At 40.1% G+C, this 119,610-nt stretch overlaps 2 protein-coding genes and 1 long non-coding RNA gene across 4 annotated transcripts; 1 reads left to right on the top strand and 2 right to left on the bottom strand.

Moving 5' to 3' along the window:
- Positions 1-7,383: 7,383 nt before the first annotated feature.
- On the bottom strand, positions 7,384-8,606 carry LOC118245699 (uncharacterized). Its single transcript, XR_004777942.2, has 2 exons — positions 8,150-8,606; positions 7,384-7,664 (listed from the first exon to the last, which is right to left on the bottom strand). It is a non-coding gene; the product is annotated as an uncharacterized LOC118245699 (long non-coding RNA).
- A 54-nt stretch (positions 8,607-8,660) lies between these two features.
- Positions 8,661-22,239, top strand: PDHA1 (pyruvate dehydrogenase E1 subunit alpha 1). Of its 2 annotated transcripts, XM_035542112.2 has the most exons (12): positions 8,775-8,861; positions 10,401-10,415; positions 11,718-11,786; positions 12,712-12,885; positions 13,554-13,680; positions 17,031-17,122; positions 17,329-17,421; positions 18,209-18,364; positions 18,561-18,632; positions 19,570-19,637; positions 20,577-20,685; positions 21,767-22,239. In XM_035542112.2, the coding sequence occupies exons 1-12, from the start codon at positions 8,790-8,792 to the stop codon at positions 21,929-21,931; spliced, it is 1,212 nt and encodes a 403-aa protein (XP_035398005.1). In that variant the 5' UTR covers positions 8,775-8,789; the 3' UTR covers positions 21,932-22,239. The 2 variants fall into 2 exon arrangements, with proteins under 2 accessions (XP_035398006.1, XP_035398005.1); XM_035542113.2 differs by lacking the exon at positions 10,401-10,415 and having other exon boundaries at positions 8,661-8,861.
- Positions 22,240-22,397: 158 nt separating this feature from the next.
- Positions 22,398-108,417, bottom strand: MAP3K15 (mitogen-activated protein kinase kinase kinase 15). The gene is made up of 29 exons (XM_035542114.1): positions 108,078-108,417; positions 82,870-83,009; positions 79,457-79,480; positions 71,393-71,586; positions 68,627-68,795; positions 67,470-67,576; positions 55,884-56,054; positions 54,827-54,939; positions 52,603-52,762; positions 51,825-51,975; positions 51,299-51,406; positions 49,930-49,979; positions 47,306-47,401; positions 45,590-45,677; positions 41,830-41,963; positions 41,028-41,155; positions 39,464-39,594; positions 39,075-39,180; positions 34,436-34,593; positions 31,893-32,076; positions 29,254-29,431; positions 28,443-28,617; positions 27,096-27,281; positions 26,534-26,639; positions 24,586-24,796; positions 23,812-23,924; positions 23,522-23,619; positions 23,341-23,417; positions 22,398-22,836 (listed from the first exon to the last, which is right to left on the bottom strand). The coding sequence occupies exons 1-29, from the start codon at positions 108,415-108,417 to the stop codon at positions 22,755-22,757; spliced, it is 3,978 nt and encodes a 1,325-aa protein (XP_035398007.1). The 3' UTR covers positions 22,398-22,754.
- Between the last annotated feature and the right edge of the window lie 11,193 nt (positions 108,418-119,610).

Below are 119,610 nucleotides of genomic sequence, written 5' to 3'. Positions count from 1 at the left end.
AAGTCTGGAAAGATAACAGGAAAACTTACACTGGCTCAGATTTCCTTTGCTTCTGTTTTCTGATCTGCTCTTCTGGCTAAACTTCTCTTAGAAGAGCTATAAAACACCCCTGCTGGCAATCTACAACATTTACACCAATCTGGGTAAGCCAGCTGGATCACTTGTCTCAAACACTTTTCCAGCCACTAAGAAATGTTCTGTCACAACTTCTATGCGTCCATCTTTCCTTATTAGCTTTTCAAATGGTTGGTGGCCATACTATCACGACCCCATATACCAAATTTGTAGACTAGTCTTTTCTTTCTCCATTTCAGCAACATTCACAAGAACAAAAGTAGGTAGAATAATATTCAAATATTGTGCATCTCCTGGTTTCATCACCGCCTGTTTCTGACAAATAACTGTGATTACTACCAATGAGTTTTCTCTATTAGAACTCTGTCAGGATGAATGTTAGTATTGGAAATCAATGTGTGGTCTTAATGTGCACTGAAGTGAGCTTACTTGACTATTTTTTCCAACATAAATCTTAAGATTCTTTCAAAGCATTGATTGAGCTGAATATCTGAAGAGCAGACTCTATGTTGCAATTAGAATAGCTTAAAATGGTTTTAGAAGTTAAACTCTGGGGGGAAAAACATATAAAATGCATGTAAAAAGCAAGCAAGATATATCTATCAACCCTTACAATCTTAAGACTGTGTATTTCAGTTTTGCAGATTCTTTGTGGAAATTTACTTAAAGAGATGCTTAGTCTGCTCATCTACACTAACTGAAAAAATGATGAAAAATTAATGGAAAAAATAATGAACCCATGTCACAGGAGAATAAAAGAAATTGTTATCAGCCTTGCTGAAAATTACTGTCAGACTGCCATAGAAAAATGTAACACAAGAATTTTCTTTGTCTGTACCCACTCTATCAGCTGGTCCCTTTCCTTATCAAAAATGTACTTGCTTCAGGTAAATGGGCTAGCAGAATTTTACAAGTTTGTTTTATTTGGTTAATATGTAAATCAAACTCACTTGAAATAGTAGTTTTGCTTGAGGAAAAAAAATAGCCACCTGAAAAAAAAAAAAGAAAAAATGTTCCAACAAACATAATTTAAAGCAAATGAATGACTATTGAGGTTTCTAATGGGAAAGAAAATTTGTCCTCAGCTGCAATACATGGCACCAGAAAGACACTACTGGATTCTAGCTGCTGAAGGATCGGGGGGAACACTGCTTGTCCGTGAAATATGAGACAGATGCTTGAAGAAAAAGTAGAGCGAAGGGACATGGTATCATGTCGTAGAAAGATCCAAGGCGTAATTGTTGTATAAAGTACCTGGGACTCTAAAGCAGTTGAAGTTAGTCAGATAAAAACAAATAAATATTGCCTTATTTGGCAGACTGTAAGATTAACAAACACTTTAAAACAGTTTGTCTGTACCCAGGAATAAATTCTTCTTCATGTTTACTTGTTGTTTAAGAATGACTAAACTTAATCACGCCTTCCAAACTTTGAACATAGGACTTTTGCATATTTTTACAGCCTTTAAATGATTTGCCTGCATTATGTCAAAGTGTTATAGACCTGTATATATGACTGCAAATATACACACATTGATACGTTTGGAAGCTAATACACAATGGGTTTGAGTAGCATATAGAAATCAATAGGAGGTTTTTATTGATTTTGACTGAGTCTGGGGAAAACCTATAAAGTGAGAACCAGAATGGTAAATCTTGTTCTCATCAAGATGGTAGATGCACAGGTAACCCTTCCTGGCCTCCACCACCTGCTTTCTGAGAGGCATTCCCCTCTCTCTCCCGCTCCTGAGGCTTTACAGTGAATATTATGGCAAGTAAGTCTATGTTTGAAGCACCCCATGGTTCTTCAGGCAGATTCCTTGCTTGTAGGCAAGTGAGACACACTGGGGAGATACACAGCTGGAATCAAAAGCCACCTTTGTGCAGGGCCAGACAGAAGCATGAGCAAAGCTGGGCTTTGCCTAGGACATCTGACTGCCAGAGGCAACACAATGGTCATGGCCTGGTGCTCATTTTGCCTGTGCCCTGGAAGGCCGTGCTGGATGTCCACGGGACAGCAGCGCTCCTCGGGCAGGGCAAGCTGTCCGTGCTCCCCATCTCCACCCAGGCCTCGTGAGCCACAAACTCAGCTCAATTCTCCACCCCTTCCTGCCCCTAGCCCAGGACACGTCTCCAAATTTTGCGTTGCCAGCTCAGTCTTGCTTGCTAAAACTGCTGGGAAGTCTTGAGGTAGTGCTGTGTTTGGTCACTTGTTCAGGACTCGCCTGACTGCTATTATGACAGATGGCACTCAAAGCAAACTTCAAACTTCTTTTTCAAAAGAAAGCTAGTTATACAGTCAAAATATTCTTAGTTTTCAGGCCAGAGTTGTATGATGAATCCATTTAATGCTACCAAGAAAACAACATTTAGAAAAAAAAAAAAAGTACAAATATTTACTGTAATGCTCATGACGAGGTAACACTAAACTGAGCTCTAACAAAGCTACACTTAGTTTTAAAACCTAGGAACAAAGTAATAATACAAGACTCATTCTAGTCATGTAGAAAGTCACATGCAGATTACCAGAAGAGATTCAGCAGTTTGGTGAAAGACAAAGTTCCCTTAAATTCTTGCATTCAAATGCTTTTCAATCATCCTGAAGAAACTCTATATTCTTACTCAATTCACTCCACACATCCCTTTCCATTTGTACGCATTTAGAGTAGTCTTAATTGCATAATTGAGGGTAATTTTGAACGTTCTTAGTCATGACAGGGGAAAGAAAAAAAAAAAAAAGAATTTTTTAAAGCGTGGGATTAGAGAGATGGGTTTTATTCCTGAGTCTTCCACAAATGGGAAAGAGTGTATTTTGGTATCAAAGCTCAGGAAGCCAAATTAAAGATCATCCTTAATTCTGTTATTTGTTTGATCTGCTTTCGTAAACAAAACATTCCCTCATATAATTATTTGCAGGCTTTCTGCACATGGATCCAGACACATGCATGCTAAATCAAGTGGCACTCTATCATTACTCAACCAGAGAAAGCAAAGGATGAATCAGAATCCACAGGGCGCTGTCAGAGACAATGTGGCTTCAGATCATGCAGGTCTGGTACCAAACCTTTTTGTGACAGGTGACCCTTGCTGTATGCTACAGAAGCAGCTTGGATTTTCCAGCAGTCCCAAAAGCTTTGCAACCAGTACAGTTGAATTTCTTTGTCGTGGGGAGCACTGTATAAATTTGACTCCCCTCCAGTCTAGGAGCTTCATTAAAACTAGATAAACATCAAAATTACTGGAGGACCAATGTAAACTAGGCACCTCTTCCCCCAAGGGTAGATGGGACTGCGGGCAATGGCAACAGATCTGGTGTAAACCACCGGCTTCTTGTACTCAGCAAAAGGAAGCAAACAGCCCAGATGCAACTGGGGAAGCAGTACCAAGCTGTCACACCCTTTCTGTAATGTAACAAGTTTATTTTCAGTTTGTTCCCTTAACATTATCCTAAGACTTTCTCAAGTAACTAGGCAACCTCCAGTGCCTTACTGCTGAAAGGGTTTGAGTCACTGTTGGGGCTCTCAATAGGTTTTTGGTAGCTACTGGATGTAGGAGAAAGGGTAGCGGGTTGTCCTATCCCCTGTGCTACAGTGCCACCTTACGGCACTTGTTCTACAAACGCCTTATTTTTTCCCTTACACCGACCGTGTTTTAATCTAATAAAACTGCAGTGCAGGTAGCCCCGGAGGGGGGAAGCAGCTAGGACTTCAGAGAACTGTAGCTCCGTTAACAAAGTCATTTCCATATGCTGAACCACGGACAAGAAAGCTGGAAGAAATACTATCTAATTAATACTGTTGTCTTAAAATTAACTGAACCTAGAGCATTCCTGACAGGTGTATAACTAACCTGTTCTCGGAAATGTCCAGTGGCAAGATGCCCAGGCCCAGTTCCTCACCAGCCCTTTTGCTGTGTTGCACGCTCCATGCGGCCAACCTGCATCTCAGCTCTTGCTAGCTTTGGATCTCAAGTCCTGCCCTCTTTACAGGGTTTCTTTCCTGTATCACAATTTCATATTTAAGAATCGTTAACCAACTCTCCCCAAAATTTTCTTCAGATGATGCAATATCCATTCTTTAGCACTTTTTTCTGGTTGCTATTTTCCAGGCCACTGATCACTTGCATTCTTCTCATCTGGATTTTCTCCAGTGAGTTCATATCTTTATTCAAAGCATATACTTACACTTTACTCAAAACTGGGCACGATACTTTATCAGAAGTTTTAGCCATGACTAAATAAGAGAATAGAATCACAGAATCATAGAATGGCTTGGGTTGGAAGGGGCATCTAACTCCAACCCGCTGCTGTAGGCAGGGATGCCACCCGCTAGATCAGGTTGGCCAAGGCCCCATCCAGCCTGGCCTTGAACACCTCCACGGATGCAGAACCCACAACTTCAAATGAAACTTCGAATGACGAGGCAAATAATGAACTCCTAATGTGTTTACAGACTATAACCTTGTATGTGCCTTTAGATACTTCATTTTAGGTCAGAGGTCTCCCAAAAACCCATAGAGTAATTATTCACGATTCTGATGGTAATAGAATGCTGCCAAAACCTTTCCTCATCCCTGTACTATTTGATTTCCTTATTATTAGCAGAGATAAGGAAATAACAACTCTCCCATTGAATTGTAGGGAGACATAACACTGAGAGGGGCTGCAAGCACTTTGGAGAAGAGGATTGGAACTCAGATTTACTTTGTAAAACTGGAAAGGTGGTTGGAATGACAGGGTGTAATTTGGTACTTTCTACCTGGAAGCAGAGAGCAGAATCCATCAAAGGGAGGTAGGGGGCGACGGGGCTGGTAACAGTCCTGCAGGCAAGGATTTGGAGTCGCAGTGGGTTACAAGGGAATATCATTGAAAAATAGCAAGACACGGTGCAAAAGGCAGATGTTATCCAGAGCTATATAAATAGGGATGTTATCCGTAAGGTGCTGTGAAATAGAGCAGAATGAGGATGCCTGCGTAAAAAGCATGAAGTGCAAAAAGTTACTTATTTTAAAAAGCTTTCTATGAACATAGAGATTTCACAAAATGTTTAGAGCATTTGCTTGAGCTTTGCAGAAAGTCCTAGACCTTGATTTTGGATGAAACTATATGTACATATATGTACATATATATATGTATGTATCTGAGACATGTACGATCTCAAAATGCAGAAGGACTGAACCGCATCGCAGACACAACATTTTGAGAGTTTTCAAACTGAGCAAGGTTGAGTTCAAATAATCCTACAGCAGTTGGGCTAACCCACTATGGTAAAATAACATCTCTTTTCTCCCAGGAGTTCACTACGTACATGAAGGCAGCCTTTTCCACAGCAATGCTTCTCTCTCTGTTGTAATACTGATTACTTTGAGGATTAAACAGAATACATAAAATAATGGTAAGCACGGAGACAAACCGCATGAAAGGATAAAACTCAAAGAGGAAAAATTACATTATAAATTCAGTAGCATCTTGGCCCTTCAGTGTTTTCCAAATAATAATGCAGGAATTTTATGATTCTAAAGCAATCAGAATGGCAAACAGAAACCATAGTTTCTTAATCCATTTTTCTGTCACCGCTAGAAAGAAAACATCTGGGAGATCCTAGAAAACTACTTCTCTTCCAAAGTCCAGCAAATCCAAAGGAAACAAATAATCTGAAGAATTTTGACAACGTAATTAATCGTAATTCCCCCATAAATGTCGAGTGCAGATCCCAGTATTACAATTCGGGAGCAGTGTTGCTGTCTAATACAGGAACTACTCGAAAGTGTAGGACTGAATGGGAATTAGTCAGAAGGGGTGAGAGTCAAAATAGTAAAAAAAAAAAAAAAAAAAAAAGGCGTTTTTTGGTAAGGGATGTAGAGGAGCAATGTGGACCTGAGAAAAGGAAGAGAAGAACAACAACAAAAGAAATGCCGGGTAAGAGAATCAAATGAGATAGGGGAGGATAGAAAGAAGAATGGAAGGAGAGAAACCAAATGTAAACTCTGAAAAAGGAATAGCAACCAAAAAAGGATGTTCCCTGCTGAGCATTTTTAAACAGTTTTAGAAGTGGAGGATGCACCTGGAGTGGAGGCTGGTGATTCAAATTCTGAAGATGGAAAATGAACTAGGGCTACATTTGTTCTGTTTGATAACCTCACTCTTCAGTTCAGGCACAGGTCCTGGTCTCGTTGTCCACCTTTCAACCCCATCATCCCTCTGCATGGTGCTGGAGCTACCTGGCCACCGTCCCCTGGGAAGAAGCCAGGGCGCAGCTCTGGCAGCTGCTCCCCCCCAGCAGTGGGGGTGAGGCTGTGCCCGCTTCCTTCCCAGCCCTCCCAAGTGGAGCCAGCTCACCAGACCACGCACGTTCCTGCACTCCGCACCGCCAAGCACACTGCACAGCGTCACATCACCGTGCCACTGAATCCCCACTAAGAAGGGCTGCTATGGCTTGGCTTACTTCAAGCATTTGGAACTAAATAAGCACAAAGAATCGTTACTGCGACGTCAGGGCCACCACGTGGTGCCACACAGGAGAGCTGGGCAGGCGCCCTGCAGTGGGATGTCCCCGCAGAGGCCACCGTCCCAAAGTAGCAAGAACACAAGCTGTTTTGCTGCAGATGTCTGACTGGGCAGCCACAGGCCGATCCCCCACACCACTGCCTTCTGCGGGCTGGATCTGCGGTGGCATGGGAAGAAGAAAAATCAGGCGGCAAACTGGGGACTCGTGAAACGAAGCAGGGATTGCTTTCTTCTGGATGTAGACACAGTGAGCTGGGACAAGCCTCAAACGTCGGATGCTCCCCCCGTCTTTAACACGACGGCAGACGCTTGTAACGGCGGCTGCAATCCAAACGAGTGATAACATTTCAGGATCACACCCAGAATGATAGAAAACAATGAGTTTTGGCCTCCTCTCACGCAACACACCCTTGATGTGGTAATACTAGAGTCACACATGGCAAGGTGCTCCATTATGAAACATTGCATAATCGCCTTCATTAAGTAAATTATTTTCTATTGGCATTCTCTGGTTATGATTTATATTTTCCTGGTCATTGTTTACCTCATTCATGAATTAGCTTTCTGCACTAGTTTTTTTGGGGGAGGGATTTAATTATTTCAACATGTTGCAAGAGTTTTTAATGGAGAAAACACATGAATATTGATGAAATAGCATGAAAAGTAAAAATGTCACAGGGGTAACATAATCAGTGCTTTACCATTTTTCCAGGGGGGGAGAGAAATGGATCCTTTCCCATCAAAAATAACTACATTATATGACTATTAGAAGTGTTAATAACATGCTTGCCTATAAGTGCATAATTAGAAGCATTTCTCCACTTTTTTATTTCATGTGATGAAGGAATAGGTAGATTACACTGAACCTGGAATAAGCTTGACAGCATTCTTTTGTAATAACAACAGGTTTTTTTCTTTGAGCAGGACCATGTCCATAGTTAACAATTGCTCATAGGTCTCCTGAAACCTTTACATCACAGTGCTGCTATTTGAAGACGTAGTATGCGAGTTTCCTACGTGCTTTCCATCTTGCATATGGACACCTGTACACTTTACTCTCTCGCGCTGAAGCAGATGAGCATCATCTACAGAATAACAAAACACAAGAATAAAGTCATGAGTCCTTATTCTGCCGCATACCACAGGGAACTCTGACAGCCACACCATCCTTCCCAGGCAAATCACCTGTGCTCAATGTGCCCCCAGCTGCGACCAGAGGCCAGTTTTCTGAATGAGAGGTGCTCAAGAAACATGGATTAGTAAGAACAAAAACTAGGTGTGTAGGAGATGGCAGGAGGGGTGACAATGTTACACAGAGGTAGCATAATGAACAGGACAGGACCAAGAACACCTTGCTCAGCAGAGGGAAGAAACAGCAGCAGGCTCTGCAGGGAGAGGTTGCAGAGAATGTTACAGAGCAGGGTCACCCCAGTGAGCGCCTCAATTTCCCCTGCCCCCCTCTGGACACTGCTTGCTGCAGGTAAATGCTGACAGGCAGCTAGGGAAATCCTGCCACGTGCGGGCAGCAGGATTTCTGGGGAAAACTCCCCACAGCCCCCCGGGCCCTTACTTTCTCTAGCTGCAGAGCTACTCCCTGCCTGCAGAGCAACAACTGCAGCAAGCCCGTGCTTGCTTCCCAGGCTGGGAAGTGGTACTGGCTAAGGATACTCCACGAAAAAGGCCTCCTGAAGCAACTCGCTGGTCTTCTCGCCTTGCTTTTTGTTCTCGCGGGGGCCAGCTGCGGCTGTTGGGGGCCAGCTGCGCCTGGTGCCCCCGCTGCTTCCTCAGCGACATCTGAAGCTGCTCAGCACGGCGGGAGGCGGCTTCCCACACTCAGTCTGCCTCCAAGCATCGGCGTAGGTCTGCCTTTACCAGCACGTTCCTCACAGCCGGGTTTTAACGGCAAGAGAGAAACCCCCTTCAGGCACGTTACCGGTTTCTCCCCTCAGCCCTGACCGAACCCCTAACGGCCGCTCCCAACGGCTCCAACCGCTACCGGGCATGCGCGCAGGGGCAAGCCACCGCTCGGCCCTCCGCCGCCCAGCGGGTGCCGTCACTCGGGGCAGCGCGCCGCTCGGCCGCGGGGGCGGGCGCTTGGGCGGGCTCGGCGGCGGCCGCTGCTGGTGCTGCGCTGCTGCCGCTGAAGGAGACTCGAGGACGGGGCCCACCACGGTGCCGGTGCTGCCGCCGCCCCCCTGCCTCCCCGCTCCATGCGCAAGATGCTGCTGGCCGCGCTCTCCCGAGTGCTGCCCGGCCCGGCCGCCGCCGCCGCCGGCAGGACGGTGAGGGGGGGCCGTTACCCGGGGGCGGGGGGGAGCGGTAACGGCCCCAACGGTCGCTGAGGTGGGGGGGGGGGGAGGCGCGCGCCGCCTCAGGGAGGGGGGGGCGCGCGGGCGGCCGTTGGGGCCGTTGAGGCGGGCGGGGGCCGTTGGTGTCGGCCTGCGTGTGTGAGGGGGCCGGCGGAGAAACAACAATCATAGTCGTAATAATAAAGTGCTTTTGGGTGTCTGTTTTGTCCGCTCTGTGCCAAACCCTGTGTTTAAAAATAAAATTGTCGCGGGGGGGGGGGGGTGTCTGTAAACAGCTGGGCTTTTCCTGCGCTTGCAAACTGAAGTGTACCTCAGGTATCCTCCTGGCCTGACGCGAGGGCAGGGCCGGTTTCCTTGTTGAGAGATTAATATTTAGGGAAGTGCGCCATGTGCACGGTGTGTGCTGTCACACGAGGGCAGGACGTGCCGCCCAAGGTGCTGGCTGGAGCACGGCCAGGGTGCCGCTTGGAGGATGGCACCCATAGGTGCCCTGTCCAGAGGCTCTTGGTACACGTACTAAATTCGGTATAAAACGTAGTGATCCCTTTTTGAAAGCCTTTTGCAGGCCCCCTTCAAAATTCCCCCACCTGGCCCCTTTTTGGAGTGCTTTGCCTTTGCTCAAGTAACAATCATTTGAGCTCTTTCTGAATTTTAGTTCAACTTGTGTTATTTCATGGCATTAGTGTTTCATTCGCTGTATTTTATCTCTTTTACGTGAAACATTTTCACAATTCTCTTCTACCTTCTCATTTTCCTTATTCCATTATAATGACTGTGGCCGTGAGGAGAAAATAATCTGGCTGAAAAAACACATTGGCAAGATCAAAATTTTTTTTTTTTTTGGCGGTGTTAAAGGGTGCTTTTTGGTAGTTGAGATCAATAGCCTTTTTGACGTTGAGAGCAGATCTCTTACTGTGCTTCTGAAGTAATTCACTTGCCTAGTAATTTCTTGCCCTGGCAAGAAAACCTGTGGGTGGCTGGTTTCACGGGAATGGCATGAGAGAGTAGGTTCATCAGCAAATCTTTCTGTGTGTGTTGGGACTGTACGGAATGTGCATCTGAAGGTACTCCTTAATTTACAGCTAAATTACATTAAAATATAAAGATGGATGCCAAAAATTTGTTCCTTGCTGCATGTACTTGGCCTGTTTCTGACATGCTGTGCTTTCCTAGATGTCCAAACCAGACCCATTTTGGATATCTCAGCGCAGTTTTTTGGATCCTAGTGACTGCCAAATATGCAAAGATTTCTCTTTACATGTTCTTACGCATTTATAATTGAGGTATAAATTACCAAATAAATAGAAACAGTCTTAATCCATTAGGCAGCATTTTATACCTGTTTTGATCATATTGTACAGCGTAAAGATGATTTTCTGTGGCTCAGAGCTTACTTGTAAACTGTGTTCCAGTTTGCTAATAATGTGCTGATTTCTCCTCCCCAATGGTTTGTTACAGTTACTTACTCTTTTTTTCTTTATCCTTTTTTCCTTCCAAATGCTGCTAACCTAGGGAGCTGTTAGTGAGGTAAGGCCTAAACCAGTTTGGTCAAGGTTTTCTTTATTTATTTTTTTAATATGTACTGGCCATGTGTTAAGAACTTTTGTACAGACTGCCTCACATTGCTTTCGCGTAGTGCTCAGGGCTGGGATCGGACCAGGCTGGCCTCCAGACGTCCCTTCCAACCTCAGCCGTTCGGTGGTTCTGCGAATAGTAAACTCTTGACATACTTCCAGCTCTAGAACTAAAATAGCTTTTTGTCGCTGATAATACTGTTGCATTATGGTAAACAGTGTAGAAACCTGGTTTAAATTTAAAAACTCCAAATATTAAATCTGATAATGTGGGGGGGTTGGGAGCTCATGATAGCCAAATCAAATAGGCAACGGTAGATAATGAAGAAGGATTGAGAAAATTTCTCCTGTCTTTTTTCCAAATTTTACATCAATCATACCATTGTTGGAGACTTAGGACTGGATAGTCTCAAAATTTTGAAAGAATGAACCTTGAGCTAAGTGTATGCAAGTTCCAGAGTTGAATAAGCTACAGAAATTAATGTGTAATTTAAATAGCAATATGATTTTGCTGCTAAAGATTGAGTGCATTCCTTATGGCCACAAGGCATGTGTGAATAGATGAAGTTATTCAAGAATACCAGTTGTTGGTCAGGTAATAATAGGCTGCACACACTCTGTTAGAAAGAACATCAGTATTTGTTTAAACGACTTTCTTGTCTCTGCCCTACTCTGCCAGCCATTCTGTACTTGTGTGTTTCATGTATCCTTAGGTAGTGGCCATGCTATTACCCACTTACTCTCCTTCCTCACTGCTTGTTGCCTTGCATCCACCCACCTTCTTTTCCTGTTAAAAGGAAAGAGCGATTGTAGCTCACGTTCCACACATCTGACGTGTTTTGTTTTTTTTTTTTCCAAAGAAAGTTTTTGTTCTGTCAAGGTGAAATTCCAGTCAGTGCCGAGAGCCATTAATATATGCATTGGTTGTGTTCATATAGGGAATAGGTCGTGTGAAGGGAAGAGTGTGTATTTGTAGGATTTTGATGCTGTTCACGGTATCTTGAAGCTTATTGGTTTTCTTTAATTAATCAAGGGTATAATTTCTAATCTTAATTTCAAATCCTGGATTTTAAAGGAATTCTAGTACGTATGTACAAAATAAAAGTTCTCTAATACTATAAGGGTATGCCACTGGAGAGTTTCATTAAAAATTGTATCAATTTGGGTGTACTGTTAGAAATCTGACAATTCATTTGCTTTATCTTGTAATTATATTTCAATGTTGCTCATATTTGTTTTTGTCTTTTTTTTTAAGGCCTCTCGAGTGATGGTAGCATCACGTAACTATGCAGACTTTGCAAATGAAGCTACATTTGAAATTAAGGTAACGAAGCTGAAGGCTAAATACTGGTATTCCGTGTAAGCACTGTCGTAGATCTTGAAATTATGGACATTTAAATTAGAAGGATTTTCAGAAGCCAAGCCCTGCGCTACCTGGCCTGATTTTTAGATGGAGCTGGAAGCACGCTGCATGGAAGTATGTGGTCGTGTGATTGTGTTAATTCAAAGTAAAGTAGTGTGCAAGTGTATTGTATGAAATTCCTCTGGGCAGCAGAGTTGCTCTGGAGAGACTGTTGTTCTAATACAAAAGGTCATGTAACCTGTAAAGCAGTATTTTGCCCATCTGTGTTGACAGAGCAGTTTGTTGGTGTGTTCCACTGGACTGGAAGGATTTTTGGTATGGGTACCTAAAATCAGTCCTCCACACAACTCGGGATAGGCCATGGTTTGGGGAGGAAGTGCTGTGGTATGCATTGTGTGGTTTGGCCAGTGGGGTGGCTGCTGCTGCAGCGGTTTATAACTGTGGGTAGAAGTGGTGGTAAAAGAGGTGAGGTCCAGACTTAGGACCAGATCTTAAGAACTCCCACAGAGGAAACGCCTCTGTCTTGTCACTTCACTAAGCCTCTGTACGTCTTGTCAGGTATTTGGTATGCACAACCATGGAAGTGAGCTTTTCTAGTACTTTGTGAGCACTTAACTTCACCTCCTGATAGTAGGAACTGTCCTGACAGTAGGTTTCATTTTGTATGTGGAAATCTGTCTTTATTGAAAGCAAAGCTTTTATTTTCCTGAATTTGGACGTAGTGCACAAACTTTATAATTAATTTGACCTGTGAATTTAGGTTTTCCTGGCTTGCTTTTTAAAAAGGTATTACAGTCTGAATTTGAAAATGGTATGTCATAAAAAAAAACGTGGTAGAAATGGAATCAACTACTTTCAATAAATAAATACTTGTTCAACTTTGCAGAAATGTGACCTCCACCGCCTGGAAGAAGGCCCTAGTACCACGGCAGTGATGACTCGAGAGGAGGGGCTCCATTACTACAAGACGATGCAGACCATACGACGCATGGAGCTGAAGTCTGACCAGCTGTACAAGCAGAAGATTATTCGTGGCTTCTGCCACTTATATGATGGTCAGGTAAGATTATCTTTTTCCCCCAAAGATGTTTTTATATTGTCTTGCCCTACTTACCTAGGGATTTGAATAGATGGGAGAGTGTATCTATAACTGGGTGTCTGTGTAGTGTGGCTGAAGTTGTAGCAGGATCTGTGATTTGTTTCGTTATTTCTTTAAAAACTGTCTCTGAGTGCACAAGGGAATCCCTAGGGTCTTGAGACAGCAGCAGGAAGAGAGAGAAGGCAGTTTTTTTTCCAGTGGCTCATAGATCAGGTACCCACTATAAAGCAAGAGTCAGGAGAAAGAACTTCCTGAACTTGGTGAAACTTTGCTGTCTGTCCATCCTCTGCCCATTTTTGAATTGCAGTTATTTAGATACTTCATTTTGGGAGATGTGTTTAGGGAGATGTGTTTGCCTGCGGGTCTTTTTGGCTTCTCATTTTCCTCCTGTCTAATTTTGTTGGCTGCAGACAGGACAGGTTGGAACATAGAGCTCAAGGCAGTTGTAGCTCCGGATTTTGGAAAAAGGGGCCTAACCTCCCCTTGGTATTCAAGGCAGCCTCCTGTATCAGTGCCTTTTCTTTTTTCCCCTTTATTTCGTGTAGGGGGACCATAGACCTTGCCACACCGCTGACTGTGGAAACTCAGTGCTTTTCTTCATTGCTAAACTTACTTTTCATCTGTAACAGGAGGCTTGCTGCGTAGGGCTTGAAGTTGCCATAAAGCCTACAGACCATGTGATCACAGCGTACAGAGCTCACGGTTTTACCTATGCACGAGGTGTTCCCGTTCGAGAAATTCTTGCTGAGCTTACAGGTAGGTGCTGAGTAAAATGAGGATTCACATTTTATGATGTTGTCACTGGTCATAAGCTGGTCCTCATGCATAAGTGCTGGCGCTTCCAAGGCATAACTTTAAAAGACTTCTTGATGCCGTATGTCATGTTTGATGTGCTACAGCAGCTTGCTTAAATGAAACTCACTGGTGGTTATCATTTATTCTTGATAGGGCAAGGTTTACCCTCCCTTGGAGGCAGACTTGGATTTTTCTGAATTACGCTGCAGAAGTCTTAGAAAGACTGATAGGCACTGCTTGTAATGATAAAAATGAACGGTTTGGGAAACTTTGACTATAACAAGAATATGAAATGGTAATCCCTACCTAAGATTTTGCAGAAAGGAAATGGTTGATTAACAGTAGGATCATAAATGGAGTAGCCAAGAGAAGAGTGGGTGAGCCTGCTGAGATCTGCATACTGATGCCAGAAGTGAAAAATTAACAAGGAATTTGAAGGCCTTTGTATGCTGTTGGTATTATGAATCATTGCTGTAATGAAGACTTAATCTGAGCATTTGCATGCAGGAAACACTAATGTAGGAAAGCACATTGAGGAGGTAGAGAAGAAGTATGGTTTTATATACTAAGATACGATGTGTTTATTAAAAATGCATATTGGTAGCATACACAGGCGCCTAGAACCTGGTAGATGATTGACTTGCCAAATGTTGCTAGGTACAGGTAAGGAAGAAAGACTGACTGAGGTCTGTTATTGGACCTGAAACCATAAATATCGGTGCTGTTGTTGCCTTGATTCTTTTCAAGGCATCATATTCTATAGCATTACGCTCGGTTTTAGTGGGGCCCTTCTAATGGGGGAAGAACAGCAGCCATACAGAGACTGTTGTTCCAAAAAATGGTGCTTGGAGCAAGTTTCTGGATAGGTGTGCCACTGGAATTGTTTTTTACGAACAAAGATCTTGACTGAAAATGCAAAACTGAAAGAGAGCCTGAGTTACAGCGACTGGGAAGTGACAGAATTTAAAAATCTTTGAAGGAGCAGGAAGCAGAGTCAACCAAAGACTAGTAGATAAGATCGTCCTACAGGAAACAAACTATAGGAAAGGATTGTTCGGGAGAATTGACAGTTCCCTGAGGAATGATATTGTGGAGACCAGAGCAGATTGTTCTAGGAGGAGTAGAAAGAATAGGAAAAAGTGACTTTGGTAAATCAGGAATTCTAACTAAGCTAAAATATAAGAGGAAGGATTGTACGAAAATGTGGAGGAGGTTACTGATGTTTAAGTGTGAATTAGTAGTTTCATGATTAAAAGATTAAAATTAGTCTTGGTTTGGTTTGTTTTGGTTTTTATTTTTTTGTTTGTTTTTTTTTTTGCTTTGGCCCTAAGAATTTTGCAGAATCTGTAGAAGCCCATGTGAAACCATTTCATGAGCATAGTAAAAGTACAAGGAAGACCAATAATAAAAATGATTCACCCTTAAGAAAGGGAAGTACAGATTCCAGAGCAGCACCAGCACTCTACTTCTAAAACAACCACCAACCCCAAGGCAGAATAAGCAAACTGTGCTTAGAAGTAAAATACAAGCCTTTGTGATTAGGGGAAAAAAAACAGATTAGGGTAAGAAATGTAAGAAGCGGCACAGGCTGATGAGAAATTGCGTGTTCTTCAATTAGCTAGGCCTGATCCACCTGACCAATTTCAGAAAACTTCTTGCAGCTCAAACTTGCTTTAGGCAATTTTTTTGTAATTTAAATCAGTGCTGCATCTGAAAGTATTGTATTTACATTTATATTTTAAAAAGCAAATGGAGGAAAAATAGAGAAATAAAGCAGTTGGCCACAGTTTATTCCTGGAGAAGATGATTAAATTATGCTGTGAGTACTTTATTACCTAAAAGGTGACATTAAGAGCCAACGTAATTTGCCAAAGTGCATTATGTTAAACCAATCTAATTTCCTCTTCTGAGAGGAAACAGAACTAATGGACAAGGAAGAAACACGTACATGTCAAGCTTTCCTTATTATTGTTTAGTAAGTCTTTTGACGGTAGCAGCTGTGATCCTGTATAAGAAATTTCACGTAAATCATGATTCGGTAACATAGCTGGAAAACCACTGATTATCAAAGTCCTTGTTGAACTAGACGGGTGTATTCGGCAGGGCGTTAAGGTAGCTCTGCTGTCTACGCAGTGTAGTTCTGTTCATAGTTAAGAGAACGGTGTGGAGGATTGCACTTGCTGAATTGGTGGAAGATAGCGAGCCTTGTGCTGGGGAGAGATTGGCTTGAGAGGTTGCCTTTTGACAGCTATATATTGTTGTGATACATTTTATTCTTATTCTTATTTTTATCAAAATAATCTTAATGCTTAGCCTCTGTAGGACCTCAGCTAGGGAGCAGTATTTTTGCTGGTTTTGATAGCTGGTTAGGCAGCTAACAAAAAGTGACTGTTTACCTGGTTTCTGTGGGCAAGGGGAGATAACAGCAAATAAAAAGGCTGACTTTTGAAATTGTAAAATGCACGTTTTAAATAAAAAGTAGGTTGAATTTGGAATGGAATTTGAGTGTCTTACTTCCAGGTACTGATGGCACCAGGGAGTTTGCTCTTTTAGTGCGCTGTCATGGACGCTGACCTCTGTCCCCCAGCTATGTCTGAGTACACTTGATGTGTATTTGAAAAAGTTATTCATTTGATGGGACTTCATGTGGTGCTTCATGGGCTGCCAGTTATCTGCAAACAATAGCTTGAATAACGCTGGGCTAGGTATCGATGTTTGTATGGAGGTTGGGAGTTGTGTTGTTGTATGGTTGTTGTTTTTCTTATTTTTTTATTTTGAATCTGTAGTTTTTACTTCTGGTTATTGTCAAAGAGAAGACATATAGATTATTGCAATTAATTTGGAACTGTTCATATCTTTACTGCAGAAGCAAGAATTAAAAAGGACTGTATATATATTTATTGTTATAGTAGCATAGATTACATGTATGAGAAATGTAGACTATGTTGGCTATTAAAAAAAATAAAATTACTACTTTGCTAGAGAGTGCTTTTGTGTTGAGGACACTGAAGTTCCTTGCGTGGTTTTGAAGTTTCTTCATAAATCTCATTTTGTATTTCTTGAGTTGTGTTTTCGTTATCATTCTTCCTCCTGGCTTTTTATTTGTTTTGTGATGCATTTAACCGTAAACTCTATGAAGAGAGGCCATTATGTCCGGTGTTTGAGAATCAATGTCTCACCTCCAGTGAGGTGACTCTGATGACAAATACAACGTTGTCTTAGGGTTGTTACCTTTAGGAACTGGATTAGATGTTACCATTTGTATAGTATTTTTCCTCTGAAAAAATAATCACTTCTTGATCATGTTTCAGGTCGAAAAGGAGGATGTGTGAAGGGAAAAGGAGGATCGATGCACATGTATACAAAAAACTTCTACGGTGGTAATGGTATCGTTGGCGCTCAGGTATATACGTGACTTCTACTTTAAAACACAAGTTGAAATTGGCTCATGGCCCATGCCAATGTTTCCTCTCAGTGTTGTTAACAACTCTTCATTCGTTGAGCAGATCCCTAACACAGTAAATGTCTCCTGACATTTCACCAGCTACTTATCTCCAACTCCTCTGAACATTGTTCTAAAATTTTGTCTTGTCCTGTGCTCTGTGATAGGTTCCTCTTGGAGCTGGGATTGCTCTGGCCTGTAAATACTTTGGTAAAAACGAAGTCTGTCTGACTTTATATGGGGACGGTGCAGCCAATCAGGTAAACGAGCTTTGTCTAAATGTGGCTCTGTGAGGAATGTGTCTGTGGGTAATCTGTTTTCCCTCTGTGAACCATGAGCTCTGCCTTTTTGCAAGGTAGCAGGAGCACATCTTTAGCCTGTTCAGAATCTGCAACCCAGACAACATCTGGCTTGGAACTAAAAATAAGATCTTTATGTTGGGCTTTCTGCTGCAAGGATGCTTTATTAAAGAAGTCCACTGATATGAAGCATCTTGCAGAGCCACTTTGGACATTCAGGCAGTTGTTTTCATGTTTTGGGCAGAGAAATTAAGCCAGATAAGAAATCAGTGTTGTTTGAAAGAAATCAGAGTGTGCTGTTGATATAACTTCCTGCTTTGAAAACACAGCTAGAGATCTCAGTTCTTGGTTTTCACAGTCTTAAAGTCGTAAGGCTGATGCAGTCAGTGTGGTTGAACTTTTATTTTACTTTAACTTGGCAGGACACTGCTACAGCAATCAATTGTGAAGTTTCTAATGACTATTTCTAAAATACTTTGATTAAAGTAGGTTTTGTGCTACCAGAACACAGATAGCTAAAATAGGTTTAAACATACAGAGGATCTCTGAACTATTAGTTGGGGTGAAAGTTACCTTACCTGGTAACTTCTCTCTTATTCCTGCTGAGCTGCAGCAAGTAGCTGCTTTCAGATTGCTTTTAGTGTTAAAAGTTTTACTAGTTAGACATCTGCAGCTGAATGATTTTTCAATAGAGCCTAAAGCCTGAAGTCTGAGCTCCCTGACTAGATATAACTTGATTTTCTTTCAGGGCCAGATATTTGAAACATACAACATGGCAGCCTTGTGGAAATTGCCTTGTGTTTTTATCTGTGAGAACAATCGGTATGGGATGGGAACTTCAGTTGAAAGAGCTGCAGCCAGTACTGACTACTACAAAAGAGGAGACTTCATTCCAGGGCTCAGGGTGAGTACAACTCCAGCTTGTTTTGAGGCATGCTGGTGCATGCAATAAATGTATTTCTCAGTATATTTATAAATATTCTTAAAAAATAGGAAAACTTAAAATTGAATTCCCATTGTACTTAACAATATGGAAGTACTGAATTTGCAGGTTTAGTTTTTGGCAACTTTTTGGCTCAACTTGCTGTTCTGTGTCTCAGGTGGATGGCATGGATGTTCTGTGTGTCCGAGAAGCAGCCAAGTTTGCAACTGAGCACTGCAGAGCTGGAAAAGTAAGTCAGTAGCCATTCCTTTACCATAGGTGGAAGTCTTAGCAATAGTTGCTGCATAAAATATTTCTCATCTAGCCCAGTTTTCTGTAGTAGCTATGACTTGTTTGACATTCATTTCCTTTTTTTCTCCACCAAATGGAACCTGGGAGTAATTGAGGAGTTCTTTTAATATTGTTAGGATTGTTTACATGCAATTGGTATTAATTAAGCTTTAAGAAAAAAAAAAAGCAGACCTGGTACCCTGTTAACTTCTTCCTGCTTTCTGTCTTACTTAAATTCTGTTTAAAATATGTGGACTGTCAGGCAGCTGTGTTCTTGTGAAGAGATTTCTTAGGGGAAGTGGCAAGAAAAATAATTCTATATTTACAACAAAGGGAAAGTGAAGTTCTGTGAGACTTGATACATGATGACAAGAGATCTATTTTTATATACCTTCCTAGCAATGCATACAGAACTAGATAAAACCTTAAGGTTTTTCAGCACAAGTGTCTGTCACCCAAATATGATACATTGGTTCTCACATTTGTTGAAATATTAAGCAAAATGACATTTATGCTTGGAATGCACAGCAGGAAAAGAAGAAGAGTTCATACAAAAGAATAAGTTTCTGTGAGTTACAATCTTAAAGTGAAAGTAACAGGCAATTTGAAATAGTCTGGGTAATGGTTCAGTGGCATTGGGAGGGACCAAATGGCGTAACACTGCTCACTAAGAACATGAAAGTAAAGGCTAGTAATATCAACATAATCTTATTTGAAAAGAATTATGTTTCATTTTACTAGTTGCCATAATGTTATGTGAATTAATTAGACTAAGAAAGAAAATTGCATTAAAATCATTCATCATCAGTGCAGTAAGTATTTGCTATAGGTGAACTGCTATAACAACGCATCGATTGCTCAAGGTGATAATGCTCTGCATCTTCTGTCTTTTTGAGGGTCCTATTGTGATGGAGTTGCAGACATACCGTTATCACGGCCACAGTATGAGTGACCCTGGAATAAGGTACTGTGAAATACTTCCTTGGCATTTGCTGAAAATAATTAAGTATTGATGGTCAAAATCAGGAAACTGTCATGGATTTGGTGTTTAAATCCGGTGTGAAGTGCATAAAGGTTGTCATGGTAAAATCACTGTGCCAAGTCTGGTAACTCCTCTCATCGCTCAGTGGGTAATCAGGGGCAATGTAACATACCTGTTTTATTTGCACTATTAAGAAATTTAGTTCTAGAACAAGAACTGAGTCTGTTAAGTTTCAGTACTTTTTATTAATGAATTCTGCATTCAGTGTGAGTTTATGGTGTGTTCAAAGTAAGCTTTGACTGAAAAGCAGCGCACTTCTCTAGGGTTTTTAGAGTATATAAAATCCTGTAAGCTAAAAGTATAAGAACAGACGGAGTCAAACAGAATACTTCTTAAAAAATACAAACATGGAGATGCTAGAAAGATTTGGGCGCTGGGTGCCATCTGACAAACTTGAACTGACCTACATGAAGTAGGATGTGTCTTAACATGTCATCAGAAACTTGTAGTGAAATGGAATTTTTGATTGAGCTCCTGAAACACATCCCTCTCTGAGTTGTGTGACCCACCTAACGCCACAGTAAGCCACCAAGCCCCGCTGTTATTTCTCCTCAGAGGAGACAGGGAGGGGGAAATGCTGCCCCTCGATGTAACTGTCTTGGGCTGCGACAGCTTCCATTTCCCTGTTTGCATTATATTCAAGTCTGGATCTACTTCAGCTCAGTCTCCACTTTCAAATCTAAGAAGTGTTCTACATGTGGCTGTGCTGTCCTTTGAGTAATGAATGTTGCTGTATTTTCATTGCATTCCTGACAATTCTTTGGTCACGCCTCTTCTGTAAAAGGGAGCTGTGTCCAGAACCTCACTTCTGTTCAAGGACACCACTAAAGGATACCATCTCTTTGCTTGTCTTGCTCCTAGCTATCGTACTAGAGAAGAAATCCAGGAAGTGAGAAGCAAAAGTGATCCCATTACTTTGCTGAAGGACAGAATGATCAACAATAACCTTGCAAGCATTGAAGAATTAAAGGTACAGCTTTAAGTAGATGTTTAAGCAAGCTCTTGTGCATTCACATACTAGTTATCTCTGAGAAGCATGTTTACACTGCATTGTGTATCATCACTTTTTCTTTGAGGGTTTTTTTGTTGGAGTATTTTTTTGAATATAATTAGTTGGTCTACAGTGAAATTTCACTGAATTTTCTACAGTGAAATTTCACTGTAGACCAACTAATGAGACTACTCTGCTGAAACAGCATAGCTCAGTGCAAGGTTCTTCAAATATATCTCGTCATACTAAGATCTAGAAATCAAAATTGGTCATGAGCTAGAAAGGAGGTAAGTCTCTGAACTTGCGATGTCTTACAGTGACCAAGGTCATTGGTTTTGAAAAAGCCAGAAACCCTCAAAGCAAATGTACATCTTTTGATCAATTTTGTTTTAAAAGAAAACAAAGGAAAAGTACAAAAAGACTTATGTTTAGCACACAGCAGGGGGGGAGGAGAGAAAACACTTATAGTCAAATCTCACAATGCCCAGTGTAGCTGCAGCTATATACATGCTGGCCTCAACCTCATTTGTACATAAAGTGAGTAGAGTATAATGACAGTTAAACGTTAAGCTACAAATAGAACATGTCATATACTTAGCCCTCTCATGTATGGGTTACCAAGTTTATCACTACGGAAAAAAATGATTTATATGAAAGACCTGTGTGGATGGTAATACAGCAAGCAGAGGTGGTATTGAGATCTGCTTACACCTTATGAAGGTCTCTGAATCTGAAGTGATGGGCTGGATGGTGTTAAGCTGACTGATAGGGTTGCAGTAAAAGTTTGCTGCGTTCTTACTGTTTTGCAGACTCAGAATTCAAAAAGAAAAATGCTTGGTGTGGTCATGTTCCTCTCGAAATAAGTTAATTGTACTATCTAAAGGGACTAATGCTTCTAATGCTTCACTTTAGTAAGGGAGGGACTTTTCATGTTTTTTTTAATCTGTTACAGACAGCAGTAACACCTAGTCTGGCCAGCGCTTCATTGTTGCTTTTAACTTCAAGATTAGGATGCTTTTTCTGAGCTGCCTTCAAGTTAACATCTCTTTCCTTGGTTTAGGAAATTGACGTGGCAGTGAGAAAGGAGATAGAGGAAGCTGCTCAGTTTGCTACCACTGACCCAGAGCCACCACTGGAAGAACTAGGTAACCACATTTACTACAATGAACCACCCTTCGAAGTGCGTGGCCCAAACCAGTGGATAAAGTACAAGTCTGTCAGCTAAACGCCTTTTTATTGGGCATAACTTATTCAGAAGAATAAGTGAATGCATTACAAGAACTGTAACGACTCAGAAATAAACCTTAATCTTATTTAAAAGCTCTTTCAAATAAGGAGGTGTTGTGTAAGGCAGTCCATCACAGGATGGGTTGTCTTAAACACACCTGAATGTCATTTTGGAAGGAGCTGCATTAAGAGAAAGCAATGGTTTATTTAAAATCGCTCTGTATTTGCTTTACAAACTTTCCTTTGGAGTGCTGTATGTGTCATGTACAGTGTAAAGACAAAAAATTAAACTTCAATAACATTTAATTTGGTTGTCTGTTTGCATTGTTTCTTTATGAACCAACCACTTGCCAAAAAAACCCATTTAGGTTAGCTGTGCTTTTGCTGCAGAAAAGTTACCAAATGAAAGCGTCATGCCAGGCTTTTCTTAGCAAGAGTAGCTTTAATACAAAAAGCTATATAGAGTCATCTACAAAGGGGTGATGTGCTAGAGCTTAACCCCTTCCTGCTCAAACCATCCCCCTGCAGAGCTGTAACACATTAAGTTCACAGTTTTCACAACGGTAAAGCCAGTTCAGAGGTGTGGTACATGTTTTGCAGAAGTTTTGTCTCAGCTAAGGCTTTATATTTACGGTGACAGGCATTTGACTTCTGCTTCACTTTTTCATAAGCTGTTACTATTCACTGTGTTACACTGGTGGTCAAACAAGCTGTCTAGTTGTGCAAAACCTGCAAGGCCACTATACATGTATGTACATACAATAATTTAGGAATGTGTCTTTCATTTGCTTATTCCCATTACACGTTCTGTTTCCAAGGAGCTAACTTTCTGCCTCTGAGGTCTTATCAGATGTTTGGCGGTGGATTAATATGGCATTCCAAATTCTGCAGAGAAGACCCCCTCTGTATGAAGAAGAATGGAGAACAATTAGGGACTACAGTAACGGGTTAGGGGAAAACATCCTCATCTCCCTTACTCTACAGTGAGCAACAAAAACTCTAGAATTCCCAGTAATTTGCCATTATGATGGCACACAAAAAGCTCTATACTCCTTTAAGGTTAGGGCCAGAACACCTTCTTCCATGTCATCCAGGGGTTAACGGAATGACAATGAAAGGATTTTAATCAAGGGGTAGGAAAAGTAAGTTCTTTATGCTTACTTGCCATGTGTTCACTTAGTCCTAAATGGTGGCGAAATAGCTCTCAACCTTGGTAAACACCAAAACTTATGTGGCATGAAGCACCCTAGGTTATATTATGGTATGTCAGTTAACACACAAACAACATTAACAGAAGATCACAGAGTAAATTAACACAGCTGTATGAAAATCCTAAAAGCTAAACCACATTTTTTTCATTTTTTTAAACAAATTAAACTCTTAATGACCTAAGAGGTAGTTCCTTACCGCAGTTGAAGGTACCGCAAATCATCTTTAGTGATATCATTGAGGACAGCGCTTAGTGTATAATCCTCTTCAGCAAACTGAAAGGCAAATTTGTTCCTAAGTTATTATTCCTTCTTTGAAACCAGACTGCTAGCAATAACTGCAATGATTTTTTTAAGGTGATTTTTTTTTCTTTTTTTACCCTCTTAATTGCATCCAAGTCTGCTCCTTGTTGTTTCAGCCAGTTCGTGAGCTCAGGGTCTGCATTCTCTTTAAAAGTTGATGCAGTCCACCGAGAGTCTTTAACAGGAAAAAAAAATAAATAAAGCATAGGTTAATATACCACAAAACTAGGACAAAAGTGCTGGTTTGAGAACTACTTAAAATAGAGGATCTTTTAAGATACCTTGAGCCAAATCAAATTACCCTTTAAACAAGCACGAGCCAATATACTTGCGTATGATTGTCAAAGTATGCAGTATCTACTCCTACCTTTGGGTTTAAGTTTTAATTGAAGCAAACATAATTCCTGAGTTTTTTGCTCCAAGGATTGTTGTAAGAGAGTCTGATACTCTTTTTCCTTCTGAATTAGGTTTTCCAAAAGCCTGTTAGCATACGAGAGGACAAACATAGCTATAGTGAGAATAATCAAATTTACTTGGAGGAAAAAAAAAAAAAAGTATAGTTTTTAACAACTACCACAGGTCAGAGATGCTTGATACTCTTCCTGATACTCTTAAAGAAGATAAAACATTTCATTTTGGTTGTCTGAGACTCAGCATAGTGGTGGCACTTTAAGGCTTTCATCTTTGCAGCAGAATTTAGTAAATATGTGTAAATTCTGTTCCTATTGCTTTGCGGTTGCCCTGGGCAGAGTATCTGCCTTTATAGTGGTGTTTTCCTAAAACTCGCAGGAACATCTCTGAGGACACTGCCACTGGGTCAGGTGGCATCCAGTGAACTAAGGAAATAGGAAAGAAACCAACACAGTTACACAGGCCTAATTACTTAATGGTAGAAATTCAAGAGGACGTTCTGGAATTTAAAAAGAAGATGTACGTAGAAACAAAAGTTGCACTGAAGGCTGTTGAGTTGTCATACCAGCCCTGCCAGTGTATTCTGAATCTACTTGGGCTCCTGGAAGGTCTGCTTTATCACAAGATAAGCAGTGTTCTTGTTATGTATGTACCTGTCACTGCAGAAAGCGTCTGTGAGCTTTTCAAAGACTGCCTGAAAATAAATCCATAGTCTTTATTTGGGGATTACCTGACCGACTCCTGTTTGAGTCTGCCCAACTCCAGGCTAAGCTGCTGCTGCGCCTCATGTGACACCACGGAGCTGAGGGTGCTGACTCCTGATGTGGCGGCAGGGTCCTCGGTCCCATTTTGTTCCGTGGGCTGGTAGCTCTCCTCCACTTCGTCACCATCTTTGTCCCCACCTTCCGTTTCTGATGCTGGCTCAAAGTGAGCTCGAAGCTCTGATAAAACAAAACAAGTTTGTTTTTATACAAGAATAGCTCCATGGGTTGGTACAGTTTCTTCTTTACTACTGGAATTGAGGAAGCTCCAGCTGAGGATGTGACCTTTTTTCATTTTTATTACAGTGGTGAGCAGGGGAGTAGCAAAGCCTTGTTATTGTTAGCTGGACCCCAGATTTTATGACCTCAATTCTAAGATAAGTACGAGTGGCACTGTAGTAGCTCAGCTGTAGCTTACCAGTAGAGGTGGCTGTGATAAATATGCTTGTGCTGAAGAACAAGGCAGTTAGTGAAATGCATTAACAAGAAATCCATGAAAGCTTGTTCGGCTTTTGTTCTCTTTATTAATCTATTTATTTTTAAAAAATTGTTTATCCCTATTGCCCTTTACCAAAGAGTTACAATGCTGTTGTCTTTCCCAGGAAGCATTTCTTACTCCATTTCTCTCAGAACTTGCTGCAGGCTCCTGCCCTTACCACCAAAGAAGAGCTGCCACTTTTCTTCTGACAACAAAGTCTTAAGAAATTCGGCTGATTTGGTCTAAAGCCATGGCAACTTCGGATTGAAAGGGCTCACCATCAGTAAGTGCACTCAGAATATTCTCATACTAGAAAGAGTGCTTAGCACTTCAGAGAGTTACGAAGCTACCTGCAGATCTCCAACTTAGATTTATTCCTGAATGTCTTAGATTTATTCTATTGTCTTTTAGCCTCTCCCCTCTTGGTGATGGTGGTGATTTTTCCTATTACCCATCTGTGGGCCAAAATCTCATATAAATGCACTGCTCTTTCCCCTTCTTTGCATCTGCTCTAGAGCTCAGTAGTCATTTTTCAGAACACATAACCAGACCAGACAAGCAGTGGATTTCCACTTGGATTTCATTAAAATGTTGTATAGCGTCATTTTCTTTCTTAATAGAAGTGGTTCCAGGTTGGACTGTATTGTCTTCACAGCACAGAAAGGCTGTTGAGGTCCCTGAAAGCGCCCAGAGGAGGCCAGCACAGCTGGCAGCAGGGCTGGAAGGCATGTGCTGTGAGGGGAGGCTGAGGACACTTGGGCTGCCCAGCCTGGAGGAGAGGAGGCCCAGAGGCGACCTCGCTGCTCTCCGCAGCCTCCTGAGGAGGGGAAGCGCAGGGGAAGGCGCCGGCCTCCGCTCCTGGGACCCGATGGCAGGGCACGGGCACGGCACAGAGCTGCGCCGGGGAGTTCAGGCTGGGCATCAGGAAACGTTTCTTTGCCGTGAGGGTGGTCACGCACCTCAACAGGCCTCCTGGGGAGGTGGGTGCTGCCCCGTGCCCGTCAGTGCTCAAGGGGCATTTGGGCAATGCCCTCTGTGATGTGCCCTAACTTTTGGTCAGCCCTGATGTGCTCAGGCAGTTTGACTTGATGGTCTTTGGTGGTCCCTTACAACTGAACTTTTCTGTTCTAAATTTAATTTGCTCTTTTGTTTCTTTGTTGCTTTTTTTTTTTCTTTGTTTAAACCAGACCACGCTGGTGGTGCAGTTACCCACTGGTAACCTTACTCGTTACGCACTTTTGTACTGCAGGTATGGCATTAATCTTTGATCAACGGTTCTTTCTGTACAACATTGAGCCTGTGCCTTGGATGTAGTTACACATGGGATGTTGTTAACAACATGCTGATAGATCACACTGAAACATTTAAAGTGCTCCATTTGCTGTAACTGATACATGATCAGGGTTTTTTTTAGGTTGTTTACAGCTGTTTTGATTTACCTGGAATAAGAATAGTGACTGCTGCTTGGACTGCACGGCGAATTATGTTGTCCATTGCAAACATCCAGTGGGGCCTTATTAAATGATTCCTTAATACTTTGTTCACCTGCAAATACACAAGTAAAAGCTGCAGGAAACAACAGTAGCTTACACCTTAGGAAAGAAAGTCTTGTTTTCAATATTAAGGTGAAGTTTTATAAAGAAACAACTGCATGAGTCACTAATGCCCTCCCACTTTTGAAAGTCTAAACAACAATTTGACAGTTTTAGCCCCTCTGTTGTACCAGGGGAGGTAGAACACGAGATAAACGCAGGGCCCAGAACAAACATTACAGCTTGCTGGTAGCCTACGGGCAGCCCTCAACCCCCTGCTTGGCTTCATGGCCTGGCTGGCAGCGCCCGTCTCCCTGAGCTCTGCGTCCAGCCCTGTGTGTCCCTCTGCTGTTCAGCAGGAACAGTCTAAGGGGCAAGAGGTGAGGAAGAGGAGAGAAGCTACAAACCCCCTGGGGAGAGGTCTGTCCTGGAAGAATTCCCCTCCCTCTGTGCCTGGCAAAGAACTCACCGCATCCTGAAACCCAAACAGCACCAGATGGATCTGATTGATGGAAGTGCTGTCAAAGTCCAAATCCATTTTCAACTTGGATATGGTCGAAGCCATCACTCTATGCTCAGGAGAGCGAATGAAGTCCCTTAAAATCCCAATAATTTGGTTGATGTGGGCTTTTGAAAGTTGCAGTTCTTCAGAGCTCTGGAGAAAAGATAAAAAATGTATATCAAGTAAATCTCACAGTCATTAAACATCTAATTAGTAGTAGTAATATTTAGGTTAAAATTTATAGCTTTGCAGATGTATATTTCATACCTATACACAGAAGTCACAGAACTTTCATTTCTGCCTAGCCTTTATTTTCTACATTTTTTCTATTTTTATTTACAGTAATTCCTATTTTCCAAAAATGAATTAGGTCTACTGCTACTGTGGCTGTCACTACGGTAAGAGCTTCAAGAAGGTATTTACACATTTGTCCAATGTACTGCAGAGGGCAGCTCCTCTCCATAAAAGTAGCAGAGCGAGTTGGTAAGACACACAAATTTTAATGGATGTTCTCAGCTTTTTGAAGCTGAATCTGGACTTCTAACTAATTATGCAGACATTCATTTTCTTTAGGCAAAACATTATATTTATACACACATCTCTGGTAAGTCAGAAAAAGGTCTAATCATGCAGTGATAGTACTCAAATGTTCATTCTATGTTTTGCTGTCCATAACCCCTATAGTTAAAGCCATTCAAGTACTTGTAAGAATAACAACCTGTGTAATTCAAAGGAAAAGGGAGAAAGAAGTATTACAGGAATCATGGAAAGGAGATGATTAAGGCAATGCTGCAGAACAGCTGGATACTGAGGTAGGACTTGCTGTTACTAAATAATCCTTCCTTATCCTGGAAAATATTTAAAACCTTGGTTACTTCTGACCAAGATGCCACATACAAACTTTAAAACTTTAAAACTCTGGGCTATTCTGCAACTTTGTCCTTAAAAAAACAAAACAAAACATGCACAACAACCAAAAAAAACCTAGCGCACCAATCTCAGCTGTCTAACAGCCACCAGATGCCCCAAAACAGGAGGCCAGTAACAGGCAAAACGTGATGTTTGCTGTCCATTCAGGCAACACCAAAAGGCCCACGCAGTTACAACCCTCAGAGATTAAAATATTCAGAAGGAACAATCCAAGCAGTTGAAGTTGACACACCATCAAACACGAGTGCCAGTATGAATGTGGACTACAGAAAGAACTATTAATTTAAAACTATTGGCACCTTCATTTATTTGTTTTCAGGAAAGAAATACTGACAACCTAGCCTGTCATTTTCCTTTTGAAGCAGGAAAAAAAGTTGAAATTACCTGTGCAATACAGTCCTGCAAATTTGAAGCAACTTTATCCTGTTCTTCCTTAAGGATTTTGTACAGAATTGCTCGGCGTTCGCTGTCCTTCCGTAGCAGAAACAGACCGGAATCCTTATCCTCAAGGGAAGGAGAGGCGCTCCTGTCCTCCAAGGCCAAGCCCTCGTCGGGCACGCTGCATCAGCAACAGGGCCACAAACAAGAGATACCTGAGAATTACCAACATGGCAGCACTGCCAGAAGGGAGGAGGGGTACTTGGTAGGTTACAAAGCGAGTCAAACTACAGAGGAGATGGTGCAGATCCTCAGCTGGTGAAAAACCTCACTGAAGACAGACTGCTCATCTCACCCTGCTGAGAAGCTGGTGCCAGCATCACCCAGCACTGGTTCAGTTTTGGGGAGGGAAACTGAAAATCCTGGACTGAGGATAACTATTCATTTTTCCTGGCCTCACACTCTAATGTTCTCATTTGAAAGTACTGTTTTGTGCTCTCTGATCAGCAGAACTAGCAAAAAAAAATGGAAAGGGGCAATTCCTTCACTCACTCCTGAATCCATATGCACTTGCTCAATAGGAAGACTAACATTTATAGGGGAAAAAAAAAAGTACATAAATACATGGAAACATTAAGAAGAAAAAATATTTTTTCGTTAGTTAAATATACGCAATATTTAAGTTAACTGGTAACTTGCCTCTGTAACTCACCTGCTTACTAAAGTCACTGTGAAAAAAAATACCTTCAGATAAAATATAACAGGAGCTAAATCCACACAATAGTCATGGGTGTCAAGTGAAAAGAAAATGTTTTACCTCAGTAAATGGGAGATGGGATGCTTTACGTGAATCTCTGAAATGGATCTCTTTGGCCTTTCAAAAAACATATCGTGCTGTACATCAGAGTCTGGCGAAACGGAGCCATGCTCGCTGCTGCTACTGCCAGCCTGCTCTCCGTGGATGGGCAGCGGGAGGGATGTGTTACGGTTGTAATCTACGAACAGACATTATAAATATGTAATGCAACCGGGCAGGAAAGGGCAATGTGCTTAAAGCAGCTGTGATCATCTGCAGTGATATCGAGGCCTCATTTTGCAGAATGGCTGAGGGAGAGGGACCCTTGTGGATAGAAAGCAGAAATACAACTCTAAATCATTACATGCATAAGCAATAAAAGGTATGAATTAACTAACTGCCGAACCCAAAGGCAGCATAGCACCTAGATGAAATATGAAGGTCATTTTGTTACCCTGTCTTGCAGACATACACCCACTCCCCCGTGGTGCTGTTCCCACAGAGGGTACAACTGAATATACAGCTGTTTCATGAGCCTGGCTCGATCCAGCCAGGTACCACCAGCTGCTCCATCACAGCTGGATCTCTAAGCAGAGAGCACTTTGATATCCGGCCCCCTCCCACCTCACCTCTGCCCAATGGTGCTAACGGACATACAATTGCTCCCTCTCTGTCACTCAAGGCATCAGCTTTGTTCACGTTTCCCCCTGCCCTCAGTAAGGAGTCTCTGTTTTGGGATTAGCCTGAAGGAAATCTCTTGTCCCACTCCAATTCATCTTGAAAGAAAGAAGGGAAAAAAAAAACAACAGATATTGAGAGCTTGTTATAAACCTGATTGCCAATTTGCAGCTGCATGATAAGAAAAGTAAAGAAGTTCTTTCAACTAGAGTACACGTGTGAAGCTAAAATATCGTGAAAGTTTTTGATGTTTGTCGCAACGACTTGTGTGGAGAAGCAAGGAGCCAGGGGAGGAGGAGAGCTAGAAGTTAAAAGTTGTTCAGAAAGCTCTGACACTCCATAGTAAATGATAGATGTTCAAATGGCTGAGGGTAAAGCTTCGCAGGAATGAAACAATGTATGTCGCCTTGTGGGACCTCGTTCAAGGCTTCTCGGCTGTATGGAAAATTGAAAGTTGTCATCCCAAGAGTAAGAGATTTGATGTGGGCTGCTTTTATCAGCAGAAAGAAAAAAAAAGAGAGGATGGAAAGCTGAGAGCAAAGATGTGGAAATTGCTAGTGAGGAAAATGGCAGAGGGGGAAGACAAAGTGACCTGCTGCACCGTGACCTGCTTTGTGCTCCCAAACTCCCCGTGGAGATGTTGGCAGCAGCCAGCACAACTTTCCCCCATTCAGTGCAGCAAACCACACGTTCAGCTGCAGCCATGTTGTGTTTCCCTTCCTTCACCCAAGAAATAGTTTTTGTAGCATTTGCCCACTCTGCTCGCATCCCCGGCCAATGCTGAGCTTGCTTCTTGCTGCAGCCCAGAGCTTGCACCCTGCAGCACCAGCTCCTCAGGCCACCCGGAGTCCCATAGCCTCACCAACGGGTGAGAGAAGAAAGGAGGAAGGCAGGAGGAAGGAAGGGGTGGAGAAGACAACCGCAGCTCCGCTGGTATTTGACAATGACCCTGTTGCTCCCAGGGCAGCTAACAGGGTAGGCAGCATCCTTCGTAATGCCACACAATTGCCCAAGAAATGTCCTCAGCCAAGGGCTGAAAAGACCATCGCAGAAGGCTGCCACCCTGCCAATAGCTCCCAGCAGAGCAGCATGAGCTCTCCCACTAATCAGTCTAACCTCAGGGACCGCAGTTCTCTTCACCCACTGCCCCTCAGGACAAGAGGAGATGCCCATTTCCTTGCTGAATCCAGCTCAGCTAGGTGTTATAAATTCTTTGCTAGTTTTTCCCCCTAAGAATTCCACTCCTTTTCTTTCAAAAGCTCCCTGCCAATGGGAAAAATGATCAAAGAGGGAAGTGATTCACTTTGCACTGGGAATGTGTGCACGTGTGTGTGCAGACAGCAAAAAGATCAATGGTTTTGCTTGTTTTTAAATGGACAGTTCCTTCAAACACTTAGGATTTATTTGGCAGGTCTGTATTAAGAATTGCTTATCATTAAGAAAGTGGCTCCCCACTGCGGGAGCGGGGGAAAACAAGCAAAGTGGATAAAACAAATCAACCCCCAGAACTGATACTTCATTGCCTACATGTCACATTTCCAAGTTACATATCAAGTTTGAAAATGCTGAGCCATGTAGACACCTGACAGACCCATTTTTGGGTGCCAAGGACCTACTCTATAAAACCCAGATCTCCGAAATGTACATAATTGTGAATCTAAAATGTAGAGCTGCTTTGGAAATTCTTTACTGAACGTCATTTTTCTAATTTCAATTTACTATAAATGGGGCATTTACTTTTGGTGGAAGGAAGAACGTGGTTGGGAGTTTTCAGCAAGAAAAAATGCAACATAAGCAAGACACCAAAATTAAACAATTCTCACAAAATATGTGTAATTACAAATCACAGGCACTTTCAACTGTTGAGTTCCTGCTGATTTCTTGGCACAAGAAAAATCTGTAGTAAAATGAAGTGCTTAATGGCTCCAATCTTTTATATAACCCTTAATAACGATGTTGACTTGCATTTGGCTGATAATTACCTGAAGGCTTGAATGCAATTCTGCTTTTCTTGCCCTTGTTTACTTGCTTCAGGAAGGAATCTCTGAGCAAATCAGATGCTGTAACACGCTTACAAGGATCAGGTTCAAAGCAGAGCAAAATAAAGGCCCTTGCTTCAGTGGACAGCGATTCTGGAATTTCAGGATGAATCTTAAACATCCCAACCTGCAAGTAAAACACAAATGCAAATTATTTTAACCAAACTGCAAGGAGAGCATGGGCCTAAGCTTTCTTAGTATGACCTGTCACAACCTCAATGACTGCAAATGGGAAAAGCAGAGTTCCAGGTACCCACACAGCAGTGAAGTGATGAGGTTCTGATCCAGTGTTACTTCATTGCAAACACGGCCTGAATGCCCGCTGTGTTACACAAATGTCAAACACATGTCAACGTATAGATGTATCCAACCATCTACCTCCAGACATTCTCAGGATTTGGACATTATGCATACCAAGTGCTTAAGATGCTGCTTCTCACGCTAGCCAAGTGTCCCTCCTGAGGCAGCACATGCTTCTCATCGCCCCACTGCAGTGTCATCTCTCTCAGTTGCTGACCTCCTCCAGCACATTTGTGCCCTGGAACAGGAATAACTTCCTCCTCTAGCGCTGACTGCCTCGCTGCCCAGGCCTGCACCTGTTCTGCTCCAGCTGCTGCCAAATTTCCTTGTACGAATGCTGAAAACGACCTTGCCAGACCTTGTCACCACGCCAGGCACTTGGGACAGATGTCTTCTGCAGGCATTCAGTGTTAGGTAATGAAAATCATGTGATGCCCAAAGGTTTATCGAGACACAATCCTCCAAACTTTCTTTAAGTAATGAAAAATGTACTTGTCCAAGTTGCTCCCTAGTGATTTCTCCAGCTCCTTTGCTGCCTTCTTCCTCTTTAATGCCAAGCCCGTGTAAATGTCTTGAGGTGAGAGCTGTGTAATGTGTGCACTGTATGGCAGGTGTCTGTCTTGTAGACTCAGCATCTTTACGTAAAGCAGGTGCTGGAGACCAAGCAGAAAGATAGTGGCCACAAGGGAGATAGTAGCCCAGCAGTTAAACAAGTGCCAGCAGCTTGCTAAAATGGTAAGTTGTTTAAATAATCTCATTATACAACTGCGTTAACATGCTGGGGCACTTACGCACTTACGATAGTGGTTCTGCTTCAATGCAAGCTGAAGCAAAAAAATGCTGAGCAGTGAAAGCAAGCTGCACTTGCTTTCAAGTGACAGTGCAGAATGTAAAATGCTAACAATGCATTAAGCCATTCCAAACCAGAATGCTAAGCACATTCAAAACTCATTATATTCTGAACAAAAACTGCAGGTAACTCTTTTAAATATAGGCAACTTGCTAACCTCTGCAATTAAATTGATGTATTTAATAAATAATTAAATTTATGTTGTGCCCTGTTGGACACATCCATAGTTGGATCTATGCATCTACCTTTCCTGATGAAGCATTTTTATCTGATTTGCAAAATCCCATCTGCATTTTGGACGGTGCTTTATAAATGGGGTATATAGTTTCACCATTTCAAAATGCCAGCCCAGCAAGACTTTTGCTTCGGGCACAGAGGGAAGAGAGCCAGCTGCTCGCTGGGCTGTGACGACTCCTCTTGACATGTCCTTCTATGTGGTCAGCTCCTCTTTGTGCACTCGGGAGGCAGGCTCACACAGCCAGCTTCAGCTGTGTCACAAGCTGATGGCACTGTGGTGCCAGGTGCCCTTAAGCACTAAACAAAAGCCAGGACAGTCCATTATACTGTTGGAACAGCTACGTCAAAAACTGTAACTATCCCTTTCTTTGCCTTTTAGCTTTGGTGAATGGGACAACTCGCAGGCCTAGTATGAAGCATGGTGAATTGCAGCCCCGCTTACTATCCATATTGATAAATTTTTGATTTTGCTACCATGGTTGCAGTAATAATTTACACTAATGTTCACATTGTGACTTTTAACTACATACCAAGGAAAAGCCATTTAACAATATCTGTAATTTAAAGTAGTTTGCTAGGTTATGGAGATAATATATTTCCCATTGTAAGAAATCCTGGAAAAATTAGACTGCCCTCTTCCACCAGAGCTTTCTACCACCTTGCAGAGATTGGGCCTTTGAAAGACAGGGCAAACAGATCCTCTGGGAGGAAGGCTTACAAAAAAAGACTTAAAGCAGCAGCAAGAACTTGGTTGTCATCATTGGAGACTCTGGTTGCCAAGAAGGAAATCATTAATCAAGAGTAGGAGATGACAGAAGTAAGAAGTTAGAGAATATTAGTTTTCATAAATCTTCACTCGTCTTTCAGGTTGTTGCTCTGAGTCATAACCTATTTCCAACACAAAAATAAATTATTGCCCCCTAGAGCAACACAACTTAGAGCAGAGAAGAATCCTTCAGACAGAATTAAGAATACAGGGCAGACTGTGACTTTGTGCAAAACAGTCCGTATAACAAAAGGTTACTAACAATTAATATTAAGTTAGTAGTTGAAAATTCATAAACTGGGCAGTAAAAAAAAATTTTTTTTAAATACTTACTTTAAACATTGCTGCTTGAGGCTCCCCTAGTTCATGAAATGGAGGTTTGCCTGTTGCCATTTCAATAATGGTACAACCTAGTGACCAGATATCAGCTGGTGCACCGTATCCTCGTGGTCCTTTATCAATGATTTCTGGAGCCATGTACTGCAATGTTCCTAGGCAGGACAAAAAGGATTGTTACGTTTTATATTAATTCTTATTGAAGAGAATAAACACACCACTAAGCAATCCAAAAATTGTCAAATGCAGCCTGTATAAAAAAACAACCACGTTTGATTTCCAATATCAATACTAAAACTAGACAGAAAGTTATATTTTAGCATTTTTTCTATAAGCTTTTCCCCCTTTCTAAAACAAGTCTTCAAACTGCTGAAAATATATTCATAATCCAAATGCTTCCTCAGAATCTAAAATTATATCAAACAATTTTTGCAGGCGCTAAATTGTAAAGATTCTGTACGTAAGCAGTGATGAAAAGCAGCAAAGTGACAGATACTCTTCATAAGAAAAACTATTCTCATGTTTACCCCTATAATGAGAATATTGGTGCAGGACAGCATCTAGTGATAGAGATGGAAGGCCTGAAGATGGGATCTTTAAGAGTAAGACAGCTACTGCTAGAGAGAAGAAAGCTAGAAGAAAAACAACCTCATTGAAAAAAAAATTACAATTCTATACTGGAAAGTAGAAGTAGAATACAAAGAATGCAAGCCCAAATGGGTGGGTAGAAGTAGGGAAATGTTATTTTCCTGCTAAACTAGGGACACACACAGTTAAAATTATCATTGTTTTGTAAGCACGGTTTGTTCTCAGAAAGCTGTATTGTGGTGCTTTCTTAGCGGCAGGGGCAAATGTCTTCAGGAAAAACTTGTGTGAAATTCTTGGCCACTGTCATCATATCATGATCTCACAGCATCAGCACCAGTAGGAAACAGCACCTCCCGATTCAGGTGGGCCCCTGAGAAATATGCCCACACAAGCAGTAGAAGACTTGCTTTGGGAAACTAAGAGGTTCTCAACTTTGTGAAGTGCCTCTGGAAAGACAGCCACAAGACACAATGAAAGAACTGAAAAGAAACTGAAAGAATTGAAAGCCTGAAAGAACGGGACAAGCAGAAGGGTTAAGCATGCTTGCTTTTTACAAATTTTTGAAAAAAATAAAATAAAATTTTGCCAGTCCTTCACCATAAACAGACTAAGATGTATTTTCATTCATTGCAATATACAAATTACATGATAGGTATTTTTAGGATGATAACTATTAGTAATATTTTCTTTGATAGTTACTACTTTTCATACTGGCAGTTCACAGGTCTCTGTTTCAATGTAGGTGTAATTTGTTTTTCCTATCAGAGAATTTGTTCTTTAATATTACTGGTGAAGCAAGATTTAGTCAATAAGGACTTAATGGTAGCCTAAAAAAAAAAAAAAAATCTGCAGGAAATACCTGTAATGACGATTACAAGGCGAAACTACATAATGCAAATGAGGTAAACTCTCAACCAAAAAAACCCCTATGAACCATGTGTCCAAGCACTTACTCAACTTAATGTCTTTTTGAAACATACAATAACATATACATACAAGTAGATGAATATACTTTTTTCCAAAGAAAAAGGTCTCATAAAAATAAGGGAGTTGGGACAGTACCACCAAAGGAAAAATATCTGGAAAAAAATATTGGTATTGCAAACTAGTGACAGGGAATTTCAAAAAGTTAGTTTATAAAACTGTTTTTGTACATGTAAGATGATACAGATAAAACTTTTTTTTCATTGTTTTTTAAATCTGACTTTTTACACAAGGAGAATCCTGGTTGTAATCAAGGTAAATCAATTACATGATAACTACAAAAATAAAGGAACCCATCATAAATTGCAGTTCAAGGAAGTCTTTTTGATGTGCTTGGGATTTTTGACATCCAGAGTTAGAGAGAGAGAGAAAGAGAGAGAGAGAGAGAAAAGAAAAATCTATTGAAACTTCTACGGTTATACATGTTGGCAAAATAGGGCCCTGCAGTTGGCTGTTAATGGAGGAATCTGAATGTCTCCAAAGTTTGCTTGTAGACAATCTGACTGTAATACTAGTTATAATACTGATAAACAAAAAACAGTAAATAAATGAAACCAAGATGGTCAGTCTGGAATCACTGATGCTCAATCACATATTAAACCAGCTAACAAGAGAACTTTACAAGAAGTCAGTCCACACTACCAAAGGAAACCTATAAATACCCTCATTGTTTCAAACACTACAGTATTTTTTCCACATTAATTCCTGCTGGATCTTTTATAACATCTTTAAATTAAATCATTTTTCTACTTAAGAAAGCAATGAAATTACACTGTGGTAAAGCTGTGAACAATTAAGTAAAGGACGTCTGGTGAAGATATAAGGGATTGCATATTAGCATGCTCATTAAACATGATTGCTGTAGAACAACAGTTCTAGCCACAGCTTTGCCTTCAGGTTGAATGTCTTGAATGGAGGAATATAATGTTTAAACCACTAGCAGTCTGACCCTTGAATCATCTGGATTGTATTGCAAAATGCCTAAATCTGCAAAGTTTATGTACTGAGTTAAGAAACTTAAAAAAAAAAATCTCAAGAGAGCTTTTAAACCCTACCTGGCCATAGCCCCCTGCCTCCTCATTTTAAATCCAAACTGAGAACTTAAGTAAAACATTTATTCTTATGGTAAATTACCCCTCTAAGGCACAAACAGGACAGCAAACATACAAGAGAACAAAGAGCCCAAGGAAAGGTTTACCTCATTTTATTACAGTATGGTAACTTTCCATCAGATACCATGTCTCCATGTATCACCTCTAATAGCAATCAGTTGCTGAAAACCCACTAAAGAGTACATAAAACACAGGCAAGGACTTAGTGATTTTCCTCTAGTGTCTGCCACAGCCATAATAGCAATCAGCCATAACAGTGACTTCCTGTGCCAAAATTAACTTTTGGATCATCGTTTTTAATAACCACAAAAGGATCTTCTGCCGTGACTTCATCTTTTGCCTTACTGAACCCCTTTATATACTTAAAGTTCCCACAATATCCTGTAGAAATGAGAAGCACTGTACTGCTATACACCACACCACTTGTTAGTGGACTTCTTTCCCATGGAGTATAACTTCATGGAACCAGTCTAAAAATAATGGCAAAGACAGATGTTGCAGGCAAAAACTGAAAATATTCTTTTCTGGATATCTGTATGTATTTGAGAATTATTCATCCCATTGCATAAGGAAGATGATTCCTTAAAAATATATTTGTTAAATAATTAGTTTGGAAAATATGATGGAACTCCTTAAAGAAATGCTTCAGAAGCCAGCACTTAACCAGCGTTGTTCAGAGATTGTCATTTCTCTTTTGCAACACCTATGACCTGAAGAGATTGTTTCTCACAGCTCTTCATTGTAAACAAAACATTCAAATGCTGCATTTGTGATTCCAAGCTGTACAAATAATATGCGTTTCTTCTCTGTAAAGGACTCCTAATACACCTTGATTCTAATTAGAATCATTGAAGCATTGCAGAAAACAGATTCATTTCAAATATCTTCTCCTGATGAGACGATCTTAACAGGCAGATGACATGTGCCTTGTTAAGATTAGGATGTAATTTTAGGCCAAATTTCCGATTCACAAGCTTTCCTAATAACTTACTTTTCTAAACAGTTTTTTACTTATCTTTTCAGAACATTCATAATTTTATGGTCATGGCTTCCTTTGTAAGAAAGCTGGAGGAACTGCAGAATCACCACCGGATAGACAAAAGGAAGCCTTGGTTGTCGTCTTCTGTCTTCCACAGGACTCAAGTCTGTGTCAATGGATCATTTTTCATACTTAAACTGCAGGCCAATACCAGACTTGTGATTTGTGGTACTAGTTTACGCATATGGCCACATAACAAGTGAAAACATCATGTTACTTACATTTTCCACTAATAAAAGAATTTACTATGTGACCATTTTGTCCTTTTTTCAGTCTGGAGTTTCAGCTGTTACTCAGCAAGTTTTTTTTTCCCGGAATGTTGCAAGCTCTTATTATTTTGTTGTGTAAGGAAACTTTTCTCTAATATGTCTGCCTACTATTTTCATCTAAACGGCTTTTTCCTGGTGATAACACCATGTTAGCCAGTTGGCTGGGTTTTAAATTTAATATCTCAAAACTGAAAGTATTTGGAAGCTTGTGTTTGGTTTGCTACACATTTAGACACGCTTTAAAAAAAAAAAGTGTGCATGCATGAGTTACTGCTATGAGGATTATTAAATGAAAAAGTTGCTTTAACTCCAGTATTTACTGATGTAACTGCAACAGATCAACTGCTACTGCATGAAAAACACTTAGAATAAGCACTATTACCACATCACATTCAAGTAATTTATTAAAATTAATAAATAAAAGGAACTAAGTAACATTAATAAAGAAGAAAGAAAGACTGTGTTTGTGGTGGTCACCCTTCCACTCACTTTTCCCTGAAAATAAAGAGACCTAATCCTATTTTCACCACGAATCCAAAGAGTGTCTTGGCTCTAACTCCAAAGCTATCCTGGATCCAGACCTAGATCCTAAGGAAGGATCTCTACTAAAAACACCCTTACAAACTCTGTTCAACCAGTCTTACCTGTAAATGTTTCAGTGCATGGATTGATTCCTGCCAGTCGTTTGGAAGTACCAAAATCAGAGATCTTTACCACGCCACTATAGGTGTTCACCAGAACATTGTCCCCCTGTGGTTTGGATGAGAGAGAGAGAAGAGGGCGTGGGTGGACGGGTTGGGTGAGACACCTGAGTACAGATTCCAAATCGAAATCTAAATACTCCTACAGGTTTGTGGTTATCTTTGTAATATACCTTTCTGCAAAGGAATTTTCCAGGAGCACCAGGGAGAAGGGGTTGTTTTATTCTTTTCTTTTAAGCTTCCATGAAATCCTATCAGCAATTCTACTTCAGCTTAGAGTAAAACTAACTGAAATAAATAAAATGAAGAGCAAACGACAGAAGAAAATTTACCTTTATATCTCTGTGTACAATCTGGTTCTCATGGAGATACTTAAGGCCTTCCAGAATCTGCTTGGTGTAAAATTTAATTGTGGGTTCTTTCATTGGGCCCCACTTAGATCTCAGGAGAGCCGAGAGGCTGCCTACATGATTTAAGAAGAAAGCATAGTAAGATAGCAAAACCCCAAGATTAATATTAAACATTTTAGGCCAGATTAAGCTTAATTTAAGCACTAACTTCTGAAAATATTTAAGACAGGAAAGAATGTTCCTCAAAACAACCAACTAATGGACATTCAGAGAAAGAGACAGGTCATCTACAATTCCTGTACCTGTAACGTATCTAATATTTTCTTAAATAACTTTAAATAAGTTTAATTGTGAAGCAAAATAAACAGTCTTTCTACTTCTGTCCATATTAAACTAAGTGCAGTGGTCTACTTCGTGCCAGAAAAACTCAGATAAAGGGATTTTTAAGTCTTCACCAACAGCTCTCTAAACTTAAGTTTGCTGAAAGAATCTTGCATAATCTGAACATCTGGTTTCTTTTTAAGACTGGTTGCAGAGTTCAAAATAACAGAATTAGTTCAATAATATCCTGACATTAGCAACTAATCACAGCACACTCCACTGTGCATATATTAATAGGGCAGGGGAAAAAGGTAGATAAACAGCAGCAGCTGATATTTTTAACAAGTGTAGAAAAACAAGTCTACGTGTTGATTTAAGCTCGTCGTATCAGCATGTCATACATGTCAAAGTGTCTCAGCTAAACAGAAAAAAAAAATCAAAGCTTTTAGGTGAGAAGGCCACAAGATTTCAAAAAAAACAAAGAACTTCCCATCCTGAATGCCCCAGATAAATTTATTTACACTTCGAACATTTGTGTCTGGATCTTCCATAGAAAGCCTGATTTTTTTTTCCCTGTTTTTCTTATTTATGTTTTAATTTTGCAAATTACATTCTTACAAGAATTTAAACACTCATCCTGACATATACTTGACATTGAACAGCAAATAGCAAAAGGGAGATGGGAGAATAACCTCGGGAGGATGTAGAGGGACTTCACATCTAAAAATGTAGAAAAGGCTTGTGGAACAAAACTGGAATTTATGAGCAATGGAAGCATACCACTTATCTCTAATTTGTCTAAGAAAAAGCAGTGTTTGGATGCAGCAAGTAGAAAATAATATTCAGTTTGCTCAATCAGAATTACTGCTCAACAGAAAGCTATCTTAAAAGTTCAATTTATCATTTAGGTGTCCTGGCTAAAAGGAATGTACAGCTTAAATGTCACTATTTTATCATAAGCGTATTGGACACCAAACATGAAATGACTTTCTTTTAATGACCCTTCTCTAGATTTTTAATATTACAGGAGGGGGAGAGCGTACTTGGATTTGTATGCTTCAAATCTCTTCTTTACATTCAAAGAACGCCACTGGTAGTTAACATCTCAATAGAAAAGCCAAACACAGTGCACAAACACATTAAGTGCACATTTTGGCTTCCACTAAGTTTAGCATCCCAACTGTTTTTGGTTTCTTTGAGAGACTAAGCTCAGAATGATACAGACCTCCTGGCACCTGCTCCATAAAAATCTTAATGTAACTATCTTCTGAAACAGATCCAAGATACTGGACAATGTTCCGATGCTTTAAATATTTATGCAGCGCTATCTCTTCATGAAGAGGTTGAGAATATCTATTGAAAACAAACAAACAAAAAAATAACACACACATATAAAACAAGGAGTAACTCATGATGTGAGAAATGGTTCTAGGCTACGCTTAAATGCTCTTTTGCAAACAATGGATTTTAGGGGTATTGATGCAATTCTCAGTAAACGTCCATGACATTCAAAATGCAGTGTGACTCTCTGCCTGCTCAGGAGTACAGAGGTGGATCTCATATGAACCTAGGAGGAGAAACATGCCCTCAAAGAATGTATTTACACATGCCTCTCTTCTGCATCATTCTGTGGTACCATCTCTGCCTTGGAAAGTCCTTTTATCATTCTCCTCCTCCCTGAAAACAGTACAAATGAGATACAACTGCAACTTTAAAAATGAATTATTATTTTTTCTAGGATTTATGATAAATATAATCTTATCAAACTATCATTTTTATACATACATTATATATACGTATATACAAATATATATACACACATTTATAAACTCTTTTCTGAACAACTGAAAGTCGTCATTCTCACAAGGGTACTGTTGAATACTAGAAGGAAATAAAAATTGCACGTTAGTTTTCTGGGATATTATAAACTAACCACGTAGAAATACTTGTTATGAAGAACAAAGTTTTCAGCAAACAACTACAATTTTGTTAGCAATGTGTATATGTAACAATTCGCTTGCTCTTACCTGCTGTCTCTCTCAGGTATTTCTTTGATGGCTATTCGGACTTGATTGCTAAGGTCTCTTCCAGCATAGACTATTCCATAAGTACCTTTTCCTAGAACTACCCTGTCACCATTCTCATCATAATCATATTCATACTGCAAGCAGAAAAGATAAACAAAGCAGTACACAAATTTTAATCAATAATGTAAGATTACGGAGAGCTTTAACAGTTATGTACTACTCTGAGTACAGTGCAGTACAGTTGTAGTAAGTAGGTTACCCACCAGCCTGCTGCATTATACAACTTCCAAAATTTCCACATTACTTCCTTTATAAAACAATCTTCCCTAACCAAATTCCAAGTGCATTCACCCAAACAAGGAACACAGCTGTAAACAAAATTCAATAAAACAATGCCGTCAAAAGACAGTTCAGATGTCATATCTGAGAACTGCTGACAGAGCCCTCAGAATATGTAAATGTATGGAACATATGTATGAAATCTACGGTTAAAAAATAAAATTGACATTCTCATTATGCCAATTTCGATGGACACTGTTCTAAGACCCTATATACTCATTTGAGCTTAGCTACAGCAAAATTCATTTCTGATACTCTCCTAATTATGATCTTTTCTCCAAAAGGAAAAAAGACCAAAAAAAAAAAAAAAGGCCCACCTCCTGAAAGGGTAATTAAATACTACGGTTTCCACAGACCTTTTCTATCTTCCCAAGTCCAGAAGGATGACCCATATAGGAAAACTGCATATTATTTTCTGTGGCTGTATGTGAGTTCCCTATCAAAAAATCTTTTTAAATGGCCTATTGATATTTCTACCCATAACTACTTTTTCTGCTTCCTGCAATAATACTATCTCATACAGAAGGTAACCTTGAGATCTAATACCTTGAAGTGAAGGAAACACTTTTTTTTACTGTGTGAGTGACAAAGAGGCTGTGGGGTCTCCCTCCTTGGAGATCTTCAAAAGCCACCTGGGCATGGGCCTGGGCAGCCTGCTCTGGATGTCCCTGCTTGGGCAGGGCTTGGAGCAGGTGAGCCCAGAGGTCTCTGCCAAAGCCATCCCGTGATTCTGTGAAGCACCTTCCCAATCTACTTTGCAGTTCTGGTATTGCAATTAATTAATTGCAATTAATTAATTAATTGCAATTAATAATAAAAAAAAAATCCTTGAGTCACTGAAATTCCCTCTCTCTTCTCAGAAAAGGTGGTATGTTTCAGGCCACTGTCTGGAAGGAGCTAAAGAAAAACTGTCTGTCATTTATCCTAACAACATACTCTGTTCATTGGAACTAAAATTAAGTCAGCATAGCTTTAGCACAGTTCCATTTTCCGTGTTTCAGCACTTCATGGTTCATAACATAATCTTGGTGTATGATAGGCACAACTGACCCAAAACACCATATGTAAAATTTGTCAGGTTCTTTGGTAGTAGCATATCCATCCTTCACAGCTATCATATGACATAAAACTGTGCAGAAAAAAGACAGCAGTCACATTGCAGAATTTAAGATTGACAGCAATCCTATCTGCAACAGACTAATCCAAAGCCAACTCTATAATTACTGTGGAGAAACCTATGTTCTCTAATCTGGGTCCCATGATAGATGAAAATTATTGAGATTTATAGTTCCATGCTAGTTGGCAGACATTTTAATAGACTATATATATTAGATGTCATTTGACATTTGCCTCCTCTTCAACAGCCACAAACAAAATTTGAACAAATCATTGCTCATTGCCAAAGGTCTGAATATGTGAAGCCCTGGATGTGCAATTCAAGCATGAGGTGGGAGCAAACAAGTGTTTATAGCTGACTTTCTGTATGAACATGAACCGCAGGACAGTCTGATCTCTAGCATATCCAATTTGGGGTATAGCAGGGACTCTGAAAGTGATCTTCTTCAATCTCAACATGCAGAAACAAACATCCTAAGGTAGAAAGAACTGCCAAACACACTCACCTTACCAATCCTTTTTATTTGTAGAACTAAACTGTAGTTGCTTTCAAAGAACACTGCAATCTAAAATATACATCCCCTTGGGACAACATTTTCACAGGAATTTTAACTGAAATCAGGTTTTCTTCCCCCAAATTGTGCTCAAGGTTATTTTTCCCCTTCCTCAAATACTAACAGCTGTTTTAATAATGGTAAGAATTTCTCATTTCTTTGTGCTTGTCAAGACCACCAAGAACATACAAAGCTGCATTTTCCATGTGGTATCTTTTTAAAAGTAAGATCTCAGGTTGCAGAAAGGCATTAGGAGTCTTAAGCTTAACAAATTAACCCTCCCCTGCATACCTTGATTTCTGTCATAATTTCCTGACCTAAGATAGTAAGAACAAGGTGATAATTCTGAAAACATCAAGATATTTAAAATGATTCAGGATCTAAAGGATCCTAAGGATCTTAAGGATCTAAAATTAATTTCTCTGGTCATTTCTCCATATGTCATTGATTGATGCAGGATTGCCTCCTGGTGCACATTCACAAGTGCTTTTCCCAGTTCAGTTTTTAAGACTCAAGACATAGTGAACTCCCTTCCTATGAGAAGCTGTTATACAGCTAAATAGATCGTGGTGTTTGGAGGCTTTCCTACTATAAACTAAGTTCACAACTATGTAATGTAAAATCTGCAGCTATAGATTATACTCTTTCTGATCCTATATAATGTATGTATCTGATCCACAGATGTATGTATTAAGCTGGACTTAACAGATGTGTGTGTCTTGTCCTTTTCACTTGAGAGAACTCTCTGATCATTATGCATAAATTTTAGTGCAAAAACTCTTTTTCTCCACAGTATGTAATAATATTCAACAGTACAGTAGAGGGCCATCAGCTTTCTTGATCCTCTTCTGAAGCCTCAGGTACTATTGTACCATTGTAAAGGCTCTGAATTGTAAACAAAACAGTATTGCTGGAATGGGACAGTCAGAAAGATACCCAGTTCAAACAAACCACAGCAGGGTTTTACACTCATCAGTTGGATTGACTTCATTTGCTTGACCGCAAATAAAAGGTACAACCTACTTTTTGTTGTGGGTTTTCAGAGTTCAGTACAAACAGAAGCACAGAGTAATTGCTGCTATAGATGTAAACATTTGCATGGAGGTGAAAAGTTTGTCTTAGGAAGATTCACCTACCGTAACCTGAGCCTACCTAAAAGCTAAATAATCCTTTCCAAGCTTTTCTTCTCTGTAATGATTATAAAGAAAGGCTACATCGACTAGGTTCCTAGCATGTATGTTTCAGTGATAAATCAAAAGCACAATGGATGAATCTAATCCTAAATATCTCAAATCACTGTGACAGAAAAAGTCTGTCAAATGAACTTACCTGGAGTTGTAATAGCAACAGATACTGGCCAGAAAAACCAAAGTGCCTTTGCTAAATGTCTTCTCCTTGAATTTATTTCATTTTGTATCTTTTTTATCCACTTGAGCCAGCTGATATCAGATGATTCTTATCCATAGATTGTTTGCAGCGTAAATACAAGATCAGTAACACACTTCTGCTGGGATTTATAGTTTACAGCGCTAATGTAATTACATTCATTTGAAGAAATACTCATTTCATTAAAAACAAGTGTTTTTTTCACATGAATGCAACTCTTGTATACAGTTTTGTAAGAGTTGAAATTTCATATGTAATTAAGGAATTTAAATTTTATTTATTATTTTTCCAGTATACCGATATGAAAGTACATGGAAAATGGAGAAAATGTCTCAAAGTTATTAGATCTTTTATTTTTGACATACCTCCAATGTGTCTCCATCTATTTCCCCTTCTAGTTCTAAAGTACTGCCAACTGCATCAGACAAAATTTCCTTCACCAACCCACAGAATCTAAAAGAGCAATAAATAGCACAGGATCAAAGAAAAATATCCTTTCAGGAAGAGATTAAATGGATTCTTCACAAGGTGGTCTTTACATGTAAGCAAACAAACACACTGAATAGCGTATTCAGACATGGGCTTCCTTCATTATTTACTTTTGCCATACTTATCCTACTTAAAATGAGAAAGAACATCAAGTACCCTTTGAAAAGCTTAATTATTTATACAATTATTTTATTTGATACATCAAAACCATTTTTTTTATCGTAATTGCATATTAAAATCTTGGTAGATCCAACTCAAATATTTTTGCTGTACACTTTCATGGAAGGTGCTTAATATGGCCTTGTCTTTACAAATGTAATTAGGGAAAAAGTTAAGATACTCAAAAATTAAGTATTGATTTTCACTGATTCAGTGCAGTAGTGCATTCATGACATTACATTTGGTGGTTCTCTGGGTTGTGATGAGAATTCTATTACTTTCAGTTTAATTTAAATGTTTCCATGGACTTTGGTTGCAAGTGCCTTTCCATACTATTTCTGAAAATCAGATTTGGTCATTCTAGACAGCCATCTAGAAAGACAACAACACAAAGCAAGTAACATATTTTGAAAAACAGAATTTTAACCGATTTCATCTAGTTCTCTGGGATGGAAAACCTTAAGTACAAGACCACATTTTCCAGTAGTCCCTTGTGTGAACTGCTAACTCTTGTTTTGTTTTCCAAATTCCATAACAAATGGTTAGAAATCGTTAAAAATGACTATAAGACATTCATAACGGCTGTTTCATTGACTAACAGAGACACATTTCTGGAACAGACTCCTGTTGTGCACTTAAAAAGGCATAAAATAAAGTGACAATGCTTCACAAGACAAATTGTGATGCCAAATTAATGAACAGGTAAAAATAATGTTGGTATTTCCTATCTTTTAAGCACTGCACTTCATAGAGCCAATGATTTTCTTTAATCTTAGTTTGCTCTGTGTAATACATAAACAATAATTATTTCAAGAAAAGTAAATATACAATCCGTCCCCAAATACTGGGTATTAACAAATTACTTGTACTTCATTCAGAAGGCCCACATGCCAAATATCTGTCCCCAGATAGAATCTGGTCTGTAAAGATTTAGGTCTGAAATTCAGTTAGTATGCCCTACTGTTCAGAGACAACATAATGATTATCAGAGAATATCTGAATATCAAAAAATATCTGAATACATGGCAAACCATAACAGGTACCCATGATACAACACAAGCTAGAATTTCCAGTACATCTAGTTGTTCTTAGCTAAATCAAACTGAACAGGTACATAAGGGGACCTAAATCAATGTGGTGCCTTACGTGACATGGCCAAGAGAAAGAAAAAATGGATAATAGCTATAAAACAGAATAAGCTACTTTAACTTAAACTGACCAGAACCAGCTGACAAGTGTAATGGGGCACTGCTCTCATCATCTTATATATCACTGAATTTAGTTCATTGATTTTTAATCAAGAAAAAATAAATTAAGAAAGTAAAAGAAAAAATAATTATTTTCTCAAGCAAAATTGTCAGCTTTCATCCTTTACTAAACTAATTATATTCAGGACAGACTTTGCATGCAATACCCACACAAATGGAACTCACCTACTGCATTGGTTTTCTGTAGAAAAGTAGATTTGAAAATCATCAGAGTTGTCATGGACATAAAGAAAACAACATCGTTCATCAAACTTGGAAATACTGTAAAAATTAACATTAAGAAAAGATTATTTTGGATGTAACCATTAGAAGAAACAGAGCAAGGAGAAAGTTTTTGTTTGTTTGTTTTTATTAAGAACTCTTAACAGACATCTTTTTCATAGTTCATGACTTCAGAGGGACTGTTTGCAATTATATTTGTTTTCACTACATTTAGACACTCTGAGTTTATCGTATATCCTAAAGACTAAATTCCTACACACAGTTTGATGAATAACTTAGCTACTGCTTATTTTGGTAAAATACGGATATATCTGAAGTGTTTTCAGGTTTGTTTTCTTGTTCTCCTCCCCAGTTCCGTCGGATTTCTTGGTATTTTCCTATACCTCTATGTAAAGTGAAGTGCTTTGACACCAATCCAGCTATCAGGAAAGCCTTTCTTTTAAGCTTGACAAATATTTCATATTTTTATACTTCCATTACTCTTACAGTAAGACTGAACTGCAAACTACTTACAGTGTAGCAGATCGTTCACATTATATATTCTTATTGCCTTAATGGTAAGAAACAAGTTTCAGGATGACTAATATTTACTCCAAACTGTAGCAATAATTCTGACAAAGTGATTATTTATTGCATATTGTGTCTTTCTAGTGTTATATCTAGCCCATCTAAATGCATTGAAGCTAAAAGCGAAGAGGCCATAAAACATAATATCAATATGAAAATAAATCTAGGAATGAACCTCTTATAATTCCAAACACTTCAGTATCATTCTGCATAAATGCCAAGTTATGATTGCCAAGGTACTGTCATTATTTTTGTGCATAAAATGAATAAAATCATTGTGATTCTTTCCTGATCTGACTAGTCAAACTCTTTCAGATCTTGCTTATAGCCTGTGTTAAGCCAGTTAAAATACATGACAATAGACTATAGTAAAGGTGCATAATGTTGTAAGACCAATTTGCTGTAGCATTGTTTGGGGTTACAATGACTTGTTCCAAAAAATTAGAATTTTACCAGAAGATTTTTTTTTCAGAAATATTTGAAAATATACTATGTCATTCTGTATCTTGGTTCTGATACAGCAATTCCTAGTCTAGCAAGGCATATTAGCACATATCTGGTCTGAGAACTAAATCGCAAAACAAGATGATCCTTCCGTAAGCAAATAGAGGATAGATAAGACAGTAACTAAATACTATATTATGTATTATACTGTATAATACTGTATAATGTATTATAAAGTGTTATACGTGCAGTATATAAGATGAACTGGGTAGCATAAATACAACATCAGGGTTTAGACAGAGTATAAGTTAATCAAAACCGCAAACTTTTTTTTTTTTTACTAAAATAAATGCAATTTCAAAATTATTACAATTGCAAGCTGTCATATACTAAGCAAACTTTGAGATCCACTAAATATAAAAAGATTGCTTCTTTAAACTTTGTAATCCCCAGCAGTGATTAAGAATCAAAGCAAATGAATTGCTTGTCTCCCATTTAATTAGTAGTTATCTTTCTCAGACATGATTAATATGTGCGATGTGTTGACTGAAGGTGATTAATGTGTTTCAGAAATGTTATGCTGAGTTATGCTCAGTCAGCTCCACAGTCTTTAATGATGGTAACTTCACATCCGCTCACACTGCATTGCAGTAACAAAATAAAACATCACGTTGGACTCATTGAAACCAAAAACTGCTCTTAGATTCTACCATACCTTCAGTATTTGCTTCTATGTCCAAATCCACTGTTACAGTCTTTCATAGCAATTACCACTCAACATATTCAGATTTTTTTTCACTGAGCTTATTTGCTTAAGAACATTATTCAAGTTCACAGAAGACAAACTTGGGACTTAAAATTTAGGTGTTTATTGTCAAAACCGAGGCCCAGAAAAACTCTGCTTTGAGAACTACATAACTCATTAGGTATGTAAATTTATGCTTGTATTTCAATCATCAAGTTTTTCAAGCACTTAAGTTTATGCACTTACATAAGTGGACCAAGCCAAGAGCTATTTATGTCCCTGGGAAGGACTGACCTACCAATATAGTGACTCACAAATTCAAGCAGAAGGCAAAGGCCCATCTCATGTTCCCTGTGCTTAGTTTCTCTGGTTCTGTGCTACAGCCTGCAAAATACAGAGAGCAAGAACACCATAGACACTGCCAGGCTGTCCAGGTGGGTTTCATTTTGTTTTCTTTCCTGGTTCACTCTCATTTTTCTGGCAGCAAAGTAGCCCAACTTTGAAAATATATAAAAGCTTAGCTCAAGTTTAAAAAAGCAGCTACATAATTGAAAATAGGAACTCTACAAGAAAATACATAGACACAAGTTAGATGAGTATTCTTATGAGAAACATACAGCTCTGACCATGCATGAAAAGGCAAACTCTTCTCTGTTGCCATTTCAAGCCAGGATGGACAGAAGAAGCTTTTATACCAGGTAATGCAAAGCAGAGATGTAAGGCAGAATTCAGATTTCCCACTTAAGGAAAACATAAAACATACATTAAAAACAAACAAACAAAACACTTAACTGTTTTCAGGCATACCAACCTTATTCCCCTTATGGAAGAAGCTGTAAAATTCCATTCATGAATCTGTTTCTGTGAAGAACAAAGCTGTATCAGATTAATACAGACACTGTTTAACCTTACTGTTGAAAACAAAATCATAGCATGATGAACAAAATAAAGTTTTTCTAGCATATCTCTTCCATTCTTTCTTCCTTCCTTCCTTTTTTCTTTTCTTCAACTTGCACATGAGATTGATATATAGGTCAGAGAAAGACCATATGTCACTGTTTCCCTTTTTTGAAGAAAAATGAATACAAACAGAGAAGGATGAAAGTAAAGGGAAAATTCCCTCGTGCAAAATTAAATTTGAATAACAAAGTTTGAAGTACAATTTACCAAACATTATGTTTTGACTCAAACCATCATTTTTTCATGTAAAGCAGACTATGCACTACTCTTATCCAGGCTTAAAGGGAAAGGAAGCTTAATACTTCTTCCTAAGAGGTATTGAGCCAACAGCTATGGCTCAGGGAGTACGCAGGAAGCAAAACAAAGGAAGGACAATTTATGCCTAGGAATATAGCCCTCCATAAATCTCCAGTTAGTAGCTGTGTTATATTTAGCATCACCAAATATAGACCAAGAATTTGTTCCACAAAGCATAGTTACGCCGTTACATTCACTCAAAGCAGTAAGTGGTACATTGTTCTTGAAAAGACTATTCACAGATCCTGGTAACTATACGATTGTCTGTTGCTCTAACATGCCTCTCTTCCACGCTTTGTCTCTCTACATTTTTAGTCTATCCTCCACCTACATTGTTCTGACATTAAGGGGTGGTCAAATACATTCCAATGTGGAACTGAAATTATTTCACATTCTTAAGAGATTATACTGTTCATACTCCTTTCCTAATCTCGTAATCTCCAATAATCCAAGACACCAAATATTTAATCTCTTGATATTTATTTGTCCTAGGCTACCATTTTTCCAGTTTCTAATATTATAACTGTAGAAACTTTGAAAACTCTAAAAAAATCTTTAAAAAATCAACACAATACTGGTCTTTATCTTCACTTTTTATCTAGCTTTGAGCTGCATTTTAATAAAAACACATGATTCTAACGAGAAATATGAGAAAAACAAATAACCCAAGCACTTCTAAGAGCTACAGACAAGATAAGTGACACAGGTCAAAAGCACCTGAGTTCTAATCCTAGTACCTTCCTTTTGTTTTCCTTGTGAAAAGTCAATTTTCACATCGACACAAGAGAGAAATCGAGACTTGTGTTTCACAGAAACATAGCAAACTTTAAATGACTGTAAAGCGCTCCAAAAATCTACATGTGAAAAAGTGACTTAATCGCAATGAATCAGAATACATGAAATGCATCTGCTGGTAGTTTTACCATTTCAGTGGGAGAGACATGCCACAAAGAAAGAGATCTTTCATCCGCTTCATTGTTGATTGAAACATATGCAGGCTGGTAGACTTTAGTTGGTTCTATCACCAAAACCTGGAGAGAGAGAACATTTTTTCTTAATAAAACAGTAGCTAGTACATGACAGCATATTTAGAAACAAAACTAATGCTCTGGTATAGACAATGGGTAACCACAAAGTAAGGCCTAAAAAAATTCCAGGGGGAATGAAAAAGACAAGGCATGGCAGGAAAAGATTGTGTTCCTGTGTACAACCAAACAGTATGATAATTATTTATGTTAGGAGACTTTGAAGTATTTCTTAGAATCATTTTAGGGTGGTCGGTTAAATGTTTTTAAAAAAGTAAAGATTAACTGAATATAGGAGTTCGGTTCATGTAATGAAATAATAGACAGCTAAGCATGTAAGTATTGTGTTTAGAGTCTTCCAATTCTGGTTATATCCTAACCAGAAACATAAGACAAAGAAATTTGTTTGGACATAACATCTTACTGGAAATCTCAGTCCATTAGTTGTTTCTTTCGTTGCCTCGAAAATTATATCTAGCCAGAAAGTCAATCTTTCTTGTCTAGGAGAATGTTCTATGGTGAGTTTCTTGAAACGCTGAATTAACATCAGATTCTGAACTAATGATTTCAAGTACCTAGAATGTATTGAATTAGTGAGTTAACAGAGAGAAAACAGAATTCAGCTAGATTCTAAAAACACTTAACTGGCTTACACAATGAAAAAAGTAACTTCAAATATAATCCAAAGCAAAATTAAATGTACTCTAAAAGCTACCATGATGGAAATGTTTGTGCTGATTTTTACATATTTCTGGAAGAATAGCTAATTTAGTCTAAAACTTGAGGCATAAACTCACTTGGACATTCACGAACAACATCTTATTGCAAAAAGGTACAGCTACATGAGTAGTTACATGGTGGTTAGACAAGATATTATGAGCTAGAAGATGGCGGAGGACAGAACAACAGCTATCTAAATTGAAAAGAATTGTTTAACAAGGAATCATCACTAATTTCTAAGTTCTTTCCTATAAAACACACTTGAATGAGATCTAAAGCCAACAATGATAGGTAAGTTAATTTCTTACAATTTCCCTTCCTCATACTTTCTTTCCCGGAATAAAAGAACAGAGTATGAAGTGAGAGTCACAAAAAATCCAAGATGGAAAAATCCAGTTAAGTTATCCAAGTGTCTACAAAACAGTTTTACTTAGTGTATTTCCCAGAGTTGGGTACTTGCACTACAGTCTTCTACTACATACCATACTGGAGGTTTCAGCTTAAAAAGTTTCTCTGCTGCTTGTACTGCTTTACTAACATCATTAGCCAGCATGCTCACACTGAAGAACTGTCCCACGTCCCAGTAATTGTTCATTTTTTCTAGGCTTCCTTTTCTTCCCAGTAAACTGTTTAATCGTACACCTGTAAAATTTCAATTAAAACATTCTTCTATCAGTAAAATACTGATAAATTTTTCAGTAAAAGCCTAATAAGACTTCAGCAATAGTGATAAAAATAGTGATTAGTGATTCAGCATTAGTGATAAAGAGGTACAAGGGTCCACCACTTAATATTGCTCAATACAGATGCTAGGCCTGAAAATAACATCCCCAATATGGCTCAAACAGCCAGAATTCCCACCACACATGGTGCCAAAATATCTGTTGTGCTGTTGTATTGGGCTTACGTGGCAAGGTTTTGGTCGCAGGGGTTCTGCAGGGGTGGCCTCTGTGAGAAGAGTCCAGCAGCTGCCCCATGTCAGATCAGAGCCAGCTTCAGCTAGCTCCAAAAGGTACCTGCCTCTGCCCAGAGCCAAGCCAATATGTGATGTTGGTTGTGCCTCGGGAGAGCAGATTTAAGAAAAGGGAAAAACTGCTGTGCAAAAGCAGCTGGGAGAGAGGAGTGAGAAGCAGCCATGCAGCCCCCCAGGTCAGTGCAGCAGGAGGGCAGGAGGTGCTCCAGGCACACAGCAGCAGTTTCCCTGCGGCCTGTGGAGAGGCCCCTGGTGGAGCAGGCTGTCCCCCTGCAGCCCATGGGTCCCACACGGAGCAGATCTCCACGCTGCAGCCCGTGGAGGAGCCCCCGCTGGAGCAGGTGGATGTGGCCTGGAGGAGGCTGCGGCCCATGGAGAGCCCCCACAGGAGCAGGCCCTGGGCCGGAGCTGCAGCCCGTGGAGAGGAGCCCACGCAGGAGCAGGGGGTCTGGGGGGAGCTGCCGCCCGTGGGGGACCCGTGCTGGAGCAGTTTGCTCCTGGGGGATGGATGGACCCCGTGGGCAGCCCCCACAGGCTCAGTTCGGGAAGGACGGCATCCCGTGGGAGGGACCCCATGTGGAGCAGGGGCAGAGAGTGACCGTGAAGGAGCGGTGGAGATGAAGCGTCAGGGACTGACCGCAGCCCCCATTCCCCGTTCCCCTGCACCGCTCAGGGGAAGGACGTAGAAGAGGGTGGATGGAGGCGAAGTTGGTTTTAGTTTGCTTTCAGTTTTTTAGTGCTCTAGCTAGTTAGTAATAGGTAATAAATTACACTAATATCTGTATGCTGAATCTGTTTTGCCCACCATGATAATTGTGATCTCCTTGTCCATATCTCAAACCTTGAGCCCTTTTTGTCACATTTTCTCCCCCTTTCGTTTTGAGGAGGGGGAGTGAGAGAGGCTGTGGTGGGAGTTCAGCTGCCCAACTAGGTAGAAGCACCACAGCTATCTGCCTCCTGATTCTTAGTGTAAGCTGTGCAAGTCTGTCCTCAAGGCCTACATCTGCAGAAAGAGATCAATGGCTAGAGGCTTATGCATGTGCAACCCCAGAGAAAGGACATGGGAATGGGAAATGGGAAAAAAGCCACCTTTGCATTCTTCACCTTTGAGACTCACGTATGCATTTCAGACAGGATCTGTACCAAATACAATTTTCAATTATTATTTTTCTAGGAAGAACTATATATTTGTTTCTATCATATGGTGCCTTTATAAACCTATAGTGGTGGGTTTAAGATAGCATGCACATGGTTATTGTCAGCTAGTTACTAACAACTAGTCAATGTCCCAGTGGATCTTTCCGTGCGACACTTCCATTGGATCTCTCAGTTCAGGGACACCAGATACCCCATGGATTCTTCCCTGGCATCCCTGAGGAGAGCTGGACCACACTGTGCTACTTCCTCTCTTTGTCCCCTGTTGGCCCTGCAATGGGATAATCTCTGAGGTGCTGGAGAGGCAGTTTACAGATGGTGCTGAAGTCTGTCATTCCTTGTTCCCCTCCCATCTCTGGAGCCCTTCAGGTGGGCTTAGTCACTAGAAAGCTGCTCCAAGGCAACAAGGAAAAATATGGTCCTTCGAGATCCCTGTGTTTTAGGCTGCCACTCAGGACCTGCCACGAAAAAGTCTGAACCACATTTCTACCTATGCAACCCATCTCTGTAAACATTTTGTTTTCTTCATAGGGAGAGGATCAGAAAACATGCCTGTGGCAGTGTGTTTGCATGCCTACCTATTTTTCTCAGTTCCATCGAGCTTTCAAATTGTTGTCCTGCAACAAGTAGCAAAACTGCAAGGTTAATTCCAGAATACAGAGTTGACTGGAGTTCAAATCCTTTCCGATACCTGCAGAGAAAAGTCAGAGTTCACAACTCACTGCATAATAGAACAGAAATACTGCAAAGTTTTGATATCTCTTTTAAGCTATTAATTTACTGGAAGGACTTTATGGCTAGTTAGTATCTATGACGCTTTACAAAGAGCAGTCAGAACAAAGTAGCTCTTTGTCAAGTGAGAAAGAAAAACTTGCTTAATATTATTATCTGCCACCTCCTGTAATTTTGTGACAATAAAATTTAAACTGGTTACTGCAAAACTCTTAAATGCAGTAGAACATAATTTTATTATTCATATAAGAAAAGCAAAAAAAAAGTGTTAATGCAAGTTTTACATAAAGGCTCCTAGTCCTTTGTTTTAAAGCTTTACATTCACTAGAGGTAACTGAGATACAACTGACAAAGGCTGAATACATGCCACTAGGTGATGTAGCATCAAGAGATCGATCTGAAGTCTGTAAATTCACTACTGCCCATCCACATTGCACTAATCACGTTGAGGTGATTAAGGGAAAAAATTGAGAGAAACAGAGACAGACATATTTTTACAGTTACAATACATACCCACATTGCTCAATTTTTTGTACTCATCAGTAGTTTGTATGATTATATAAACATACATACATAATCAGTATGATAGTGAGAGCATGTCTTAAGAAAATTCAGAGTTCATCAATATTGTTCTTTATATATAGTAGTTCTTTGCATTTCCTAGGGCTCCAAGGTGGAAAACAAAAAAGGTGGGTGTATCACTCTATATTCATGATGGTCTATAAAGAGAAGCAAGGAAATGTATCCAAATATCTGGTGCTTGGTAAATCATTTACTCAAATTGGGCTATTAAAAACAAGGAAATGAAGAACATTTGAACTTCTAATTCATACAGCTTTGCTTTTCATAACCATAAGAGTCTGAAGAAGTTTTTAAACAAATATATATATTTTTTTCTGTTACCATTCAATGGCATGATCTCGACTATTGGTATCTTTACAGTCAGAATCAAGAAACATATCCTTGTAGATCCTCCCACATAAGCAAAACATATCTGGAGCAGGGTGATCACATGTCTGCAGGACTTGAAGCATGACTTGCAGTGCCTTCTCCCTGTCACCTGCATTATTTCTTCTGAAATCAAATACAAAGAATAAAATAAATGAGTTCAGATCTGAAACAGCAACTCCAAGATGGCGCAATAATATTATCCCCGTCTATCTTATAAGCCCATCCATCATTGCTATATACAAATTTTACTTTATTTACACTGAGTGTTGGTTCGTTGATAAAAACAAATGTATTCTTTTCTCATGGGACTCTACTTCTAGATCACCTAAGAACTGATTTAAGCTCAGAATTCCTCTATGAAAAAGTCTGTCATCTCACTTGATTCTTCCCTGTGTAAGTGGGCAGACTGCTGATATTCCAGTGAGAAACAATGCTCATTTAAGTGATTGTTTCTGAAAATGCTGATGATTTGCAGCAGTCTGGCTGACAGCTCATTCAGCTATGACCAGGATTTGTATTATTGAATCCAGAGGATCCAAAACCAGTATTGGACAATACTGACTGAGTACAGAAGAAGCCAGGTCAATTCTACTTCAGACGAAAGAGTGATAGAGGTCAATATGGGGACTTAGAACTACAAGAAAAATAAAAGGACAAAACTGATTTGTATTTATCTCTTAATTAAAATTCTTCAGTTTGGAGAAAAATTGGGGGAAAAACAGCTGTCATAAAGCTTGTATTTGGTCAAATATATATCAATTGCATCAGTAAGAAAAAAAACAGTGATTAAATATCATTTCAGTTCCTTATTATTATTAAGCAGAACATGAGAATTTCTACCTCGCTTTACCCTGTTGGTCTTTAAGTTTAGAATTCACTATTTATTGCAAAATGTCACTTAGAACAAACAAAAATGTTGATTTGCAAGAGTAAAGCAAACACAGCTTTAGAGCTTAATAGCCTCTCCAAGACATTTTTTAATCACTCAAGAGATTTAAAATATTTACCGACCCCCTTTCAGAACTGTTTAAAATTTCCTGATCCCTACCTAGGTATTCAGGAACAGGCTTACAAGTACTATGATTACTTTGTCAGCAGTATCAGTAGGAGATAAGAGTTTCTGGTGAATCTAGTATTTGCAGACCCTGAAAGGATTAATATGTACTGCAAAATGTCTCAGTTTCTTAGGTAACCACCTGATGCAACAAAACCAATAACCACACATCTGCAGGAAAACAACAACAACAAAAACAGGCTGCTGTGCACGTTAGGTGATAGAGAACATGTAATAAGATTAAAGAGATTTGTAGCTACCTGTGCAGGCTTTATCCTGCCTTTAGTGTCAGTGGAATAGAGTAAACTTTCACATCAAGTACTTGCATATTTTTGGAGCATTATTTTCTTCAGATTGACTGTTGTTCTGAAACTAATACTGGTCTTCTCTAATGAGCACACAAGGAGAAACTTGGTATCTTCTTTTAGTTTTACAGGAAATTAAATGAAATTTAAAAGTGTGGGGGTAAAATCCATAGCACTGGTCACAAGCTTTATACAAACCTCTTCTGAACTAACCACAGTATCTGAGCCAGGTATCATTGTTGTTAAGATGAATAAAGAGAAAACTGGGTAAACAAAGCTTAGAATAAAATTGGGCCCTAAAACATAAGTCCAACAGCTCCCAATAAGCACATGCATAACAATCAGAGAATGTCATGTGCTCAAGCTTTTGATGAAAAAGCAAGAAATGCACAAGCACCTAACTTACAGCACTTTCATATGAAAAAAATGACTGCTTCCAAGACAAGGCAAATGGACTCAACTCTGTCCTGTGTGAAATCAGGTTAAATTAACAAAATTAAGATATGTTTTATATTGGTTGAAACAACTTTAAAAAAACAAAACAAAACAAACAACAACAAAAAACAATGCATAAAGCAAGATTGATTAAAATAGGACAGTGCACATATCAACTCTTTTGGACATCAAAGGATGAACCTGCACACACTGAAAAAAAAATACGAGGAGCATTTCACGAGACCAAGACATAAAGAAACAGTGTGTTAGAGACCTCAAAATTAAAGGCGTCTATCTCATAGTAAGGAATGCTGTGATTTATTTGGTTCATATAAGGTAAAAAGCAAATCTTCATTAAAAATATATTGTTCAGTGCTAAATTTCATTTATTTTAAACAAGTATACAATAACAAAGGATGTTATTAAACAAAAATCGGTTTATACACTTTTATATAAATGGTATTTTTCACTGCAGCATAATTTGATGACTCTTGGGCAATACAAACCCAATTACAAAAACCTACAGATTTAGGAACAGTTATAAACCTATAAAGCAATCCCCAAAAGAGAGGACTAACAAAGAAAAAATAAAATAATAAATAAATACAATAAAATAAAAATAAGAAAGGTCACATAATTTAGGCTACAAGCAACTTCTATATGTCAACATGAAAATATACTGTTTTATAACATACAGTACCTGTTACGCATGACCAAGAAAAATTTTCGCCTGTTATTTCATACCCCACACTTTAGGATCTGCACGTCTGACAGTTTATAACTTGCTTTAATGTGTCTTGAAAACAGGCCTGTAATGCTATCAATGCAGTAAAAGAAATTACCATATATTCTCAAGGCTGTAGCACTGGCATCTATTTTATTTGCCCAATATCGTTTAGATAAGCTTCCCCAGCCTCCTCAGTCCCCACGTAGAATTGTGGCAGAGTGAATCACAAAATTGCAGGTTGGAAGGGACTTCTGAAGGTCATCTAATAGAATCTCCTGCTCAGAGCGGGACCATCTCCCAACAATAGATTTTTCTAAAAAGCTGAATCTTTGTATTGGGTTTACATGGCAAGGTTTAGTTAGCAGGGGGCTGCAGGAGCGGCCTCTGTGAGAAGAGTCCAGCAGCTGCTTCATGATAGATAAGGGCCAGTTTCAGCCTGCTCCAAAAGGTACCTGCCTCTGCCCAGAGCCGAGCCAATAAGCAATGTTGGTTGTGCCTCTGGGAGAGCAGATTTAAGGAAGGGGAAAAAAAACTACTGTGCAACATCAGCTGGGAGAGAGGAGTGAGAAAACGTGAGAGAAGCAGCCCTGCAGCCCCCCAGGTCAGTGCAGCAGGAGGGCAGGAGGTGCTCCAGGCACGCAGCAGCAGTTCCCCTGCGGCCTGTGGAGAGGCCCCTGGTGGAGCAGGCTGTCCCCCTGCAGCCCATGGGTCCCACACGGAGCAGATCTCCACGCTGCAGCCCCCCCGTGGAGGAGCCCCCGGTGGAGCAGGTGGATGTGGCCTGGAGGAGGCTGCGGCCCATGGAGAGCCCCCGCAGGAGCAGGCCCTGGGCCGGAGCTGCAGCCCGTGGAGAGGAGCCCACGCAGGAGCACGGGGTCTGGGGGGAGCTGCCGCCCGTGGGGGACCCGTGCTGGAGCAGTTTGCTCCTGGGGGATGGATGGAGCCTGTGGTACGGAGCCATGTGGGAGCAGTGCTTGAAGAGCTGCTGCCTGTGGGCAGCCCCCCAGGCTCAGTTCGGGAAGGACGGCGTCCCGTGGGAGGGACCCCACGGGGAGCAGGGGCAGAGAGGGACCGAGAAGGAGCAGCGGAGACGAAGCGTCAGGGACTGACCGCAGCCCCCAACTCCTTGGTTACAGGCCAGCTTACACTGAAGTATATATGTTCCTCATGGTATGACACACACCAGTCACTTCAGAGACTAAGTACTAATTTGAAATAGTCGTTTTTCATTGGCAGTGTTCAGCATACAATTTGTTAGCCTCTTCATTTCTGGGATATGACACAACTTAAACAACTTTGCATATACATGCAGTGAAGTCCTAAGGGTGCCCAGGGGTGTGCTCATGCTCTCTCCTTATATCGTACACACAGCATCTTTCTTAGCTATTGATATTTAAGGCTACTGAGACACTAAGTTTCAAATTAAAAACTCGTGAACTGCTAACAGCACCAGAAACACGCCCTCTGGAAATCAGTCCTGTCCCCATTCCTTACCTGCACGATTCTCTAGGCCTCTCCCGCTGGAAGCTCAAAAGTAATTTGTTGGGGTTTGCTTTAGTGTGTTCAAGTTTTCTCTGTGTTTGTACTAATGGAGAAAGGTTACAAAACCAGCAATCATTCATAATTTGCAGAAAACTGAATCTTTATATAAATCTATCCTCCTTTTCCCTTCCCAAATTTACACGATAAACAGAAAATTTACTGCCGCTGTCTCAGGAAGTCACTGAGCCACAAGTTGGTGGATGCAGTGGGAGTATTTTGGGAGATTTTATCACTATACATTTTCTGTCTCCATACTCTTCCCTAGATATCTGCTACTGACCACTGTCAGATGGGAATCTAAGCTAGAAAGAAATACACCCTGAGGGATTATGGCCGTCCAAATGCTGTTTCTCTCCCCTAACTCACAAACATCTCAAAAATCATATTGACATCAGTCTCTTACCTGGAACAATGCTGCCTTTCAGCAACAAGCAAACTCTTTTTTCACCTTCTTTTTCATTTTATAGCTTCACACTTCCTTCATCTCCCTCAAATCCATTATCTTCTCTGAATCCTTTCTCCATTGCAGTCATTACAATGAGTCCTTATTTTAAATATCCCTAAAACAAAACTTGTTCATGTTTCATAGGCTGGTTGTACCAGTGTTAAAGCTTTGGAGCCAGAACTACACTCAGTGAACAAAGTCTTTGTCCAATGAAGTTAACAGGAACAGAAGGAATTTCACTAGGACAAGAATTAGCTTGTATTGCAAGTACGAGGTGATAGAATCTTTTTTTCTTCTTCTTCACCTTTTTGTTCACATCTTCTCCTGTATGGCTTGTTTCCATCTGTCTAGCTGGAGACTACATACTACAAAAGACCTTATATCAGTGAAAAATAATTTGTTCAACAGAATGCAACTTTAATTTCCTTTATATGTCATTTTTACTTATTGATTTACCTTCTCTTATTAGTTTAAGCAAGCAGATTTCTTGAAGAGCTATGTACAAGAGAACAAACAAAACAGAAACATGTTTCTGAAAACCCTTCCCACACAGCGTTACATTCAAAAATAGTAACCTGTTTTTTCCACTGCACTCCTATATAGATATTGATTATCTTGTGATTTCAGCCTTGAAGCTGCTAGTTTATGGCATGTATTGCCATTAAAACACCTGATCTCACTGTCACATAGCAGAGAGAATGTGAATGAGACAACATCGTGTTAGTATAAATACAACCATTCAAAAAATAACTGGTCTTTCTAGACAACAGTGTGTGCATTTATTATCCTATACAACACCTTTGCTTACAATAATATGCAATTGATATTAAAATGTGAATTTTTCGTTTTCTTGCACAAAAATAAGAACATTGAGTTAGTTACAGATGTCACGGTGACTGCATAGCAGATAATCTGAACTGCTAATAACTGTATAGAAAGGTACGGCAAAAAAAAAAATCCAAAAATTCATAATTTTTGAGACTTGCAATAACTAATTTTATTAGAGTTATTGCACATAACCTTTACTTTAAAAGATAATTATAATTAATTTGTGAGTTAAGACATTTCACTGAGGATGCAATTTGATTGAAGAACATTTGATATTCACAAAAGTGAATGAGGAAACAAGACCCCAAATTAAGCTTTGAGATTGGAACTAAATTTGCAGGTCTTCAGATAGCCGTGACAATGAAAAAATTGCATTTTTTTTGCTCATGTACACTTCAGATGTTTCATGCAAGCCTCTTATATAAAATGAGGAACCCCATGATGTGATTTTTCTAATCTGAGTCATCAGAGAACAGAATTACATTTCAAATAACCCAGTGCATTTCAATAGGAATAATTTCCTATAGCTACCATTACTCACAATTACTAGTGATTTTCTACTTGCACTCTGTTAATCCCTTCACTTGGTAATTGCTTTTTGTGTGTGCGTATTGTTAAAACACAGCATGCCGAGTTAAATAACAGTGACTGCAGATAACCTCATCTTTAATAAGTGAGGACAGAACTGCCTTGGAAAGAGACCGAAGTCTTCATAGCTTTGGCTTCATGCATGGCCTGGTCTGAAAGTAGCCAGAATCTACTCTGTTTTGAACAAAATTTGACATAACCTTTGCCTCTTTGCAAGCTTCCAGACTTTGAAACTGTGTAACATCTGGTAACTCCAGTTTCGGTAAATAAGGGTAACTGAAAGGTATTCATTCAAACATAAGTATACTGCAAAAACTTTGCTATGCAGAACTAAATTACTGAAGTAGATCCTAAGCAAACATCCAGTTGACATCCATCTTAGCATTTGAATTAACTATAAACATCTGTACTTCGTCTACTATATATATATACACACACACTACAGCAGCAGGAAATAAAACTATGAAGAACAAACTAGCATCCTTTTTCATTACTCTCCTAACCTGATTACAAACAAGTAAAATTCATAGAAACGGATTGCAAAGCTTTCCTGTTCCATTGATCATGATTTGTTCTGCTCACATGACTTGCTCAATGCTTTTTAGATAATTTGAGGCAATATGAAGTACAGAACAAGAAACAGTTCACTTAACTCTAAAATGATTAAATAGGAGAAGGTATTCTATAACCTTTCTTTAGAACGTGTTGTCACATTACTTGCTTTCTATGAAAGAATGGTGGAAAACAATAGTAGGCTTTTCAAAAAATAATTAAAATAACAATAAAAATACCTTTAAAATCTTTTTTCATCATTTGCACCCCCCAAAAAAAAAACCTCAAGCAAAAATGTAACTGTTGCTTATAACTAATTCACATGATACTTTAAAACATTGAAATACAAAAGGCATAAATATATGCATGCAACATAAGAAAGTAAATCAAATTACTTTACATGCTCATTTCCCTTGAGAAGATGCTTGTTAAAAAGGGGGGGGGGGGGGGGGGAAGCGGTGGAGGAAGGGGAGCAGAAAACAGCCATAATATTGGAGAACCAGTTTTAACATCATGCCATATATGCAGGTGGAACTCCTACCTTCTTTTCATGAATTAAGATAGTCATTGCACTAGATTTCCAGGCAAATTACTTATTGCAAGAGTATCTGGAAACACTCACCCATTCAGATTTTCTAAAACATCAAATTGAGGGTGAAAGCTTCCATCATGCTTGAAAAAGCTTGAAAAAGCTCCTTGTAGACACCTCCAAGCTGAGAATGTTTACTTAGAGAACTTCGTGCATTTTTGTGTTACTTACATGTCTGTGAAGTAACACTTTTGTTCTATTTCTCCATGATGTGGTGATGAATAACTCAGCTATTGCAACAACAAAAATGAAAGGACCCACAAGGAACTTAATGATATTTCATGTGTGGGGTGGAGAACTGTGATGTATAATAAAAATGCATTTATCATACAGTACAGGCACATCTTTGATAAGCAGAACATCACAAAATATTGAAATACTGACCAGCTGACCTCCAGCTACATGCACCAGGCAAAGCTCTAAATGGAAAAATCAGACAGCCTTCAACTAGACACATATTTAAAACAGAGAAATTAAAATGGAAACAATTCAGAAATTTCTTAGCTTTCAAGGATCTTGGAATATGAGAACATCCTTTCACAGCAGCTCACACACCTCACCTACTCCTTACATTACGGTTGCCTCCCAGGCAAAGTACACTCATGGAGTGAAGCAAAGAGCCATCTACATCTGAAACAGCCACAGACAGCCCTCAGTGACACAGCATCTTACTTCATCCCAAAGGTGTGAATACAAATATTGAAAACATTCATGTTGCACATTTGGGCTGAACTTAAACTTGAAGATATGTCCCATCCTACGCCTAAGGTAAGATATAGTCAGAACTAAATCTTAGTTGGGAGGCAAAAAGAACAATGTTTTACACGAATGCACATCTGCATTAAAGAGAGCACTCTCTACTTCTGTGTGGAGTCAAAATTAATTAGCTTAAAAAACTTTAGAGGAATGACTTTTTGCTCTCTAGAGCTTCTAAACAAGCAGTCAGGAGGGTGACCTGGAAAAAAGCTTGGAAACGTGCACAATCCCATCATTGCAAATGTCCATTACTAGCCTCAAGGTTATTATTAGACACTAGAGATGATAAATTTAAGGTGCTCTCAGTGCTCCAAGATGGAAATCTGGGAAGAAGATATTGATCTGTAAGAGAGGCTGTGCTTAATAACATGCTATGTGAATCAGGGTACCGGAAACGTATATGCAGATGTCTGCTTCTCTATAATATACAACAATACTAAGTGCTGTACTGTCCTGCAGAGTACTCTGCAGGCAGGCCCAGGCTTGCTTCGCTCACGATCCAAGCTGGGTCTGACCCAGGCTGTCTCTGAACCAGAAGACATGCAGCTAGGCTGGAACGGTGCCCAGTCTGAAGTCACACACCCTGTCTCTTCCCTTAACACAGCTTGTTAACTTGGATCCAGAACTGCACACAGCTGTGGTTCAGATTGAGCTTGTGTCCGCTGAATGTACCAGCAACGGCCCATGGCCCTCAGAAGTGATCCCTTACCACTTGCCTGCCACATCGCTAGCTCTCTGCAGCACTTGAACAGCACTGTCTTGAAAACACAGAGTGCAATTAATTGCCAACAGAACTCAGTTACAGATGCCAAGAGGAAATAAATGAACAACTTTCTCTGTTGTTTATGCTCACAGTTCCGGCACACTTTCATAATAAAATTAAGCAAACATTAACTTCAGCAGGCTTTGATGTTCTTGCAACTACTAATTTTTTTGCTTTTGATGTATTTTTTCTCTGGTGCGCTCTATTAGCGATACTAAGCAACATCTAGACTGCTCTGTACACTAACATTAATAAAATCTTAAATGAAAACATTGTTCTGTATTTTTATAAACAGATTCTAATAAAACTTCATCAAAATTATTCTTAAAAAAATAAGTGGTTCAAAAATCCCAAAGAAGATGCTAAGAGCAATACCCTGGGGGACTTTTTTTTAACTTAAGTGGACTTGTTCTGAAAATGTTCAAGTCCTAAACTCTGGACTTTGGTCCTGCACTTTGTTCCAAGAAGGCAAAAACTTCCGTAGAAGGGAAATTCTGCAATCTTACTAGTGGAAAATCGGTCATTCATTTCTGAAAAAAAAAGTTCTGTAGCAATGTTTAAATTGTTCCCATAACAGAAGTGGGGTCATGCTGGTTCAGGCTAATGATGAATTTAATGAAATCTGCCGATGCAAAAAGCAGGTGTGTAAGCAAATCCATTTTGTCTTGTCTTAAGCAAGGGCTCTGTTGGCAATGCTGAAACAACACAGAAGATTTAATGTAAAGAATTTAATACAAAGACTTTGAAGACAAAGAGGGCAAGGAAATGTACCAGTTTTAATATGCACATGTAAATGATGAAGTTTTAAGAACTGTAGTCTGATCAAATCAGGATATTTTCCTAAGGACAAGGCATGATCCTGACCCTAACATCGTGAGTCAAATTCCCAAAATAATGGAAAGTTGGAAAAACTTTCTTCAAAAAAAAAAAAAAAATTAGGGACAAGTCCTTTTTGTTGAAACCACTTCTCAAGAAAGCAGCATGATATCTTAAGGAAACTTGAATTTCAGAAGCTTTCAGAGATCAAGTCTGCAGTTTTTAGGGGTTGGAGGGAAAAAGGTGGAAAATCATACCATAAAATTATAACTGTACAGCCAGGAAGCAAATTACAACACGGTTTAAAGTATATATCATCATAAGAAGCAGCAAAACACTGGTTCCTACTTTAAAATACTGTCTTATGTTGTACATAAAAAATTTATACCAGAAGTCCATTTTGTCTTATTTTTAGGCAGTCAAATGAGAAAAGTATCTTTCATTAGATGTGATAAACCGCAAAATTCCATCTTCGTGTATTCAGATCTAAATTTTCTGAAAGATATACTTCAGGAAAAGAAGTTAACAGACTCAGTAAAAGGTTAATCAGCTAAGATTTAATAGTACATGATATCAAGAGTGGAGGAGAATCAAGACAACCAGTGTTTGCTTCCAGTCTTAAAACAAACAACAACAACACAAAATCAAAAACAAAACAAAACAAAAACCAAAAACACACAAACAAAAAAACACAACTATGTAACTTGAGTTATATGTAAGAATTATACTCATATATTTGATATTAAGAACTAAATATTAATAATTTGTCCTTCTCCTTATTAAAAAGGCTTTGTCATCATTCAGGTTTGGATTAGGATTCCAAACATGGGTCAAGTTATCCTTTTCTTTGAGAAATTTGGGCATTGTCAGGTATCTGATGAATTTCATATCACAGACATACTTCCCATTGTAATCAATTCACATTTCAGAACTGTTTTCTTTTTCTTTTTATATACAAAAGCATTTTAAGTAGGTTTTACTCCAGCCTTCAAAGAAATCTCTATAGCTAGTTGTCATAAAAGCACAGACATTAGAATTATGCACAGCATCAGTCCCACCTATGCTGTATGCTCTAAATACTCTGTATTACTACTGCATTCTTCAAAGATCACTTAAGACTACTTGCTAGTGCATCACATTCAGATGCTCAGTCTGTTAACAAACCACAAGATCCTTTTCAAAAATCACTTCCTTCTATGAACTTTTCAACTGGCATGTACTGCGTTCTTTGTTCATTTGTGTGACCTTGCATATAGTTGCATGCGAATGAACTTCTTTTTGTAGTGAACACATTATATAAAATGCTGTATGAAAACTGTTTCTTGGCATGGAAATGAAGAAGCAATATCTGGTATTTTTCTGAGCAATGTTTCTGTATTTACTCCTTAGTTTGATGAAACTGGCAAATGGTACCAGACTTATTACAACTTCCGAAAAAAATGCCACAAGAAAAAAAAAGTCTGGTGGGGATTCCCCATCAACAACTGTTTTTCTAGATCTGTAACTAAATTCTTAATCCCTTTGGTGTCTTAATCCCATCCTGATGTTGCCTTTTTTTTTTTTTTTCCTCTCCTTTAAGTTTGATTGCAGGTCACAACTTTTAACAACATGCAAATTACATCTAAGCAGTTACTTTCATTATTACATCTAATCTCGTTTGTATAACATCTACTTTCTGGTACAATCTTCATATGAATTCTTTCGAAATGAAGCAACTATTATACATAGCCACTACAGAAATCTGTAGCTATCTAGAAGAGTTCAATAATATATTGTTGTGCTTCGTAATCTAGGAGAGCTAAATCAGTAGAGAGCCTGTAGGTCCAGATTGCCGTTCAATCTTTCAAGGAAGCTGCATCATGAACATGTATTCACAGACCAAGCAGTACTTGCTAACTATGACTTTGTTAACTCACCAATAACTCTATTATGCTAAACTTTTCAAGATGTTCAGAATAATCAGTGACTCAGAATAAACAATCTCAGCCTGGCCAAGAACCCGCTGGTATCAGTGGAGTCTTTCACTATTACTCTGGTGGCCTTTGGAACAGATGTTATTGTCTGAACTATACGTTGAAATATAAACTCATGTGGAACAACAGCAATATAATGAAACATCCTCAAAAAATAATCCTTACCGATTCAATGCAAAAGCATAATGAAATTTAATGTTGTGTTGATCAGCCAGATCACAGGTAGGAAGCATTTCAAGTGTTTCTACCAGCTTCACCATAGCATCATAGTCCTAGCAGGAATTCAAATAAATAAATAAATAAATAAATAAAAATGAAAGAAAAAAAGGAGCTGAAGAATACCTCCATCAGTGGAAAACATCACTAAACTAACACATCATGACTAGAGAGTATCTCAGGTGGACTGTTCCTAAAAAAGTCAGTGACAGCTACAAAACACGTAAAAAATAAAACAGGGACTTTTCTATCCATGTCAGCCCACGCCTTTTCTTCCATTCAATGTCACATATACATTGCTGAAGAGGCCAGTTTACTGAGATCATAGATGGCCTCACACTACTTTATCTGTTCATTCATTATGTATTTGAAGATGAATACATTTCTCAAAGAGACCTTTCAAAAGAAAGAAAACGCTCACCAGAGATGATCCAAATGAAGTTGGATAAAAGGCTGCATGAAAATACACATCTCAGAAAGGAAAGTTAGGTAACAAAGGGCAATATGGTCACCCACAGCTCTCACAACTTATTTATACTTACCAAATAACCAACTTAGCTTCTGATAGAAAACATTGCTGTTGAATGGTTTGAAGTATGTTTTAAAAGTGATATCAGTACACAGATTAGCTGTGTTTTAGCAGAAGTAGAACTTATTTAAAAACAAAATCAAGAAAAGGTGCACTTACATTTTAAAAAGAAATTAAGATTTCTTTGAATGATAATTCTCAACTTAGGCACCTCTGGCCAAAACAGCGGTCAAAACAAATGTCTTTTCTTGGTTTCTGAAATTATTTGACCTTGGGGCAGAGGAAAAAGGGGAGGGAACAGAAAAGCAAACATCTCGCCTTTTTTTTTTTTTCTTTAAGGAGATTAAAAATGACAGAAAACAAAGGAGGAGACCTCCGGAAGTCATCTAATCAGTGTCTCTTGTTCATAGGTAAAACAAATGAGTCTAAGGCCCCATAAATAGCCTAATAGTCAAATCAAACTGTTAATGCAGAAATGCAGTGTCAGCTTTGAATCACTGTTTAACAAACGATGAAGTGTGCAACAATACCCAAAATCCCATGGTAGAATCATCTTTCTTAGTCTTTAGAAACATACCTGTATATCTCGGTAAGAAAGAAGCAGGTTTATGACAATATCAGAAGTCAGCACTTCAGTATTATCCATTCGAAGCTTAATTCTGGCCAGCTCCTTAGCAAGTTCATCTCCTTGATACTTCTCTCTAGCTTTTCTAATATCATTTAGCAGTGTTTCTTTATAATAGGCACTAAAAAAGTAAAAGAGACATTTGGGAAGAAGACTTATTTCTTATGAATCATAGAACCGTTAGAGTTGGAAAAGACCTTTAAGATGGTCAAAGCCAACCACCAACCTGACCTACCAAGTCCCATCACTAAACCATGTCCCTTAGTGCCATGTCCAATGTCTCCAAGGATGGGGACTCTACCACTTCCCTGAGCAGGGGAGGGAAACCATGAAACATGGTCGCATTTATAATAAAAGCTATAATTTCTAATTAAAATACCATTTCCTCAGAATGAAGTCTACATCAAATGTTTCGTCTAAGTTGACATTTTTCATTAAATCATTACACACGTTCCACCTTGCTTCACCTCAGCCTATGGGACTATATATATCAATACCAGGATTTTGAGATAATTTTATTACCACAGTAAAACTGTGACATATTTTGGCCCATTACTGACCATGACAAATGTGGCACTTTGTATCTCTATCCTTAAGAAGGCAACAATTGGAATAATAAAGTGACACAGAGACAAAAAACTACTGTGATATAAAGAGGAGATAAGGGATTTTATAACCAAAGGAGGAAAGAAAATTTCAGACAAAGAAACCAAAACAAAAACAACCTACCAAAAGCTTATTTCATTGTAGTCTGTTTGATGAATATAATGCATAACGTGTATTAATATGAATATAACACATAACATTAAATCCCCCAGTAGGTGTTTTACACTTTAGTTATACTGATGTCAGTGCACAGTGAGACACCAGATATTTTATAGAATACAAATTTATATCTATATTATCAATATGGCAGTTATAAACTACCTTGACAGGCTACTTAGAGCTAACATTATCTGGAGCAGATTATGGAGTCAATATCTGGGAAGTCAGCAGATGGTGCCTGACATCCTCAAGTGCACACAGTGCCTTTTTTGTTTACAAATGAGTATCGCTAGTATTCAGCTTTGCTAAACACTAAGCCCTACACACAGCAAAGAAAAGTAAGTGCTCCAAAACATTATGTCTTACATTGAATGCGTATGATTTTTATAATGCAAGACAGCAAGGTCACAGTAGGTACTACTGGAAAGCTTTTAATAGTTGTCCTACTGTCAAGTGGAGGTTAGGCCTAATTTACCACATATTACCAATGTCAAGTTTCTATCCAGCACTGCTTTCTCCCAGGCTAATGATAATTAGTCCTTTTGTTAACCAAACCAAAAGGAGATGGTGTTTTCTGAAATTGTTTTTCAAAAGTATCCAAATGACTTAGGAATGGAAGTCTCACTCTCAAGGAAGATTTAACACGTAACCTATTCAAATTTATTCAAGCTTTTAGAAGAAATGTGGGGTCATCTAGCTACTTCTTCTTCTTCATAGAGCTCTACCACAATAGCGTCTAATTCTGCACCAGTACAAAAGCCTTTTTCAGGCACTTTAGCCTGAAAATGGAAGAGAAAAAAATGGCTTTACTGCAGGGCTTTCAACACAATTATCAAACAGAAATCACTCAGCCTTGGTCATAAATGTCAGACAAAATATACAGGTAGCTTTGGATAGTTCTTTCCCAGAGCACCATTTCATAATGACACAAATGCTAAATGGTACCAAAATTAATTATTACCAGGACCAACTACTAAGCTGGTTGTGCTACAAATTTCCTGAGTCCTGCATCGCCTAGCACAGCTGACCAGCTGTAGTGAGTTTCTGCCTCTCCTCTTGTCCCTCTTCTCAAAGTGGGCCTGTGTTGCCTCCCTGTAGCCTTCCCTCTAGCACTGCATTGGAGAAGGAGGGAGCCTGTGTTTCCTCAGGCCAGCAATATCCCATTCACAGAGAACAGCAGAAACTGGTGTGGATGGAGGTAGAAGGGCAAGGTGAGTGTGGGCTGGGACATCTATAGATCCTAACAGTGGGACTGGGAGAGCACAAAGCACAAAAGAAGGCAATGGGGAAAGAGAAAGAAATCTGACAGCCCTCAGTGCTACCTTATGCTTCAGACACTGGGGAAAAGACAACCAAGAAGCTCAGTCTCTCCCATGTTTTTCCAGAAAAATAAACAGAAACAGACTGCAGAGTACATGGAAAGCAATCCAGAGAGAGACACTTTCATCTCCAGCCCCAGTACTCAGAACTCCAACAATCCCTTGTATAAGTGGCTTAACAGTACCTCATTTATTATGTGATATCAGAAGGCTAATATTAAAACAAATAAACAACAAAACATAGAAGGGTTACATTTTGTTGCTGCCTTACATATATACTTATTTGGTGACAGGAAAAAAATGGTCTTTGGCTTCGAGTTCTATGAAGAGGCTGTGATCTTATCTTCTATTACAACCTCATGCCCTGCAATTCATATTGACACTTTGCCTTACCTGTGGACTGACCTTGCTTACTGATATTTTAGAAAGTAACCATAAATCACTTTCTAACATAACATGGCTAGTTAACTGCAACAGCTGCAGGACATTGATACAGAAAGCAGTAAAGTTAGAAGCCTCTTTAACACTGTATTAACTGCAGCAAAAAATCAATGCTACTAGAGATTCTGCATCTCTCCATTACATTAAAAAGAGAATATCAAAGGTTCTGGAAGTTTATGTGTTACAAAATTACCATGATGTAACATGAACATCCTTGAGAAGGCTGATAAACCTGTCCACCAGCGGGACACAAAGCGGCCCGAGGATATTGTCCCAGCTGGGTTGCATATACTCAGAAGCTCTTCGCTGGGCATCACTTTCACAGCAAAAGTAGTCAGCACATGGTGTGACAATGTACGGAATAAAATAGTAATTGCCACTGGAAGCCTAAAAGAAAAACAAATCTAGTTTAGAAAACAAAGAAAAGTGGAAATATGTTTCTGTATATAAAGAATTCTTTTACTGTCAGAAAAAAACAGCTAGATTAGGCACGGTGCACTGTTTAACACAGGATTTGCAAGCATTAAATTAAAGGAATTTTCTGTGGAAGAGTTACAAATATTAACAGGAGTAATGAAAAAGGGTCTGGATCTGAACAATACAATAAAGCTGTTCAATTTTTTGATGTGATGCATGAACCCCAAGTGGGCCTGGCAGGACAAGCTAACCTTCTGGTCCCACATTTTTCAGGTCAGGGAAGATGTACTTGCATCCTCTAGGCTTACTCTGTGCTAGGAAGGATATGATGCAGAGCTCACCATAAACCACAAGAGAAATCCAGAAACACAGGCATTTTAAGGACTTTATGGAGATGCTTAATCCAGAAAAGCTTACAAAACATTTGCTTCAAGCTGGTATTAACACCAAATACTAACAACAAAAACAACAACAACAAAAATAAACCCATCATGAAATGTCTCATAACATATCTAAGACTTTTAACCCAAAATTCTGAAGGAAAAAAAAAACCTTAAGAGGCTACAAATAGCGTAAATATGATCAAGGTGCTGAAATGAGAGAGAAAATGGGAAATGTCCTTCAGACCTCAAATACAACACATTCAGATTTTTCAACTCCTGAGCAAGACCCAAAAAAAGACAACTAAGAAGTATTTCACAACTACTCTAAGCACCAGTATCCTATTTTGAGCTAAAACAATTCTCTGCTGTTTAATAGAAAAGTAAAAAGTCAGCCAAACAATGCATTCAGAGTAACTAAGCATGAACCCTGAAGTCAGTGTGATACAGCTAATGAAATCAGCTACCACTGAATGTCCTTCTGCTGTCACCTTGGGGATACCAAGGCATTAAATGCCTCCTGCAACATCATACTTTTTATTTTTCATGTCATCGAAACCTGCAGTAAAGCAGCAGCCATTTAAAGTTACTGTGAACACTGGGAGAACACTGAGATACCTGAAAGAACAGATATGAGGATGGCGTGTTTTTATATGCATTAATACACTGGATAAGAGAAATAAGCTGTTCACAGGAAATAATAACAAATAAAGGTGTGCACTTACTGAAAATACAGACAGGAAAAAACCTGCATCAGGGACATCCTGTTACTGATCTGAGTCTGTAAGGATTTTGAATTTTAAGTGATTTCTAACAGGTAAAGATGGAGGTACAAGGCTTCTCCACTAACCTCGTGGTACAGTATCTCTGTTGCAACAACATCATTATCTGTTGCAATGTTATCTTTACTTCATACTTCTACTTCAGGGCTAGAGCTGGCTGTAAATATCATCCTTACTTCTTCAGATCATCTGCTCTGGGTGCTGGTCTCTGATACCAAAAGCTGTGAAAATTACTGTCCTGTCACACACCAACTACTGCTTTTTAAGATAGCAAATAAGTGGCACAGGTTTGTATCAAGGAACAATTATAGCCATTCCAGCTGCAAATATGTATTATTTATGAATTATGGCTTATAATTCATAGATATAGAATTACATAGAATATAGAATAGAATTATTCCATACGTAGAATTACATAATTAATATAATTATATGACTTTTGTAATTTATAAAGACTGTATGCTGAGTGGGTTTATTTCTGGATTATTAGCTGTTTTTATTATCTCAAGATTTTTTTTAAATTTAAAAATAAAAAAGACTGAAAAAAAGCAATAACTCTCAATAGCTCATCTTCCAGCACATAACATATGCCCAGTGTGCTAGCAGTGAAACTTTTGTATTTGATCACAACACTTTAATCCAACAGAAAAAGAGCCCAAGGTTTAGGAACATAAAAAAAAAAAAAAGTAACTGCTGGTAAGTTGAGAAAAGGACCTGTTTTTCAGGTGAAAATGGCTACAGGAATTAAGCACAGAGATATGCCTTTACTGAAGGAGTTAGGCCTACAAAGGCCGCTTTAGGACCTACGCATGACAGGCCAAATATAGAGTGCCTTTTGTCTTAAAATAGCCCTCTAAACATTTCACTAGTGCTGTTAAAAGTGAACATTTGACCTTAATAATGTAAACAGTTGTGTGCTTTTTGTTGTTGTTGTTTCTTTGTTTTTCAATTGTCCTGCTATAGTTATTCTGGTCAAACTGTCACTTTGTGCCAGAGATATTGTACTAGATCTCTGCATCTTCAGAAAGGGAATTATGCCTGCACAGCTAATAGCACAATTATTTCACTCTAGCCATGCCAGTTTACGTCACTTTACTTTTCGCCACTTCCTCAAGGAGTGTTAGCAGTGCTTACCCTAACTCACAAAGCTGTTAGAAGAGAAGCACATAGGATGACAGAAAATGAACTGCATCAACTCAAAGAAGTCACACTGAGTATTCAGGGAGTTGAATCCACTGTTGTCTTAAGAATTAAGGTTTGTGCATTAGTTTTCTAAGCCATCACATTCCTATCCATCTTGTAATACAGGTGACTCTAAAATATCAACTTTATAAAAGTAATTCCTGTTCAAAAGTTGAACATACGTGGTGTTTTCGTGTAAATACTGTGGGAGAGGTTATCATAAACCAAACACTCCAAGCACAAGATGTAACTTGCAAGTAACAAGTACTTCAAGATTACACTTATTTTGAAAGAAAGAACCTGCTGAGCATAATTTAAAAAGCATCCTTATATAAAAATGCCTAGAAACACAGTAATGAGATGGCATATTTATTCAACAGAAATCAGATTGAAAGTGATACATACTTTGCCTATCAGATTACCACTGTGGTATTCAGGAGGTACTTGAACCCGAAGAAAAGCTTTGTGGTTGGCAACCTACTCCAAATTGAAATAAAACAACATAGAGGAAAACACCACCACAAAATAGCATGAGAATCAAAACAACATACACGACATATGAATAGAAAAATTATTAAAGAAAGAAACAACAGAAAATGAATATAGATATTTATAGCAAGCCCATATTTACAACAAGAAAATAGTGCAATAAGTTGCCATCAAGAATGTAAGAATTCTTTATCTCTTTTATTTGTCTTTACATCTCCCTGTGTCATCATTAACATGCTTTAAAGTCTTACTTCCAAGAATGTGGCAGATTCATTACCTATTGAGTTAACTATAATCCAGTCGCTACAAATATTCATCCCTTGAGACAGTAACATTTCCATAAAAACTCAAATATATTTTTTAAGCCTTAGTTTTCATTATGTCAATAGTAACAGTGGCATATTTAATGATAGAAACATTAGAAATAATATTTATTGGGTTACCCTTTGCCTTTTTTCTGTTTTCCGCCCAAAAGGAATAACGATTGTCTGCATTTAAGACGCTCCTACTCCTATCTTTCATTCTCTGCCCTTTTCAAACTCTTAATACTTCTGCTCCCTCAGAGGCTTTTTTAGAAAGATATCTTTAGATGACCAGTCACATAACCTTTTATATACTGTAAAAATAATCAGAAAATAAAAAAAAAAATATAAAGCTGCTCTATGATACTACTTCTTCAGATTACTAAATCCATATAATATAAACCATACTTCAGTCAATCCATTGGGGCTACTAAATTGGAGAAAATGAGTACAAGTGCCAAAATCTTTTTATTTAGTTTTCTTAAACATTCATTAACTTGAAAAAGTAGAGAGTCTAATTTATACAGCTACCAAAGCTCTGAAGAGACTTTCTGCCAATCACAATAAAAAGTGATTTTTCAATATAGAAATTCCTTTTGGCAAGGATAAATTATAATCCTGTTCCCTTTAGATCAAGGAGAATTTTTGCTAATGACTCCTCCATGGCCAAAGCATCATTCTCTCCTTATTATGTAAGTGCTGCTTCAGGATTTGACAAAATGAAATCCATTTTAATCTCTGAAAATACTTCTTCAGGTCCACAGACCTAAGTAATAATAAACCTTTTGGTTTAATAGCCATCCTACTTTCCTTTAAATATTTCCCTCAAAAGAAATTAACAGAGTTATTCAAATTTCTTCAGGCATACTATTAACTAAAGAAAAACTAACTCTCTCTCTTTCTGTACTTGCTTTAATAATTTTTCCAAAGAGGGAAATTCTGTTATTTTCAGTGCTTATATAGCTTACATTTTTAGTGTCACATTCAAAGAAACTAAATGGATCAAGGTATGTATTTCATAAACTATGTGCAATCAATGCTAGAACTGCTGCGATAAGGACTGTACATTTTGCCTCCTACTCCAGCAGCTTTTAAAAACCTTCTTGTGCATTCTTTCCTTCACTCCATCTTGAACATCTTAATGCACCGTTCCATAAAATTTTGTAGACGGAGAGAAAAAAAACCCTACCGAGGAGAAGAAAACCAAATAAAAAACAGGGATATCAACAAAATGTTGCATCAAATAAAATAACTTCCACAGGGATTTTGTGTGTTATGTTGGTTTGGGGGAAGATTTTTTTTTTTAAACAATTATGGCATCTGAAAATCTTTGGAGTTTTATTTTTTTCGTAAACCAGTAATAATCTGTCATTTAAAGAAAATCCAACATACAAGCCTGCTTTCCAGAGAGAAATGCATTTTCCTGTACCCTACAGTCCAGTAGCATCCACCGTGCTCTCAAACCTTGATTTTTCCATAATGATTCAGGAAACAAACTGTTCTGCCAGACTGGATATTTTTAATTTATTTCATCAAAGATAGTTTTGACAGAAACAAGGGTGCTGTGCATATGCAATAAGTAAAATTATCAGCAGGTTGTCCTCAAAGCTCAGAGGAGCTCCATGGAAAGAAACCTAACTGATGGGGCACAGGGAATACTGACCTTGAATTCCATACCAGGGCAGCTCTGTTTCTGGGAACTGAACTCCCATAGCCAATAATTCTTTCCTTTTGTATCCAAGTATGCAATAAATTATTGATACAGAATTTTAATTACTTGTTTGTGGGAGTCAAGTAGCACTGACTCACATTCCCCATCTTATCTTATGCCTGAAAATTTCTTTCCTGAATGATGGAAGGAAGCTACATCCCCACTTCTCCTACTCTCACACTTTTTCTCAGACATTAAGCTATTAAATCTCTCAAACTCACACACCACCACAGCATGTCATTCTATAATTTTCAATGTTAGACAAACTGTGCTGAAGCCAAGACCCAAATTAATTGCTCACCTTTTTTTCTACACATTGTTTTTAGCTTATGTTCAGTTTCCTGCCTCCTCCTCCTTGCCGAATTTGCATAATGTTTTCTTTACAAGGAAATATCGATTCCTTGTAAAGGAATCGATATTTCCTTGTAAAGAAAACATTATTACAATAAGCCTTGTTACAAGTAACAAGGCTTACTTTTAATCTACAAAAGAAAATCACCTGTAGAGACACACTACACATTCATCTTCTCTGCATCTTTAATACGGTTCCACATCAATTCTAAGCTGTGATCTTTTTTTGCACCTTTGTACTTGATTTGAGATTTGCAGGATAAATAGCAAAGGTGAGGACAAGGAAACCTCAGAGAAAGCTCCTAACTAGAGTACCCTGTGCAGAAAGTATCACTCATGCTGCTGGAAGAATGGTGCAATATCTGGTAGCAATCCGAGTTGTCCCTTCCCTTATACACACAGATGTGTGGACACAGAGCTCATAAGAAGCAGAGAGGACTTCTCTTCACAGAGAATGCTGTGGCTACCTCTGGGTTGGAGGAAGGCTTAGCAGGTTAAGTATCTATCCTCCTTCCAACAAGTCACCACACCCTAGCAAAGACTGCATTTAAGCTCTTTCTACTATTTCACACTACAACAAAGGCATACCAATACAAAGATTGCTTCACTCAGGAAAAGAGAACGGAAAAGACAAAATCCTAGTACAGTGTAGTAATAGTTAATATGTAACACTGACAATTTAAACTGAAGTGGTTATATAACTATTTCCTTCATTGGACACAGCAAACTCACACTGATTTGGTAACTATATGACTAATACTGCAACCCTCATTCACAATGACCTCCCAACAAAACATTGTCTATATGGTTGTAATATATTTAATATTATTTTATTATTTATTATTTATTATTTTATTTTATATTGTTATTTTAATATAATTAATATATTTAATCGAGCAATGAAGCAGTGGCACAGTACTGGGACTGCAGCAAACTGCATGGCTGTCATGACACCTCACTGGATCTAGAAGGAGTGGGAAGCAATTATCTATTTGAACTCAATTCCAACTTAGGAAAATATAAAGATTTAACCTATTAATTATTTAGCTTGCTAATTAGTTCGTCACAATTCCTGATCTTAAAAAAAATTATAAAAGAATGTAATATGGGAGAATATTGTAATATAATTCACTATCTAATAAAAGAGAATATGAATAACCACAAATAATATAAAGGTTAAGAATTCATACCTGGCATTTAAAGTCAGGTATTATTATTTTTTCCTCTGAGTTTTACTCAATTTTTTTTTTCTTTAATAAACTCTTTTTAGAGGAGAAATCAGGATCCTAGTTTAAGGATTCTTCCCGGAGGTTTTTTTTTTTTTTTTTTCAGAAAACATGTTACCAAATCCATCGTTTCTTCTCTTCTACATGAAGGTGAAGGAGTTCATAACTCCCTTTGTGGGAGAGAGAATCAGCCAAAAGAAAAGATTGCAGGCTGCTAATCTGATGGCGCTAGGCTGAACTTGTCATCTTCCTCTGCCTTTATTCCATCTCTGGAGCAACCACCAAGTGGCTCTGTCACAATTCTCCCTTTTCGAGGGGAAAGCAAATACTTGTGACATTTTGATTACCCACCAGTTGTGGCCAGAAAGTGGTCAGCAGCATTATTCACAAGCAAACGTGCAGTTGTTCTGAGGCCTCTTTTCACAGAGCTGTGGACCAGAAAATGCAGTCCCCACCGCACAGTGAAACTAGATCAGAGATCACCACAACAGACGGGAAAATGACCTGGACTTACTCAAGTGCTCAACCTGATCTATCTTTAGCCTACATACAGTGCTGTGGCCAGCTATAAATAGCAACTCAAAATAAACTGCTGTAACTAATGCATTCTCTCTTCCAGTCTCCTTTAAACAATTAGTTTAGCAAAATCTAAGAACATTTTATTATTTTAATCCTGTTCTATTTTCTTCAGAAGAGAATTAAAGTATACGGTGAACATGGGGGAAACAGAATGGAGTAAATCTAAGTTTAATATTTTGCAAATTCAATAGTCCTCAGTATACCAGTTTACAGTGTTTAATGAAAATAATCCTCTGATATGTGTTTTTGATACTTCACATCACAACTGTGTAGGATATTGTGGTACATTACAGTAAGCCTAAAATAACCACCAAACTTTATCTTGGTTGAGGTGTACTTACTTGTATTAAAAGTAAGAATAAGAATATTTTTAATTGGGGAAATAAGCTTTTGCATTCCTCAGCAAAATCTGTGAATTTGTGAGGAAAAGGATGGGTACACAATAGCCAAATCTGTTTGATATACAAGACAGTCTTAATAAGGCATCACACACACTCATACACGTCTGCACAAGTGAGTGAAAGCGGCAGCAGTAGAGACTTTGAAATTCTGAATTTTCATTTTGATCTATGAACCTACATGTGTAACATATCTACTGGCACCTTTCTAGAACTTAAAAGGAACTTAAAAAAAAAAAAAAAACAAAAAAACTAGTTTTTAAATCTAACTTTCTTTTGGAAAGGAATTCAACAAGATTTCCACTAGTCTGAACTATACATAGGGAAAACAGACCTCCTTCTACAGTATAGAACATATATATGCTTGGCAGTTTTGTTATTAGAGTTGCTTCAAATGTGTTCATTTTGTGTTTTAAAATGAACGTAGATTTAATACTTACTGTGTTTTTCTGAGATACCATATCCTGGAGAAAAAAAGAGAATAAAAATAATTAGTCATTTTTATTGTGAATTATTATGTTCAATAAAAATAACTGGTATACATATATATACACACACAAATGTGTTCTTCACAGCATAATTCACATTTACTGCCAAAGCAAATTCCAAGTAAAGGGACAGAACAATGTCAAGAGAAGTCTCAGTAGTTCAGGTTAGGAAAGAATTAATGATTCAGAAAAGAAACCTATTTAAAGCAGCGTTCAAAAGATGAAGAAAACTAGTACTTGCCACTAACTGGAGTTTTTCAGGATGGGCACTCCATGTACCCTGTCACAGACTGAACATTTGTGAAACAAAAGCATTCAAAGATGGAGATTTTTTTGTCTAAGAGAGTATCCTTAAGGTACCTAGGCCCCTTTCCTACCCAGATGGGCACAGCCCAATACACCCCTACACCTTAGTTCTTCTCATCTTGAAATCTAAAGAGAGAGATTGAAACCATGAGGTCAGATGATAATTTAATGGACACATAAACCAGATCTCAAAGATCTCCAGTTGCTGGTAACTTTCTCCTCCTTTTGCAATGACCTGCATGTCCAATGAATACTACTTGGTAAAATAAACAGATCTCCAGATAAGTCACTCTACAAAAATACAGACTTGTTTCTAAGCAAGGTTTTTGATATCATTTAATTGTATGTCATCTGACAACCTAAGATAATTCTGCTTGAGTAACTTCACATCCAACAGCCCGAAATCCACTTGCACAGAAACGATGGTACCTATGTACATCATCAAACCTAATGTCAGGGACCATCTAAGAGGTTTCATTCTGCAAATGTGATCCTCTTGAAATCCAGACTATATATCTTTCATGTGTTTGGAACTAGGCTGTTTTGGAAAGGACATTGGTGAAACTGAAGAGACAACTCTTGGGAGAATTTCAAGGATGGTTCTACAGAATAAGCTACATAAAGTCAGGCTGTCTGAACTTCACAGCTCTTCCCAGTAGGAGTAATAGCAGGAATATCGCCTTTATAATAATTAGGCTAGCCACTCTTAAGAAGCATATACAGCAACCTAGATCTAAGTAAAGTAATAAATTCCTGAAGGCAAGAGGAAAAATAATGGCCAGATTAGTCAGAAATAAAGAACCACCAGCAGACAGTCAACAATACATACTAAGGTTCCTATACCTAAACAGAATTATTAATTCAAACTCTTCAGGCCAATAAAATACTTCAGAATAAAAATGATGGAAAGTTTAGACATCTGAAATATGACATGTCTAAAAATAAACATGTCCACCTAGCTAAACAAGCTTCTCCAGTAAAGCTTTATCTGCTGCTGCTAAATTATTTTCTCACTGGGGTAGAAATGAATGCTTCTGAGAACTATCCAGCACCTAAACCATGAAACACATCATGAGATCATGAAATGTTCTTCACTGAAATATCCCAAGAACAATCCCTATCCACCTTCTGAAACACTCCTAAGAAGAAAGGTGCACTAGTATATTTGAACAGTATCCAACTGTGAGCTTGAGCTCAGTTACAGAAGAGGTATCAAGGACACCAGGGTAGGACTGAACCATGTGGCAGTGTCCTGCTTCAACTACTCTAGTGTTCAATCCAGATGATCTCTTCAACTTATTTACAGCAACTTAAATCAAGACTTCTGACCCACAGGCACATCTTACTATGTCAGCCAAGGAGGTTACACAAACAACCACGAAATATGGAAAAGGTTAAGTGGGACCTCAGTGGCACTAATAGAGCTTCTAGCAGAAAAGAGATGAAGGCAGATAATAGCTTTTCTAGCTCTATGCGATCCAGTCATGCTCCAGTGTTCCCAGGTCCCCAGAGTTGTCCTTGGGCTGTACACCCTTAAAAGCCCCAGAACTGACACTGCAAAGACTTGCAAGTTCTGGCAATGAACAATCTGAATATCTGGCCAATGGACAGATATGACTGGAGATCATTCATCACTCCAGCTATGGAGCACATGCTTGCATATGTTCTTGGCACAAAGTGCAGAAATCAAAGCCATCCACAGAGGTTCTCACTAGGCAGAGACATATAGACGATGACAAAGATGACTAGCCTATGCTTTCCAAACTTTGGCACACGCTGGGGAGAACTAAGCTGATCAGAACATCTGAGAGATAACATTTAAAAAAAAGATAAAACGTTAATGAAAAAGAAAAACAAAAGATCTTTGTAGTCAGGTGTATTACCACTGCAAGATGAAAAGATGTACGCCTGCCCACTCCAGTTAGACAGAGGAATGGAAGGCATGCAAGTGTGCCTTAGCACCTATCTGCTTTATTTTTTTGAGCACAGGGTGAGAGAGGCTCCATCTCCAAGTTCTTGAGAATCCAGGTCACACAGAAAGGGAATGTACATGTGGACCACCACTTGCAGAAAGGAAGTATGGGGTACTAGACACAGAGTAAAATCAATGACATTGAGATCAGGAAAAAAAAAAAAAAAAAGAGGAAAAAAAGCTGTGACAGAACGCAGCTTTTTGAGGAAGAAACAAGAAGACTCATACAACATTAACATTAAACTTAATATTCTTATAGGTCCAGAAAGGTTGGAGAATTCCCAGAAGGATTTTGGAGACCAGTGGAATGAAAAACATAGAGGAATAAATAAGAAAAAAAAAAAAAAGAAAAGAAAAACAAAGCATGAACAACACTGCTCTCAGTGAAGGTAGAAAGAAAATGATATTAAAAGAATCAGTAGGTAATAACACAGAGAAGAGTCATCTAAATGTGATCCAAACCAAAGGAAACCTACATTGTGAAAGACAAACATCCACAACACAGGACTTGCACTCAGAACAGCAAATACAGGACTTAAGTGTATAGCATGTATTATCCTACTATAAAAATGAATGGAGAGGCCTATAAAAAGACTTGATGAGGATCTGCTTATCTTCAAAGAGCAATAAAAAGAAGATTCCTGTAGTCTTAGCTACTCAGAACTTAGGAAATACTAACCTTATCTATGAGAAGAGCATCAACAGTAGGAATAGGTTGCAATACATTCCTTGCTCAAGTGTCATTATTATACAATGCATAACTTTTTTTTTTTAACATGTACTCTAATTAAAAGAAGAGGAAGTGGAAAGGAAAATTAGACCTCACTTCCAAATCTAACCATGTGAAGCAAATTCAGTACAGTACTAAGGATCTTTACTTATAAACAAGCTTTTATACTATTCTAATCACTGCTGGTTTTTGCTTGTAGATAGCAGCTATTATTCTTAACATGATTCTGTTACACAGCCATCAGGAAATCACATTCAGCTGAAGTTCCAGAAAAAAAAAAAAACACACAAATGTTTGCAGGATTGGGTGGTTAAGTGTGTTTCTGAAATGAAGCAGATTTTGAAGTGAGAACCTTACTTTGAGAGACTGAGCAGTGTCAGCATCTGTGTCATGGTAGAGTATAACATTATTTGCCATGTCAAAGCTTTCACGCACACCGAGGTGGTAGAACAGTGATGGTTGCTTAGAAATATCACTCATATCCACAACTGCAACATCTGAAATGAGAGAGGGAGGGGAAAAAAGTGCTAATAGTCTTAAAACCCATTTTGTTCTTACAAAGAATTTAAAATAAATCTTGAAATTACACATAAATTTGGACAGACAAAATCAATATGCTCAAATAAGGATCATTTTCTCGTGGCACAAGTAAATTTTACCATGCATTTAAGATACCATATCCAAGAAACAATCACAGTTTTACAATAACTATGAGGCACAGCGTATGAATTCACACTTTGAAGTCACTGCATCAGGGATACTGCAGGTGAAGAGGCAGGTCTACATTTGTTCTCTGAGCTAGGCCTGACAAGTCAGAACACCCAGTAAGGTGGAAGGCTCTGAACCTTCAAGGGGAACCTCTGAGAAGAATAGTGCAGCTGAAAATTTGGGAAGAATGCAAGACGGAGTTTATCTTAAGGGGCTGACGTTTGGAGTACAGGAAATTCCTAACCTGTAGAAAAATAAAAAGCTTGTGCAAGTTGACTCTTAAAAGCTACGCGCATTATGGAGTTCAAGCCAGGGCAGGGGGAGGCTGGAATGAAGGGATTCAACAATGGTAGCCTGAGAAAGACTTCCACATCTCTTGGGTAGCACAGTAGTCAGAAATGGAAGCGAAAATTTATGTCAGTGGAAGACGACTTATGCAGAGAACAAAGGAGAAATACCCCACGCTATGCAGAAGAGACGAGACACAGGCTACGGATTTGGAACTCACCATTTGGTTCGGATACAAGCCTAAAGGCCAGTACAGAGGGAAAAGGTAACTGGAAAAAAGGACATTTATCTTGAGTTTTCCCCTCCATCTTTGTATCGTCTATGCTAGCTAAGAAAGCTGTGGTTTAAAGCTTTCCGAAGGTCTGTATCTCTATGACTGTCTGCTTTCACTGCTGTAGGATAGATGGATGAACTTAAATCCAAAGTATTCATAAAACTAGAGCCTTGGCATTCAAACCACAGGGCAGTCTGAGGTTCAAAACGGATTCCAGAGACTCAGTGCAGCTGGGCAGTAAATCCTGCATCTCTGAAGTTGCTAACAGACAGCTCCTGTATCTACAGGGAACGACAGAGAAGGGTGAGACACCAATAAACAAGAAATCCAAAAGTAGGACTGATGTGTGAGATTCAAACAGCAGGCTGGGCTTCACCGAGGTCAGTCATCACAAGATTCAATGCCCCACACTCAGTATGCGAGCTCTTGGTAAAACCTGCAATGAATGCACATTCCTGTAGAATTCCACCTGGGTATTTTATCTGGAGTCCACAGAAAGTGATGTGCCTCAAAACCAGATTAGATTAGACTAGATTATCCCCACCCTCAACATTACAGAATCATTTAATCATTTTGGAAAATGCAGGTGATCTGTAAAACAAACATTAAGATGAAGGAACAAGCAGACCCAGAATCAAACTATGTCTAAGAAAAAAAATAGTCTAAGGTCTTGGACTGGTTTTAGTGCCTATATAAACTGTTTTTGTGGAACTAGAGTGCTGTGAAATCAAAACCGCCTTCCTGGTGAGAGAATTTAGACAATGTGTTCATGTAGCACACAGATATTGCATTTTACAATACAATGTGAGCAATGATCCATAACACAGTTTATTGCAACAAGGCTGTACGCAGTTCATTGCTGCACAAATAGTAGTCTACAACTGAAATTTGTCTTCTATTGACTGCTGCTAGGTAACAACGTAAGCAGCACAGAACCCCATTAAATGGGCATAAGAACAGAAGCATCTGCCTTAAAGAGGGGAATTATTCACCACTTACATATTCAGTCACACAGATAAAAGGTGATGTATGAGAATGACTTTTCCTGTGTTCACAAGCTGCGAATAAACAACTGTGAATAAGGTAAAATAAAACAAACTGAAGACCAGCAGAAGAGATGAAGATGGTATCACAAAAATATACGTTCAAGTGGAAAAAAAAAAGCCCCGGGAAGACAGTTGAATGGATCCAGTCTGACCATGGGAATCAAGGGATGAGACAGAAGCCAACGCCAGCAGAGTGAAGCAGAGCACCAGAAGTGCTGGTGGCTGCAGACTGGAGCAGTACTGAGACCCTGCATTCCCAGGAAGGCTTCCACACCTTCCTCCAGCAGGAGCAGCAGCAGGCTTGGAGCTGGGAGGAAAGAGTGCTTGTATCTACTTACAGAACAGCTTCATCAGGTGCTAATGAAACGTTGCTGGAGTCTGGTGAGCCCAGGAAATGAATGCAAATTTGAGTGGAGAACAAATGACCGGCAACCAATTCTCACTAAAGAATGATAGAATCATTTAGGTTGGAAAAGACCTCTAAGATCATCTAGTCCGACCTTTAACCTAGTAATGCCAAGTCCATCCTTAAACCACTTTGCTAAGCTCTACATCTACATGTGTTTTGAAGACCCCCAGGGACGGTGAGTCCACCACTTCCCTGGGCAGCCTGTTCCAACAATGCACAACCCTTTCAGTGAAAAATTTTTTCCTAATATCCAACCTAAACCTCCCCTGGCACAACTTGAGGCTATTTCCCCTCGTCTTATCACTTAATGCCTGTGAGAAGAGGCCCACCCCCAGCTCCCCACACCTTCCTTTCACGTAGTTGTAGAGAGCAATAAGGTCTCCCCTGAGCCTCCTCTGCTCCAGCCTAAACAACCCCAGCTCCCTCAGCCGCTCCTCACAGGACTTGTGTCCCAGGCCCTTCACCAGCTTCGTTGCCCTTCTCTGGACACGCTCCAGTGCCGTGATGTCCTTCTTGTAGCGAGGGGCCCAAAACTGAAAGCAGTACTCGAGGTGCGGCCTCACCAGAGCAGAGTACAGGGGGACGATCACCTCCCTGGTCCTGTTGGCTACACTATTCCTGATACAAGCCAGGATGCTGTTGGCTTTCTTGGCCACCTGGGCACACTGCTGGCTCATATTCAGCCAGCTGTCAACCAGTACTCCCAGGTCTCTTTCCGCTGGGCAGCTCTCCAGCCACTCTTCCCCCAACCTGTAGCGTTGCATGGGGTTGTTGTGCACCAAGTGCAGGACCCAACACTGAGCCTTGTTGAACCGCCCAGGGTAGTGCAGTGCTGCTAGTACGGTGTTCAGCACCACTGATCTCTGGGTCTAAACACACTCCCCAGGACGACTGCTTTCAGGGTTACATCTCTCTTCCTCATGTAGGCAGTTTTGTGAATCACTCCATGAACAATGCAGATAATGTATTAGAGCAAATACTGCTCTTCCAGTTGTCATGCATTTTGCTTATGATTGACGCTAAAATCTTTCATCTACAGTTCTTGAAACACAGGCATGGGGCCCTATGCTACAACCACATAGTTAGTGTGGTTGCAAAGAGATAATTTCCTTATTTACAGAGTTCAGGAAGTACATAAAAGAAAACTACAACAATGGTACCTGCTTAGCAAAGCTTGATTTATGAATAGAAACATAAGTCAATTGCATTTCATCCTCAACTCCCATCCTCCATGTCAGGAGAGCCTGTCCAAAACAAAACAAGCAAAAAAAACCATACTTCAGGCTTCTCCTTCCAAATATAGGTTTGACCTCCTTCATTACAAACAAGTGTGAAGCAAGAGTTAATGCCAAATTTGAACAAATCTTTCAACGAATGATGAATTTTATGCAATAATTATGCAATAATAAAAGGGTTAAGAAGGGCAGAGAGTAGGGGAAGGTACAACCCTTCTGTAAAGGTAGACTTCTAAGACAACTACAACGATCTTTACAACCTATCCACCACAAGGTGTGGGAGGGGTTAGGATGTGTTTAATGTTACACAGAACCAATTTTGGATAACCCCAATTTTGGAATAAAACAAACTCATTGCTTCGTTTCTGTAGCAGAAACTCACATTCTAACGAACATCCACGTAAAAATGTGTCCTTCCTCATTTCTTCTTCAGCATAAGAGATCTTTTCAACTTTTGTCCTTTCAGTTCTCTTGTTGCATGTAAAACTATTTTCACGCTGAAAACAGTTTTTGTGTTAAGAACCTAAAAACTGATCTTGCTTTATTAAGAAGTTGATTGCAGTTTATTTGTCTAAGCTTTTGCTTCTATTGTAAAGCAATTACATTATGTGTATTTTATAGTGCATTAAGGCAATTAATCAGTGTTACTAGTACAATGTTGATTAGGTCTCTGCATTGCTGCAGCAGATGGCACGTAAATAATTTCTTACATTACACATTTCATATATTTCAACACTAGCATGTCTTAAGAGACCAGGCCGGAACCAGAAATAACTATGACAACTGAAATGAAGATTAGAGATCATTACCTGTGGTAAAACAGTAGACTATGGAACTAATAAATTACTCAACAGGGAAAACATTATTATAGAGAATTATATCCTCTGGTTTCAACCTCTGTCTGGACAGCACCTGAAGGCATTATATAATTTAATGATCTAAGCAACTCACAAGTCTTCACATGAGCGTTGTAGGATTTATGGCATTGCTAGCAACAACAAAAATAACATGTTGACACCAAGTTTCTGGATTTGTCAGTGAAAACCAGTAAACAAGAGAAAGTGCAGAAGTGGCCTGAAATATGCCGAAAGTCTAATAGAATCTAGAAGGCCGAACAAGAAAAAGCCATAAAAAGTCTGTACTGCTTTCAAGTTCTAGTTCAAGGCTTATCTCTATCCAGCCTTATCTGGGTGGAAAGCATGAATGTTAGTATGTTTTTATGGATTATTTTTAATCACTTAGAATTTTAATATACATTAAAAAACCACACCTTAAAATGGCAACAGAAACCTTGTTGGAGGAAAATAATACAGAACTCTGCCCTTTATTATTCTCTAGCATCCTGGGAACAGCTATGGACCTTCAGATTGCTATTACTTCAGATTATTGGCAATTTGGATCTGTATCCTTCATGGTTAGCAAATAAACAAATGTGTTACCCATGAAATACACTGGAGGAAACTGTCCATATTATTCTTCTGAAGAACAGCAATGCTCCAAGAGAAAACAATCACCATAACTGTCCTCAAGAAACTGTAACTTAAGGATACACACAATGTTTTTTTCTGCCTGTCTGCATGTTCCTTTAAAAGAAAGGATACCAAAGTTTCCAGAGGGAAACAATTTTGGTAATGCTTAAAGGGTATTTGGAAACTAGGAACCCTTTGCAGCTTTCACTTAAGCTGGACCAAAAGACACAGCAATCATAGAACCTCTCACCCTTTAAGCACTCACAAACATGAACTGCAATATTCATTGCAAACTGAAATTTAAATGAATTGCAATAGCTTAGAAATAGTTTACGATGCGCCCCAAGAAGGCAAGTTGTTCTTATAAACTGCAATCAAGTTTTGCACAAGAATTCAGTTGAGGCTGGGCTCTGCCTACATGTTTCAGCCCACTTCCTACTTCAGAAAAGGAAACACAGCATCATACTGGAGGTATTTCACCACAGAGGAAATTTAAGAATGAAATTAGGCATGATTCCTTGGATGTTCATTTGGGAAAAAAAGATTATTTTTTATTTCTATTCACATTAGTAATCTCTGAAGAAAAAACAGTGAGATTTATGGGGTTTGTTAATGATACCAATCAAAAATTTGAGAAAGGAGACAACTTTAATATTGGCCAAATATTTTTACATAGTTATTTAAAGATAACTATCTCAGGATGGAGACGAGAGGACAGAGAAAATTACATAACAATTCTGGTGTATTAATCCATCTACACCCGTTCCGACTATAAAATAAAGCAAAATCTCAACTTAAATATATCTCATTTTTGCCAGCTCTAATGAATTTGTTAAGCGCTTTAGGACTTTTGAAAACCTGTGCAAATAGCAAAAATTCGGAAATGTGCTCTTCTGTTGTTCACCTGTTTGCTCAGGAAGGCAAAAGGACTGTCGTAAAGCGATGATTTCAGGTACAAGTAGCTTTATCAAAGCCAGGGCAACTCATCTAATCTGTCTTCTCACAAGGAAACTGCCATTTATCTTTTACTCAGGTGTGGCTTCAACCTTATCTTCACCTGCCACAGGTTTTACATAGCAAAATGACCTATTGGCAAGAAAGGTGCACCACCATGCACCAAAAACTAGGAGTTGTGCTCACCCCATCTAGCAAAATAGAAGGTTAAAAAAAAAAAAAAAAAAAGGACTGAAACAGGGTCCTTCCAAAAATCAACACTATCAGAACAGCAAACACAGAAGTCAGACCTTTCTTTTGCATTTCTTCCTTTCTTCTCTTTGTCAAAACTTGCTCTGGAAAGCAATCTCATGTCTGCTCACTGAATCCAAATTCTGCTCCGTGAACCTGAATACCATGAATGCTGAAGAAGTCATTTTAACTATGTATTAGCTGAGCAGAAAAGGCATCCTCAGCTAAGGAAAGGCAACTGTCGTAACTTTCCAGAGAGGACCAAGCATATCCAGAGCCCTGCTGTTGCTAAGAAACTGCAAACCTTTGCTTTTCAGATGAGCCTTTCCCTACATGACAGCGTTGCTAACTGCTCTGCTGTATTTGGAACAAGCACTGAGGCTGGCCGTGTCTCACCTCCAGAGCCAAACCCGGCAACAGCTGCGTTAAGCAAAGTGTCAGGAAAACACAGTGTATAGATGCACACTAGAGCATCCAGCAGAGCTTTCACGTGGCCCAGCGAGACATCTCCTCTTTCCAATGCAGCTAAAGTGTCTGCAGCTTTCAAACTCAAGTGTCTCAGCTCCCAAGACAAAAAACTGAAATGTGTCAGTTTTCAAGCTACTAGAATGGATAGAAGTTACCAAAATCCTGCCTTGGATTGCACTCTGAAAGAGAAGAGGAAGAGATCAGGAAGCCAGTACATTTGTTTTACACGTACAGATCACAAAGGTGACTCATATGCTTCCCTTCAAACTGATGGGAGAACCCCTGGAGGCTTAAAAGGACGCAGGAATGAGCTCCTTCTGGATAGCCATGCATGTTGGTGCTCAAATCTGAAGTCCAAAGAAGCAGCCAGCAGAATAAGCCAGCTTGGAAGAAACAGCAGCACATGTAGCTGGAGGAAAACCAGTAATGAAAGCAACCAGTATGGCACATACACAGAGCTTGAAAGCATTTTAACGTAAGCGAAGAGCAGAAGAATTATATTTTTTACAAATATTTATTTTAGTCACAACCAGAAACTTCTTGTTCTTGGCTTCGGTTCTCACCTGTGACCTTTTGCCCTCTGAATTTCAAATACCAGCCTCAGCACCAACAATTCCCATCCAGCAAATTTGCCCCTGGGGATACAGTGCAAACCAGACAGCCGACCAAAACAGCAACGTGAGCAAGGCTGAGGGGCCAGTGCTCATCTCTAGCTTCCACAGCCCTGTATGAGTACCCATTGCATCCAGTCAGCTCCGAAAGAGGGTTATATTCAGACCCAAACACACTGCAGCCACTAATCATGTCAGCACTGGGGTGTTACTTTACAGCTGCACTCAGATAATGCATCTTTCATCTGCCCTCGGGTACAGAGAACACGCATTAAAAATAGAACTAGAACATATTTTTCATGCTCCAGTAGCGCTTACTGCAAATTGGGAGAAACTAGCATTTAAAACTATCAGTTTTGCTACACTATGATGAAGTATTCATGCTATATTTATAATTGACATGCATTCCTTATTATTAAAATAATCTGCTCCAAAAATTAAATCGCCTAAGAAACTACTCTTTAGTAAAAGCAGCAAAACAAATTACAGTAGGTAAGCAATACTGCTGGGTCTAGGGATTCATTGGAACCTAAGTTCTCGTTTATTTTTATGTTTTGGGGTTTCTTTATTCGTTAGATACATCACCTGAAGCTTTCAGTTCTTTCCCTTTAGTTGCATATTAAGGATTTTCTCTGCTGTTAAATGGGTTCTTCCAAAAATCCTTGGAAATCAAAAAGCAAAAGCTTTACAAAATATTCTTAGATTTTTTAAAATAATTAAATTCAAAGTAAAACTAAAAGTTTCAAAGAAGGGAAGGCACTGCTCTAAAATTAGAAAGCAGTTCTACTAATCCAGAAAAGCAAAAATTCTGTCCAGAGCACGTCTGCGCTTATATTTAACTCAGCTCCTAAGAGAGTCCCTCGGGCTCTGCCAGAACAGAATACACCTGTGCACCTTCAAGAAGCAGTGTGTGAAGAAAAGTAATGCAGCTGACATAGTACAGGGCACATCCAAACTCAGAACGCACCTTTAATGCTTCTGCACAAGTGTGAAGTAGAAGATATTGCATTATTGGAAGTGGAACACCAGAAAATCACCTGTCACTCAGAAGAGGTCAGACAATGTGGATATCTTTCTTTCAGTTAACTGTTTAGGGAAAGAAGGAAACAAAGAACTAATCCTCAGAGAACTCTTCTTGCAATACTGAATTGCAGAAGTTAGGAAATGTGTAATTCACTGTAACCAGAGTACGCCTAAGCTTCGAAATTGCTTAATGTTTTCCATGACAAAGCTTTTTTTTCGGTCTCTTTTAACTTTGCTAGTCTTTGCTTGAGGTTGTGTGGGTTTGTTGTTGGTTGTGGGGTTTTTTGTTTGTTTGTTTCTGTTATACAAGATTTAATTAAAACCAACTCAGCCATTTCTGAGACTGTGTCGTGAAGCCTATTCTTTTGGTCAATGTTCAACATCCTCTCATGCCAAATTAAGAAGCCAGAGTACTTCCTTGCACCAAAAAGAAATCTGTCAGAAGAGTCAGGCTATCTAGAATTACTCTTGCTAGCCTCAAGAAATGTTGCTCATTCCAAAGCTAAGATTCAGCAGTGATTTGGTCAGACACAAAGGAGGTGTTTGGCCTCAGATGAGCCAGTCTGCATTCCCCTCATCATCAATGCAGAGAGGGGAAAAGCACTTTCAGAGCATCGCTCACCTGATCATTCAAAAGCCTTCTTTAGGACAAGAAGAACTGCAGCCCAAATGTGCCCTTTTCTCCCCACTAGCTATGAAGGGAGTCAAAGATGACTGCAGACACTCCCACTGAATGTGTTGAGGGCAACAAAGTCGCTCCATAGATTCTAGCAGTTCTGCTCTGAAGAATCAGATTCAACCATTAAAGCATTTCAGTCACAATTTATGTCACCTCAGCAGGTATTTTCCTGCAGCTAGTTCCCACCAGCTGACCAATGAATTGGTGGCCACTGTAGAAGAACTACGGCTCTTCCTCACCAGCACTGTACCTGCAGGCACTTTGCCCTCAGGGAACAAAAAGGAAGGATTGGCACAGTTCAGACCCACAGCTAGGATTTCCAAAGGAGTCCCTGAACACCTGACTCTTACTTAAGTTTTCTGTAAATCGGGTGCTCCTGGCCTATGGATGAAATTTTTACTCATTAAATTCCCAGTACAATCACCTTTCAAGCCAAATGCAAGTGTTGCGTTTCCCTGTAAGCCAATGACATTCATACTAAGGCTAGAAACAGACTTTACTTTTTATTTCATACCACTGCTTGTGGTGTCCTGAGAACAACACAGCCTCAAGTCCGAGGGACCTAACTCAGTGGTGAGAGAGATCACAGTAAAAATAATAATAATAAATAAAAAGCCTGCACACACTGTCACTGGAAACTTACCCAGTACACACCTCTTTGCGCACACACCCTTCCTTGAGGAAGGGCTGTAAAAGTTTGCCCACTCCAGGACCACATGCAAAGTCACAGATCTTTAGTCACCAGCCACAACTAAAATCAGATGGGTCCTGCCAAGGTCTGCATGCCACATGGTTTCTGAAAGTTGTGACATGTGCAAGAGGTCACTATTTATACCATTTCCTTGTGAAATTACAGCCTTCAAGCTCCTGGGTTAAAAACTGAGAGGGAGATCTGATCGCTTGGATCTTAGTCATTTGGGAGGTTTCATGGCTCAGGCAGATGAATGCTCATGCCTGCCTGTAACTCCTACCTCTTTCCCACGACCCATGCTCTCTGCTTCCCTCCCTTTCCACTCCGTCCTCCCCTTAGAGTTTGGATACTTCTGATCTTATCCCTCAGCCCATATTTAACTTGATAACTTCTGCCTAACTTAGTGCAGGCACAGCAGCAGATAGGAGGCCTGTCACTGCACCTGATCAGTCCTCCTGGGAGTGGTATCAGCTACCAGCCTCCTGAAAAAGCACTTTAAGAAGCTGTTAGGCTTTACAAGAATTGAAAGAAATGAAAGTTTAAAAAATTACTTTCATGAAAGTCACTTTTTGTGTATAATATAATAAAACATATTTGCATCTGCAGCTAAACAATCAGATACTGTAAGTAGGACAGAGTCTGGGCTGAGACAGGGCACGCGCAAACACCTCTTAAAGAACAGTCATCCACACTGTTGTACACTCATACTTATTGAGTGCCAAAGCACTTACACTTACAGTGACTGTTATTTCAACCACGGAACCATGCACCCAACTGGAGTAAAAAAAATAACAATAATAAAAAAGGCAAATTAAATAATTTGCTATTGCAAGTTGACATCCCCCATTCCTAATGTTTTACCTAAGCCATTCCCCTCTACCATCTAATTGTTCCTAGGCATGAGTTACAACTCAGAAAGTGTGATTTAGCAACTAACTTCCATCTGCCAAACAGCTAAGTATCTACAAAGCAATCAGTATGCCCGAATCCCTACTCAAAATAGACAGCTATTTACACTTCCCACGTGCTCATTCAGCCCTGATACCCAAATGTATCCAAATGAACACTGACAAAGCAGCCCTCGAACATTGTCAAGACATATTTAAATAACCTGCATTTGTTTCCCTTTTCGTTATTCAGACATTAGGCAAACAAAGTTTCCAGAAGTCACTCCTTTCTCACTTTTTCCCCAAGTTGTTATCAGTGATTGAAAAAGGGCTCTAAATCTACCTACCCAGGACACTACAAAAACACTCACCCATCACAGACTCACAGACTGTCTGAGAAAGAGATACCTGCTCAGTAATTCTCCCTGCTTTTATGCTCCTACTATATTAAAAGCTTTGACATAGATGCTAGGCAGCCATAAAGAGTAAATGTCTCACATCATACATACTTTTAACTATGCCAGCTCACTGAGGATAACGTTCTCTCCTAAATTTCACTGCAAGTTAAAGAGCCTGGTAATTCTGCAGAACCTGTCATTTCATTGCCCTATTTAACAGAGGAAAACAGTGGAGTAAATTAAAAACAGGCTCTTCACACTTGCCTGCTGCACTAGCTGTGTGCCAAGCGTCACATGAGAATATTTCCACTGCAATGTTTACTAGAGCTGAGCTCGCCAGTAGAGAGCGCGTACAGAAAAAACACCCAGCCCTGAACCTCACTTGAACCTTGCCTGTAGTTCAAGGGGGGTGGAATAAGAAAGGTGAACTTTATTTAACTTCTCTTACACCTCTGCACTTCCTACACTGGGTCGTAATAGGCAGTGAAAGGGATTGAAGTATTATTAAAAAAAAAAAAAAAAAAAAAAAAAAAACAATCTTTATGGGAGAGTCTGGCCTAAGTGAAATGAAGAAGAATATGAAATTCAGCAAGAAAGGCTGTCCCTTCCTCCCCAACTCAGGCAAATCGATTTCTAGGCCAAGGAGGTTTAGATAAGCTCCAAACTTTTCAAGATTTATCCAAACTAAACCACTTAAGAGTCACCCATCATTTACCATTGAATACCTTGGCTGGGGAGCAGAAAAAACCTGCCAAATCTGCACATCTCTAGCAGGTCACACACTGGTCAACAATATACATCAAAAACATTTGAAAAAATACAATTATGCTGAGCTTCATCTTCTGCCCAAAGTAATCAAAATACAAAGCACGACAACGGAAAGAAGGAAAAAAGATTTTGGTACACTAAAGTTCACGGGTCTGGGTAAAGCTATTGAAAAATCTTTTTTTCCTTTTTTTTTTTTTTTAGAATTAAAACTTTAGCATAGATAGATGAGACTTTCCTACTCGTGATCCTATTTTCCTTTCAAATAATCTTTAAAAAACAAACATCAAGAAACAGCTCCATCACTACCAATGTGTGAGGTATCCAGCCTCATAGCTAGATCGCAGATTTCCTTTTTATTGGGATAGACTCTCAGTCTTTCATTTAGGGCCCATGTAAAGTACAATACATTATGCATGAATAAATTGTTAATTGAAAACAGGCAGCATTATTAAAGTGGTAAGGCAAATAAAGTTTAGAGAAAACCACAGACTCTTGGTTGGCCAAGAGACTTCCACTCATGTACAGATGCAGAGCTCTTGACTCAATACTCTGGATGTTGGGCAGATGTGGACTCTATCTGCTATTTTTAACTTGCCAGTAAACACTACAAGTGTTACGTGCCAGCCTAAATGCTGTGAACTACTGCAAAAATCCTGATGTACCACCGAATACTGTCACTTCAAAAATGTGCAACATCCATTAAAAAATGAGAAAACTATTTCCAGGCACTGGGTAGTGATCAATACAATCTGGAATTTCAGTACAAGCTCTCATTTCCAAAGCAAGTTGCAAACATTATCTACTTTACCTACCCTATGAATACAGTACATATTATTACTTCCAGCTTGCAGATGGGGAACATTAAGCACAAACCCAGCTTGTTCACTATCACAGCACATCTATTCTACATTTCCCTAGTTTAACTTAGAACATAAGTAAAAATTATAACCCAAAGCTAATCATCATGGGATCTCTATAGAATCAGAGGAATATTAGTACTTCCAAGTTGTGATTCAGCAGACAAACTGAATCACATGAAACTGATTTAATAGCAAGCCTCTGAACGTGGTCTCTGTCATTTATTAGAGTGTAGAATGGCTCACTTCAAAATATATGCATGTATAAAGTTGTCTGAAGATGAAGTCCAGCATGGATGCTGACAAGATCTCAGCTTAAAAGAGGGGAAAAAAATACACTATAAAGTATTTAATAAATCCCAAGATACATTGGCTTTTTTTTACTGAAAACTCAATTCCACAAGTATTGTTAACTGCCTCTTGAGGGTGATTATAGTTGCAATGTTCCGTGTGTTACACGGCTGAATCCACTGCTGAAGTTTTTACACTGCTGTTCCAGTCAACAGGATATGGTTCCAAACAGACTTGAGGAAATCTCTGGTACTTCTTGCTGAAGCACGCTTTTCTTCATATTCTGGGGAAAGACTGTAGTTTCTACAGATTCTCTGCTTTGTCCCAGTGATCACAGCATAGCATTGTACAGATAGATGACTGATCAGAACTAAGCAGTACAAAAAAACTAATGCTTGTTGTATCAGCCACTCTGGAAATCAGTTTACAACTTTCACAGCACAGTTCCTATTTGATCCTTCAGACCATCAGGACCATCTCTGTACTGCGTTCTGGTCTGCAGTTGGACAATGAGACACCCAGGCTATGAAAGGACGTCAAATCACAGAATCATTATGGCTAGAAAAGACCTCCAAGATCATCTGGTCCAACCATACCCCTACCACCAGTATCGCCCACTAAACCATGTCCCTAAAATGCTGCTGAGAGTGGGCATTTGCTGTGTTTTCCTTTGGAATCAGAGTTCAGCTGTGGTTTACTAGTTGGAATTAAGTATTAACTGTGCAAGACGAGATTAAACCAGCATATTTTTCAAAAAATACTTTCAAAGTGTTCAGGAAAGTATGACAACATGGCCATTTTCATGCATAGCAACATATACTCCAGGAGGAGGAAGGAATCTATACCACACATTGCAGCACTTGCTTTTCAAAGCTTTATCAGCTTTGATGAGGCACTTGTCAAAGTCAGGGCTGAGTAACTACCATAGATCTGAGGCCCTGCAGAATTACTGAACAGCCAGGATAGAATAGCAACTGCCAGCTCTTTCAAGGACTATAAGGTGGAAAATCCAAATTCGGTCATATTGAAGGAAAAGGATCAAGTGTACATAGCAATCGATACCTTGCGAATCTGTCATGGTGGGAAGTATGCCACAAAGTTTAGAGTGGACAAACTAAATTCTTGATAACCATCTTTAAAATTGTCTAAAATACCCAAAGTTAATGACGGTAACTTGTTATTCTTCTCCGAAGTTGTACTGTCTTCACAGAGGTGATCGTAATCATAAAACAAGGAATCCGAATAGGCATTAAAGGGAAAAATAAAAATAGACACAAATCAAGCATTCCTACGTGCAGTCTTCACTGCAAGCCACATAATCAAATCAGCTTGTTTTTTAAAAAATGGTATCAAGACTTACCTAGTTTTGAACAGTAGTTATTAAAATAAGCAAAAGTTTAAGCAACTCTAAAATCTAGTTATAATGGAAACAAAAAATCCACCTCGAACATTTTCAAACTTTCTTTCACTCTGGGTTGGATACTTTCTCCATGACCAGACTCCATAATTTGCCAGTTAGCTTAAGGACCATGCACAATGTTAGCAGGCAGAGGCACAATGTCTGGCTTTGAGTTGGGCGATCACATCCTTTTCTCACGCTGACAACATAAAGACTGGAGTATGTCAAGCACATGGAAAATACCTGAAACAACCCAGATTTCTACAAAAGGCAGAGACGATGCTGCCAAAAGCAGAGAGTTGTTCTATTTCACAGCAGTGCACACACAGAAGCCCTGCTAAGTAAAGAAGCCTAGTACAAAGCAGCAACACCACCGCAAACATTTTTTTGCAGGAGCTTTTCTCCTGCAAATTTTTATTTCCAGCTAAGATTAAAGCAGCAGAGATGACTGGTCTGTTGCTGTTTGAAAGCAGCTCACACAGAATATAGCACTGTAACTGTTTTCATTCGCAAATTCCTGCTCCTGTTTCAGCTTGTCCCTCTCAGAACAAAGGCAAGATGAACAAGAATTTTCTCCCCCCAACATAAACATGAATCAGAATTTAAAGAAAAAAAAAAAAAAAAACACCTTTCTCCAAGTACTGTGAGTGAAAGGCAGCAAGAGAAGAGTTCATACAGCCAGTCTCAACTCTGATAAATTATAACAGACAGGTATTTTTCTGCATTAGCCAAACCTTACACTGATTCTGATACACAATGTCTTCTGAATGAGCTAGCTACTAAATATTTGTAACAAAATTAAAGTATATAGTATGGCAGGGAATAGCACTATACCAAGTGTAAACAAGGTAACTCCCCTCCTATTCTCCCTACAATCAGTTTCATGAATCTACAACTCTGTTTTCAATGCTCTTGGAGGCAACAGAGTTCCAACTCATACAAAGCACCGCTGACACTAGTAGGAAGATGAAGAATTTTAGGGAAAGCTCATTAACAATTTGATTTACATGTTATTTATTTATTTTTGTATTTATTTATTTTAAACAGAACTAATACATTTGATTTTACACCTCAAAAGCTTCAGACACTAAGCAAAGAGCATTTCTCAAGTTGTTGAGAGGCCAACAACCACCCATCACTGAGCTATGGCTCTGTGCATGCAGGCAAGTTCTCCTAAATGGAAAAAGAGAAGGACACAAGCAGCAGAGAGTTTAGACATTTCCTCTTACAACTTAATGCAAAAATGAAACAAGAAAGATGATACCCAGGGGAACAGGTTTAAAAAGCACCACAAGATTATTCTGTTTACAATTACCCTTTGTTTCTTTCTTTAAACAGATATTTAAGAATGTTTCAAGAGAATGTAAGCCTAACAGCAGTATACACTAGACACAACTATGTGCCCAGATGTTCAGCTACGGTAAACCAAAGTATTTCCCTTAATGCTGGATTCAGCTACAGCACCCCAGCTGAGCACAAAGCTGGGGATGTACTCTTTTAGCAGCACCACTACTGTTTTGGGTTTGCGCCTGGCAGCAGAGCCCGCTTCAGTCAATGAAAGGTCACGCTTATCAAGGCTGGGGCCATGCACTTTGGCCATAAGAAAAGCTGGGGTACGTTTTCTTTAAGTTTTGAATCCTATTTGGCTCTGAACTCCAAAGCGTAACAGTTGTACTGACTTAGACCAAAGTTAAAATGCCCAGAAGCTTTACCAGAGAATACCTGAAAAGTTTCAGCTCTACCATCCTGAACACTACAGCAGAATGATTTACCTCTGTGAGGCTGAATATTATGAAGGATAAAAAAAAGCAAGCATAGCTTATCACAGCAGAGTGATCCAATGCTTTTAAGTGTCAGAATTTACGTTGCAGCTTTGGGCCCCCCTCCTCACAGACCACAGAGGTGCAGCTTTTGCTCCTGGCCTGTCTCTACGGCAGCCCCGACGTCCCAAGAAAAGGTGAAGGTAGCTGCAGCACCCAAAAGAAAGGCAAGAGGTTAGGTGGAATCGTACCATGGTACATGTGTGGCCCACCAGCAGCTGCCAGCTGAACCACACTGACCTCAGCAGGGACTGCAGCTATGCTGTTTACAGCAAGCCCGTGCCTGGGAGCAGCATAAAACAACAGCTGCCCTCCCCTCTTGGCTCAGTCTCAGGCACCCACGCTGCCGTTCAAAGGTAGCCTGAGGCTAAAGCAACTCCCATCCACACTGAAAAAACCAGACGTACCTACCATGTTCACAGATTCCACCTGCAAGCAGTAAACCACTCTGAGGTCTTCCTAAAAGACCCTCTGCGTGTCTCCACTGCCTCATTCCAGCCACATAACATCATAGCAGCGTGAAAGGAGGCAGCAGCTACGCCAAACAGGCGCTGCTGGGGCTGCTCCTCTGCGTGTGCCAAAGCAGCAGCATGCCCCAGGGGTCAACTGGACACAGGTCTGCAGCCAGCAGGAACAGCCACCCAATCTGAACTTGAGGCCGTCGCTGAAACAGAGTGCAGAGGAAGCCAAAAAGCCTGGAGTTCTCACCCCAGTTCTGCACCAACTCCTTGCACGCCAGAAAAGTTTTACCTCAATCTTCTACATCTGCAAAACAGGAACATTAGTTACTTTTTAACTACGGAACACATCCATGTTTGTTTAATATCCACGTGTAATTTGATGATAAAACAAAAGTGAGGTATAATTACACTAATAAAAGCAAGACGTGACAGCAGAACGCCTCACGAGCTGACTGCATTTCTATCACCATTTGTCTATTTCATGGAAGAATGAAAATTAAAGCAACGTAATTAACCCACATAAAGAAACATTGCCTTTAAAAAAAAAAAAAAAAAAAACATTTAATTTTGTGAGCTCAGGTCTAATGTGAGCTCAGGTCTTACAGAAACAGTTCGTAAATCTTAAACCTATAAAGAATACGGTACACACAGCACAGCAGGCCTGAACAAGCATGCAATGAGTTCAAAGGAGAAAAGGGACCAGGCTTGCACATCAGCAACCTCATATGTACAGCCTGGTTGACCCAAGCCAGTCAGCCTCACTTCTTCTCTTCTCACAGCTGCTTTTCAGGAACTCTCTGATATCGCTCAGACAACTGGAAATGCAGCAAGGTAGAACCAGAGATCTGCTTGCTTACAATGTTTCATTTTCCCCAAAACATTTAAACGATATTTAAAAACAAAAAAATGCCACCTCTGGTGTTTTCAAGGGCAGTAAGTGTGACAATAATCTGTCTTCAGATCAAAGGCAGCTCAAGATACATCCAACCATTCATTACCCATTGTAATGGGTGCAAAAGCTTCTGTCTACCTAAATCTATTTAGAAAGAATCATAAAGTGAAAATATTACATGCAGAGTGAATTAAAACAAATACATACACACAATTTGTATTACATTCAGAGAGAAGATTCCTTCTCAGCTGATTCAATACCTAGAAATAATCTGATGTGCTCCTAGCTACAGAACTCCATAACACAGGGTTCATAGCCAGACTCTGGTTGCAGATAGCTTTCTCAGATTTAAGGTTTCGGATCAGGAGGAGACAAAGGCAAGCAGAAAAAATGGAAAGCTGTAGGTGACAGTGCATTCATACATGCATACTCTCACCTTGGAACAATGAAAGGAGCCCAGATCTGCATGGTTAACACCTATCTTTTGGAGATGCAAACAAATTCAAGGGTTTATTAGAAGGTTGCAACTCATACTGGCTTTTTATTGCCACTATTCCTTTCCACATGACCAACCACAACTACAACTAAAAAGAGATGTTCTCCAAAAGGAGAAGTAATAAAACAGACTCTCTCTCTATTAGAGAGTCAAGGTATATTTCTTCTTTTCTTCTTTTTTGTTTTTAACATCTTCATTATTCTCCGAATGCAGCTCCAATCCGGCATTTGGCCTAGGGCAATATACCACAGGAACATTAATGGATTCTATACAGCCACATATAACCAGTGTATGGTTACTCGGTTGCATGTTTCTAAACCTGTTCAACCAACTTCAAGGAGTTATTTCATGGAATAGTGGGACCAAAGCGAAGCCTTTCAGGTTACACATTGAAACAGCAACAAGGTTGATACAAAGCCATTCTCCATGAATGTAACCATGCGCCACAGCGCCCAGGATGTAGCACAGCACAGTAACACCTACACTTGAGGGGTTGTCTCAAGCTCACTATGGTCTTTTAAAACGCACCTCACGCACTTGAGCATAGAAGGACTGCAATACTCGTATATGACAGTTTTGTTACCAGAATACTTATTTTGATGGCACAATGCTGTGGAGACACCCAGACTTGCTCTAGATGTGCAGTACCACACGGAGATAAAATATCCGGTCCTGACAGCTCTGTTGCTGTATTAAAGCAGCACAACACCCAGCCTGGTCAGCCTTAGCCTTTCAGCCACTACCTGCCTGCTCTGAAGATGGTTTGACTGCTCCTCTTCACTTTTCTCTATCGTATAGTATAAGTATCTCCTCAGATTTCAAGAAAATACACCCCCAGACGTCGGGCCAGTTGCAGGACAAAAGAAGTGGAAGAAAAACCACCAAGTATTCCTCAGTAAAACAGCAACCCCTGCCTGCTAGGGCAGCACCAGATAGCTAACCTTTAACCCCTTCTCTGCTGTTCTCTGTCACACCCAAGGGCAAAGATAAATTGCCGCAGCAAGGTGTGTCAAAGTTTATTTAAGAAGTTATTGCCCTCAGCTGTCATCCTCACCTTCCTGTCAGAGATTACAATTCCCGCAGCAGTCAGCAAGAAAAATGTGTGCCTCCAGCTCAGCTACGCTAGTTGCCATGCTGTATATTAGCTTAAACTAGTGATAAATGTTGTGGGTTTTTTTTTTGTTGTTTGTTTGTTTGTTTTTTTCCTCAGGCAAACTTCTAGCTTTATTCCTCAGTACTCCAGTCTCTCCCTAGTTTTTCTTCCTTCCAGTTGACTTTCACGTTGCTGATTGCTGACTTCAGCGACTGCCATCATCTCAAGACATTGTGGCCAAATGAGCCAAGGAATATTCCAAGCCTCAGAACAGACTGCTGTGCATCCTTCCTGAGGTAAAAGGATAATCAACTACAGAAACAGGATTTCACAGAGCCAAAACAGGAACGTGCAAAACTTGTACAACTGTAGAGGGTGCCACTCCTTCACTTAGCGCTGTAGCCAAAGACTGTGAACAATAAGCCTTGATAAAGTTTCAGGTAGACAAGTAAAACCTACTACTCTTTCCATCTAACATCACCCTTCCATAGGTACAGGGCAGACGTTTAACTCTGACATCATGTTTTCTTTCTTAGCACATCCGGAACTGAAAGACCCTTTGTGTATATAGTCAGTCCATGAAGAGACTAAATCACTCAATCTGTAACATCACTAGCAAAGCTGCACTCACCCTTTCACCATGCCTCTTCAGCTGTTTATGAACACACTAGAGTGCTTGTAGTTTGATTTTCTGCAAGGGATAATTCCGAATAACTTCAAAAACCCGCTATCGGTTCCTAGGCTTGCTGTTCTTGTGTAAGATTGCTTTTATTTTGTGGAGAAAAAAAAAAAGGGGCAAAAAAAATAAGCAAAAAAAAAAAAAAAAGCTTGGTATCTGTGGCTTTCTGCCTAAAAATAATGCCACTTTCTTCCTAGAGATACATTCAATGTATGCCAGCATCCTGGTTGCTTCTCTTAGGTAGATAACATCGTTCATTTCTGCATAACATACATTACTTTGTTGACAGCTTGTTCCTATAACACAGCCTGAGCAGAGACCTCATCTTTCTGTTAACAAGCCCTAATTTCACCATTTTAGGAAGTTTGCTCACAAGAGCTGTAGAACTTACAAATTCCCTTTTGTCAAAGCATCTTAGTAAGTTTTGTGATTTCTGAACGTCAGAGTCATTCTGCATTACCTGCTGCTCTGAAATAACTTACTTAAGGCACAGGTCACAAGTGGCATTTCTACTCATGTTAAGATTTCATACGGTGGAAAGTCAGTAATGAGTACACTCAGGGAGAAAAGAAAGAGACATCTTCCTCTTATTACAGAAAATAGCTGTTTTTGCAGCACTCTTCTCAGCGGTTTTCTGAAAAATCGTCTACGAAGAAGTCCACCTGCAGACAGGAAAAAGAGATTCCTGCTGATCTTTCTCTGCACTCTGCCCTTAAAGTTTGCTGGTTTTGTCTTCACAAAGGTACCAATTCCAAGAGTCATTATATCATAGATTCATGCTAAATAAAATACACGCGCGTGCCTGGGGGCAGGGGGAGAGTGTCTTACGGCTTCAAGTAAATGGCTATGACCTCAGGCAGAATGGGGAAAACGGGATCATGGATAGCATGCGCAACAGAGACCCTGCCAACATGATTCAGAAGCAGGGGACTTCACAGCTCGGTCTTTAAACATTAGTGGATACATAGTGGTCAAGGTTTCAACTAGTAAACCAAAAGACAGCTACAGGCAAGCATCTTTTACTACTCTCCTAAGAGAGCAAGAGGAACTGCTTCCCAAAGTTCCACCCAGAGCATACAGAAAATAAATATGCATTATACTAGATCCCTTCAGTATGGGAAACATCTACTAGACATCTTACACAAGCATAACATTTCTTTAGATTTTATATGTATATATATATAAACACAATAATTTCCTAACACAAAGTTCAGCATGAGACTTCAATGATCATCTTTGTTAAGAACTGAACGGATGACAACAGTCCAACCTGACACATATTCTGCAAAAAGAATATGGCAACATTAAATTATATATATGAAAATATAGAAATTAAAGATGACTGATTTTTCAAGGACTAAAGAAATTGTGGGGGGTAGCTGGTTAAGAATGTCACAAGTAGATGAACAATTGTCAGCTTAAGCATTTTTGGATAATAGCTTGATACATAACCGAAAATGTGAGGCAGGGAGAAAACACCAATCAACAATGCAGAGCACAAAAACAAGATGGGCATAACAAAAGTTTTCAGAAAGCAATGACAGATCATCATACATCTAGAGAACCAAAAATACAGAGGCAGTACATTAAAATCCATGATAATGCAAATCCAACATGAAATGTGGGTCCACTGCTAGCTGATACCAGCAATGTAAATAAATTAGAAAAAAAATAAAATAAAAAGGGGGGGAAAGAAAAAAAATGGAAAAAAAAAAGCAGGAAAAAAAAAGCAAAACAGAAAATTGCTAAGTGTAATGGATACTTTTTGTCCCTTTGCAGAATGAAGGAAGAAGATGCAATCATTCTGCACGTTAAAAAATCATTCCATATTGTTAAAAGAACGGAAAATTTCCCATTCCCATGCATGATTTTATAACCAATTTATAAACTGGCCCATTTTAGGGCCTGTTCTCTTCAATGGTTCCTAAATGACTAGGACATGTTTTGAGTAAGTCTGCAGGTGACACTGAACTGGGAGGAGCTGATGACTCCCTCAGTGGTGGAGAGGCCTTGCAGAGACATCTTGACAAATCTGAGAGCTGGGCAATCACCAACAATATGAAGTTCAACAAGAGCAAGTGCTGGATTCTGCACCTGGGACAGGGCAACCCTGGCTGTACGTAGGAGAGGCTGGAGAGCAGCACCATGGAAAGGGGTCTGCGGATTCTGGTTGACGGCAAGTTGAATATTAGTCAGCAGTGTGCCCTCACAGCCAAAAGGGCCATCCGTGCCGAGCATCAGGCACAGCATGGCTCACTGGTTGAGGGAAGGGATTGTCCCGTTTTGCTCTGCACCAGTGCAGCCTCACCTCAAGTGCTGTGTGCAGTTTTGGGCACCACAATATAAGGAGGACATAAAACTATCAGAGTGTCCAAAGGAAGGACACAAAGATGGTGAAGGGTCTGGAAGGCAAGATGTATGAGGAGTGGCTGAGGCCCCTGGGTTTGTTCAGCCCAGAGCAGAGCAGGCTGAGGGGAGGCCTCATGGCGGCCTGCAGCTCCCTCACGAGGGGAGCGGAGGGGCAGGCGCTGAGCTCTGCTCTCTGGGGACAGCCACAGGACCCGAGGGAATGGCATGGAGCTGGGACGGGAAGGGTCAGGCTGGGTGTCGGGGAAAGGGTCTGCACCCAGAGGGTGGTCGGGCACTGGGACAGGCTCCCCAGGGCAGTGGTCATGGCACCGAGCCTGCTGTAGCTCAAGAAGTGTTTGGACAATGCTCTCAGACACACGGTCAGATTTCTGGGTGGTCCTGTGTGGAGCCAGGCATTGGACTGGAAGATCCTTGGGGTCCCTTCCAACTCAGGATATTCTGTAGTTCTATAACTTTAGAAGTTCTGACTGAGGATTTCTCTGAACATCTATTTTATACATACCATAGGAATAGGGAAATCTCCAAAGGAAGGGGCAGAGGATAGTACAGCCCGACTGTTCAAAAATAAATAAATAAATAAATAAAGGTAAAGGGATGAACCAGGGAGCTAAGATCTTCAGTTAAAAAACAGACGGTAACTGCAGCGATGCAAGAGCACAAAAGTTATTCAAAAATGTTGATGCTAGAAGTGGTACTTACTAAAACAACAGAAGAGCAAAACAAATATTGTATTAAAATGATAGTTTATACTTGGCTTTTTTTTTTTTTAAAGGATATTCACATTTTCAGGGTACGTTGTAGTTGATGGCAGTTAATTTGGGATCCTTATCAACGAGCAAATGCTAAACTGCTAGTAACATTCTGCATGATTTTCAAAAAAGTATCTACTGACAAAAACCTCTCTGCTTTTTGACAGCTTGCAGGTCTGGTTGACAAAAGTGACTTGTGCTAATACACTTGAGTTTCTCTTAATACAGGTAACAACATTAAAGGATGTTTTGACCAAAATTTTTGCCAAATGAGGGAACACATTACACAGATTACAAAGTTGTCCCCTTGGCTGATCTCAAAAAGTTGCTACTGGAAAGATATGGATACAAAGACCATTTTGAACAGTCTCCTTTGGAACAATTATTGGTTGAGGACTATTCAACTAGTTTTTTAATAGACATAAAAATTATATAAAATATTTGCTTACTAAGCCTGGACATAAGAGTGTTGCAGTAGTATCTAGTAGTAAGGCAGTTTAGTATTGCAAAGCTACATTAATCACTTATAAAGTAATCTTGGTCCTACAAGATGACTTGAACGCCAAAGAGGTTTGCAAAGTTAGGCCACACTCCCAGACAAGAGACACCTATTTCATAATGCAACTTAAGAAAACTAATAACTGTCTCATAATAAGATCTCAGTGAAAAGCAGAACAAATGTGTGCAAATACATTAATAGGACTATTAGTAGAAACAGAAATATTTTTGCATTGATGAGACAAACCAGTAAGTACAATATTATGCCTACCTTCAGGAGAGTAGGCATACAGTAATCCTAGAGCAATACAAAGAAATTGCTCCTTCATGGTTGTGTACTAAAACACACAAACAGTATATCTGTTATGCACAGAGAACACTTTTCAACTCTGCTAACAGATATGTAATAGAATCTCCTGATTGGGAAGATGAAGTGAAAGAAAAAGAAAAAAGAAAAAAGAAAAAAGAAAAAAGAAAAAAGAAAAAAGAAAAAAAGAAAAAAGAAAAAAGAAAAAAGAAAAAAGAAAAAAGAAAAAAGAAAAAAGAAAAAAGAAAAAAGAAAAAAGAAAAAAGAAAAAAGAAAAAAGAAAAAAGAAAAAAGAAAAAAGAAAAAAGAAAAGATGTGAGGTTCCTCAATATTTGGGTGACATATCAGGGGATGAAATGGACTCAATGTCATATGAGCATTTCAAGTAAGACTAAAATCTTAAGAAGTCTACTTTAACATATCTCATGAGCAAATCAAAGTTTCTTCTTGTGTAAGATGGGCATAAACGTGGACTTAATGGTACTTTCCTCTTTGGAGCCTGTGAATTCCCCAGTTTCCTGAGGTTTGCTCATAAAGACACCAGAAAAATCAGTCTGGAATTTCTCCACACATACTCACCTTGATTACTTTTAAAAATACCTATTGACCTAGGGGCTTCCTCTGCTTATTCACAAAGCTCTTGACTCTTTCCTATACTGCCCAACCTAACAGGTGTTTTTTTGAGTGGAGAAAGGAAAGGAGGTTTCTCTTGAACCAACAGAGCCCGATCACCAGCTGGAGCCTGGACAGGGTAAGCAACACTGACAAGTTGTCTTCTTCAGGGTGCGCTTCTACACGCCCTTAGAATCATAGAATCGTTCAAGTTGGAAAAGACCTTCAAGATCACCTGGTCCAACCATCACCCTACCACCACCGTCACTCACTAAACCATGTCCCTAAGCATCACGTCCAATCTTTCCTTGAACACCCCCAGGGACGGTGACGCCACCACTTCCCTGGGCAACTAACTACAGAACCCAGTTTCACTGTCCAGATCTGGAGTCTGAGCAGTGAACATGAACCATCTGGACATGCCAGCTCAGGGTCTTCTGGCTGGCCTGTCTTCATGCTACGTCCAGTGCTGACGTCTCTCAGCTCTGAGATCTCAGCCAGACTTAGAGCTGGAAGAAGGTTCTCACCAAATTGCACAAGCAAGAAACTTGCTACTCTTTAAGGCTTGGCTGGCACTGGAGGATCACCAGTCTAACTGGGGCAACACTCTGTAGTGACTGAAGGAGCTAGTGTAAGGAAGAGACATTTTCTCACACCTCCTGCTCCTTGACCAGGGTACTCCTGAAAACGAGGCTCTTGCTGGATTTAAGAGTATAAAAAGGCACTTTAGCACCACAAAGTTGTATTAACCACTTACAAAGAGATCTCAGTCCTGCAAGATGACCACCAAAGAAGCCTGTGAAGGTAGCCCATATTCCTAGACAAGACAGAAAGGACGCGAGGTTCCCCCGGGAGCTGTCTCCCTGTCCCCACACGCCTCCCTCCGGCTCCGTCCCTCTCACCCGCGTCGTAGAAGGCGTCCAGCACCGCCGTCTCCCCGAAGTCCAGCTCCCCGAAGTTGACCGTGCCCAGCTGAGCCCCCTCGGCCTCGCAGGCCCTCAGCAGGCACTGCCGAGCCCCGGCCTCGGGGCTCCGCGCCCCGGCGCCCCCCTTGGGCGGCTCGTTGAGCACATACACGGCCCGCAGGCAGCGCGCCCGCGGGGCACCCGCGCCGCCCTCCGCCGCCTCCACACCGCCCGGTGCCGCCGCCGCCGCCTCGGGCGGGCAGGGCGCCGGCAGCTCCGGCTCCGTGCCGGGGTGCCCCGGCTCCACCGCCGCGCTGCCGCCCGCGGGACTCTCCATAGCGCCTCCGAGGGCTGAGGGGGGCCGGCGGCTGCCAGCAGGTGCTCAGGCGGGGCCGCGCCTCATGGCGAGCGGTTCCCCGTCGCCCGCCCGCCCGCCCTCGGCTGAGGGACAAGCGGGCAGCCCCGGGACGAGCCCGCTCCGCTCCGCGCCCAACGCGGTGCCGAGGGGGAGGCGACACCGTCGGGGCGGCCTCGCCTCGTTTATGGCTTCCCTTCCCCGCCCCTGGCGGGGCACACGACCTCCCCGCACCGCCCGCCGCCACCGCCCTGACCGGCGGGGCTTTGAGCCGTGGCCCCGCTCGGCTTCTCGGGACGGGCTGGAGGCGGCTGCTGCACGGCGGGAGGGCTGCACCCGCCCCGCTGCCCTTCGCCGCCGTTAGGAGTCCCCCCTGCAGCCGTTATGAGCCCCTGTCAGCCGTTAGAGGCCGGCTCGCCCCAGCCGTCCTCCCAAACAATAACTACCTAAATAAAAGCACACCCCTGCACCGTGTAAAGAATGGTTCCGGGCTTGGGCTGTGGACAGAGGGGCTGAGGAGTGTCGTCGACCCCCACAAACCTGGGGTGCCATCTGCCACTGTCATCCTTGAATCACAGAATCATTAAGGTTGGAAAAGACCTCCAAGATCATCTGGTCCAACCATCCCCCTACCACCAATGTCACCCACTGAACCATGTCCCTAAGCACCATGTCCAACCTTTCCTTGAACAACCCCAGGAACAGTGACTTGACCACTTCCCTGGGAAACCCGTTCCAATGCCTGACCAATCTTTCTGAGAAGAAATGTCCCCTAATTGTTTTAATTGTTGACGAGTAGTGCTCTTTGTTTAACTCTTTGTTTTAATTGTTGAAGAGTAGGGGCATGATGTTTCCATTTTTCCACTCACCAGGGACATTGCCCGAATGCCAGGACTTTTCAACTAGGATGGACAGAGGCTTGGCAACTCCATCAGCCAGTTCCCTCCGGACCCTGGGATTCATGTCATCAGGTCCCATAGACTTGTACCTGTTTAGATTCATCAGGTGGTCTTGAACCCGCTCTTCACTTACAGTGGGTGGGACTTTGATCCCCCAGCCTCCATCTATGGGTTCAGGGAAATGAAAGACTTGGGAAGCCCGTCTACCAGTGCAGACGGAGGCAAAGCAGTTGCCGAGTACCTCAGCCTTCTCCATGTCTGTCGTTACCAATTACTCAGATATAGAAACTCACTCCTAAAATAAGAAATTAGCCACCCATAATCACTTACACACTACTATTTTCACCCCTCAGTCTATTTTCACAAATGTTAAAGGCGCATGGTGGCCCTCGGGGACTCCTCCTGTCACCCCAGCGCAGCAGCCCGAAGGAAGCTGGGTCCTCTCTTGTGCTCTTCCTCGAGGCTCTGTGCAGAAGGGATGCCACCTCTCGCACAAGGGCTGGGGGATGGGAAGGAAGCACTCACACAACCCCTGAGAATTGGCAACATAGTTCTTTATTGCTGGGACATCCTGCAGGTGAGCCTGCGGGATGTCTGTGGTGTTTGGTGGCTCCAAGCTAATGCTGGGGATGGAGCCTGCGCGACGAATAGGGAGCTTGCCGGGCACTCCTACGACGCTGTTGGTGCGCTCTGATGGCAGGGAGCAGAGGCATGCTGGGGTAGTCGCGGGTCTGGTCTGGCCGAGGTGGATCCAATTCCATTGGTTCCTCCACATCTTTTGGTGCATCCATCTCCACGGGCTCCACAGTGTTTGGCAGAAGGACAAGCCAGTCCTTGCCCCGGGACTGCCCACACAGGATGCCTTCCATCTGGAATGCTTTCGGGCCAGGGTGCTGAGTTCCCATGCCACTCTCCTGTTGATTTTCATGCATGGGATCGACGCTGCCGTATGGTTTACGGCCATGGCTGGGTCCCACGCTGCATTCTGGACGATAGGCACGCCTCTCCTCCCCGCGGCTGTCCGGCTGACGCTCCTGCCTTCGCCCCAGGCCACCGTTGTGCCATTGGGAAGGCCCAGGCCCCCTGTCGCTGTATGGCTGAGGGGGCAGCCTGTTCCCTGCGTCGTTGCGGTGCCAGTGGTACCGCCTGTAAGTGTCTGTGGGCTGTGCGCCAGAGGTCCCTTGGGCACTGGTGTCTTTTGTGCCGCAGGCGCTATCCCTCTGCCCTTGACACGTCTCCTTCTTGTTGCGTGCACTCCTTCTCGGTGCTTCCTTGGACTGCATCGCTGTCCTCTCACACCAAGGAGGCCTGCTGCTCGCCTTGCTGCTTTGGCTCTCCTTCGTGCCACACAAGTTGGCTGTCAGAGGGCCTAGCAGCTCAGCGAATGGTGGGCCAGCTGCAGGGCTCCTGTTTTATAGGGCCCGCAGCAAAGGTGCGGCAGTGGTGGCCACTGTGACCTCAGCAAGCCTCTGTGATGGAGTGGCCCATGTGTGGCCAAAGGCAGCTGTGTTGGGGGCGGCCTGGAAGATGCCCTCACGTGGAAGGAGGAGGAGGGTTGGGGGGCTGAGAGCCCCTTTTCTCGGGCTGTCTCCCCTGGGCCATTTGGCTTACCAGAGAGGCTGCCCCTCAGCCACAGGGACTACCCTCCACCTCCCATCCTGTGCCCTGGGTTTATTTTTAAAACTGTTTTTTAAGTAATTAAAATTAATTTATGGAAAAGAATAGAAGCAAGATGCATCTTCAGCCCTAATTCCCATGTGCGCTTTGTGCTCTGAGTGAACAATTTCTTCCTCACATCACATCTAATCTAAAGCTCCCCTCCATTTGTTCAAAGCCATTATTCCTTGTTCCATTGCTATACTTCCTGACAGAGTCCCTCTCCAGCTTTCTTTTAGGCCACTGTTATGGGTTAGGTTAGGTGGCAAAACTGCAGGACCTTGCAAATTGCAACCTTATCTACCTTGTTCCACATGTTCCACATGACGTTTTCCAGCTCAGGCTCTAGCCTCTCATGAGTGTAACACAGAATCACAGAATCATTCAGGTTGGAAAAGACCTCCAAGATCATCTGGTCCAACCATCCCCCTACTACCAATGTCACCCACTGAACCATGTCCCTAAGCACCACGTCCAACCTTTCCTTGAATAACCTCAGGGACGGTGTCTACCAGGATCCCCAGTACCTTTTCTGCAAACATCATTTCCAGCCATCTGGCTTCCAGCATCTACCAGTACACGAGATTTCTCCTCTCCAGGTACAGATCTCAGCACTTGCTTTTGTGGAACTGCACAATGTTCCTGTCAGCTCATTTCTCCAGCCTGCCATACTGAGATTATTTAATTTCCATCATGATCAAAATTTATTATTGCTGAAGAGTCACTGCAAAACACACGAATTGCTTAACATGCTTTAAAGCTGTCTCTTAAGTACAGGAAGATGTCTTAAATGGGCTTCTAATGTTTTACTGTTATTCTATAAGATACATGAACATGAAGGCAGGTATCACCAGCCTTAAAGACTTATTTTGAAGAATTAATTTAGGAAGGAAGTCTTTGAGAATTTGATCTCCAGAAGTACAAAACATTCTTGCCTCCAAAAATGGTAATAAGGATAGCTAATTCCTTGCTAGATAAGGCTAGGGCTAGCTTTGTGACTCAAGGTCACACAGGCTATGTACATTCGGAACACCTGTGACATAATAGGAAGGTATCTACAGAGTGAAAATGTTCATGCAGATGATCCATTTTTCACACTACTTGCATTTTGGAGGACTTTCCTTCAGATGAGGTGGAGTCCCACAGATCCCATGCCCACTAGTGGCTGGAGAAAAACTGATGTAATCTTAAAATGCATCTTTCAGTTTAGATTCATCTGTAAGGAACTGAGCTTGTGAACTGCAGCTGCAACTGCTCTGTGATGTGAACCACAGTGGAGTCTGTGAGGACAGCAGGGAGAATCACTTTTTAAAAGACTTCTCTTAATCCAACCTGAAACATTAATGTAAATGCAGCCACACAAGCCCACAGAGCAGACTTTCTCATTTCTCCTGTCCTCTATTCCATCAGCTTGGCTTTAATTCCTTCCCTTTTCTCTAAGCAGAAATACACATCAAGGACAAACATATCTATTCACTTTAAACACCCACAAACTAAGGTAGTGTTGAAAAGTAGTTTGTCTGCATCACTGGCTAGAATTCAGCTATACTTCCGATGACTTAACTTTAGGTAGGCCTTAGACTAAATTCTCCCAGGGTGACTAAATGACTTCTTAGTTCACACAGGAAATCTATGGCATTATTTATGATTGAACACTGTGGTGCAGCCTACCCAATGCCTGACTAGTCTTTCTGAGAAGAAATGTCTCCTAATTTCCAACCTAAACCTCCCCTGGCACAACTTGAGGCCATTCCCTCTAGTCCTGTCACTAGTTACCTGCTAGAAGAGGCTGACCCCCAGCTCCCCACACCTTCCTTTCAGGTAGTTGTAGACAGCAATAAGGGTCTTAGGTCCTCTGTGGAGAGTTTTCTTCCCTCAGCTTGCTGTATCATCCAGTACTTATTTTTTTTTCTTTCTGTTACTGTTTAAAAGACTCTGTTGGCTATAGATAAACTGTGTCAGAAGTTTGATTGACAATGCCTTTCTGTCGTCCATCAAACCTCCTACCATCCTGGCAAAACAGGCTCCTGGAAACTCTGTGGCAACTCCTGGCTTCTTTGTAAGAATAGGATGACTTGTGAGCGTCCCATTCACTAGCATGTTTTTCTTATTAGCCAAAGCGACGGCAGCAGCCTCAGCTGCTGGCCCTGCTGCTGGGAGAGTTGCTGATTTAGGCAGCAAGAGAAACTGAAAAAAAGGCAAGCTGTGCATGGATCACCTTGCACCTCGGCTTGGTATCCCAGCTGCCAAAAGGGCACTAGTACCCACACCAAGATCATGGCCTACCAGTGAGAAGAGGAACCATGGAAAACTTCAGGCCTCAAATGAATTTGTATTGGAAGTAGTAAACCTGGCTCAAACGCCTTTTCCATCTCATTTTTACTCACTGGTATGGAACAGGTTTCAGGTGAATGGCATCTTTACCTTCTACTGCAGCGTGGCTCCTTACGGCTACCTGAGGTTAATATTTTTACCACATGCTGTAATGCAATACAAGCAACATACTGCGGAGTATTTTCTTCTGTAGGTGTCTGGCACCTTAGCTTGGTGACCATAAGAGCTTCAGTGGCCAGCTCTTCTGAGAGACTCTGCGACATGAGAACATAATGCTGCACATAGGGGCTCATAAGGGCTTTAGGGAGAATGTGGAGAAACCATTTAAGAGGCAAACTTGTTTCTGATTTTGGAGAGTTTGGAACAAGTAAGCTGTTGAATTTAGTCCGCAGGTTGGGGGTGCCTGTGTTGTTTTTTAACAAAAACACTAATACGTGAAATTTTGGGGGAATTACATACTTTGACCCCTAGAGATCCCTCTCTTTGCTTGTAGTTTTCCTCTTTAGGCCTGAATAAGCCTTTGTATATGACAACTCTAATTCTATTAGCCTTGTTCCAGCAAGGAAAAAATTAGGAGAAAAATCTAAATCAACATTTAGCAGAAACTCGATGTGCACATGGTAGCCTTCAACTGACAAATAGCAGGAGCACACTCACAAAGGATCCTTCCCAGTACAAATCCTACTTTGTGCTTTTTGCATTATAAGAAAGTCTGTCTGAAGAGCTGGTACTGAAATGAAAAACGCAATATTGTGAAAGTTAAGGGATTATTTACAAAGGAAAGCATTTATCTTACTTAAGAATGTTCTTAGGCTTTCAACAGCTAACATGCAAAAACAAATCGCAGCTTAATGGGTTCGGAATAACGGAGGCATGGCGTGGTGCTTTCTCTCATCTTGAAAATTGTTGAAGTGTTAATTTAGAACAAATATGTGGGCTGGAATTGCTTAGCGAGATGCCCCTGAGGCATAAAAAATAAGCCTTTCCTGCCTTCTAGAGATTACCAAAACCTTGTATGTTGTAGATGTAAGAAGTGTCTTTGGGTTTCATTTCACAGTCTTTAACACTTGGTACCATTTTAAATTGGTTGCTGAGAGGTCTGTCTCTTTGTCTTGGAACAGAGACAGCCTCTCTTCATGGATACTTTGTGTGATTTTTAAGACAAGTATTTTTCTCCTTTCTTGATTATATTCACTCTTCTTCCAAATAGGATCCTCACTATCCCTCTGGCATTTTTTCCTAAGAAGCTGCCATATTCTGAAAATCCATTTTTTAACCTGGTGCCATTTGTTGAGTTCATTTAAAGCCAGAAGCAAGGAGTATTTTTAAAGGAAGAAGATTAATTTTCTATACTGCATCTGAGTGTGTCAGGTGGGCCTGACATTTCCACCAAATAACAGTATTTTCAAGTCTTGCAAGTCATCTGAGAGAGAACAAATGGGAGCCTCAGATTTTGGGGGAGTTGTAATGTTTCTGTAAAATTAAGAAGTTAAATCTAGAGGAAAAAGGGTAATTCATGCAACGCTTTTTCCTCTTTTGGAAATGTGGTCCAGCAAAGAGGTTGTGAAAAGAGCCCCTGCCTCCAGAATTGCCTATTCAAAGCTGAGGGCCAGGTGCAAACATTCAGCTTTCGCACACCTTTCCATGACATTTTGTCTTTGTAGAGAACCTGTCCTAACAAAATCTAGCAAACTCAAGTCAACACCTGCTCAGTAATGTAATGACAATGCTATAATTTTCTCAAGCAGAGCTTTGTATCTATCAAACCCACTCAGTGCAGAATATAAATTATCTCTCAGCCACCAGAAGCAATATGTTCTCTGCTGTTCACAGAGACAGCAAACACACACAAAACAATACAAAACAAAACTAACAAATAAACAAACACCATTCTTGAAGCCACCTTCTGCAGATCTGAGTTCTTCCTATGTGCAAACCTGGCTGCCCTTTTCTTGGCAGTGTTTCCTGAGGACTGCCCACCAGCACAGCAGCCCAGGCGCAGTCACACTGGGTGTGGAGGTGCCCTGGAGTCTTTCCACGTACCCTTGACACTGACCACTGCACGCAGGTGCCTCCTCAGCCACACAACACATCCCTCATTAACACCTTGTTAATGAACTTCTTGGCATTACTGTTGCTAGTGTGCCACCCCGCTTACTTTCATTTACAGTGAGTAGGTATGCAAGTAACCATACAGATGCTGCTTTTGTGTGGATGAAGAGGAAAATAGTCAATATGTCTTTACTGATCAAGAACATAAGATTTTATTTTTAAGTATGGATTCAGATAAGAGGGGTTTTCTTTTTTAAGGTCTTTATGTAGAAGCTTTGCCAGAGTTTAAATAAAATGCTGCGAATTCTCTCTAAGAAGTCTAGCAAAGTGTGGTTTTGTTCCAAATGTCAGATTCAAAATACTGTATCTGTACAATGACAGCTGAACAACATGGATGAGCCTTGAGGGGAAACTTAATGAAAAGGCCTACAAATGCTACAATCTTTAAATATCAACATGCAGGCACATCTGCTTTCCAAGGATGGCATGAAGTCAAAACCCCTCACAGCCACTGAATCAGCGTTGGAACCAGATCCAGAGATCTCGGGGATTCCTTTTGATTTTCTTTCACTGGAGGGCATGAGACTGCACGTGCTCATTTGGCCTGCTGACAGAGAAAGAGGGCAAAGAAAACAAGTGCTGGTTCAGAAATGCAGCTTTGTGCTCAGATCTGCTCTTTCGCACGGGGTAGCATAGGGCACCCAGCATCTGCTCATCGCTGCCCCTTGTGAACAAAGGACAGTGACATCTTGTATGAAACCCAAAGTTAGCCAAAGGGTGGCCTTCTCTTTTTTCCTTTCCACCCATCCTAAAAATATTAAATGTATACATACGTTTTCTGCACACAATACAGAGCAAAATGTAATCAAGCTCAAAATCCACTTTGATTCCATATTCTTCATCTCCTATCGTTTTCAGCACATCAGGCACTCTAATAACAAGTTCTTGTTTAACTTAACTAACTCGATTAACTTCTAACTTAACTAGTTTTAGGGCAAGTCTTCGAGAGCTTGAACGATTAAGGAGTGCAGACTAGCAGTGAACACCTTCTGCCTTTGAAATGGTGCAGGTCTTCTCAACAGCATCCATGAAGCCAGAATTTTGCTTATAGATGACTGTGTGCATTTGAAATAAAATAAAAATTCAGTAAATACAATAGTAAATATGAGGATAAAAAACAAAACAAAAAAAAATATGCCTTTCCTGAATTTCCATCAGAACAGAAACCTCACGCTTTCTACATGGCTGATAGTTAACATTATTTACATTATTTCTCTCTGGCAGATAGCTAGAGCAGATCAATTCCACAAGAGCTAGACATGGGCACTTATAAAGCCTGGCAAAAGCTTTGTTTTGGTTGAAGTACCAGGTCCCCAGCCTTCCCCAGTCAGTTCAGAAAGTGAGGAGCAAATGGCCAGCTGAGAGCCAGAGGTTAACCGAGCTTCTCCAAACCACGGTCTGTGATCAGTTAGTCAGAGAGAAAACCACTTATCAGCAGTTTTCAACATGTTTCACGTAACTTCTTGTTTGTGCTTCAGATGGGAGAAAAACAAACCAGCCCCATGTCCACTGTTCCGGTAATAAATATTAACACAACATCAGCCCTAGATATCTTCACTCATACAGCCTTTTGACATGACGAATATTTTCTCTTTCGCAATCCTAAACCTAAGAGATTGCTCCTTCTGTTAGGTCTCTCTCCAACCAAGCAGATCCTGGGGGTGAGAAGTGTACATTTCCCCAAGGAATAAGAAGTCTAACTTCGAGAGGCCTGGTTTAAAATGTTTGCACTCAAAAGACGATTACATATTTTTATTTGGTCTGATTATTTTTTCTGTCTTCAGCTTGATCAAATTATTCCTGACTTCTTCGTGTATCATGACGGCTCAGTGTTTTCTTCACAGTTATTCTTATGGACAGTTTTAAGACGAGATTCTCACTTGTAGCTTCTCTCAAGCAATTTCTCACTGAAGGAATATTCTCGACAAAAGGCACCAGAGCACTCACTTTTATTTCAGCTAAACAGGCCTGTTCTGTCTACTAATTAACAAAAGCCCAGCAAAATTGTGACTGTGGCAGGGAATGCGTTTATGCACATGATGAAGACGGCTAGAATATGTGGCTCATTTGTATTCATGTTAATGCTATTTTTACATTTCTCTGGATGCCATATACATGAGGACAAATAAGACTTGCAAGCTGAGCCAAAGCAAAGCTGTCATGCTTCTTTGAAACATTTTGAAGATCTGTAATCACAACAGTTCTGGTATTATCAGGTGGGACTGCGAAATGTAAAGGAATCCCGAAGAGGCAAGAATAGCTTTGAAGTGACAAATAAAAAAACATCATTCGTTATGTTGATACTCACTTTTGTAATAGGTACTAATGAAAACTTCTTACGTTTAGGCGGGTGAGTAAATTTAGTACAAATGCAATGAGAATCTTTAAATTGCATCCACATTTGCAACATTTATTAGATGATATATGATACATGAAGAAGAAGTATACCAATGTTTAAAATGGGGTATTTTTTAGTCAATAAGTAACTCATATTCGTGAACTTGCAGTGTGAAAAGTCTTGGGAGCAGCAGGCAATAGCAGCTGGGAGCACAGCTAAGACACCTAGTGAGAGGGAAAGCAATCAGCCTTTCTCAAAAGCTCTGGCAACTATTTTCTCTGCTTACACGATGACTTTGCTTGGTAAGTGTGAGCTTATTAGCATTGGGTCTGGTTTTAGTATTGGGATTTGGCTATGTGCAGTTCTCTGTGCTTTTAATGATGAAACCTGAACGTGCATCTGACTTACTGGGCACCACCGGTCTACAACTGCTCCTGGTTACAGAGCAAAACAATTTGTGATGCCAAACACTTTGTCCTCTCTGCTTTGTCAACTTGCATTACACTTATTCTTTGCCAGAAGAGTGTCACATGCTCGAGGCTATTAAAGCCACTGCTAAGCAGCACGTCAATCTTGTACGGTTTGAAAACTTTATGGCCAGACACACTGTCACTCAAACACACGTCTTTTTCAGACCTCTCTCTGCCAGAATGATAGGAATCATCCCAGGAAAATTTTACCATGCTGTAAGAGTGAGACCTTCAGCCCATCACTGTGTCGAATCACATTTCTATCAAAGTAGCAGAGAGTTTCTTCCTGCGCTCTGCAGTGGAAAGGGTCACAATACCAAGTTAAATAATAACTCGCTTCCTGTTCAGATTCAAGACACCCAAGAAGCACAGAACATTCCTGACCTTTTCACAGGGACAGATCCATGTTTTGCTAATACTTTTGTAATAGAATGATCTACCTCTTTCCTCATTTGGGAAATGCAAAATAATGGCTGATATTTTGAAGAAATGAGCGTTTAGCTTGTGATAGCGGTAAGATTTCCAGAAGCAGGGGTACAAGGTAATATTTTTTGTTGCCTGACTGCATTGTTTTCTCTCAAAGTTTAAGTCCAGCTGGAAAACTGAATGATTTCAGTATTGCTCTGTAGTGTTCCTAGTTATTCACACAGCAACAAAGCAACAAAGTAAAATATAACGTGATTTCTCTGGCACGTACATGTGTGTAGGACAAACTTCAGATACCCTTTCTTAGCCCCTCCACATGAGACGATCAACCAGCCACAGGTTTCCATGCAGCATGCACACACCACTGCAGCATGAAAACAACATGTGGAGCATCCCATTTGTTTTCTGTTTAACAGAGGCACAGCAACAGCCAGTCCTGCCTGCAAGGAGACAACAGCCAGAGCCTGCAGAAGGCAACCATCTTACCAGAGCTGCAGCATCAGCACAGCACCTTCACAGGGGCTGAGGTGGTGGGACACAGCCTTCAATGGGCAGCTCCCATCCTGTGCTTCTCAGGAGTGCTAGGACATGTGTTTCTGAACAAGGAAGGCATCAGATTCAAGACAACAGGAGGTTTGCAGGCTGAGATTGCTGCCCTTCATATTTAGGTGGAAATAGGCTGAGGAAGCATGGGGCCTGAGTGAGGGGTCCTGGGAGCTGAGTGATAATGTCAGTGGGAGAATATGGGCTTGCCCCAGACTTGCACCCAGCTGGAAAGTGGCTCTGCTCCAGCTGGGGCATTGGTGACAGGTACCTGCTGCACCGGTGACGTTTGGGAGCCGCGGGTCAGCACTCAGTCTGAGTCAACAATGTTGACTTTAACATATCCAGATTAATATTGAAGCTTAATATTGAAGATTAATATTGAAGTCTAATATTG

The sequence above is a fragment of the Cygnus atratus genome, chromosome 1 (genome assembly GCF_013377495.2).
Source record: "Cygnus atratus isolate AKBS03 ecotype Queensland, Australia chromosome 1, CAtr_DNAZoo_HiC_assembly, whole genome shotgun sequence".
NCBI classification, from domain to species: domain Eukaryota; kingdom Metazoa; phylum Chordata; class Aves; order Anseriformes; family Anatidae; genus Cygnus; species Cygnus atratus.
Note: the sequence above shows the minus strand (reverse complement) of the source record. Positions and strands in the feature narration are given on the sequence as shown.

Excerpts from the sequence above, each read along its gene's own strand:
- PDHA1 (XM_035542112.2), top strand. The coding sequence starts at position 8,790 with ATGCGCAAGATGCTGCTGGCCGCGCTCTCCCGAGTGCTGCCCGGCCCG. Across the intron at positions 17,123-17,328 it reads ATGGTATCGTTGGCGCTCAG|GTTCCTCTTGGAGCTGGGAT; the intron begins GTATATACGTGA and ends GCTCTGTGATAG. Across the intron at positions 19,638-20,576 it reads ATGAGTGACCCTGGAATAAG|CTATCGTACTAGAGAAGAAA; the intron begins GTACTGTGAAAT and ends TCTTGCTCCTAG.
- MAP3K15 (XM_035542114.1), bottom strand. The coding sequence starts at position 108,417 with ATGGAGAGTCCCGCGGGCGGCAGCGCGGCGGTGGAGCCGGGGCACCCC. Across the intron at positions 71,587-79,456 it reads TGGTATCTCAGAAAAACACA|GCTTCCAGTGGCAATTACTA; the intron begins GTAAGTATTAAA and ends TTTTTCTTTTAG. Across the intron at positions 23,925-24,585 it reads CTCAAACAGGAGTCGGTCAG|GCTTTTGGAAAACCTAATTC; the intron begins GTAATCCCCAAA and ends GTATGCTAACAG.